At 40.0% G+C, this 144,179-nt stretch overlaps 2 protein-coding genes across 9 annotated transcripts; both read left to right on the top strand.

Moving 5' to 3' along the window:
* Window positions 1-32,511: 32,511 nt before the first annotated feature.
* Window positions 32,512-111,567, top strand: ATP13A3 (ATPase 13A3). 8 transcript variants are annotated; one of them, XM_067034249.1, is made up of 36 exons: window positions 32,512-32,607; window positions 33,376-33,419; window positions 39,888-39,994; window positions 49,014-49,068; window positions 54,842-54,940; window positions 55,382-55,555; window positions 56,425-56,607; window positions 56,918-56,988; window positions 58,693-58,773; window positions 59,930-59,999; window positions 61,977-62,111; window positions 62,590-62,662; window positions 65,007-65,138; window positions 66,410-66,589; window positions 66,735-66,892; window positions 67,610-67,798; window positions 69,388-69,449; window positions 72,958-73,108; window positions 75,702-75,818; window positions 76,429-76,446; window positions 76,585-76,738; window positions 76,835-76,955; window positions 80,740-80,864; window positions 82,551-82,726; window positions 83,236-83,358; window positions 83,437-83,516; window positions 84,270-84,312; window positions 84,401-84,510; window positions 84,820-84,916; window positions 85,822-85,894; window positions 87,535-87,712; window positions 88,378-88,574; window positions 93,915-94,003; window positions 99,415-99,495; window positions 101,318-101,407; window positions 108,116-111,567. In XM_067034249.1, the coding sequence occupies exons 5-36, from the start codon at window positions 54,890-54,892 to the stop codon at window positions 108,311-108,313; spliced, it is 3,780 nt and encodes a 1,259-aa protein (XP_066890350.1). In that variant the 5' UTR covers window positions 32,512-32,607; window positions 33,376-33,419; window positions 39,888-39,994; window positions 49,014-49,068; window positions 54,842-54,889; the 3' UTR covers window positions 108,314-111,567. The 8 variants fall into 8 exon arrangements, 6 of the variants coding, with proteins under 6 accessions (XP_066890350.1, XP_066890353.1, XP_058919826.1 ...); XM_067034252.1 differs by lacking the exon at window positions 39,888-39,994 and adding an exon at window positions 32,828-32,892; XM_067034251.1 differs by lacking the exon at window positions 32,512-32,607 and adding an exon at window positions 32,630-32,646.
* Window positions 111,568-116,733: 5,166 nt separating this feature from the next.
* GP5 (glycoprotein V platelet) lies at window positions 116,734-118,443 on the top strand. The gene has a single exon (XM_059063851.2). It carries the CDS (start codon window positions 116,734-116,736, stop codon window positions 118,441-118,443), a length of 1,710 nt encoding a protein of 569 aa, XP_058919834.1.
* The last annotated feature ends 25,736 nt before the right edge of the window (window positions 118,444-144,179 follow it).

Raw genomic sequence — 144,179 nt, 5'->3', positions numbered from 1 at the left:
AAAGAATGGTTCTGATGAACCTAGGGGCAGGACAGGAATAAAGATGCAGGTGTAGAGAATGGACTTGAGGACACAGGGAGTGGGAAGGGTAAGCTGGGATGAGGTGAGAGAGTAACATTGACATATATACACTACCAAATGTAAAATAGATAGCTAGTGGGAAGCAGCGACATAGCACAGGGAGATGGGCTCGGTGCTTTGTGACCACCTAGAGGGGTGGGATAGGTAGGTTGGGAGGGAGGCGCAAGAGGGAGGGGATATGGGGATACATGTATAGCTGATTCACTTTGTTATACAGAAGAAACTAACACAACATTGTAAAACATTTATACTCCAATAAAGATGTTTAAAAAAAAAGGAACAAAACCAAGACTCCACTGGCAAATGAACAGAAGCTGAATTTTAAAAAAGAAACATCCAGGGCTTCCCTGGTGGCGCAGTGGTTGAGAGTCCGCCTGCCGATGCAGGGGACATGGGTTCGTGCCCTGGTCCAGGAAGATACCACATGCCGCGGAGTGGCTGGGCCCGTGAGCCATGGCCACTGGGCCTGCGCGTCCAGAGCCTGTGCTCCGCAATGGGAGAGGCCATAACAGTGAGAGGACTGCATACCGCAAAAAAAAAAAAGAAAAAAAAGAAACATCCAGTTAGAAAACGGGCAAAAGACATGAGCAGACATCCTGAAGAGGATATACAAATGGTAAATAAGCACATGAAAAGAAGTTCACTATCTATGGCCATTTGGAAAATATAAATTAAAGCACATGAGTTATCACTACACACCTAGGAGAATGGCTAGAATAAAAAAATGGCAACACCTAATGATCGCTAGAGTGCAGAGAAACTGGATCACTTACAAACTGCTGGTGAGAATGTAAAGTGGAACAGCCACCGTGGAAACCAATTTGGCTGTTTCTTATAAAACTAAGCATGTAGCTACCATACAACTCAGTTATTACTCTCCTGGGCATTTATCCCAGAGAAAAGAAAACTCATGCTCCTGCTAAAAAACTGTACACAAATGTTCAAAGAAACTTTATTCAAAATAGCCAAAAATTAAGACAAAACAGATGTCTTTCCACCAGTGAATGGTTAAGCACACTGTGTACATCCACACCGTGGAACACTACTCAGCAATAAAAAGGAACAAACTATTGATATATTCAATGACTTAGATGAATCTCCAGGGAAGTATGTTACATGAAAAAGTCAATTCCCCCCAAATTACATATTGTATTATTTCATTATATTATATCCTTTAAATGGCAGAACTGTGGAAACAGAGAAGAGATTAGTGGCTGCCAGGGTCTGAGGAGGGGAAAAGAGAGGTGAATGGGGCTATGAGAGGGCAGCATAAGAGGCCCCTGTGATGATAGGACTGTTCTGTATCTTGACCATATCATTGTCAATACCCTGGTTGTGATATTGTATTATACTTTTATACAATGTTACCATTGGGGGAAATTGGATAGAAGGATCTCTGTGTTATTTCTAACAACTGCATGTCAGTCTACAATTATCTCAAAATGAAGAGTTTAATTAAATGAAACTGTACATGAATGTTTATAGTGTATTTATTCATAATCATCAAAAACTGGAAACAAACCAAATGTCCATCAATTGTTAAATAGTAAATAAATTGTGGTACAACCTTACAATGGAATACTAATCAGCATAAGAAAGAATGTACTATTGATAGGCAACAATATGAATGAATGTCAAAAGCATTATGCTAAGTGGAAGGAGCCAGACTTAGGAGTATATATTTTATGATTCCATTTATATGAAATCCTAGAAAAGTAAGAAACCATAATGATAAAAAGCAGATCAGTGGTTGCCAGGGCCCAGAGAGTGAAGATACAGAATGACTGCATATGGTTTCCAACTAACTTTTGGGGGTGATGGAAATGTTCTATCAATATAATGATTGCAGTAGTGGTTATATGACATTATATATTTGTTAAAAATCATCTAATTGTTCACTTAATATTGATGAATTTTATTGTATTTAAATTATACCTTCATAAAGCAGACCCCCAAAATGGGGCTAATACATTTAGATGAATTAAAAATTTTTTCACTTAACTGTGTATTATGGGCTCTAGCTTCAGGGCATATGGCCTTACCTTCTTTCCACAACAGTTGCATAGTATTCCAGTGTATGGAGTCCCATAATCCCAGAGTTAATTTAGTTAATTTAATTGTCCCCTTTTGATGAGCATTTGGGATGTTTCCAATATTTTACTTTACAAATAAAGTTATAATAGTCAACCTTATCATATATCTTTGCATACTTGAGTGTTTTTATTGAATGGATTCCTAAAAGTGATTTCTTGGTCAAAGGTTATATACAATTAAAAGTTTAGTAGTAAGTATCAAATTGCCCTACAAAATAGGGTGGTGTCAACTGCATTCTTGTCAGTGGTGAGTAAGAGTCCTGTGGTTGTTTCTAAGGGATTTTTTTTTAAACTCAGGCTTTCAGAGTTTATTTCATCTATTTATTTTCCATCTAAGGGATTCTTTTTAAGCTCATTTACTTGTTCCTTTTCCCAGAGCTCTTTTGTGCAGTTAATATTTTCCTTTTCACAGCTCCCATAGGATTTCTATAGCTCTGAGTTTTGACAGTTTATTTGTTTTTTGGGGGTATAAATTTATTTATTTATTTATCTTTGGCCACGTTGGTTCTTCGTTGCTGCGCACAAGCTTTCTCTAATTGCAGTGAGCAGCGGCTACTCTTCGTTGTGGTGTGCGGGCTCCTCATTGTGGTAGCTTCTCTGTGTTGTGGAGCATTGGCTCTAGGTGTGCAGGCTTCAGTAGTTGTGGCACGGGGGCTTAATAGTTGTGGCTCATAGGCTCTAGAGCGCAGGCTCAGTAGTTGTGGTGCACGGGCTTAGTTGTTCTGCAGCATGTGGGATCTTCCTGGCCCAGGGCTTGAACCTGTGCAGGTGATGATAATGGTAATAATAACAGCTAAAAATTATTGAGCCCTTACTATATACCAGGAAGTAATCTAAGAGCTATATATATATACTTACTTAATCCTCCCAACAATGCTCTGAGGTAGAAACTGTTTCTACTGTTCCCATTTTATAGACTCCTTTGCTGGGCATTGAATGATGAATAGGAGTTAACTAGGTGAAGAAAGGCTGTGGATTAAATGGAATCAGTCAGAATGAAAAGTGTGTATAAAGGTACCGGGGAAGAAAGAAAAGTCAATTCAGCAGTCCTGTGAGTAATTTTAGGTGGCTGGCACCCAAAGGGCACAGGAAAAGAAGAAGCTGGAGAGAGTTCATGAGAGGGTGCATGGAAATGTTTCTCATTTCCTCTTGCTAAACACACACACACACCCTACATTTGGCTGCCCCCACCTTATTAACCTATGGCTTCTAGTGGAGGCTGGGGGAAGACTTCTCACTAGCAAGTAATGCCTGGGGACTTCTCTGGTGGTCCAGTAGTTGAGAATCCGCCTTCCAATTCAGGGGATGCAGGTTCAATCCCTGGTCGGGAGGCAACTAAGCCCATGCACTGAAACTAGAGAGAAGCCTGTGTGCCATAGCAAAGAGCCTACACGCTGCAAAGAAAGATCCTGTGTGCCACAAGGAAAGACCCAACACAGCCAAAAATTAATTAATTAATTAATTTAAAAAGGAAGCAATACCTGGAATTAGACCCAAAGATTGAGTAAGAGTCAACCAAACAAAGAAGAGGAACTGAGTGTTCAGGCAGAGAATGTGACATGAGGTATCATGACTGGAGCACTTAAGAAACTGACTGGAACTGGAGATGGCTAGTTATGAAGTGTTAAGGGAGAAGAGCCATTAGCGAAGCCAAGGAGGATGGCAGAGGCCAACTCATGTAGAGGCTATAGGTTGCATTAAGGAGTTCAAAACTCATGGTGGCTCCAAAATCAATCAATGAAAAAGAAATGATCCAATATCTACTCTAGGCAGGCCCTGTCCTCAGGGCCAAGGGAGATGCAATGATGTGGACTGACTTTAAGAAGCTCATAGACTAGCTAATAAGGTAAGACATGAGCAAATATAAGGGAGCCAATCAAAGATAAAGGAGCCACATATAACAAGGAATAAATGTGAAATGTTGGGATTTATGGGAGGGAAAGACAATTGGCTGGGGAGCTGGGATAGTGAGGCATCAGGGGACAGAATGGAGTCTTAAAGGGTGGGTGCCATTTGGAAGGTGATAGGGAGTTAGCCTTCTGTATAGGACATTCCAAGAATAAACAAATGGAATATATCCTATATATATCATATATATATATATATATATATATATATATATATATATTTGAAAGAGACTGAGTAAGACTGCCGGGCCAAAGGGTGGGGGTGTGTGCAGGGAATATGAAAGAACCTTAGAAAAGGTGCATAAGATCAAATTAGGAATGGTCCTACATGCAAGGCTAAGGAATTTGAATTTAAATCTTCGTGGACAAAGAAGGGCCATTCTGTCTTTTTCAGTGTTGAGCAACTTGAATAAGGTGATCTTGTTTGATGAGTAACCTGGAACAACAAAGATAACCAAGTCAGGGAGACAACTTAGGAGGTTATCGCTTACGTCAAAGTTCTGTACAAGGTTGGCCAAAATAAAGAAGAAACGAGAAGCCAGAGGGAAGAATGTGGCTTGTTATTTATGCCTTTTTGCAGGAAAGTTGTTTTCTTCCTTACCATGACATACATTCTCTTTTCATGGTAATCTGCCTTCAGAACCTTGCAGATGGGTGTATTTAAAGTTCTAGAAGCCAAGTCAATGGCATAGTATGATGTCTTTTAAGAATATGTACTCAAGTTTCTTCATTGGCATCTGTCACTATGTTTCATGCTCACTCTCCTGTCTGCTGGGTCTCCTTTTTCAACAGGAGGTTCATTATTAAAGCATTCTTGATACAATAATAAAATACATTAAAATTATTTAAAAGGATGCTTCCTTCTCTTGGGGTGTTTTTACTCACAACACTTCTGTGGGTTTTCCCATGCCAACAACCGGTTCTCCAACTCTCCAGACACCAACTGGGTGTCCTACAATTCAATTCTATCCTGACACTAACTACCCTGAGTTAGCACTGACTCCACAGTTTTAAGGGTTCTGTCCCACAAGACTGTCCCACTTCAGATGCCAATTGAAACTATTGGGTCCCCCAGGTACCCACACTTTTGTCCAATTTGGCTGCAGAGTCAGAGTTCCCAAACTCCCCCACCAACTTCAGGTTCCATCATTTGCTAGAATGGCTCACAGAATTAAGGAAAACACTTTACTTTCTACCATTGGTTTATTATAGAGGATACAAATGAACAGCCAGATGAAGAGGTATATAGGGTGAGATCCAGAAGGATCCTGAGCACAGGAGCTTCTGTCCCTGTCGAGTGAAGTTGTGCCACCTTCCCAGAACAGAGCTGTGTTTGCCAACATGGAAGCTCTTCCAGCCCTAGGTTTTTATGGAAGTTTCACTACACAAGTGTGATTGAGTAAATCACTGTCCAGCAGTGATTAACTCAATCTTTAGCACGTCTCCCCTCCCCGGAGTTGGGAGTTCTGAAAATTCCAAACCTCAAATCCCGGGGTTGGTTCCCATTGCAACCAGCCCCCACGAAGTTACCTAGGGGCCCACCAGCTACCTCATTAGCATAAACTCAGGTAAAGTTGAAAGGGGCTTATTATGAATAACAAAAGATACTTCTATCACTCAAGAAATTTCAAGGGTTTTAGAAGCCCTTGTACCAAGGAACCAGAGATGAAGACCAAATATAAATGTATTCATTATATCATAATACCACACCTTCCTCTTATTTGCTGAACAGAAGTGAATACGGCCTGTGTCATCTTTTAAAAATAGAGAGTTTTCAGTGAACACTTAGCATTTTTCAGTATTTTGCTCTCCATTGTAAGGTCAGGGACCCATATGAAAACCCGCTTAAAAACCACAGAGCATCACCCCACCCAAAAACGCACTATGTACACACATGCACACATGTGTAAAATTTTGCCTGCAATCTGAGGGGTTCACTGACAGCTGAAACTTGTAGCCTCCAGGTTAAGAATCCCTGTCCCTCTGTGTCCAGGAGACAAGTGCTGTCAGAAGGCCACAGAGAACTGAGACAAAATTCTATTACCTCTACAGTATTAAGAAAAAGGGAGAGAAGGTATGGAATGCATTCCAATGAGGAATTTTATTGGATTCTTCAAAGGTTTAAATGGTAAGATTAATAATAACAACTAAAAAGCTTTGTATATATACACCATAAAATGCTATACCTGTATAAATTTAAGCGATTCAGTCTCCATTTGTGTATACAACATGGTAGAGAGCTTAAAGTGGAGGAGAAATGTCAGCCCTCCTCATTCCCCCCTCCACCCCCCATATAATTGGCCCTTGTTGGACTTGTTTTCAAAGCGGTAAGCAGTTTTCCAGGGCCCTGCAATGTGCCAGAGGCTATGCTCAGCACCTAGGAGGGAAAAGAAAGATTGTGAAGACTCTTGCCTTGTAAGGAAGTTTATAGCCCAGGGGGAAGAAATAGATGTATATTTTAAAAAACACACTAATAAAAGGAATCAATGATGTGTTAAAATAGACTTGTGGAAATGCTGTGGAGAAAGGAGGTGGTACTAATTTTGCCTGGAGGTGAATTTGAAAGCCCTGCAGAAAGGGAAGGATGTTCAGGTGAAGTTTTGTTTCATTTTTTTCCCTTTTAGCCCAGGAAGAGAGAATTCCAGGGTCCCTCTACCCTGGACTTATCACCTGGACTCTGTGTACCAGCTACTCCAAAAAGACAAATGGCCAAGTGCATTCACCCTGCTCTTCAGTAATGAATGAAGTAGCTAATGTGTGCCAGGAATGTTGCCTGGCATTCTCCAGCTGTTATCTCTAATTCTGATAACAACAAAATGGTGGTGAGTGTTAGCCCCGTTTTCCTGAGGAAACTGGGTTCTGAGCTAGGACATGTCATGGTCACACAGCTAGAAAGTGGCTGAGCCAGGACTGGAGCTGACTCTAACTTCAAAATCACTATCCTCCTTCTGTGCTACATGGTTGCTTTGGGCCTGTGTTTTAAGGCCTTGTGATGTTGTGGTGTACTCAAGCACACACATAGCAGACATTTGATACTTGTGTGGTGAATACATGGATAAATGAAGAAAAGAATGAAAGACTAAACTTCCCAGTAGAGGCAGCTCCTAGGAAGCCTGTTCCTGCATCCTGCAGAATGAATTTATCTTCCTTGCTATTGCCATATCATCAGTCAGACCCTGTTGTCCAGAGGACTCCCCTCAGCAGTGTGTGCTGACCTCTGCTGCAGGCACTGTCTGGGGAAGTATAAATTTGCCCAGCCAGAAGACATGCTTGTGCCTGAAAAGTCATGGCACCACTCTTATCCACTCTGCCAGATTTTGCCACCATCTGCCCTGGATTGTCACCACATGTGGAGAGAACTTGCTTTGCCTGCAAGGCTGAGAGTCCCATCTGCCTCACTGTTAACAAAATGAACTCGCATTTGCTGGTCTGATATGCAGCAAAGCCAGTCTCCTGACAGTATGTGGTGGTGAAGGAAAGTGCAGCTTTTATTGCAAGGCACCAAGCAAGGAGAATGGGCAGCTCATGCTCAAAAGACCCGAAATCCCCAATGGCTTTCAGAGAAGTGTCTTTAAAGGTAACCTTTAGGGGTGAGGGTCACAGGGTGTGTGATCAGCTCATGGACATTCTTCTGAATGGTCGGTGGTGAGGTAACAGGGTGGTATTTCGGGATCTTAATCATCAGCCTTCTGGTTCCAATCAGTCTGGGGTCTATATGCTTACAGTCAGCCTGTAGTCACCATCCTAGTGGTGGTGACCCCGGGGAGGGGGGGTGGTCTTAGTTTCTGCAGAACAATACAAAATTATGTATCAGATTGTAATCTGTATCCCTTCAGGAAGAGCTAGGAGTTTTGTGACTCTATCATTCTAATCATAAACTGCTTGAGTTTGTTCTTTGGAAACTTGGGGAAGGCCAAACAAGAAGTAGGGGACACGGAGGAGCTTTTATACCCCAGAAGTTCTCTTTTTCTTTAAGACTCCTCAATCCTGAGGGGGAACAGGGGCAGGACAAGATAGGGAATACAATTTTGGATAGAGAGGTTAATTATCAACTTAGCAGGGGAACTCCATTTTAGGGGGACTTGGTTTCATCACCACCCTGCTCCCCGTGGTCCCTGGGACTGACACGCAACAGCTGGGGAAACCAGAGCAGCTCTAAAATGGGAACCACCGTTCACCACTTTTGTAAAGATTACAGAGGCATAGTTGTCACTTGAAGCCCTTTAAAGTATACTGTCAAATACAATTATTGTTATTATTAGAGTTAGCACTTGACAAATGTTTAGCAAATGATTAGACAAATGATGATGTGAATAAAAGTATGATGGGAAAAAGTGTTCTAGGAATTCAGATTCCTGTAGGGTGAGGGGCCACTGAGGAAGGGAGACTGGAGGAAGGGAGGATTTGACTACTTTGGAATATGGAAATGACAGTGGCCATGGGGAAAATAACTAGAAGGGAAAAACTGCACCAGCATTCAGTTCAGCAACAAGCACTATTTATTTGCAGCAACATTTTGGTCGGAGGAGTCCTATAAGGAAGTTGTATGTAAAGGTAACTCAGCAGTAGCTAACACTGATCAAGAGTCAATGTGCTGGGCACTCAGCTAAGTGCTTCACATGGGTGACCTCCTTTAATCCTCACAACAGCCCAATGAGGTGGTTACTGTTATAATCATCCTCAACTAATAGATCAGGAAATTGAGGTGCAGAGAAGTTAATTAACTTACCTGAAGTCTAGTGAAAGCCAAACCATGCAGTGATTTGAAGGCCAAACTAGGACTTTGAACTCCCACAGTGGCAGAGGAGAGCTGCTGAAGCAGTAATATGGGTAGTAATATGGGTGCTTCAGGAAAAAGCAGTATGGTGCAATAGTTAGGAGTTGGGACTTTGGCACCAAACTACCTGTTTTTCTAAAATCCTAGTTCTGCCACTTGCTAGCTATGCCATCTTAGATGTATTATTTAACTGCTCTGTGCCTCAGTTTCCTCATCTATAAAATGGGGGTAATAAAAGCATCCTGCTTTTAGGGTCTTATGAGGAGTAAATGAGATAATAAATGTAGAGCATTTAGAAACAGTGATGACACATACATGTGCAACAACTGTTAGCTACTATCAATATGTTAGCTATTTGCTAGATGGACTGGAGAGAGGTCAGAGGCAGGGGGCCAGCAGGAGGCAAGGACTGAAGCAGCACTGCCTAGGGTAATGGCAACTGGAATAAAGAGTAAGATATTTTAAAGTCAGATTCAATAAGTTTCATCAACTGGCAATTTGGGATAAAGAAGAATAATTAATAATGATTCCTGGTGTCTTTAACTGGGAGAAAAAGGGTTTCTAATAGCAAGTGGAACACTAGGAGAGGAGGTAGTTCTTGGGAGCCAAGACCACACCTAGGGAAGGCATGGGTGGCATGTCAAGAGGACTCTGGGTTCTATCGCTAGCTCTGCCGCCAATTTGGCAAAAGCCTCCTTCCTCTTCTGTGTTTTCCCGTCAGCAAAATGAAGCTTTTACACTTGAGATCTCAAACTTCTCTCCCAACTCAGATATTTTCCTATTTCACCTGGGAGTGGCCTAAAGGGAGACTGATGCTGATGGCCTGGCTCAGGCTTTTTGAAGTTCAAGGGTAGGTGACAGAAGGAAGGCAATAACAGAAGAAGGAGACTCCCCTGCCATCTTCTCTTTTGCAAGTTGAATTATAATTGACATATAACACTATATTAGTTTCAGGTGTATGACATAATGATTTGATATTTCTATATATTACAAAATGATCACCACAATAAGTCTAGTTATCATCTGTCACCATACAAAGTTATAACAATATTATTGACTATATTCTCTATGCTGTACATTTCATCCCTGTGACTCACTTATTTTGTAACTGGAAGTTTGTCCCTCTTAATCCCCATCACTGATTTTACTTCTCCCCTCTGGCAACCACATTTTTGTTCTCTGTATCTATGAGTCTGCTTCTGTTTTGTTTTGTTTTTTTCATTTGTTTTGTTTTTCAAATTCCACATATAAGTGAAATCAAACAGTATTTGTCTTTCTCTGTTTAGTTACTTTACTGAGCATAATACCTCTACAGCCATCTATGTCATTGCAAATGGCAAGATTTCATTCTTTTTATAGATGAGTAATATTCCATATATATATATATCACCAGTTCTTTATCCATTCATCTATCAGTGGGCACTTAGGTTGCTTCCATATCTTGGCAATTGTAAATAAAGTTTCAGTGAATATAGGGTGCATATATCTTTTCAAATTAGTGTTTTTGGTTTCTTTGGAAAAATACCCAGAAGTGGAATTGTTGGATCATATGGTAGTTCTATTTCTAATTTTTTTGAAAAACCTTCAAACCATTTTCCATAGTGGCTGCATCAATTTACAATCTTACCAGTAGTGTATGAGGGTTCCCTTTTCTCTACATATTTGTTGTCTTTCTGATAATAGCTATCCATTCTGACAGGTGTGAGGTGGTGCCCCCTTAAATATTGCACCTCAGGTCCTGCAAAGGCCCCCTCTCTTGAGATCCCACGGATCTCTGGGACAGGCTCTCCAAAACAGACTGTCCCAGAGATCCCTGCACCTCTCAAGAGATTCTGGGGAGCAGTGTTGGAGAAAGTCAAGGTCAGTGTTTGATTTAGATGCACTGTCTTCCACTTGACTGGTTCCTGACTCCAGCTTTGTTTTTCTACCAGATTAGAGAAGAAAGGAGAGGCTGTTTTTAAAAGTTCACTGTCCTTAGCAGCGGCATCAGAAACACAGCGACAGTGAAACTGGAACCCTTGGTGGTGGCAGCAGCCCAGGAGAGCTTGTGTTTACCCAGATGGCACACCTGAAGGGGTGGAGCATCACCTGCCCAGGTGCACCTGGAACTGGCCCTAGGCTGGTGCGTGCAGCAGGCCTTCCATTCAGAAGGGCTGTGGGAGAATGGGCAGGCGCTTTTCTGAGAAGAGCTGCATTTTGAAATGGAGTTTCACATAAAGTGAAATAGAATGACAAAACCTAGGCTGAATAATGAACAAGATGAATGCATGCCAATCAACTTAGACAGAAAGAAACACCGGGAGAAAAATGCTTTTTTCAAATAAAGTACTACTTCCATAACATAGTGGCATAGTACTACACAGAGGAGGTGCCTTCTCCTTTTTTAAAGCCGGCAACTGTGCTTAGACCATTTTCCTCAGATTGGACAATATTTAGGAATTAAACTTAGGAATTAAAATTAATTCTTACATATAGTGATTGGGAGTCATTTAAAAAACCTTAATTGGCTCTCAGACTTAATGATTAGAGGGAACTTTGACATTAAGTAGGCTCTTTTCAGTTCACACAGAGTCATCGCTGTTACTCGTGTCAGCAAATATCTATTGGGCATTTTTGTATTAAATAAAATCCTACTTGGCAAAAGTATTTTAAACGCTTTAGAGCACTGTGCAAAAATGTTTGTGTGCTTGGCAGATTCATAGATTTCAAAAACCTTATGCCCCATGTTTTACAGATAGAGAAACTGAGGTCCTGGGAAGCAAAAAGTCTTACCGATGATCATTCCCTATTTTAAATATAGTGCCAGGCTGTGAGGATTTAAGGAGATGAGACATGCAAGTAATTGATAATCTAGCTCAAGAGAGATAGCACTAAGAAATGGAACCCATGGTGTTTAATTCCTTGTTTGTGCCCAATAGAATGCCCAATGCTTCTGAGGGTGAACTGGAGACCTAGGAGACTGCACCTTCCATGCAAGTTTGGAGAGATAATAGTGAAACCTAAAAGAGAAGAGGACACAGAAGTGACTAGAAGTATATCCATGACCCCCTGGAGAGATGGCAGGCTGCTGAAGACTGCTGGTGACTACCCTGAAACAAGTTCCTGATCTCTAGGGAGAGGCCTTGGGGGAGGCTCTTTTTTAAAGCAGCACCCACAGGAGACTTCAATTATTGGCTAAGTAGCAACAGAGAAACCATGGGGAAAGTAGGGCATGGTGTGGCGAGAACCCATCCTTTGGCTAAGTCATTCCACTGGAGTCAATCTCAGTGAAATAATCACTGTTAAATAGTCTCAGTGAAATATGAACAAAGCTTTATACACTCCAGAATTATTTATAATTGCCTCTGTTCTCCTTATTTCTCTCTCCACTCTGCACCAGTCATACTGAAATACTTGTAGTCCCTCTGAACATGCTGCATCTTTTTTCACATCTCTATTTTACATATATAAAATATTTCTATCTCCTTTCACTTTTTATTCTTTACCATCTTTCTAGAATGAGCTAAGTGTCACCTCCTTCCAGCATTTTCTTGTTGCTAAATTTTTGGGGCTAAATTGTTTCCCCTTAAAATTCCTGTGTTAAGGCCCTGACCCCACCCAAAGCCTCAGACTGTGACTGTGTTTGGAGATAGGGCCTTTAAAGAGCTGATTCAGTTAAAACGAGACCTTTAGGGTTTGATGACCCAATCTGACCGGTGTCTTTATAAGAAGAGGAAATTTGGACGTACAGACACCAGGGGTGCACACATACAGAGGAAAGTTCACATGAGGACACAGTGAGAAAGCCACCAAATGCAAGGCAAGGAGAGGCTACAGAAGGAACCAAACCTACTGACACCTTCATCTTGGAGTTTTAGCCTCCAGAACTGTGAGAAAATACATTTCTGTTGTTTAAGCCACCCAGTCTGTGGTACTTGTAGGGTCCTTTCCTCTTTGGGTTAATGGAACTCCTCGTGCCTCTTCTTGTCACCTTATTTTAATTGTATATGTCTGCTTCCCAGTCATTTTTCTACCACATTTTGAGTTCCTGGAAGTCTAGACTTACTCACTTTTATATCTTCAAACCAAGCCCAGTGCTTGACTCCTGAATGCCAAGGGTTCAATAAATGCAGAATGAATTAATTTCTGAACGAAAACAATATGCAATGTAAATGATGAACAATGAGGAACAGGATACGCAAATTATAGCATATTCATATGACTAAAACAATGCTTACAACCAATTTTTAATAATGTGTGAGAAATGCTTATGTTCTTATATTAAGTGACAAAAAGGTAGGATAACAGATTCTACCTTCAGGATGGGCACAGCTATATTAAAATGAATCAAAGGCAACTCAAAGGAATTATGCAAAATGTTCCTAGTGCCTCATCCGGGTAGTGGCGTTATGGATGTTTGCCTTAGTTCTTGCTTCCTATTTTGGAAATTTGTACCCTTGGTATTTCCTATTGAAAGTCAATCTGTACTTACCTCCTTTGTTGCATCTCTCCTTCTGTATTTCAATTTTCTGGTTTCTTATTCCACGGTTTTACTAGTCAAGACTATATACTCCTTGGAACCAGAGCAGTGTTTCTGTACTATGGTTTCTCTGGTGCTTGGCATATCGTATTAAACGCTAAACATTTAGTCATTCACTAAATAATTCTTCAATGAATGATGGCAATAAAAACCACAAAAATGAAAGTTTTTTTGTTTTGTTTTGTTAAGGAAACTCTCATTAAACCTCTTTTTCTTATGTCTGGCAATCTGGAAATATGTGAGCAGAGATGACAGTCTTCACTATGAATGGAGGCCAGTAATGATTTAAGTAACCTTGCATCAAAAAAAGGGATAGGGCTTCCCTGGTGGCGCAGTGGTTGAGAGTCCGCCTGCCGATGCAGGGGACACGGGTTCGCGCCCCGGTCCGGGAAGATCTCACTTGCCGCGGAGCAGCTGGGCCCGTGAGCCATGGCCGCTGAGTCTGCGCGTGCGGAGCCTGTACTCCGCAACGGGAGAGGCCACAACAGTGAGAGGCCCGCGTACCGCAAAAAAAAAAAAAAAAGAGGATAAAATGGGTCCACAGAGCAGAAAAGGGTTTTGTGATTTGGGAAAACTTTCTGAAAGGCCCAGGTGTGCGACATGCTGAGGGTGGAGAAAGAAAGCCTGACTATATTTTGTCATATTTCTTCAAAATCCCTAACCAGTCAGTCAATTTGTTCATCTAAAACTTGACATCATGGTAAGATAACACAGGAGTGTTTACATTGAAAAGTTACTAGCAAAACACATGGAGTGTCTAGTTGCCACAGCTAACACTTTTTGCTCGCTGAAGTTTAGCCTCAGTTTCTGGTGAAATTTGGTAATGAATATCCACATCCACACTTGTAGATGGGAGTGGACCTGTCTCATAAATACTAGGTCAAGGTTTCCTTCCGAAGCTTAAAAACAGCAGAGTGACTATTTGTGGCACTCACTGTAGAGCCCCACTGTGAGCTCAGCACTCTGGTTTCATCTTAGCTTCACTCACACACTCAAAACAGGATAAAACTCAGTGGGCCCGAAGCAAAGATGGGATCTTAGGAAAACACAGCTGCCAGTGTTAGCATGTGTGTAAATGTTTCTCTCTGTCATGCCCATGCTGCTTTCTTATTTGCTTGGCTCTGAAAGCTTAAGCTTTCAGGCTTTAAACTTAATCCCGTCAGACCTGAATCATGCTTCTTAATTATGCCTGTGATGTAGTAAATCAACACCCTATCAGGAAGTCATTCAAGCATTAAATATTTAGGAACTTATTACAAGAGAATTGCAACATGTAAACCCTCAGGCAGGAAAAGATGTTGCTAATCTGTTCCATGTATGGAGCAGTGCTAACTGACATTGTGCAAATCAGGACAGGGCTGCTGGTCATATGTCCATTCATATATTTCATCAAATCCCACCTTTCAAATAACAAAAACATCCAGTATAGCCTCACTCCTTCACCTTTCCTACTTATTTGCTTCTTTGTGGTTCCTTTTAAGCTGAAATTAAGTCCTAGTTGTGGCACATGGGCTTAGTTGCTGGGTGGCATGTGGGATCTTCCCCAGTCAGGGTTTGAACCGTGTCCCCTGCGTTGGCAGGCAGATTCTTAACCGCTGAGCCACCAGGGAAGCCCATGTTGGAAGATTTTTTTTTTTTTTTTTCCGGTACGTGGGCCTCTCACTGTTGTGGCCTCTCCCATTGTGGAGTACAGGCTCCGGACGCGCAGGTTCAGTGGCCATGGCTCACCGGCCCGGCCGCTCCGCAGCATGTGGGATCTTCCCGGACGGGGGCACAAACCTGTGTCCCCTGCATCAGCAGGCGGACTCTCAACCACTGTGCCACCAGGGAAGCCCTGGAAGACTTTTAATCACAGTTCTATTTCAGTGCTTGTGATTGGTCTGCTTATGTTTTCTACTTCTTCCTGGTTCAGTCTCAGAAGGTTGTGCTTTTCTAAGAATTTGTCCATTTCTTCCAGGTTGTCCGTTTTATTGGCATATAGTTTCTTGTAGTAATCTCTCATGATCCTTTGTATTTCTGCAGTGTCAGTTGTTTCTTCTCCTTTTTCATTTCTAATTCTGTTGATTTGAGTCTTCTCCCTTTTTCTCTTGATGAGTCTGGCTAAGGGTTTATCAATTTTGTTTATCTTCTCAAAGAACCAGCTTTTAGTTTTATTGATCTTTGCTACTGTTTTCTTTGTTTCTATTTCATTCATTTCTGCTTGATCTTTATGATTTCTTTCCTTCTACTGACTTTGGGTTTTCTTTGTTCTTCTTTCTCTAGTTGCTTCAGGTGTAGGGTAGGGTTAGATTGTTTATTTGAGATTTTTCTTGTTTCTTGAGGTGAGATTGAATTACTGTAAACTTCCCCTTAGAACTGCTTTTGCTGTGTCCCATAGGTTTTGGGTCATGTTTTCATTGTCATTTGTTTCTATGTATTTTTTTATTTCTTCTTTGATTTATTCAGTGAACTCTTGGTTATTGTTTAGCCTCCATGTATTTTTGTTTTTTACAGTTTTTTTTCCTGTAATTGATTTCCAATCTCATAGCACTGTGGTCAGAAAAGATGCTTGATATGATTTCAATTTTGTTAAATTTTCTGAGGCTTGATATGTGACCCATGATGTGATCTATCCTGGAGAATAGTCTGTGTGCACTTGAGAAGAAAGTGTATTCTGCCACTTTTGGGTGAAATGTTCTATAAATACCAATTAAATCTCTCTGGTCTATTGTGTCATTTAAAACTTGTGTTTCCTAATTTATTTTCTGTTTGGATGATCTGTCTGTCCATTGGTGTAAGTGGGGTGTTAAAGTCTCCTACTATTATTATGTTACTGTCGATTTCCCCTTTCATGGTTGTTAGCATTTGCCTTATGTATTGAGGTGCTCCTATGTTGGGTGCATAAACATTTATAATTGTTATATCTTCTTCTTGGATTGATCCCTTGATCATTATGTAGTGTCCTTCCTTAGCTCTTGTAACAGTCTTTATTGTAAAGTTTATTTTATCTGATATGAGTATTGCTACTCCAGCTTTCTTTTGATTTCCATTTGCATGGAATATCTTTTTCTACCTCCTCACTTTCCGTCTGTATGTGTCCCTAGTCTGAAGTGGGACCCATATATATGGGTCCTGTTTTTGTATCCATTCAGCCAGTCTGTGTCTTTTGGCTGGGGCATTTAACCTTGAATTTACATTCAAGGTTATTATCGATATGTATGTTCCTATTACCATTTTCTTAATTGTTCTGGGTTTGTTTTTGTGAGTCCTTTTCTTCTCTTGTGTTTCCCTCCTAGAGAAGTTTCTGTAGCATTTGTTGTAAAGCTGGTTTGGTGGTGCTGAATTCTGTTAGCTTTTGCTTGTCTGAAAAGCTTTTGATTTCTCTGTTGAATCTGAATGAGATCCTTGCTGAGTAGAGTAATCTTGGTTGTAGGTTTTTCTCTTTCATCACTTTAAGTATATCCTGCTACTCCCTTCTGGCCTGCAGAGTTTCTGCTGAAAAATCAGCTGATAACCTTATGGGAATTCCTTTGTATTTTATTTTTTGTTTTTCCCTTGCTGCTTTAAATATTTTTTCTTTGAATTTAATTTTTGTTAGTTTGATTAATATGTGTCTTGGTGTGTTTCTCCTAGGGTTTATCCTGTATGGGACTCTCTGTGCTTCCTGGACTTGATTGACTATTTCATTTCCCATGTTGGGGAAGTTTTCCACTATAATATCTTCAAATATTTTCTCAGTCCCTTTCTTTTTCTCTTCTCCTTCTGGGACCCCTATAATTCAAATATTGGTGCATTTAGTGCTGTCCCAGAGGTCTCTGAGATAGTCTTCAATTCTTTTCATTCTTTTTTCATTATTCTGCTCCTCAGCAGTTATTTCCACCATTTTGTCTTCCAGCTCACTTATTTGTCCTTCTATCTCAGTTATTCTGTTATTGATTCCTTCTAGTGTATTTTTCATTTCAGTTATTGTGTTGTTCACCTCTGTTTGTTCTTTAGTTCTTCTCGATCTTTGTTAAACATTTCTTGTATTTTCTCAATCCATGCCTCCATTCTATTTCCGAGATTCTGGGTCATCTTTATTATCATTACTCTGAATTCTTTTTCAGGTAGCTTGCCTATTCCCTCTTCATTTGTTTGGTCTTGTAGGGTTTTACTTTGCTCCTTCTTCTGTGACATATTTTTTTGCTGTCTCATTATTATTATTTATTTTTTGGTTAGTGGGATTGTGTTCCTGTCTTACTGGTTGTTTGGCCTGAGGCTTCCAATGATGGAGTTTGTAGGCAGTTTGCTTGGGGGTTCCTTCCGTCTCCTTGGGCATCAAGGGTCCCCACCAGCATCTGGCAGGTGCCCTAGTTGTGCGGAGACATGAAGGCCGCGTCTTTCCACACTGCCATCTTGACTCCGCCCTCTAAACTTTAAAAAATGTTAATATTTTACTATATTTATTTTATCTATCTATCTATATATTTATCTTTGTTGTTTTGTTGTTGTCAACCCATTTGAAAGTTGCAGACATCATGGCACTTTATCCTCAAAAATAATCTCCTATTATATCACATCTCAGAAAACTAAAACTGATGAAATCTAAATTCAAAATTCCCTTTTTTCTAAGAATCCTTTTACATACTACCAGGATTCCAATCAAGGTTCATACATTGCATTTGACTGTTATGATGTGCTGGTCTGTTTTATTCTAAAATAGTTTATCCATGGTTTTGTTTTCTGATTGTTTATTTTCAAGACATTGACATTTTGGAAGAGTTCAGACCAGTTGTCTTACAGAATGCTCCCCTTTTGGATTTGATTGATTGTTTCCTACTAGTGTCTAACTCATTCCTCTATCCCCTGCATTCCCTGTAAACTGGAAGTTAGATCTAATGGAAATTTGTGAGTTTTAATTAGATTAAAGTACAGTGTAATCTGGGAAGTGGTGATCCATTTTCTAGGTATTGACTGGATTAAACACCATTTGGGGGACTTCCCTCATAGTCCAGTGGTAAAGAGTCTGCCTTCCAATGAAGGGGATGTGGGTTCGGTCCCTGGTGGGAGAACTAAGAGCACACATGCTGCGGGTCAACTAAGCCCTCAAACCACAATTAAGACCCAATGCAGCCAAAAATAAATAAATATTAAACACCATTGTAAGTTGTTGGTACTTTAGAAGATCATCTTTAGCCTTATAGGACTCCATTCCTATCCTTTACAAACCTAGGAAGTGATGCATGGTTATATACGGACAGAGAGGGAGAGAGAGAGGAGGATTTCCCTGTCAGTAAGAGGAAGAGCACTGAATTTGGAGTTTAGCCCTGAAGTTGATCATATCCCTTTCTGTTTCCTCATCTAAAATTTAGAATAAGTTTCTTTTTAATGGATTGTTGGTTTCAAATGAAATATCAGAAAAGTCTCTTTTTGTGAAATAAGAAGATCTACGTGGAAGCAGCTCTGCTCCAGGGACTGACATCCAGTTCACAGACATCCTTGATTCATCTCAAGTAAGTGAGCAAAGTATGAATCAATCAATCTATCATCTATCTATTATCTATCTATCTATCTATCTATCTATCTATCTATCTATCTATCTATCTATCTCTATCATCATCTATCTACCTCCCTACCTACCCACCTATCCATCTAGAGTAATGAATTTTGGGTATTTCTCAAGAGTAACTAGAAAGTGTGGTGGGGGTCAGTTTTTTAATGATGATTTAAGACAGTGGTTCTTAATCAGGGGAAATTTTGCCCTCCAGGGGATATTTGGCAATGTCTGAATATACTTTTGGTTGTTTAACTGGGGAGCAGTTGCTGGTGTCTAGTGGGTGAAGACCAAGATGCTGCTAAATATCCTACAATGCACAGGACTGTCACCCTCATCCCCCAGCCAAAGAATTATCCTGCTCAAAATGTCAATAGTGCAAATATAGAGAAACGTTGATTTCATATAAGGCACAATTAAATATTGAACCTTAGTCCAAAATCCTAGACCAGTCCTTCAAATAAGTATTAGGAATTTGAAATTCCATGCCATAAAATAGCAAATTATGAATAGAAGAAGAAAAACAGAAAGAAAAAAATGGAGATGCATATATGTTAATCATTTCAGTTAACATAATTGCTACAGTTCAACTGAGCTTCCTCCAATACTAAAAAGAAATCACAATCAGTTGTATAATTTTGATTATTAAAAAGAGTAACTCCTAAAGGACATTGATTTTCCTAAAATAAATTATAAAATGTAATTTTCAAAAAGTGTTTTATAATACAGGGAGAAATGAGTGACCTGATGATGGGATGGGCAATATTCTCAGTATTCATGCAAAAAATGCAGAAGTAAGTTCCATATGGCTATTTATTATAGCGACTTAGATAAAAGCTATAGGGAAAATATTCAGATAAAATGCCTTTAGGGTGATTCTGTGAGGCACTGGATTAATATGATACCATTTGGAGCCTTCTGATGGTCTAATTTGATTAAAGAATTGAATTATGGTACCTGGAGGAATATAAGGTTTAAGTAAAGGCACAACTGAACCATGGCCTGGAGCCCTTATTATGTTTTTAAAAACATTTTGTAAATATACTATTTAAAAAATAACTTTATTGGGATATTATTCATGTACCATAAAAATCACCCTTTTAAAGCATAGAAGTCAGTGTCATGGCATTTTCACAGAGTTGTACAACCATCACTGCTGTCTAATTTCAGAATATTTTCATTACCGCAAAAGGAAACACTGTACTCATTAGCGGTTACTCCCTCTTCATCCCCCTGAACCTCCTTCCCCCAACCCTGGAAAACACTAGTCTACTTTCTGTCTCTGTGGATTTGCTTATTCTGGACATTTCATATAAATGGAATCATACAAGATGTGGCCTTTTGTGACTGCCTTCTTTTACTTAGCATAATGTTTTCAAGGTTCATCCATGTTGTCACATGTGTTGATATTTCATTCTTTGTATTGCCAATTAATATTCCATTATATGGATATACTTATTCACTTTTTGGTTATTATTAATAATGCTGCTATGAACTTTGGCATGAATGTTTTTTTATCCTGAAAAGATATTGAATTTTGTCAAATACATCTGCATCTATTGAGAAGATCATGTGGTTTTTGTTCTTTATTCTTTTAACACAGTGTATTGCATTTATTGATTTTCATATGTGAGATCAACCTTTACATTCCTGGGATAAATCCCACTTGGTTATGGTATAAAACACTTTTTACATGTTACTGGACTTGGTTTTCTAGTTTTTAAAGGATACTTGTGTCTATAGTTATAAGGGATATTGGTCTGTAGGTTTTTTTGCATTGTCTTTGTCTAGTTCTGATTATCAGGTTCATACTGAGGTTCAGGACTCATAGACTGAGTTGGGAAATATTCCCTCCTATTTTATTTTTTGGAAGAATTTGTGAAGAATTGGTACTCTTCTTTAAATGTTTGTAGAGTTCATCAGTGAAGTCATGTATCTGGTCCTAGGCTTTTCTTTGTGGGAATTTTTAAAAATTACTAACTCAATCTCTTTACTTGTTATAGGTCTATTTAGATTTCTATTTCTGCTTGAGTCCATTTTGATACTTTGCATCTTTCTGGAAATGTATCCATTTTGTCTAGGTATCTAATGTGTTGGCATACAATTATTCATAGTATTCCTTTATAAATCTTTTAATTTCTGTAATGTAGGTAATTGTGTCCTCTCTTTTATTCTTGATTTTGGTAATTTGAGTCTTCCCTCTTTCATTCTTGATTATCTGGATAAAGATTTGTCAATGTTGTCAAAATTTTCCAAGAATCAAGTTTTGGGATATCAGTTTTCCGTAATGCTTTCTTATTCTCTTTTCAATTTATTGTCACTCTAATCTTTATTATTTTCTCCTTGGTAAATATACTATTAAATGTTTGCATAATGTGTTATAAACTACATTCTCATTTTGCTGACCATCTTTGGGCTTTAGGTTTTCTCTTCCTCCCTTTTCCCCCATTATAAATGATATCTGAGTGACCATCTCTGTGTAAGCATTTTCTCTGTTTCAAATACTTATATACATTAATAGAGGAGAAATGGCTTTGGAGGGACACACTGGTCCTTTAATTTACCCAGCTATTTGACATTGAATAAGTTACTCACGTTTAGGTTTCTTTAGAGATTAACATCCCTTTAGGATGTTAAACCTTTCTTGGCACCTAGGTAATGTTATTAGGTTTCAATGATTGAGATATCTTGGGCAGAGGATGTGAACATTTCTTTAAAAACTTGATACATAAAGGAATACTTTTTTATTGTTCCTTCTTATATGAAATAAGAAAAGGAAATAAATATAGATACGGAAGGAGCCACTTCCGAAGTTCCAAGATAGGTACCTGAGGGATGTGATGGTCTTTTCTATGTGTCAACTTGGCTAGACCAGTTATTCAGTCAAACACTGATCTAGATGTTGCTATGAAGGTATTTTGTAGATATGATTAAAGTCCTTAATCAGTTGACTTTAAGTAAGGGAGATTATCCTAGACAATCAATTGGTTCAATCAGTTGACAGGTCTTAAGAGCAGGGCTGACTCTTTCCTGGAGAAGAAGAAATCCACCTGAGTGTTCCAACCGACCTTTCCTGATGGGCTGCCCTATGGATTTCAGCCTTGCCTAGTCAGCCTCCACAATCGTGTAGGCCAGTTCTTCGCACTAGACCTCTTAATAGATATCTCCTGCTGATCCTGCTTCTCTGATTGATCACTGACTCTTACAAGGAGGACCAAATTTAATGAAAAAAAGTTAAAAATTCTAAACCTCCTTATCCTACATTTATTAAGGCTGTAGGCTAATTTATTCAAAATTTATTGAGTACTTACTACCTAATGTTTATTGTTCTAGTTGCTGGGACTATAGGAATGAATAAAATAGAGAAAATTCCTGTCTTCATGGAGGTTACATAGCAACCATAACAATATTGACCACCTGCTACAGCATCCACATGTGGAGGATAAAAAGGTGAACTATACCTTCTCTCGGACCTTGTAATTAGTTGGTGAATATTTGAATTGGCATGAAGGAGGGTGGAACTGAGCATGAATTTTAATTGTAGGAACACATAATTTCTAATGAAGAGATAAAATCAGGTATTACAGAGGAGCTATGAGGTACCTCTTGAGGGATATTTGAGATCTTTAGGGTCCTGAGACTTCTTTAACAAATAAAATTATAGTTAAAAAATGAAACTAAGTTCATAAATGTATTTAGATGTACCCTAAAAAACTCACGTAAGCTTAAAAAAATTATAAAGGGAATTTTTAGTAAAGCCCCAAGAGGTTTCACTTTGGCTTTCTTTGTGAGCAATATGAACTATTTAATTATATTTAAAGAGTCCAGTGACAAAGAACAATGTGCAAATAGTGAGATGTTTCTGTTGTTCTCCACTTTAACACCTGGTTCTATTTCATTTTGTGCCTGCAGCTGTTGTGGAATTTGCAGAACCTTGAGCTGTTTGGACTCTGCTTTCTAGACTGGATTAGATTACAGGTAACCTCATGGTGGAGGTGTATTTTGGATCAACTTACTTTTTTTTTTTTTTTTTTTTGCGGTACGCGGGCCTCTCACTGCTGTGGCCTCTCCCATTGCGGAGCACAGGCTCCGGACGCGCAGGCTCAGTGGCCATGGCTCAGGGGCCCAGGCGCTCCGTGGCATGTGGGATCTTCCCGGACCGGGGTACGAACCCGTGTCCCCTGTATCGGCAGGCAGACTCTCAACCACAGCGCCACCAGGGAAGCCCTCAACTTACTTTTGAAATGTTTCTGAAAGAAATTTTTTGGTAATGGGACTTCCATACAGTAGCTCAATCAGTATTGCCTTAATTTGCCAATTTTGGTGAGGCATTTTTTCCTTTGACAAAAACAAAACAAGAAGAGCAAATGGGTTCTTTTTCTTTGTTACTATAAAGAAGCAATAGCCTTCAGCAATCAGACGATAACAAACAACTTTCTGGTGGTCTTGAGATATGGACCCATAGTTTATAGTGGGATGAACATCTGTCGACTTGAATGAGACAATCATACCCACCTACTGACCTGCAATCCTATCACCATTACCGAGCAATTCTTTTTTGTTGCCAGGAGCCTAAAGGAAACAATCACCTATAGCTGGGCTTGTTCCTTGTTTGCTCTAGAAGCCAGAACTGCCAGCACTGAAAATAGGTCACAAGTGACTAGCAGTCCCTGAGAGGCTCACAGCAAGTAGCTGCAAAGGTCAGGGGAGGTTTTTAACGATTATCTAAGAGGCCAGTGAATGACAGGCCTACAGGGGTTTCTCTGCTTGGCATCTGAAACAGCCATGTGGAGGAGCTGCCTGGGAGACAGAATAACAGGTGTGGAGATGTGAGCCTGGTGCCTGAGCCCAATAAAGGAGGTGCCTTTGCTCTGTTGTACAAAAAGCCTATGACTATATACAGTATAAGGAAATCATCTTTCAGGACTCAAAGGATGATCATGAAGGATTTACAGCATTAACTGCAGAAACTCAACACAATAGCCCCAAGTGGAGAGTCAAGGTTGCGATGAACAATCTCTGAATTAATTTCAACCCTGAGATGTTGGGATCCCATGACATCAGGTATATGTTTCTACTAATACTTGTTTTCATGGATCATTTGTTACTGAAGTTTATACCTTAATGTTGTTTCACTGAGAAAATTGTTATAGTACAAATGTCAGGGTACAGTTACAATCTTGACATTACTTTTCACTTGTCTTATTGGCCAAGAACACAATTTCAGAACCAGCTTGACCCTGGGAACTACTAGGCTCAATAATAACCATTGCCTCTCCCCGAATAAAGAGGCAGGATACCATAGAGCAGGGATCAGCCAACTTTTTCTGTAAAGGGCCAGATATTATAAATAGCTGGGGCTTTGTGAGTCATATGTCCTCTGTCACAACTACTCAACTCTGCTGTTGTAACACAAGAGCAGCCATAGACAATATGTAAATGAATGAGTATGGCTGTGTTCCAATAAAACTCTATTTTTAAAATCAGGCAGCTGGCTTTGACTTGGGGCCCTAAAGGGTAAAAGCATAGACTTTGGAGTCAGGTTCAAATCCTGGCACTATTACTTGCTAGCTGTGTGACCTTAAAGAACTTAATTAACCTCTCTGTCTTTGCTCTTTTCACATATCTAAATTGATAACAGTACTTACCCCACAGTGTTGTTATAAAGATTAAATAAGTAAACGTGTAAAGTACTTAAACAGTGCCTAGCAGATAGTAAGTGTTATATAAGTGTTTGTTAGATAATTAACCATACTGTGAAGTAGGTAATATTATTCCTATTAAACCTGAAATTTGAAGAAACAAATATGTTACTTCTAAGAAGGCTAAGACTGGAACCCAGTTTTCCCATCTCCAGTACAATTGTTCTTTTCTCATCAGAGGTGAAATCATTACCTCTAAACATAGAGAAATCCTGGGAACAGCCTAAGGGGGCAGGCCTTGCCCCTAAAACCATAATTTAAAGAGCTGCTTGTATTTCTCCTCTCCCTGTCCACACGAGGAGGCCCTATAAGCAGTAGTGTGCTGGAGCTGATTTGTGTTGGCTCATTAGAGCAGATTGCTAAATTTTCAGGAATTTTGTGAGCTGCAGAAACTGTTGGTAGCTTGAAAATGGCCGTGGTGGGAGTATTTACACCATGAAACTGGCAGGTGCTCCAAATCAGGGCTTTTTTCCTCTAGGAGGCCTGGGTCACTAGCACATGACTGGCTACATGCCAGCAGTGAGCACTCCTCCAAGCAGGGGTCCTATGATCTAAGCGAGTTGGTAAACAATATTCAGCCGCATGTGACCCACCATATCCTAGTGTACAATGGCCTGAGAAGAATGCGCATCCCTGACTTTCTGTCTCGTGGCAGAGACAGAAAAGATTACATGCTTTGCTTAGCAACAGAAACAAGTCAGTGGTGGCTCCTGGACTCTGATTTCTATACATCTGATTCACAGCTTTCTTCCTGTTCCTGTTCCAACACACTCGTGTGCACACACACACACACACACACACACACACACAGAGGCCTGTGTGGTTCAAGCTAAATAGGGACAAAACGACTTAGGAGGGGCTAAAGGAAAGAGAGAGCTTGTTAGGCAAACATCAAAAAGTACTTTTAATGGTCACTTTTTATAGGAAAGGCAGTGAGTGCTGTGGCATTTTTTTTTAGTCTTCTAAATTTTTTTTAACCTTTTTTTTTTCTGGCTGTGTTGGGTCTTGCTGTGCATGGGCTTTCCTCAAGTTGTGGTGAGCGGGGACTGCTCTTCATTGCTGTGTGCAGGTGTCTCATTGTGGTGGCTTCTCTTACTGTGGAGCACAGGCTCTAGGCGCGCAGGCTTCAGTAGTTGCAGTGCATGGGCTCGGTAGTTATGGTTTGCGGGCTCTAGAGCCCAGGCTCAGTAGCTCCACGGCATGTGGGATCTTCCCAGACCAGGGCTCGAACCTGTGTCCCCTGCATTGGCAGGCAGATTCTTAACTACTTTGCCACCAGGGAAGCTCTTTTTTTAGTCTTTTCTAAGGTGAAGTCTTCCTGAACACTGTCCTTTAACCTGTGGGAGCAGCGGAAGAAATACAAAAGCGGGCTAGAGTCAGTCAGAAGGACAGTAAGACAAATCACTTCCTCTTATGAAGTTGTGAACCTCATTTTTCTTCTCTATAAAATGGGAAGCTTAATCATGCCATTGTTAGTTTGACATGGTGGTTGTGAAAATCAATGACAGTTTGTTATTCATTTAGTCGACATACTTATTACTGAGTACCATCATTTGCCAGGTCCTCCACTAAGTGGTAAGGATCCAGAGATGGGTAAGTTGGGTCCCTGCTCATGAGAAAGTCAGAATCTGGGTATTTAAACAGAGTTTAAAATCCAAAGAGTTTGGATCCCAGAGGCTGGATCCTTGTGGCTTCATTTGGTCATACTGAGGAAGAGTTTGACCCTGGAGCCAAGTTGCCTGTGTTGAATCCTGGCTGTGTGTTGTTTATTAGCTCTGTGACTTTGAGCGAGTTATTTAGTATCTTTTCCTATTCTGTAAAAGGGAATTTTAAGCTCTCCTCAGTTTCATCTTTAAACATTGAGATGATAATAGTACCTACTTCCTGGATTATTCCAATGATTAAATGAGATAATACATGTAAAGCTTCCTCAGTTTAAAAAATACAGATAATAAAATCTATTAAAAAATACAGATAATACAGATTAAAATCTCTTTAAAAATACAGATAATAGTAACTACTGCTGCTTTTAGTATTGGCATTGTTGTAATGATCAAATAACACACAAAAGTACTTAGAACTGTAGAAACAAAAACACAAATACAACATAGAATAATGGAAGACACAGATGCTAAACAGGTACTTGTTCAAGGTTGCAAATGCAGTAAAAAGATGCACAGAATAGGGATGCTTAGCCTTAGAGTCAGAAAAGGCATTTAACAGAGATGATATTTGGGAATGTAAATTCATTCATTCATTCATTCATCTGACAACAAACATTTGATAGTCTACCATATGCCAGGCTTCATCTAGTGCTTGATATATAGTGATAAACCAAACCGATTCAGTCTTTGCCAGTAGCTGCACCAAAAGATGGCTTCTGGGGAGGGCAGGGGAAGTGCTTCCTGTGTCCCTTCCCCTTAATTCCAAAAATCCTTTCCCCATTTACAAACATGGACAACTGATCCTTTTTCATTCTTACATAAAGTGCCATGCAAGCATAGCCTCAAGACAAACCCTCATTTCTTCGTCCAAAAAGACTACCACTTTTAAGCCCCCTCTAGAAAAATTCTTGAGTTGTAATCAGTCCTCATCTTCACAGAATTGAAATCTGGTGGGAGAGACAGGTGTTAAATACGTACATAAACTCACAGGTAATTAAAATTGTGATAATGATTATAAAGCAAATAAATGGAGGTCATCAGAAAATAAAGGAAAGAATAAATAGCCAGGGAAGGCCTTTTTCAAGAACTGAGGTACACGTATTTAAGGCATGAGCTGAGTTAGCCAGGCAAGGAAACAAGGGAAAGAGAGAAAAAACAAAGGTTGTGCAAAGGCCCTGGGGCAGGAAAGAGTGTGGCATGTTTGAAGAACCGAAAGAAGGCTTACTGTGGTTGGAATGAGGTGAGATAGGGAAGGATCTAGAGTGGGAGGAAGGTGAGGGTTCAGGAATGTCAGTGAAAGGGGAGTGATGGGCAGGCCGTGTCTAACCCTGGACTTTGTAGGTCAAAGAAGTTCACATTTTATTCTCAGTAAAATGGGAAGCAATTGAAAACTTTTATCAGAAGCTATGCTCAGAGTCACACACAGTAATACACTCTGGCTACTGTGTAAGAATGGATTGGAGGGTGGTAAGTGTGAAAGTGGGGAAATCAGTTGGGGGCTAAGGTAGTAGTTCCAGGTGAGAGAGAAACTTGAGAGGTGGCTTGGATTATTCTAGTGGAAGTAGAGATGGAGAGAGGTGGAAGGGTTTGAAGTGGATTTGATATTGGAATGGAAAGAATGACACCCAGGTTTCTGGCTTGAGCAGCTGGGTGGGTGACAGTGTCTTTTGCTGACGAGAAAGTCTGAGAATGTAGCTGGTTTGGAGAAGAAGGGCAAGAGCTGAATTTTGGATAAGTGAATTTATGAGGTACCACTGAGACATCATGTGAAGATGATATGGACGTATGGCCCAGAGACTCTGAAGTGAGACCTGTGCTGCAGGAATATATATAAGGTTGTGAGTTTTTAATGTACATGCAGACAATAGCTACAGCCATGGTATTTGAGGTCATCAGGGGAGCGAATGTGGATCAGGGCTCTCATCCTTTTTTGAGGTTCCAGATGCCTTTGAAAAGCTGATAGATGCTATACTTCTTCCTTTAAAGTATTTTCATTCAAATTTAAGGAATTTATAGACCCCCTGAAGCCCATCCACAACTCCTGTAAGGTCCATAGATGACAAATGAAAAAAAAAAAAAAAAAGACCCAAGCAATAAGACTTGTATATACAGAAAAACAGGCCCTGGATTGAGCCCTGGGGAGCAGTACCATTTAGAGGTGAGACAGAGGAAGTATCCACAAGAGTCTGAGATGGCGTAGACAAAGAGAGAGGAGCAATTCCAAAACAGACTTATTGAAACTGAGAGAAAAGTCTTTCAAGAATGGGAGATAAGTGTTGCTGAGAGGCCTGAGAGATAAAGACTGAGAAGTGTCCACTGAGGTTGGCAACAGCAGTGACTTTTGGGAGGCCCAGGACTGTACTTATGAAGGGTTAGAGCTCTCGGAAGGAGGCATTGCCTGCTCCTCTGCAAAAACTGGAGTGAGGGAGAGATACTGGATGCAGAGGTGGGTTGATGTGCAGATTTGCAGGTGTTCCCTCTTGATGGCCTGTGTTTTTTTCAGTGAACTGGAAGGTAAGGTGACGGTGAGAGAGGAAGACAATTGAGAACAAGGGTGGAAAGTGAAGTTAGAGCTTACTAAGAGGACTGTTACCTATTTGGGGTTGTGATCAGGGGTTGGGTCTTAAAGAGTGAGTAGGATCAGAGGAGGGAAGGGCTGGGCTCAGTACGAACAGAAGTCTGGGCACAGAATCATCGTGGGCCAAGAGCCAGCCAGGCTTCCAGAATTTCTCAAGGCTTGCTCCACTCCCTTTCTCTTCATCCTGGGCTTTTCTTTTCCTGGCTTGTCTTTCCCCTCAGCCTATAAACATGCTCAAGCTTTACCCAGTGACTCAACAACTCCTCTCATCAGTGTCCAAATTCTTTTCTTTCCATACCCAAAACATCTGTAACAGGAAACTTTTTGAAATCTTCAATTGCTCTTGTTCTTCCTATAGTTTTCCCTTGCTTGGTTGTATGTTGCCTTCTTTTGGGGATGTTGGCTGCTTTTTGAAGTCTGGAGCTCTGCGCGGTCTTTTAAAAGCCTGAGTGCATTGATAAGTTCATGCTGGGTTCCTTGGAGATACAAGCAACAGCCAGAAGCCAGGGGAACCGCTGCAGGATTTTAGATAGGTATGCGTTTTAGACAGTTCACTCTGGAGGCTGCGTGGTGGATGAATTTGTCTGAAGGAGTCTGTTAGGAGGCTGCTGTAATAGTTCAGGCTGGAGAGGATGGCTGGAACTTTTGCCAGTGGGAATGGAGGTAGAGATTTGAGTGTTACTGAGGTGAAATAGAAATGACTGGATGATTGGATAACACAAGAGGCTGAATCTAGAATGACTCTCACTCATTCCCAACTTTCTAATTCTGATGGCTGTGGATGGTGGTGCCAACAGCTGAGGGAGGAGCTGCTATGAAGGCAGAGGATGAGTTCGGTTTTGGACAAGCTGAGTTCGGGGCGCCCCTGTGATATCTAGATAGAACTGCCTGGTAGGCAGTTGGATATTTGGGTCTAACTTTTGTGGAAGAGGTCTGGGCTGGTGATCACTGATTTGGTAATTGAAACTGTGAGGATGGAGGTGATTTCTTGAGTGGAATGAGACGAGCTGTAGGCTTGCAGTGGAGTCTCCCATATAAGGTGCAGGCTCACAATTGGTGGTAAAACAGGATAGAAGGGGCCAGGGCACAACTTTAAAAAACATGACATAGCCATAGTACATGACAAAAACTAGTGAGAACCAACTAGGTCCAAGATGGTGGAAGATTCGACTTCCAGTAGACCTTGAACCTCATTATATGCTCATTGTAATACATTAGCATGCTAACTGACACACCCACAGGCCCATGACAGTTTTGAGGCCAACCATAAAAGGTGAAAAAGTGGAGTTCCTGGAAATCCCCACCCCTTCCCCACAACAGTTGGAATAACCCTCCCACACATTCGCTTATGAAATTATCCATGCCATATTTCAAGGCCTCTTGCTTCTTGCCTTCCGAGATGGCCCACACTCTGTCTGTGGAGTGCGTTTCTCTCTAAATAAATCTGATTTTTACCTATCACATCGTCTCCGAATTCTTTCACAATGAAGAAAGAACCTTAAATTCACGGGCAACAGTGGCACTTAAGGCGCCACCCAAGGAGGCAGAGGCTTTATTTACCGAGATGTGAGAACTGGAAGAGTTCTCACATCTTCTGGAAACCAAGACAGTATTGAGATTCCAGAAGGTGGGAGTCATCTGAGCTGTCAAATGTAGCAGAGAGATTCAGAAAGATAAGGGTCTGCAGGATGCCTGCTAGATTGGGGAAAATGAAGGTCATGGGTTACTCTTGCCCTAACAGGGTGAGGAAGGGTGTTGGTGGGGTGGGGGGAGAAGAGGGGAAGCTTGAGTGCCTACTGCTGAGAAGTGAGGAAGTGGAGTTAGCAGGAGAGACCACCGTTTAAGAGGTATGCATGAGAGGAAGAGAAGCGCTTGGAAGCTAACTGGAGAGGGCCCTTGGAGAGGAGGGTGGGCACGATAGTTTTGTTTTTAGAACCTAAGCTTGTTTAAAGGGTGAGGGAAAACAGCAAGGAGCCAAGGAGCCCAGAGAGGTGAGGAAGGAGGCTTTAAGGGCTCCACGCCACCAAGACAGCTTCTTAGACTTTGCCTAACGCTTCCACGCTCCTTATCTCATTTAATCATTTGAGGGGGGAAACAAACGGTGAGACTGAGCTCAGGAATTGGGGAGAGAACTGTAGATCCATCTCGGTCCAGTGCACAGTCCATGCTACGTGGTACCAGGAAGTGCGTGGAAACCGTCCAGCGCCACACAACCTACAGGCCAGGAGCAGCGTGTTCCTGGCTCTCGGTGAGGTGACATCGGTGCCGCAGACTTGGGGATGTGTGCTGCCCCCAGATGAGGTGTCAATACGTGTCGCGGACCACGGGTGGCAGCCCCCTGTCCAGTGTTATCATGTACTATGAACCGGAGCATGAACGCTCCGTGCCCTCGGCAAAGTATGCCCAAGTGCGGTTCACCAGAGGTCGTTGAGTCTCCTTTCTTACGCTCCAGCACTTGGGAGTTCTGTTAGCGGTAAGGTGAATGACAGTAACAGTGATAGCCGGGCCTCAAGGGCGCGGGCAAGGAAGTCTCACGGCCGACAGATGGCGGGAGCCCGAGGAGGCAGGTGGCTGAGCGCGCTCCTCGCGCGAGTCACCGAAGGGACGTCGCGAAAAACAAACTCGCGATTTGTTCATCCGGCCGGGGCCCTTCTCCAAGATAAATCTTCTGCGGAGCGAAGTATTTAATTTGCATCCAGCGCTGTCGGAAGAAACTCCTTACCGCTGGAGGAGGTGTAGTGGGTGCGTGGGAGCTTTCTCTTGGGTACGTCTTCCAGTCCTCAGCCCAAGGCCGGGCGAGCCAAGCACGTTGTTAAATGATAATTTATAGTTTTTGGTTTGTTTTTGGAGGGGGGAGTCTGCTGTTAAAGAATGAAAGGTACCTGGATTGCGAGCCAGGATCTGACCTCCTCTCCATCATTCTAGTACAAGCTACCTCTGTGACCTTGACTCTGCGCAAGTTAAGCTAGGCCCTTCACTGCGACTCAGTTTCCCTGTTCATAAAATGGGGATTTGGACTATGATCTGGTCTGCACGGCCAGGATGGCAAATTCCACCTCCTCCCGCCAAAAAAATGCAGTCCTCCGTTAGGAACACGCCCTCTCCAACAGCCAGCTCCTCTGTAGTGCCCTCCCTCACTCTTTTTCTCCTCCTGCCTGGGGGGACGGAACCAAACGGGAGGAGGTGGGCGGGGGCTCCCCATCGCCCCGCCCACCCCCCCCTCCCGACTTCCCCTCTGCGCCCCTCCGACTTCAGCGCTGGATGAGGCAATCACGTGACCTCACATCCGGCTCGGGAATCCCGAGCTCGCCGCGCGCGCTCCCCCACAGCCCGCCGGCTCTCCCCGCAGCGTGATCCAGGCGCCACCGCGGAGGGGAGGGGGGGTTCGCTACGTCGTTGGCGGCGGGAGGCCGTTTCGGAGTGCAGAACGCCCCCCTCCCCTGCCTACCTCCCCCTGCTGCACGCCCTTGTTCTCCCCCTGCTCTGGCTACACGCCGCCGCCGCGGGCGCCGAGGAGGAGAGCGCGGACTCCGCTGCGCCCGGCTCGGCCCGGGCCCCGCCGCGGTGCCTCCCTCCCCTCACCCCGAGCCGCAGCGCGCGGCGGCGGCGGCGCCTCGAGCTCGAGCGACCCGCGGCCGCCAGCGCCGGCCGAGGGCGATGGGGCTGGGCTGAGGCGAGGCGGCGGCGGCGGCGACAGCGGTGGGCCCCGGCCCTGCGCGGCCCTTCGGCTGCTCCGGCCCGGAGGCCGCCGAGGAGACGGCGCGGCGTTGCCGGGTGAGTGGCCCTGGCTTCCCCGAGGCGTCGGAGGGCTGGGTGAGCAGGGCGTGGAACCGGTGGGAGGTTGGAGGAGGTGAATGGTATTGTCGGGGGTGGCGGGTACCAGGTGAACTCGTGGTCGGCCTCTTCGAGCCGGAATTGGGCATCACTTCTCGGGGAAGGTATGTGTGGGGTGGGGAAAGGAGCGTTAAGACTGCGGAATGTCTGTCTGGGACAGGTGAGGCGCGGAGGAGGGCACCACGTTGTGGGTGTGAAGGCCTGGTTGGGACACGCCGCTTGCGGGTAAGGCGAGTGTGTTGGGTTTGGGAGTGAGATGGTGGTCCAGCCCTTTCAGAAAGTCCGGGAGATGGTGAGGTCGAAGGTAGGGGTATTGACAGGGCGCTTGATGGGTTTGTGCGGGTGCTGACTGAGGAATCTTCATTTCGTCCTTAGCCACGGAGTAGTGGAGCTCCTGGCCAGTCACCGCATTAAGCTCATTGAGGCCCAGAGAGGAAAAGTGACTTATGACTTGCTTAAGGCCTCTCATTTTGACTCTAGAAAAACCCAGGGCCCTTTCTCAAGTACCTCCATGGTCGTTCTCTTTAGAGACTTCTCCCCACATCTTTCGCAAAGTTAGGTTCTGGTGGATATGTGACCTCTTTTTTTTTTTGCGGGGGGCGGGGGGAGGGGGAGCGGAGGGAATCTGGGGATTGACAGTAGTAATTCAGAGCTTCCCAGTTTGGAAAGCTTTTGTGAACAGGTGTTTATCATTTCCTCTTCCCACAGATCTGACAAAAACATCCTTGGATTTTGGTGTCTGGACATAGGAGGTATGAATCACTCATGATAATTAACTACTTTTTCATCAGTGTTTTAGAGCTATATTTAGTGGATACATTAGTGCAAAATGAATGGGTATGGAGTTGTAAACCTAGAAACAGAAACCTATGTTTCCTACAGGATTCCAAACGAAATGAGTAGAACGTTTATGTATGTAATGACTATTTTAGATCTATGAATCAGGAAGTTCGAATTTTTTTAAAATCTAAGAAATGCAGGGACGTTTAAGATTATTGCACGGCTTCCCTGGTGGCGCAGTGGTTGAGAGTCCGCCTGCCGATGCAGGGGACACGGGTTCGTGCCCCGGTCCGGGAAGATCGCACATGCTGCGGAGCGGCTGGGCCCGTGAGCCACGGCCGCTGAGCCTGCACTTCCGGAGCCTGTGCTCCACAACGGGAGAGGCCACAACAGTGAGAGGCCTGCGTACCGCAAAAAAAAACAGAAAAAAAACAAAGATTATTGCAAAATGAACACTTTTCTAAAGACTTTGTTGCTAAAGTGAAGGTGTTCTGATTTGATTGTCTTTTTTTTTTTTTTCTCCCCCCTCCCCCCCGATTGTCTTTTGAAGGGCGATTACTTAGTTAAAAATGCTCTACCTTTGCTTAGAATTCAGCCTTTTAGTACCAAGGCACATTTATTATAATTTTGTTTCACTGGAATATATGTGGTATTCTTTTCTTAGGAGGATTGTTGCTTTGCTGAATAGGCTACAGTTGCCAAAATAAATGTATGCGGGCATCTCATTCTGGTTTAGCGACCCTTTTAAAAGGCAAGTCAGTTCCTGGAAGTTGCTTGAAATAGTAAGCCTATTATTAATAATTGTTATGAAAGTTTACTTTTGCTGCTATCCTTGTTTTTGCATTATCCACCATTACAGCAGATGAGGGTGAGATGGCTAAGTGAGATTTTTGAACATTATTAGAACAGCAAAGCCTGTTTTTGGTCAGGAGGTTGGATAGGAAGTATGTTGACATTGGTTGGTTGCGTTACTTCCTAAGTAGTACAATTATAAAAAAATAAAAATATTAAGTAGCAATTTACTTTGAAAATAAAGTTGACAGGCTTCACTTTGATTCTGTGTTCAAATAATGTAGTAAGAGGGCAGAGTTCTTCGTCCAGGCTGACCGGGAAGCTTTATTTGGGGTAGCTTTGGTTGTTAAAGTTTTAATTTACAACTGATTTGAGATAAATAGGATAAATTCCTATATAGATAGGAAAATAGTTTCACAGTAGTTAAAACAAAACTCTATAACCTGAATGTCTGAACAGTATTTTCTGATGAGTTTTCTACTTGGTTCTGCTTATTAGTTATTAGAGCTAAAATCCTTCCGTTGGTTTAGTTAGCCCTAAATAGTTATTTCATTTAGGTAACATCAGTTTCCCATCTGTTATATTTCGAGTATGGATTCTTATGTGGATAATAATGTGTGTTTGCAGCTATAGAATATTGTAGTAGACGAAGCATGAACTTGGGAATCAGACCTGAGTTTGATCTGACTTTCTTAACTAGCTATTGACTTTGACCAGTGCTGATAGTTATTGAGTAAGCTTACTGTATACTATGCTTTGAATTAAACATGATGTGAATTGTCTCATTTAAACCCCATTTTACAGATGGGGAAACTGAGGTTCAGAGATGTTAAGTTGCTCAAAGTCACATGCAGCTAATCTGGTAAACCTAGAAATAGAAACCACTGTGTCACATACAGTAACATAGAGCTAGGAATCTGGTTGTGTTGCAAGTCCCTTATACTGTTGCTTAACTTCCCTGTTCTGCTTTTTCTTTCTTCTTTTTAACTAACAAAGGAGAATACTAGTACTTACATCAGAGAGTTTTGAGGATCAGCTGAGAGCATATGTAAAGAAAGGAGCACTCTTCCTGGCACGTAGTAAATATTCCTTTCCCCCTTCCATTCCATATACTGAATCAGGGCTGTGCTTGTTTTGCATGGTGGTTTTGTAACCACTGTGAATATGAGGTTTTAAATGTGAATATACTTTATTGCTAAAATGGATAGTAGTCCTAGGAAATGGGCAGTGATGAATGATAATGGGGCATGCTGTGGAGTTTTGTCTTTAGTTTTTGTATTTCTTCCCACTGGTCTAGGTGATGGTGGAAATAGGAACTTCATGCTTGTGAATGACAATGAGGTGGTGGTTGTAGTTTCTAAAATCTTAGAAGACGGAAGTAGAATTTCAAAATGATATTGATTACTTGGTTCATCTAAAGCTGGCTTTTGTTCCCTGGTATACTGGGTAACCTAAGCAGGGGACCTTGTGAACGAACCCTAAGTTGAATAGGAGTTAGTAGCTTATCACTAACTGAAGACAACATTCTTAAAACAACTCACAGTGGTATGCTAAAGGAAGATAATCTAGTGTCTGACATCTACCTGATACATAACCAGAAGGTTTGTTCCAGTGATGGAATGTGTTCTGAATGTGCTCTGTAGCTCATCTGGTTAAATCTGGATCTAAGAGTTAGCTGATGGGATTTAGTCTTTGGTTTTAGAACATAGTTTTTCTGTGTGAAATGAAGCCAACTGGCCTGTTGGAGAGAGTAAATCTGTAGTCATCAAAACCGTATTCTAATTAACCCACTTAACTAGTCCAGGTAACAAGCAAGAAGCAAGGAAATGATCATTTACAGTCTTACTTTAATGTTGTTGATCTTCATATTTTGAGAGTAGAGAAATGAGAGAGGATCAGGATTGGGCTACATATTTAGGTTAAAAAGTAAAAGGTTCTAGACTTATTTAATCTGGAGAAAAGTATGTATCAGTTACAAGGTGGAACGTCCTGAAGTTAATGGTAACTAGTAATTACAAAAATTGAGTTAAAAACATTTGTATTAGTAAGATTAAAAATAGAGGTAATGTGAAATGTTATGAATAAATGGTAACTGGAAAAAACGATCACTGTTATAATGGTGAGTTGAAAATGATTTTTCGGTCCTCAGTAAGAAGGGAGAAAAGTGGAATGAAGGAATGGGAGAGCTGTCCAGATAATCAATTATCTGAGACAGAGAAAAGTTGAGGATGAGGATTGCTGAAGTTTCCATAGACCACCTGTCCAGAGAGCTATCCCAGCACCAGACCTTGTAATATCTTCAACCCACAGGCTTGTATTGGGGCCTTTGCTAGGTCTAAGATGGTAAATTATTAACTCAAATAGCAAACTTTGAGACTGTCCAAATTAAAAAAGGACTTATGTACCTTATGTATGTGTCTCCCCAAGGGAAGGGTCCACATAGGTTTATGAAAATGGAGCTTCCCAGAGGCACGTATCTTTGAAGTTACAGGTGAAAATGCATCTTTTACCTTATCTATCACCAAAGGCCACTAATGCTACTATGAGCTGAGAAGGCAGGAAGAAAGTAGTACCCTGTGTTTGAAGTCTGTTTTTTTGTATGTAAGATGGGATGAATGAAGTGAGTTGTAATTAATCTCTTTTTTTTTGTAATTAATCTCTTAATCAAAATTTCTCTCTGTTGACTCTTTCACTTACTCACTGTGGATCTTGCTTTTAAATAACCCGTTGAGGGAATTCCCTGGAGGTACAGTGGTTAGGACTCTGAGCTTCCACTGCCCGGGGCCCGGGTTCGATCCCTGGTCAGGGAACTAAGATTCCCACAAGCAGCACAGCATGGCCAAAAAATATATATATATATCCAGTGACACTCAGATACTAGTTAGATTAGAAGCATAATTTCCAGGAAAAGTGAGTTAACTGTAAAGTAGAATTTCTTGATTACATGATGTGGAACACGCTGATATCTATATAATCTTTCTCAGAAATTATTAATAAAAGTTATTTATATCTGTTGTTGGGTGATGAGGTGAAAGACAGGTCTGCCTCAGTGATAGCAAGCTAGATTAATTGACTCCTATTTTTGTTGTTTATTTTTTTCACAAAGGAATTTATGAGTTGGACATTGAAATAAGGAGGTATGAGTTTGGAAAATAATGATGCTGAGTGGTTGTAGGTTATTTAGACTAGCCGCTTCTTTTTATAGAAAAGGAAACTGATGTCTGGAGAGGTAAGTGACAGCATGTTGGTAAAGAAGAAGCTTTCTATTAGTTGGGTGTTCTTTTCACCCTTGTCTTTAGTTTGTACTCTGTACTCTGTAGTAATGGCACATCTCAAAACCTGATGTATGTTTTGTGGGGTTTTTTGTTTTCTTATTGAGAACCAACTTTAAAGGATTGATTTTGATCACTTGACAGACTTCTATTACATTTTTAGTTTATTTTAAAATAAGTCATGGCACAGCTCCCATGTATGTGTCTAGCATGGCTTCTTTACAGCATCCCTATTGCTCTATTTTTCCTATTTGTAAAGTAGGATGAAAAATATGTTAGTAACTTACTTTGATATATAAAATACAAGTATTTTGGTTCCTAATTCTTTATGATCTAAACAGGTGAGTAAAATGAAATCTCCTTTTATGTAGGGGCTTTGGGCCTACATTCTCATTTAAGGTAAAAATCCTGTGTATTCAAAATTACCCATGAAAAAGTCATTTAGGAAGGCACCAGTTTGAAAACTGGTTAACTGACATACGGTTTTTCAATTCTCACAGCTAGTTTTTTCTTCATCTCTCAGTATAGGTTACTTTTTTCTGGAATCATGATTGGTTATGTGCTTTGGATTGACCAAGGAACACCAGACTTAGTCTCTGTTGCATGCTCACTCTGGGACAAGGATGTGAGGGCAAGCATCCTGCTGCCATTATTTAGAGTATTTTTCTCTCTTGTTTTTCCTTTTTCTTGCAGCACAGATAGTTGAATTGTAATTAAATCCATATGTGATGTGATTCCACAGTGTGAATAATGGAGAAAGAAATAAGGTGTTCAGGAAAATCTGCTATTTCCCTAGGGTTATACTGAGTGTTTTATACCACACAAAAAGCTAGCGTAATTAAAGGGCTAAGTAATAAAGTTGGGATTATTGGGGCACTGTTGGTACTTTTTATAATTCTAGGTGGATATTCAGCTACTATCAATGTTTTTTGTTTGTTTGTTTTTTTTTTTTTTTTTTTTTTTTTTTTTTGTTCTGGCTGTGTTGTGTCTTTGTTGCTGCTCGCCGGCTTTCTCTAGTTGCGGCGAGTGGGGGCTACTCTTCGTTGCGGTAAGTGGGCCTCTCACTGTTGTGGCCTCTCCTGTTGCGGAGCACAGGCTCCGGACGCGCAGGCTCAGCAGCCATGGCTCATGGGCCTAGCTGCTCCGCGGCATGTGGGATCTTCCCGGACCGGGGCACGAACCCGTATCCCCTGCATCGGCAGGCGGACTCTCAACCACTGCGCCACCAGGGAAGCCTGCATCTTTTCTTTAAAAAGAAGTCTTGAAATTTTGTTTTACTTCTCTGGCCTTTGGATTGATTAAATTTAGTCACTCGTTCTTTGTAGACCAAATATTTTTTCCTTATTGTTTTCCCAAGCACCTGAATGGAGTTCTTACTTACATGCTAATTATCATAATATAATTCAGTTTACTAAGTGAAATGTAAAGTACTGCAGGCTAGTAGCCTGCATAGCACTTAATTACTTGAAAGACTAGTCTAGCAAATTGTTAGTTAAAATAGATTTTTATTCCATGGGTCCTATATAAAAATATACTTTTTATAGTTATCACCACTGTCTTAGAGTTAGTTGGTGATGAATAATTTTGAGCTAATCTACAGTTGTTTTCTGTTCAGTTTTATGGTGAGAAGAGTAGAAAAGCTGATTAATTTTGTCAGGTTCAAAAGCATGTTAATGTGTGTTTTCCCAAAATCCTTTCTAATCTCTGGTGCAGCCCATACCTTTCCCCATGTTACTTTAAAGGTTGTGGCAATTACCAATTGTTGTAGTGCATAAGAGTTGTGAGGTTTTTTTTTTTTTTTTTTTTTTTTGTGGTATGCGGGCCTCTCACTGCTGTGGCCTCTCCCGTTGCGGAGCACAGGCTCCGGACGCGCAGGCCCAGCGGCCATGGCTCACGGGCTTAGTTGCTCCGCGGCATGTGGGATCTTCCCGGACCAGGGCACGAACCCGTGACCCCTGCATCGGCAGGCGGACTCTCAACCACTGCGCCACCAGGGAAGCCCGAGTTGTGAGTTTTATAGGCAGTAAGGAAGGAGGCTGGGTTAGGGCCTCTTAGTTGAGCCCTAAGATTGTGTTGGCACATCTAACTATTGGATACTTTTTTAGTTCCTGTCTGTGCCAAGCACAGGGCTAGATGCTGGGTATATGTTGATGAGTGAGTTCTGCCTTCTTTGAGGTAAACAGTCTAGCAAGGGAACACAGCACTGCTGCTTTGCACACCACTCCCATTGTATTCTTTGGGAATGTGGCCCCTTGGCATGTCCTTGGGTCTCTTTCAGTTCAGAAAAGTTCAGTATCTCCATCACGTACAAGTTAATCCATATCTTTATCAAACAAGGTCTTTCATCATAACTTGATTCTGTTCCATCTTTTTTAGCTCCATTTCCAGTCATTCCCCAGAGGCCATCCTGTGCTCCAGCTAGTTCAAGTAACTTGTATTCCTGACACTTTCTGGGATTTCTCACCTTAGCACTTCTGCATATGGTAATTCATCTACTTGGATTCCATCTCTCTCTTATTTCCCCTTTTTACTGCTTGTTTGCTTGATGAACTTCATACCCGTCAGGTCTTAGATCAAGGGAGAGTTCTTCTGAAGACTTTTCTGTCCCTTGCCTGCCTCTTCCTCCCTCTCCGTGCCTCTCCCTGCTCCCAGTGCTTGCACGGTACTTACTTTCCTGCAGTGTGCAACTGCTTTGATATGTTTGCTTACTTGTCTAGCCTAGGTTTGGCTTCTTGAGGTTAGAAATTTAATCTTTGTAATCTCCAACATTTAGCACGTACTTGGCACGTGTAGACAATGACATTCTAACAAATGATTTTTTATGAAATAGGAAGTAGTGATAAACCATACTGATTCTTTCTAGAATGCTAATTTAATATTTACAGATTTATTTTGAAATATTAAGGGTACTTGGGCAACATCTTGGTTTTCTCAATTTGCCTTTTCGTAAATCAAACAATGGTCTAGGATTGGATTTTAAGATATTACTTGGTTAGGATAGAGGCACTGTTTTAAGTTCATCGGTGACCATGTTGGTGAGACTTTCTGTCCATAATAATGAAAAATTGACCATCACTGGTCTTTAGAACAAATAAAACTTTTCAATCCAAAAAGAATGGGTGATCCGTAGGATTGCCATAGCACCAGCTCCATCTGTCTCTGCCACTAGTGCCCACTGCTGCTCCTGGGCAGCAGGGAGACTCAGTTAGGAGGACTCCCAGATTTTTATGGGCCAGCCTTTCTGAGTGGTAGAACTGTAATGCCCACTCCCTGTATCTCCTTCATGCTTAAAGAAAAAATATTTTGGGGACTTCTCTGGCTGTCCAGTGTTTAGGACTCCATGCTTCCACTGCAGGGGGGCACGGGTTCAACCCCTGGTCAGGGAACTAAGATCCTACATGCCTCATGGTGCAGCCCAAAATAAATAAATAAATAGTTGCCTAGAGATTCGTCCGAGATTTGCCAGCTTTGAGAAGCTGTAACCCATTTATGTATTAACTTCTGAACAGAATAACTCTTTTTTTTGGCGGTGTGCGCGGGCCTCTCACTGTTGTGGCCTCTTCTGTTGCGGAGCGCAGGCTCTGGACGTGCAGGCTCAGCGGCCATGGCTCACGGGCCCACCCACTCCACAGCATGTGGGATCCTCCTGGACCGGGGCACGAACCCGTGTCCCCTGCATCAGCAGGTGGACTCTCAACCACTGCGCCACCAGGGAAGCCCCAAGAATAACTCTTGATGAACTGGACGAGGAAGTAGTTGATACTGATGAGCATAGTCTTGTGGTGGCAGTTGTATAGGGTTAGGTGAGGTCACTAAGGACCTGGGGAGAGGGTATTGGGAGAGTCAGGAAAGGGAAAGGGTCATAGGGATGAGATGTGGGAGCAGGGCAAAAACAAAATTTACTTTGTTGTGAAATTTTGCCCTGAAAAAGGAAAGATTTTACCCCTTCCTCACATTCACCTCCTGTCTTGCCCTGTCTGATTCAGTCAGCTATGTTGCTGGATGCTGGCCTGCTTCCCAACTTTAAGTCTGTTTTTAGTCTGTAAGCCCAATATTGTGAGACAAGTGCTGACTGCTCTGACACGTGTAGAGGAGGGACAGAGGTGGGACAAGTCTGCTGCGGGGTGGAAGGGACAATCAAAGCTTAGTAGAGGAGATAATTGACCAGGGGCTGCAAGGAGCAGCATGAGCTCTTCAGCCAGCCTAAGTTAGGGAACGGCATTCTTAGCAGAAGGAACGATGTATATAAAAGAATGGAATCAGGAATCAGTAGGGCTCTTTGAGGAACTGCAAGTTGTATTCTGTACAGATGGGATGTAAGGTTTGTAGGAGGTGAATAATAACCATTGATGAATGGAAGGTGGTGTTGACAACTAGGCAGGGCCAGGTTCTGAAGGATTTTATGTGTCTCCCAATTAGTTGTGACTTTGTCCTTGGAGCCCAATTGGGTCTCTCTTTTGCCCCAGTTTCCCCTGGTAGGCAAACACATAATAGTATTGTGTGTTGTAAGACTTTCCAAAGTCTTGCTGGTAAGAGGGCTACTTAACTTTGTTTAATGTAGTACTTTTCTTCAATTTATATGAGCAGTCAATGCCTTTAAAATTTTTTTATTTTGGAGGGACTTGTACCAGTTGGGAAATGCTGCTGCAGACAATAGGAAGCTCTTGAAATTTTAAGCAGAGAGAAATGATCACATCAGGTTCGTATATTGATTAGAATGAGGGAGACTGGAGAGGGGATCAGGACCCAAGGTGAGGCATGCCAGTGCAGATAGGGTGGGGTGAGGTGGGTTTGAGAAAGGTAGGAATGATAAGACTTAGTGCCCAGATGGATGTAGAAGGTGTGGGATAGGAAGGAGTCTAGGATGACTTCCAATTTCCTGGCATGGCTTTTTAGGCAAGTCCTGTTCGTTAAAGGAGTAGAGGGAATTGGTAAGTGGCAGCAGCAGGTGGGAGAGCAGGTTTTTGGAAGAAAGTTGAAACAAGCCATTTGAATTTAGCTGTCTGCAAACATGGACCGCAGATGTTTGAATCCGTGGGTCTGGAGCTCCTGAGAGAGCAGTGCTGACAATACTGATTGGTGGTTGCCACTGTAGATGGGCCAGTGGTGCCACCCTTTGCCCATGATATTGTTACAGAGAGAGAAGCATGGAGTAATTAATAGTTAAGAAGTAGGCAGAGGAAGTAGAGGCTTGGGGAATATTAATAATTAAGAAGTGGACAGAGGAAGTAGAGGCTTGGTAACCTGGCTACCTGCCTCAACACCCAGGCTAGTGTAATATGAAGTAGAATTCAGCAGCATTGTGAGAGGTAAAAAGGTCATTTGCGGGCTGTCTTAGGAACCTACGCTGTTTTCTGTATGAAAGCATGTATTTCAAGTACATGCTGCTTTCAAATGCATTTTTGGAAAATGGATGGTGCTGTCTGCATTAATTTGTTGGTAAGGCTTTTCGGTATAAAGTCACCCCGTGCTTGACTTTCTAGGGAAAGTGAAAAATGCTAATCTTAGTTAAGTGAAGATTATTTGTTTTTGTTTTTAAAAGACAGTATTGATTGAAAACTGGTAAATAGATAATTTTTTGTAAACTAAAAATCCCTTTACAAATGTCAGTCACTATTATTACGGTTGACATAGTACCCAAATACATTGATTTTTTTTTTTTTAATCCTGAATAGTGGATTATAGAATGACCATAGGAAATGAGGAAGTTTAGATTTCTGTGATGGTTGTACCATGAGTAAGGCCATTATCCTCTTCAATAGCAATTTAAAGTTCTGTATTATTGAAATATTTGCTGAATGAGGATGTTAAGGCCTTTATACTTCCTTTCTCTGCAGAATCAGCATGAGTAGGTTTCAAATTGGGGAAAAAGGAGTAAAGTGGAGAAAAATTCACGTAATTGAAAAAAGCTGATCCAAGTGCCTATCAGTTGTAATTGGAAATTTGCAGGATTGTACTTTTTGTACCGAATGGTTTCCTGGTGATTTTGTGCTTCTTTGAGGTTGAGCCTTTATAATGTTTGGAAAAATGAAATGTGAACCATACTGTAGTATAGATCATGAGTAAAACTAATTTTGTTTTATTGTAAGCATAATACAATAATCCTGAAGCGACATATGCTGAGTTAGTGAAGAAAAATTATTTTGGAGTTTGTTGTTATAAGAAAAATGAACATATCTGTAGTCTATGTGCGACTCCTTAACATACTGAAGATTTAGAAGTATAATTCTCCGGAAGGTTCTTCTGTTCTTCCCTCTTTTTTTTTTTTCCCTTCTCTACTCTTCCCTATCCCCCCACCCCTTCTGATGATCCTAGTTCTTCCTTTCCACTCTGCTGCTCTATTTTGATACTTTTCTGTGCAAACGATTACTTTTTGTTTCAATATGCAACTACAGTGTAATCTTTTTGAATATTTTTAATAATCAATTTAAACTCAGCATTGTACTGCCAATAATGCACTTAACTGAAATGACAATGCCATAAACAGTTGACACCAACTTTGAATGTGTGCATGCATTGATCACTGTATCACCACGGTTACCTGTCAACTGCAGCAGTAAGGTTTCATCTATAAGTTACATCCCAATTTTAACTATGCTAAAATGTGGAAAATACGAGTCTTAGAATTAATGAATGTTTAGATTTCAAAGACCATCTTTTAAGTTGCTGATTGAAATGTCAAACAAGTTATTAGGGATTGGATTAATAGCATTACATTTTAGAAGAAATAGTCACTAATTTGCATTAAAATGGAAGAAACATTCATGTATATATTGCTTAACAAAAACCCTTACCTTACCTCTGAAAAGTGTAACTTTTTTTTATTTGAAGTATAGTTGATGTACAATATTATATGTTACAGATGTACAATATGGTGATTCAATATAGTGATTATACTTCATTTATAGTTATTATGAAATATTGGCTATATTCCCCATGTTATACAATATACCCTTGTAACTTACTTTATATGTAATAATTTGTACCTCTTAATCCCTTACCCCTAAAAGTGTAACTTTTAGTTTGGGGACTTAGGCACAAACAAACAATTTGGTTTATTTATACAGTTGTTATTAGAACTCTTTTTAAAATTAATTAATTAATTAGGCTGCGTTGGGTCTTAGTTGCGGCACGCGGGATCTTCGTTGCGGTGCGTGGGCTCCAGCGCACACAGGCTCAGTAGTTGTGGCACATGGACTCTCTAGTTGTGGCTTGTGGGCTTAGTTGCCCTGCGGCATGTGGGATCTTAGTTCCCCAACCAGGGTTGACCAGGGGTCGAACCCGTGTCCCCTGCATTGGAAGGTGGATTCTTAACCACTGGACCCTGTTATTAGAACTCTTGATTTATCAATTCCTATTGTATTAAATGCCCATGGCACACAATTTCTTTTGTGCGTGTTTTAAAATACTCTCATTTGTTTCAGCTAGGCTTGTTTGTTTGTAGGTACCCACTTTCACCCCTAAAGAAAAAAAAAAAAAGCACAAAACTTTTATAGTCTATTTCATAAGTCTAACAATGCAGAGAGGAATTTGAAGAAACTGTTAATGGTAACATACATGTATAGGTACATGTGACATGGATTTCTAATTGGGATTGTTGGATCAAAGTATGTAGGAGGTTTAAATTTTTGTATACTGTCAGTTGGTTTTCCAAAAAGCTAGTACAGATGCACTCTTAACAGCAGTGTATAAAGGTGCTCTTTGTGTGTGTGCCAATTTAATAGGCAAATAATGTTTTATCACATAATTTCATGCTTTACCTCATCTTGTTTTCTAATAGGATCCTGTGCTCTTTAATTGTTACTGTTTTCCCCCTCCCTGGTTCTACAGCATTGTAAGAGCCCTAAATTCTAGTTTCAGTCGATTGTGAATTTGGCAGTAATCTTTATAAAGGGAATAATATACCTGCCTTTCCCTCCCATTATCATATGTTTTATGTTTATTGCCATGTCTTATTTTTCCATTGAGACACATGAAATAGAAGTTCTATTATAGGCAACTCCTACTTTCTCTTATTAGTATTTCCATTGGTACTAAAAAAAAACTATATAAAATTTCTTACCTTTAATCATTCTTGATCAGTGATTGCCTTGCTAAGGCTTTTGAAAACTGTCAGCCTCTTTTCTTACCAATGTTGGAACGTCACCTAGTGGTGAAAGAGTGCAAGAGAAGGCTATATACACAGGCGATACTTGTGTAGCTCAGAAACTTTCATGGTTGGAATAAATCATGAGTTATTGTGTTGGCCAAAAAGTTCGTACGGGTTTTCTGTAAAATGCTACAGAAAACCCGAACAAACTTTTTGGCCAACCCAGTATTACAACCGTCTCATTTTAGTGGAGAAGTTGAAACCAAGATGGGTGAAGGAAGTTGCAAAATAGTTCATGTTGAATTAATTAACATTTAAGAACAAGTTGAAGCTGATTCTTGAGTTGTGTACTCTTTTCATTTGTTTTTGTTTTGTTTTTTTGTATTTTGGGATAAAGTTGTATATTTCCTACTGTTCCTAATATAGTAGTGAACATGTCATATATGCTCACTTAATGCTTATAGATGAATTAGTTTGATAAAATAACTTAGAATTTGCTGTTGCTTATGCTGTATCACTGGCTAGTACTTTTCCTCAGTGGAGCCAAAATATGGAGGAGACAGAAAAATAAAAATAGCTAACTGTAGCTTTCTTGAAATATGTTTGTTAAAGGAGCCTTCAAAATGGCTACTGTACCTTGTCTGGGGTAAAATAACAATAAGAGTGCATCCAGGCAAAGAGAGTGGAATGGTCTGATAGAGACCATCTGGAGGTTCCTACAAGTTCAGGCCCACAGTTGGCCATGTGTGGTAGAATTAGAATTCTGTACATATGCTCAGTCTTCTTTCTTTCCTTTCTTTCTTTAACTATTTAAAAATATTATTGCACATAGATGGTGAAAGCATTCAAAGAGCACAAAAGTCTCCCTCATTCCCATCCTGACACAGTTACCCCTGATAGTTACATCACCAATTTACAGATATTTTCATCCTTTGGTTGTCTTAGGGGTGGGTGCCAGTTTTCTTTTGAGGCCTTTTTGGTTCTGCCAGTTTTGAATATTCACTCTTTAGGACTGGTCTTATCACAGTGAGCCTTCCTACTGCTTTCAGTTGTCTGTTGTAGCATTTTTCATAATAGATGGTAAGATTTTGAAATCAATCTAGCAATTATAATGCTTTCATAACTCTCAGTCCTTGAGTATGGAGTTATAGAAAGTCACATACAGGAGGAAGGTTTAAGGGGAAGTATAAAAGTTTTAAGATCAAAGTAACTTGAATAAGTGAAAAGAAATCTCATTCATATTAAGTAGACAAACTTAATTAATTATGCAAACTTAATTATGCTGTATATAAATTATATTTTTACTCATTTCCTTTTTTTAAATAATGAGAATAAAGCATAGATACCATTTGTCAGTCCAAACGTACCTTCTTCCAGTTTTTACTGATTAAATACTATACAATTGACTGTAATACTAAAAGCCATTATTTTGTCTAATGATAGTCTTACCACATGGGGTTTCTCTGAATAAATGGGTTGATTTCTTTCTTTAAATAGTGTATATAACAAAAGTGATATAAATGTATGCACATATGTTATAGTACAGGTTAGGTTATGACTCTTAATGTTCTTGAATTGACCCTAAGACAGAAAATTGCATTATCTTTCCTAATTATAACTTATTTTGTTACAGCTATCACATTGTTTTATAACTTACCAAAAAAATAATTATACAAAGACTGCATTTTGCAAATGTAAATACAGTTTTAGTTTGGTGTATATTGGATACAATGGTCTTCCTTAAGCCTAAACACAGAAACAAAAGCATGTATTATAAGAGAAAGTTCAAGATGGGAAGTGATAAAATGGGTATTGAGTAGAGCTTTGTTAAGATTTAGCTGGTATCCTCGTAAAATTTCCATGTATTCATTAAATTATATTATGTCATTCTTATTGTTAGGAGCTGACTTGAAGTGTTAAGTTTTGCCCTCATAAAGTTGTCACAGTTTGGTTACTGTTGTTGGGAGATTGAGAGTTTGTCATTCTTTTTACACAAATATTTGTATAAATACTAAAATTAAGGTTGGACAGTGAGTAGAGTTAGGATTTTATATTAATAGGGCATATTTCAGTTGTAAAGGTAGAACTGCTTTTGAATTGCAGAAGGTCATCTTAATTGCTGTGGATGCTACAAATTTGACAGTGAAATAATATTGATTGAAATATTGATGAAATAATCCAGAATGCTGGCTTTGCTGTTTATACTTCAGAATCTTTAAAACACCCTTTGCTTTGTGGTTCTGAAAAGTGTGTTTATCAAATCTTTATTTAACATGTATAGGTATGTTTAATTCTCAGGAAAAAACCTAGAACTACAAAATAAAGTGGGGTGATTCATTTTGTTTTTCAACAATACAAGGGGGCCCAAAAGTTTTAGTGCAGTTTTAATTTTTAAAACTTAAGGAGTACATGTTCCAAACTTATAAAAAATATCATTTGAGAATGTTTAATACTTATTTAGTTTTGAAAATATTGAATAGTACATTTTTAATTTTATTTTTTTAACTTCAGTTTCCCTGAAGTTGGCAAATACCAACAGAAGTAAAAAATTAAATTAAAAATATTTATTCAGAATTTACTTTGCTTGAGGTTTTATTTGAGTGGCAGATCTTTCCCTAGTTCACCTCATAAAATTACCTACTTTGGAAATCTAAGCACATACATTGAGTATCCTCAAAGAAAACCCTCCACATATACTATAATATTATTACAGCTAATGCGAAACTCAGGTTTGAAGCAAAGATGTCTTAGGTGTGGGGATTTTATGCTTGTTAAGCCCAGCTCATCTTATTTTAGGAAATGAGATCTGACTCTTAACCCTAGATTTAAGACTGTACCTTAAATGGTTCTTAGTAATTACATAATGTGAAAAAATGAGTTAACTTTCACAAAAATTAGCATTAGATTTTGTGTGATTTATTCCTGATAGCTTCACTTTGTCCTGTGCTGCTGTTTTTACTCACACAAAAAAATCAGGTTCATTGTAAATGCAAGGAAGGGTTTGGTTAAGCACAATAGCCTATAAGCTGCTTGCTATTTAGATAACATCAAGGCTCAGTCATGCACCGTGGAATTGGGACTTCAGTATGCTAGCTAGATATGATTTATTCAAGTAATAGGAGCTCTGCAGTGGCAGTCAGATGGCAGAAGGTATATCTTCTGAAAACCCATTTAAAATTGGAGCATTAAAAAATCCTAAATTTTAATGTCTTAGTCATTTTGAAAACAGTTCGAAAAGAACCCAAACAAGTATGTGGCAGAAAATTGTCATTTGAATGGATTTTTATGCTTAGTTTCATTTTATTTTTGTTATTAAGAGCCAGCTTTTGAAAGCTCTGCTAATATCAACAGTTGGAAGGAATGATGATACAGTGCTATTGGTAAGAAAAATTTCTTTGTTTTTTATTATCTAGAAATTGACTTGATTAGAAAGCACATGCCCTCAAGCAAACCACCGGATACACTTCTGTAAGTTAAATGGATTTTAGAAGTTTGATATTAATGTTTTAAATATCGAATTGGGTAAATGGTAGAATAGTATTTAATATGTATTTTCATCTTGATAAGTAATATATTTTGAAATATGTTATATAGATTTTTATCTTCATGATGTCATAAAAATGTTAAGGGCTTTCTATATATGTACATGTTTTTAAAATTTATACATTTATGGTATGTATATGTTTTAACTGTAAACTGTTGCAGTTGTCTCACTGGGTTTTACTAAAAGTTTATGTGAAGAGTGAATTCTTAGTAATTTCCTATGAAGTATAATATGTTTATAGAGAATAATAATTGGTGACTTTTAGAGCAACTTTTAATTTGAATTACTTAAAGTATTTTTAATATTTCATCTTTGGTAAAATTTGGTAAGACTTAAGAACTTTGCTTTAAAAAGTAAGTTAAATTTCAGAGAAATAACACTTATAAAAAGAGTAATGAGATAAAACGGTCAAGAATTGTATTTAGAAAAGTATGAACATAGATTGTTGTAGGCAGTGCACCATGTGTAATGGCTCATTTAAAAATAATTTGAGTATTTTTTTTTGCTGTGTTCAGTTTTTACCTGTAGAAGATGAGATGAAAATATAGCTATCTTGGACTAATTTGAACTCTGTCAAGAGATATTGGGGAAAAGATTTTAAATAGTTATGAGCATATGGAATTAAGGAAAACATTGAATTTTAATGATAGTTCTTTTTCTAAAATTATATAAAAAGCATGCTTATTTATCTGCAAATATATTCTACATTGAAAACTTAGAATTTACAGAAGTAGGGAAGTACATCTATATTTCTAGGCAATGGATGAAAGACAAGAGTGAAGAAGAGTTAGATTCAAAACCCAGGGGTAAGAGTTTATGGATAATACCTGAACATAATAGGTTGAGTCAGTAGATTTGGGACTCAGAGTCTTAAAGATTCATATCCCTTGGTGCCAGGAATGACTATCTGAAATTTTTCTTTTATTTTCACTTCAGATGGGTGAATTTTTTTTTAAATTCAAGTATAGTTGATTTACAGTGTTGGGTTAATTTCTGCTGTATAACAAAGTGATTCAATTGTACATATATATATATATATATATATATATATACACATTCCTTTTCATATTTTTTCCATTTTGGTTTACCACAGGATATTGAATATAATTCCCTGTGCTATACAGTAGGACCTTGTTTATCCATTCTGTATATGATGGTTTGCATCTGCTAATCCCAAAATCCCAATCCATCCCTCCCGCACATCCCCTCCCCCTTGGCAACCACAAGTCCATTCACTAAGTCTCTGAATCTGTTTCATAGATAAGTTCATTTGTGCCATATTTTAGCAAATGGATGGCTTTTATTTATTTAAGAAAACTTTTCCATTATGGACAATTTATACATATTAAAGAGTAGAAAGATGAGTATAATGAACTCTCATGGACCATCACTCAGCTATTTTTTTCTTTTTTTAATTTTAATTTTTTTTCGTCACTCAGCTTTTTTTTTTTTTTTTTTTTTTTTTTTTTTTTTTTTTTTTTGTCACTCAGCTTTTAAGTCAGCTTTAGCAGTTATCAACTCACAGCCATTCCCTCACTGATAAAGATATTTTTTTTTAAGTTTTAAGATTTTTAATTGGGAAGTAAGTTCAAACCTGCAGAAAAGTTCGTTTGTTTGTGTAAAGTTGTTTGTTGGTTCCTTGATTATCCTTCTGATATCTGCATAATCTATAGCAGTGTCTCCTGTTCTATTCCTGATATTGATAATTTGTGCCCCCCCCTTTGAGTTTAACTAGAAATGGTCAATTTTATTAATGTCAAAGAACCAGATTTTGGTTTCATTGATTTTTTTTCCCATCATTTTTCTGTTTTTTAAAATTTCATTTATTTCTTCTCTGAATTTTAGTCTTTCCCTTAAGTGCCTACACTGGGTATAACTTGCTGTTCTTTTTCTACTTTCTTAAGAGCATTATAAGGTGTACTTTCATTTCTCCATGTTCTTTGTGCTGTTGCTGTGTATAGTTACCCACTTAGTTACCATTTCTGGTGCTCATCAATCCTTTGTGGAGATCCTTATTACCATTGGTTATCTTGTTTTCCCCCATCTGTGGAATTCCCTTAACAATTTTTTTTTTTTTTAAATAGTGTAGGTTCACTGCTGGTGAATTTTTCCCAGCTTTTGTATCTGAAAAAGACTTTTATTTCACCTTTGATTTAGGAAGATATTTTTGCTGGGTATAGAATTCTCAGAATAGTTTCTTTTTCTCAGTACTTCAGAGATGTTGCCCTGCTGTCTTTTCGCCTGCATTGTTTTTAGCAAGAAATTTAATGTCATTTTAATTTATTTTCCTTTGTATGTGACATGTCTTTTTTCTCTGGCTCCTTTCAAGATATATATATATGTATACACACACATATATATACATATACACACATATATGTATACATGTATATATATGTGTGTGTATATGTATATATATATATATATTAAAAACCCATTTTTCATCATGGGTTTTGATGATGGTATGCCTTGGTTTAATTTCTTATGTTCTTTGGTTAGTGTTAGTTGGACTTCTTGGATCCGTGGGTTTATAGTTTTTCATCTAATCTGAAAATTTTGGGGCCATTATAGAATTACATATTTTTTGTTCCTTCTGCCTTACATGTATATCAGGGTGCTTGAGATTGTCACACAGCTTACTGATGCTATTATGTTAGCTTTTTTTCCCCTCTGACAGTCTTTTTTCTCTCCATTTTTCATTTTGGATATTTCTATTACTATGTCTTCAAGTTCATTGATTTTTTTTGTGTGTGTAATATCAAATCTGCTGTTAATCCCATCTAGTGTGTTTTTCATGTCAGACATTGTACTTTTTATTTTATGTTCAATTTGGTTCTTTTTTATATTTTTCATGTCTCTGCTTCACATGATCAATCTTTCCTCTTGCTTTTTGAACATATGAACTATAGTTGCTTTTTGAACATATGAACTATAGTGGGGACAGTGTCAGGGCAGAGTTCCTTTGCAGTTATTTTAATGTCCTTGTCTACCAGTTCTATTATCTCTGTCAGTTCTAGGTCCTTTTCTGTCCATTGATTTTTCTCATTGTGGGTCATATTTTCTTGCTTCTTTGCAAGCCTGTTAAGTTTTAATTGGCTATCAGACATTGTAACTGGATATTTTGTATTCCTATAAATCTCCCTGGGCTGTGTTCTGTGAAGCAGTTAAGTTACTTGGAAACAATTTTATTCTTTCAAGTCTTAAAAGTTTTGTTACTCAGAGTTGCTTTTAGTTTCGGGTTAATTTGAACCCACTACTGAAGCAAAACCCTCTGAGTACTCCTCCTGATTTCATGCAGCTAATGAGGTTTTTCCCACTGATTGATGGGAACAGATACTCTTCCCAGCCCTGTGTGAGCCCTGATGCATTTTTCCCTTTAAACCTTTTGGGTGGATTTTCCCCTGATCTTAGTAGTTTCCTCACACACAAGTGCTGATCAGTATTCAGCTGAAGACTTTAGAAGGGACTGCTTTGCAGATTTTCAGTGTTCCTTCTCTGTACATATCTCTTCTCTGGTAATCTGCCCTGCAAACCCAGTCACTTTGGTGCTTCCCCAGACTCCCAGCTTCATCTCTTCAACTCAGGAAGATTGCTGGGCTCCCCCTGGGTTTCCTGTACTACATTTTTTTTTTTTTTTGCATCCTGTAAATTATTCAGTTTGTAAACTGGGACAGTTGTAGAGCTCACCCATTTTTGTATCAGTTTCTTTCATTGACATCCAGTTCCTTGAAGACTGTATAGTTTTATATATTTTATTCATTTTGTTGTTTTAGTTAGGAGGGCTAGTCTTGGTTGGAAGTAGAAGACTCTCTATTTAAGAATTTGAAGAGGTTCCTCCCCTCAAGAAACATATTTTAGGTGGTGATGGGAAATGGGGATCAGAATTATATGTTTTGGTTGTTAAAAATGATGGTAAATCCTGAGTGATGATCCTGAGACACAGTCCAGAATTTAAGGAAGAACCACGGATTAAAGGTTAAGAACCCCAGGCTGGATTCTTTAGTGGGGACAGTGTCAGGGCAGAGTTCCTTTGCCTTATTACCCTTTGAAGGTAGGCATGTGCACGTTTGAAACCTTGCAGGATTGGACTAAACCTTACAGGTTCAGGCAACAACAGCTGATCTTTTCTACAGGGAAAGAGGTTGGACTTGCTGATTCTCTTCAAAGTCTATAGCAGCAGGTGTATAGCCCTTGAGAATAACTGCTGCCTCAAGTTGTATTGGTTTGATGGAACAGTCTTACAATGGTGGGATGACTCTAGTACTATACTTTTCAGGGCTGTAACAGTACCCTAGACTGAGAAGAAATTGTTACTAAATTGCCTAAAAGGTTTTGTATGATAATGTGTCTTGTTTTCCTCTGAGAAACAAGATACCTCTGAGGCTTTTTTTCCAAGATGGCACTGAGTCCAATATATTGTCTGTGTGTGTTTGTTTGTTGTAATCAAACTCTTGCATTTTATTTCTGTGGAAAGCCCTGACTCTACCTAGCCCTAACACCATCTTCAGGGCTACCAGAAAGTAGAGAAACTTTGAGTGCCCATTCAGGAGGCATCAATATTTTTTATTGGTCATTTTGTTGATGACATAAATCAGGAGAGTTCAGTAGTCCTATGGGGGGGGGGATTAACTTGAAATACTGCAGTTGGTTTTACTTTGCTATTAATTCATATCATGTAAACATTACATGTGGCTATTGCTGTCTTAGCACGAATTCTTTATCAGGTCATTCATTCAGCAAGTATTTTTTGAGTGCCTACCATGTGTCAGGCTTGTGCTATACACCCTATAGATGAGTGGAGGTATGGAATCTGGAATGAGAGAGGTAATATTCCCACTGTGTTCTGCAGAGATCAGCCTAGTCTAAAGCAGTGGCTCTCAAACTCTTTGGGCTCAGGGCTCAGACCCTTCTACATTCTTGAAAACTATTGTGAACCCTAAGGAGCTTTTGTTTATGTGTGTTATACCTGTTATCGCCACATTAGTTTTTATAGATCTTTAAGAATATTAATTTAATAGAACAGTAATAGATACTACATGTTAAGTAACATATTTTCCAAAAATATATATATTTTCCAGAAGCAAAAAAAAAACAAAACCAAAACCGAGAAAACTGGCATTGTTTTACGTTTTGTAACTCTCTTTAATGTGTGGCTGAATGTCTAATATTTGAATTTAATCTGTTTTTTAATACAGGAAAAAAATTTTTGTCAGTGGGCTCAATGAATTATTTCCTACACAAGCATTATAGGTAGTCAGGAACAATAAGATTGCTCAGTGGACTTGGCATCAGAATGAGATAGTCATTTGAGTGGTCTCCAATAGAGGTACACCTGCCTTAGAGATTAACCCAGCAATTGCCATACATGTGATAGGTGCTCAGTATATGAGTCTGGGGAATGAAAAAGGAAGAGTCTGTAGTAATAGTTTCTCTCAGAATTTAAATGGCTTTGTAGCAAGGCTAGTGCTAGTATAAATTAATTAATGAAATATGCCAAGTTTTGTGATAGTAGTAAGCCAGGCAGTTTCAAGAACTGGCACACCATTGAAAATGTCATGAGAATCAGCACTTTAGTGACTACTTAAATATCGGTTAAATTTGTATGAAAACGAGAAATCTGGTAGTATGAAGTTACTATCAGATATAGTCTACCAAGATACAAGATAATGTTCTAATATTTGTTCCTCTTTCCCTCAGTTATCTTCAATTGTTCTGAAGCACAAGACCTTTCCAACCATTGTAGATATGGACAAAGAAGAAAGAAAGACTATCAACCAGGGTCAAGAAGATGAAATGGTAACCAGCTTTTATAATATACTTATAAAGTGTGAAGAAGTTATATTTCTAGGGAAGTAGAAAAGTATATTTAAAAAACCCTGCTAAACTAAAATACAATAAAACAACAGCTAAATCAGTGTGCTCTTGTCTTTCTGACTGTGTTTTTGAGTTGGGATTATGTGACACCTCTGGTTCCAGTATAGTTCCTGTTTCACTTGTGAACTATTAAAACTTAGAGGAAAGAGATATGTTTTTTCATTTGATAATTTAAGAAGTTACATTAGCTACTGCTTAAATATATCCCAAATGCAAAATTTCTGATTTTCCATTTATAAAAAATGTTTAAAGTCAGCTTAATAAAACTCAAGTCTGTTGGTGGTATGTGGGGGGAAAGATAGGGTTGTCACTTTGAAATTTACCTCTCATGTCACTTGATGTGTAATCACTATGTCCATACAGGAGATTTATGGCTATAATTTGTGTCGCTGGAAGCTTGCCATAGTTTCTCTCGGAGTGGTGTGTACTGGCGGCTTTCTTCTCCTGCTCCTCTATTGGATGCCCGAGTGGCGGGTAAAGGCAACCTGTATTAGAGCTGCAGTTAAAGACTGTGAAGTGGTGCTGCTGAGGACTACTGTAAGTCCACGTGTTTACTTGTAGCTGATTATTTGAGTAGTAAAATAATGTCTTTGTGTGTATTCAAAATAAAATACGAAGAGAGGGCTTCCCTGGTGGCGCAGTGGTTGAGAGTCCGCCTGCTGATGCAGGGGACACGGGTTCGTGCCCCAGTCTGGGAAGATCCCACATGCTGTGGAGCGGCTGGGCCCGTGAGCCATGGCCGCTGAGCCTGCGTGTCTGGAGCCTATGCTCCACAACGGGAGAGGCCACAACAGTGAGAGGCCCGCATACCACACACACACACAAAAAAAACGAAGAGAACATCACTGCTAGGATACAATGAGGAATACTAATCCTGGTACTTCTAAAGCATCTGTGTTTGAAGTGACTATTATCCCAGTGATTAGACTTTAAAGGAATCTTAAAAATGATCACATTTACCCTTTTTTATAGTTCTTGATGCACTGAGAGATTGGATCAGTGGTTGGTCTATCAAGGTCACTTGACAGGACTGTATCCCAGATCTCTTCTACTGTGCGATGCTGTTGCACCCTAGTATTTGTTTTAAAATCCTAGTTGGAAGCATTTTAGAAGAGGCTTTAGTATCTAGTCTCAGTATATAGTTGGATAAATTAAGAAATTATGATCTTTTATGAGATCCTCTCAGTGAAGTATGACATATAAAACGGTGAGCAGTTGAAAGCACTTCATGTTTGAATTTATGCATCTTAGTATTTCAAAATGGTTTAACATTTAGTGAGTAGAAAGTGAGACTTTCTCAATTAGAGATAAGTAAATAATATATCATGTAAAGAATGGAAACCAAATATATATGGTTATGTAATATGCATAATTGATTCTTTATCCTTATTCCTTTCTCTTCTAAGGATGAATTCAGAATGTGGTTTTGTGCAAAAATTCGCTTTCTTTCTCTGGAAACTCCCCCATTTTCAAGCCCCAAATCTATGGCTAATAAGGTTTCAAATGGCCATGCAGTTCACTTAACTGAAAATCTGGCTGAAGAGAATAGGCTTGAGATGAATAAATATTCACAGCCTCAATCACAACAGGTATTGTGATCTTAGTCTCAAAGTTCCTTTAAGAACCAGAATTGTTACATTTTATACTATTACAAATAGTCTGTAATTTTGTACTTGCAGTTTTTTCTGTTTGAGATAAAATTTTATGCATATAAAATGCCTATTTATCATTGTATATAACACAGTTTAGTTATTTACTAGAAGAAATAGATTACATGTTACATGTGATTGCTTTAATTTTAATAGTTGTTACACTATATGCTAAATTTGTGTTAGTAAACTTAATTGTTAATAAGTGATGATAATGCTTTTTGATGTAACCTTTATGTATGTTTTACAGATTCGTTATTTCACCCACCATAGTGTAAAATACTTCTGGAATGATACCCTTCACAATTTTGTTTTCTTAAAGTACGTACTTTTCTTTTGTTTGGATTATGAGTATCTTGATAATGTTTTAGCTAGAAAAGAATTCATTTTAGTGTTACATAAAATTGAAGAGATTTTTTGTTACATAACTTTCACTTGTTCATTAATAACTCTTTGGTGTTATTTGAATACTTAATAACCATTTTAGAATAAATCCTATCTGCAACTTGTACCTTGGCAAAATTTACATAAAAGTTAGAAGCAGTATGCTCCCCAAATCCAGTCTGAGTCCTTTTCTTTTTGAAGATTCATCTCAAAGTAAATTTTGAGTATACCTTTTAGTCTGTCAGTTCTTTTTCTTTTTGAGTGTTCACCTCAAAGTGAATTTCTAGTGTACCTTTTAGCCTGTCAGAATATCTGAATTATCACCTCTCAATTTCCTGACAGTTCCATCCACTTGTACTTGAGGGATGGAGTGATAGACAAACATAAATTTCACTTTAATATGTGGATAAAGATGGGACATCATCAAACAAGTTAAGCCTTGGGTAGAACAGATTGGAATAATCCTTTAAAATTTATTTTTTGTGGAGGCTTCAAATGATATAAGTACTAAATTAACTAGGATTCTATTTATTGCTATTAAAGTGATTATTATAAACACTCGTTAAGTATCGTTGCTTGAGAATGGCAAAGGAATTCTTAATATTAACAATAAAAAAGAATCACCTTGTGAACATTTAAAATGTTCATGCCTGGATTTTGTTCCTCAGACACCAAAGAATTGGTATATTCTCGAATGGAGCAGGGCAATTCCACATGCCTACTTCTGAAGACGATTCCTAGTTAAGAACCATTGCTTTCTTTATAGAACACTGCCTATAAACTGTCTTTTTTTTTTTTTAAATTTTGATTTGGAGCTGATCCCTGCTACCTTTGGAGAAGTAATCAACCTCAGTGGGAAAAAAGAGTCAAACATATTTGCTGTGTAGCCTTTGCCAACCATACCAACTTGTAGAATTTAAACTTATCCCAGTGATAGCAGCTGATCATGGAGCTTGGGTTTTCTATCCGAAAAAAGTAGAAAAGGATTGGAGTTAAATGCTGTGTTAGATTCTTTTTAGAGTTTTTCTGAATAGTATCTCAGTTAAAATAAGCATAATTAAGACATTTGTGGCAGAAAGTAGATAAGCTAGTTGAATCCCAGTTTTAATTGTTACAGATTTTAGACATTGCCTGTGACTCATACAGATTCAGCACTTCTCAGTATGTATTAGATGAGGGAAGGATTTAGATTGATGCTTTTGTAGAGAGAAAAATGAGTAGGACTTCTTAGAGTGAAACTTCAAAATTGAAGAGGGAAAACTAGATAAAAAGTAAAAACTTTTTCATCTTTAGTTTGGAATTCTTGAGTTAGTCATACTTTAATTTTATTAATTATTAGCTCTTACAACTTTGGCACAGAGTTAAAGGTAATATTGTTACATAAACTTGAGTATTGAGAGCCATCTTATTATGTGATACATTGGATAATTTAGAAGTTGCCACATTTGAGACTTAACCTTTCATTATTGTTTTATCTTAGGAATTGGAGATTTAAAAATTCTCATCCATATCTCAGTTTTTGTTAGGGGTTTCTATTTATAAGGAAGTCACACTTTAAAGCCAGGAATATAGAAAAATGAGGCATTGAGAAATTTGGATATTTTAAACTTTGTTTAAAGTAAAAACTTTGGATTTATTTAGGGGACTGGATGAAGGTGTTTCTTGTACGTCAATTTATGAAAAGCATAGTGCAGGACTGACAAAGGGGATGCATGCCTACAGGTAATTTTTATCCAACTAAAGTTAGATCTATTATCAAAATTCCTAAATAAAGTAGTATATATAGTCTGCCCTTTTACCATATAGTTGTAATATTAACAGGTATTTAAGTATTATAGTAGTTGACAACTTATTGATATTTTATTTGGGTAACATTGTCTCTCAGTTTAAGAATGGTAAAAATGTTGAAGCTGATTTTGAAGTGAATATCCCTGATAATATACTGTATTTCATCAGTTCTAAGGTGCACACTTCCCTGCATTTTAACATCTCTATAAGGAGGGTGTGTCATACAGTGGGTGGAGTGTCATCCTTTACTTGACAGCATTTTTATCTTTCTTGATAGTACATAAAACCATGGAATGTCTTACAATTCAAATCTTAGATTTACTGAAATGTTGGGAATTGTAAGCATGAGCTCAAATTTACCAGAATGAAAATTTGTAAATTGGGAGACATAATCCTTTTTATAGTGTTATTCTTTGCTAAAGTATAAAAGTATACCAGTGTATTATATATCGTAGAGATAAATGCCTTTTTCAAATTACATTAGAAATTTTCTTGTACTCCTATAGCATGTTCTTTCAGAGGATTGGAATATAAATTCATTCATTCAGGCTTCTACTTCATAAAAGGCAAGAATTAACGTATCATATAGGAAGTACTATTATAAGGAATTTAAGTGAAAGGTTTTAAGCAACTTAAGCATTAAAAAAAGCCAAATGTATAATGTTTTGAAATAAACATTTTTAGTACAGTATTCTTATTAGAAAAATAGAACAGGACCCCTCAAATTTACTTACGTAGTCCCTTGCAAAAATTAATTGCAATTCAAAATTGTTGAGATGTATTGTGCTCATGGATGGAAAAGAAAGTATGTTTCTGATATGGTTATTATAGACTAGTGGGAAAGGTACTTGTCACACAAAAAGATAAAGTGATAATAGTATAGTTATCCAGTATGGACTACATTGATTTAAATACTGTAGATAGAGAATTTAAATTGTAGAAGACAACTGTTTAGAAACATGAACGTTTAAGTTCTGGATTTAAGGAGCAGTCGGTGGTTTGAGCCTTATCTAATGCAATGCCTTCCCTAAATTGTACTATTATGATATAATATAATGTAATATTATTATTATGTATTTTCCTGTTATAGAAAATTGCTTTATGGAGTAAATGAAATTGCTGTGAAAGTGCCTTCAGTTTTTAAGCTTCTAGTTAAGGAGGTAAGACAATTGTACTTGTCTCAACATTTGTGATCAATAGGTTTGTCAATTGAAAAGAGCCAGGATTTAAGTAATAAGATATCCTTGGTTTTTTGTTTCCTAACTTCTCTTTGCTTATTTTTTTACTTGGAAGGGCAGAAAGATATTCCTATGATACATCAGTAATTTGGGAGCATGATTACTTTTTTATTTTGTCTAATTTTTTTCTTTTCTTGTCTGTAGATTTTTTTTTTTTTTAACTCTCAGGAAGTTGCACATCTAAACCTTGCCCTATTTTACAGATGAATACACCTGTCTTTTCTTTTTTCACGTGAATTTTTTTGGCTGTGCTGCTTGGCATGTGGGATCTTAGTTCCCTGACCAGGGATAGAACCCGTGCCCTCTGCAGTGGAAGCGTGAAGTCTTAACCACTGGATGACCAGGGAAGTCCCTCCTCCTAATTTTAAAAACAATTAATCATGTTTTCTTCATGTGGTACACTCTTAGGAACTAGGCATTGTGCCAGAAGTTTGGAATTAAAAACATGACATGATGAGTAACAATGAGGAGCTTGCACTTTAGCCCAGGAGGAGTACATGTCAGTAGTTACTGTGGTGACCCTGCAGTTGTAAGAGCCGTAGAAGTGGTGGGAATGAGGGATTGCAGGCATGTAAAGGAAGGAGTAAGTGGTTTTGCCGAGGAGAGTTAGGCTCTCCAGTCTTCTTTCTGGTTTTGGGCTAAAGTATAGAATTAGCTGTATTGGGTGAATACGTTTAGTAGAAGGTACAGATTGTTTTCCGTCTGTTCCTGAGAGTGGCCATAGAATGCTGCTTTAGAGCATAGCAAAGTGTAATGATTAGGAATTAGAAACACTGGTTTATAATGTGACTTCATCAGTAACGAGCTTTGGTCATTAGAAGACCTTTCTCCCTGCTGCTCCTTTATTGGTAAAATTGTAGGAAGTCCTTTAATTATCTCATTTAATTTTTTTTAAGGGAACTTTTATTTATTTATTTAATTTACTTATTTATGGCTGCTTTGGGTCTTCGTTGCTGCACGGGCTTTCTTTAGTTGCAGTGAGCGGGGGCTACTCTTCATTGCAGTATGTGGGTTTATCATTGCTATGGATTCTGTTGTTGCGGAGCACGGGCTCTAGGCACGTGGGCTTCAGTAGTTGTGGCTCATGGGCTCTAGAGCGCAGGCTGAGTAGTTGTGGCGCACGAGCTTAGTTGCTCCGTGGCATGTGGGATCTTCCCGGACCAGGGCTCGAACCCGTGTCCCCCTGCATTGGCAGGCGGATTCTTAGCCACTGGGCCACCAGGGAAGCCCATCTCATTTGATTTTGAAGTAAAATGGGACTATATATGTGAAAGTGCTTTAAAAAGTACAGAAGATTCCATTTTAAAACACTGGGAGGTTATTAATGAAATTGGTAAAATACTATAAAATTTGAGTAAACAAAGTCCATTGCCGGGACTCCTTATCTTTTTTTAAATTCAGGTTTTAATACTTAATTATTTCCTTAGAAAAAGCAAAACAGTGTAACTTATTTCATATTTGTCTTCTCTTTGGACTCCAGTGAACCTTTGACTTATAAGTAAATTAGTGCTTCGAGTTCATAATAAGAAACGTTTGTTCCAGTTGGTTAAAAGTTTTTGTATCCTTTAGCAGTACAGTAATTATTGAAAGTAAATGTATTTTATTGCTAAAGCAGAATGAAGAACAGCTAAATTCACACACCTTAGCTGTTTCTAGCTGAATCTGTATTTGGGTTTGGTATGAATCTAAATGGATGCAAATAAATTAAGCTTATTTAGTCAAACTCTAGTAGTTTGATGGTTAAAAAAACCCAGTAACATGTTGCCCTGCTCTTTGGGTAGTTACTTGTTACCCTAGGATACTACAGAGCTTATCCTGTAAGTATCTTGTTGGTTATTTCTTAAATCTGTATGGTTATAAATATCTCATTCAATTTGACTTAAAAATCTTGTTTTTTAGGTTCTCAACCCATTTTACATTTTCCAGCTGTTCAGTGTTATACTGTGGTGCACAGATGAATACTATTACTATGCTATAGCCATTGTGATTATGTCTGTAGTATCAATTATAAGCTCCCTATATGCCATTAGAAAGGTAAGTCCAATTTATTACGGGTTTCACAACTGTGTTTGTATTTTGTAATAACACGTAAGGTGTGTAGAATGTTACTTGGTGTAAAGTAAGTACTCCATACAGTTATTCTTTTAGTTATGTGAATATGTACTCCCTTTCCCTCTTTTTTGAGGTGGGGGAAGGCAGCTGCTTTTTAAGAGTCAAAGTATCGCTTGACTGCTTTGAGGCTGTAGGATATATAGTTGCTTATCTAAGACTAGAATACTGGAGGACTGATTCTGCTATTTTCAGGGCTGTCTCATTAAAGTGCTTCTTATTTTGTCTAATGTTTTGAGCTAAAATATTGAATGATCTTTGAATCTTTTGGTCTTGACCTTTTCAAAGGCAGAGTAATATGAATTTATTATTTTAGCCTACCTTATTTTATATTACCCTTGCTTTCTAATAGCTTGAAGAATTAATTTATATTAACGAGTTAAAATTTTTTTCCCTGATTCAGCAATATATTATATTGCATGACATGGTGGCAGCTCACAGTACTGTGAGAGTTTCAGTTTGCAGAGTAAATGAAGGTAAGTAAGTACTTCAGTTTACTCTTGGAAAAGTACATTTAAAAAGATTTCCACTAAGTACTAATGTGTGAAGCAAGCCCAATATATTATACATATACACTTATTTCCATAAGAAATAAAAATGTGTGTTTGGATTTGTACCCATGTTTCTGTATCAAATTCTTTCATTTATGTGAAATTGTATTTTTCTTTTTCTATAATGTGACAGATACTATACTAGGCTCTTGGGATACAGTGGATGGACATAGTCCTTGTCATCATTGAACTTCAGTCTAGTTGGAAAGACTGATGATAAACAGAAACAGTAAAGTGTGATAAATGCTGTGATAGGGAGAAGTCAGGGTTAGATATTAGAGCTCATTTACTGTAGTTGTCAGGGATGCCTTCTTTGAAAAAGTATTCTTAAGTGATTGAATTAGACAGATAAAAAGTAGGTGAGAAAGTGGTAAGGTGTGGGTGAGAGAAGGATAGAGGAGGGTTCTAAGTGCCCAGGGGCCTGGGTATTAGAGAGGGTTTGGTCATTGTAATAAGTGAAAGAAATTCACTGTGGCAGATGCAGCAACTAGATAGTGGACAGCCTTTTAAGGCTTGTTAAGGGATTTGGAGTCTCCCAAAAGGCAGTGGAAAGCCATTGAAGGGTTTTAAGTAGGAGAGTGATATGATCATATTTGCCTATTTGAAAAAATCTTTCTGGCTGCCATGTGCAAACTTATTTAGAGGGGATTAATGTTGAAGGCATGAAATGAATCAGGGTGAGGGTTGTGGAGATGGAGAGTGGTGAGATGGGTTTGAAAGATACTTAAATGTGGGCATTGAAGAAGATTTGATGATTCATTGGATGCAAGGTGATACAGTGGTGTCAGGCTGGGGGCATGGATGTTGGTGTCATTTAATTAAATAGGGAACACTGGAGGAGAAGCAGGATTGTAGGGAAGAATAATGTTTTGGACACGTTAGTTTGGTGAGATATTGAAGAGGTAAAGGAGATAAAGGGGAGGCAGCACAGCATCATGGGCCTTGGAGACAGTAGTAGCCGCTTTGATTGATCACGAAAACCAAATCAGTCTGCATTCTCTTGGCTCAGTATATTACATCCAGGTGTAAACCCAAGTTGGCCTGGCAGGTTGCTTTCTTCCTTGCTCTTCCTGGTCACTTGCTAGAGTACTAGCTGATAGTTTCTGCCTCTCCTAGCTGCAGTCTTAGATGTGTAGCTTATTGGTGCTCCTCCTCTTCCCACTCTGCCACTGCCGAAGATCCTGGGGATGCTAGGACGGATGCGCTGCTCAGCGTTTAGCTTCCTTATCCCCTTTGTATAGTCCAACAGGTCATTGATATTTAGTTTCTCAGTGCACCTAAGAGGGTTAGAATTTCAAGTGGCATTAAGGCATTGAGTCACGTTTTTAAAATAAGTGATCTTATTAAGAAATGAAAATTATTATACTTACTACATGCAAAATAGCATTAGAATTCTTTAAAAGTTGTTTCCTCATAGCTTAGTAAACTACTTCTACCTTTTTTTTAGAAAGGGAAGAGTATTTGTCCTGCAGGCTAACATCACAAACAGTAGTTTTCTCCTCACGCATCTTTGCTTAGAAACTAGTGTAAGTCTCTTCTAAGCATAGTTTAATAAAATCTAGGGGTAGGGGAAGAGAGAGAGAATGCCCAAATATAAGGCCACCTTTTACTTGGGAAGATCATTAAAGAAATGTTAAACTAACTTGAATATAATACATAAATTTCTAAGGAAATAATGAACTAGGTATGACAAAGTTTATTTTATAAATTGATTTAAAATAATATCTAAGATATTTGGGGACTATTTTAGGAATATTGAGAAAACAATAAGACATTATGGATTATAAATAGTAGCAACAAGAAAAAGAATGCTGTTAAAAAAGAAAGTGCTAAAATTTCAATGCTTTTATCTGTTTCCAAGGGATTACAGAAATCTGAGTTTATTTACCTGTTGCAGGGGGTCTCCTGTGCGGATTCATCATCTGTTTACTCATAGGGCTGATAGCTAAGATTGAGCATCCACTGTTGTAATGAGTGTTGAAGCCCACCCACCTATTAGCTTAGAGGTGACTTGGCATCAACTCTGTGCAGTTGGCGTCCTATCCAGGGACAAACTAGCTGACACATTGAGACACCATGCTTTGTTAGCTTAAGGAATAATAATCTTATTTGTCAAAACTCTTCATCTATTGGGATTTTTCTATTTAACTCCATTATATTTTTAATGTCTTATTGAGATCAGGTGACCTTTGGATAGATCTTTTGTTTGCTGTATTCTTATTCTAAGTTAAAGAATATCCTTTTCAGACTTTTCTTTCTTTAAATTCAGAAATCGAAGAGATCTTTTCTACAGATCTTGTGCCAGGAGATGTCATGGTCATTCCATTAAATGGGACAGTCATGCCTTGTGATGCAGTCCTTATTAATGGTACTTGTATTGTAAATGAAAGCATGTTAACAGGTAAACTAAATTAAATGAGTAAAACCCAGATGAGTTGTTTATAATGATATTAGGATTAAGTAGTTGTTGATTAAGCTATGTCACAATTAACTGTGCTGTTTGTATCCTTTACTCATGAATGTCATGAATATGATAGATATTTGTGAAAAGATTTTTTTTTTTATCTTGAGGGAACCAAATTCTGCATTATACTCAGCTGTGATACTAAAGCACAATGCTGTTGTTCACAATATCTCTTGTCCTGCTTCTGTCCATTCTTTTGACATGAAGAAATGCTTTATAGTAAGGGAAGAGGAAAGAAATCCTTTGCCCACAGCATATTTATTTCTCACTTTGATGTGCAGAAAGTGGGACTAGAAGAGTTGATATTTTTATTAAATTGGGCAGAAAGAGACTTTAAAATAACTTCCCTTTGGAAATTCACAATCTGGAGGTAGAGATTTATATCTTTATTTTTTTTAAATTTTATTTAATTTAAAAAAATTTTTTTCTTTGACCATTTCTTTTAACATCTTTATTGGAGTACAATTGCTTTACATTGTTGCATTAGTTGCTGCATAACAAAGTGAATTAGCTATGTGTATATATCTTTTTATCATGACTGTTTTTTAATTGTCATAGTCAACCTGGCAAGAAAGTGATTCCTATATAATACATTTTTGAACTGTTAAGAGTCTTAAAACACACTCATACACACAAATATTCGCACACACCTGTCGCCTTTGACATAAGAAGTGTGACTGCTACAGAGCACTACATTTTAATGTTAAAAGAATTTGGCTCTTTCTTGCTGTTAGAGAATTACCATACTCCTCTGCCTTGCTCGAATGCTTGTTCTCTTCTTACTCGTGCGTGTGTGTGTTGGGTGCGGGGAGTGGGGTGGGATTAGGAGTGGATCTTCACGTGTTGTGTGGGCTTTGGGGTTGCAGAGTGCTTCCCAGGTTAGTTCTCAGGGATACCAGAACAGGTCCTGAGGCGACGGTAGCAACCTCGTCTTCTTATTTGAAACTTGGCACAGTTATTTCCAGCTGATTACCTTTGAGTCACAGATCACTTTCAGGAATTATTGTGGAAGACAAAATTTGATATTTCTGGGTAAGGAAATTTATAGACCAAAAGCTAATTGCTTAAGCTATGTTATTCACATGTGAGAACTGTTAATAACTGTTGTCAACAGTATGATAACATTTAGGATATTTAACAACTCAAGATTTGTGTGTTTGATACTGATTTCTATGCTTTAACTTACGGATTTTTTTTTTTTTTTAAAGGAGAAAGTGTTCCAGTGACAAAGACTAATTTGCCAAATCCTTCAGTGGACATAAAAGGAATGGGAGATGAATTATATAGTCCAGAAACACATAGACGACACACTTTGTTTTGTGGGACAACTGTTATTCAAACTCGTTTCTACACTGGAGAACTTGTCAAAGCCATAGTAGTTAGAACAGGTAGAAAATATTTAATCTTGTCTTGCATGGTTTAGCATATTTGAAGCCTATTGAATGCATAAAAAGAGATTCTGTTTTGAGAGGTAATTCTCGTTTTCTTATAAAAATACTATATAATCATTTTCTTCTTTAATTTTTTTGAAAGGATTTAGTACTTCCAAAGGACAGCTTGTCCGCTCCATATTGTATCCCAAACCAACTGATTTTAAACTCTACAGAGATGCCTACTTATTTCTACTGTGTTTTGTGGCAGTGGCTGGCATTGGGTTTATCTACACTATTATCAATAGCATTTTAAATGAGGTATGTACATGGGACCCTTAATAGAGTTTGATTCTTAGTTTGATTCACATGTGGCTCTTGCAGATTTGAAATGTAGCTGGTGAGACTGAAAAATTAAATTTTTAATTTAATTTAACTTTTAAAAAAAGCCATATGAGACTTGTAGCTGTTATGTTAGAAGGTACAGATCTAGAATATCACCATCAAAGCAGAAAGTTTTGATCAGCTCTGGTTTAGATGATCTTTTATTTGCTCTCTAGTTACTTTAAAAAAGGGAGGAGGGATCCCATACTCACCAAAAGCTCTATTTTTTCTTTTTTTAACCTCTGGTATATACAGCATTAAAATTATTTATCATTACTGAATTGAAGGTATTTCTAAAGGACCTTGTCAAATTTCTTTTTTCTATCCCCTATAGAGACTAACATAGTATTAAGAGTCAATGTCTGATAATATTTGTTGACTTTGAAGTATGTAGTGTATGAAGTATATGGGGCATTAAAGTAAGAATTAGCTTTAAAAATAGCTCTCATTCCAGAGTCCACTGACAATTCATTGAGCTTTCCATTTTGCAGAATCTCTAAAGGGAAAAAAATTAGAGTTAATACATGAATATACATACACACTTATATATAAGATTAAAAATGGTTTATAGCCTTTTCACTAAAGAAATACCCCCATTGGGTTAATAAATATTTAATACTGGGGGTCTGACATTTATTTTTATGTTAACTGTAGGTAGAAGTTGGGGATATAATTATCAAGTCTCTTGATATCATTACAATTACTGTGCCACCTGCACTTCCTGCCGCAATGACTGCTGGCATTGTGTATGCTCAAAGAAGACTGAAAAAAGTGGGTATTTTCTGTATCAGTCCCCAAAGGATAAACATCTGTGGACAACTGAATCTTGTTTGCTTTGACAAGGTTGGTTCAATGTCATAACCATTGTCAGAGGTCACTTTGTAGCTTTGTAAGTCTAAAGCATTTAGATTAATGGTTTCTGTATTCTTTATCAACTAATTTGCACACGTTTTAAAAGAAATGTTCTTCTCATTTTTCTCTTTTAACTTATTCGGCACATGCATCATTTTTGTATTATTTCTTCTCATTATTTTTTCAATTTTTAATACTTTGGATATTGCTTATTTGCCCAAATCTGCAATTGACTGACCATTCAATTATGCCTTATAGTAGTAGTAGTAAAATTTATCCACGCTTTCATCTTTTTAACAGAATAGGCTCTATACAGATATAGTTACTGGAATGTTATTGCTGTAAAGTATATACATTTAGTGTTTGCTCTATGATTTCATTGAATATGTTAACAAAATTATGAAAGACACTGATTATATGATTTTATGTGAAAATGACAAATTTTGTACCTGTGTGAAATATACCTTGCCTCTTACAAAGCGTTCTTCTTTCCTTACCTGAAATTAGTTTTCCTAAAAGTTTAGAGAATTAAACCTTGGTCAGAAAACTTTCCATCTGTCTCTTCTGGGTAACTAACATGATTAGAATTTGATTTTTGTGCATCTTCATTATTAAAGAAAAAAATATGAGATGTATTTTATTAAGAGAAAAAGTTGTATCCCATGACTGTGTTTTATATGAATCTGTTCAGAAAATTTAACGTAAAATTTTGCTTAATCTTTTTTGGAAATGTTTTTAAAATGTTTAAGCAGACACAAAAGTGGAGAAAAAGATGCAAGTATAATAAACCCTCATTTGCCCATTATCCAACTTAAACAGTTACCAACATTTTGTCAGTCTTATTTCACTGTCCCCTTTGAAGGTGGCAGCATCAGACATTATGTTATTTCATCCATGTACTTCAGTATATAGCTCTAGAAGATAATGTTTTAACAGAACTTACCACAGTACCATTATCACTGCTTACTACTACACTTAACAAAATTAACAGTTCCTTAGTATTACCTAATATCCAATTCATATTCAGGTTTCCCTGCCTTTCTCAAAAATATCTCAAATTTTTACAATTTGTGTTTTCAGTCAGAATCCAATTAAGGATTGCATTGGTTATAATTAATCTGTGACCGTTGCTTTTCTTGCCTCTCTTTCCCAGTTGTCTTATTAAGGACACCAGGTTATTTATATCCTGAATTTGGCTGATTGCACCTCTTGATGTCATTTAACTTGTTCCTCTTCCCTTTTTTGGCTCCCTATGCCCTAATCTCCCCCTCTTGTGTTGGCATCCTTTATTGATTGATAGGTTGATTGGTGCATTGTTCCACCATTTAATACTATAAGCACATAAGTATACAATTCTACACATATCTCCCCCTACCCCATCCCACCCACAAAGAGGGACCATACCATAGGGAGTGTTCTGCACACTTCTCCTCACTTTTTGTCCTGCAAGTTACTCTATTAGTATACACACAGAGATCTTACTTATCCCCCTCCCCCTCTTACAGCTGTATTGCAATCCATTATATAGATACAGCATAGCTTTTCATGATTTTGTAAATGTGTGCTTTTTTTTTTTTAAGACTGGAACTCTTACTGAAGATGGTTTAGATCTTTGGGGGATTCAACGAGTGGAAAATACACGGTAATTATTAGCTTGACTTGGTCATTTAGTTAATTTTAATAAATATTTTAATATATGAAACATTCAAGCATACAGAAAGTAATATTATAACTATGTACCCACCACTAAGATTGTACAGTTGACATTTTGCCATATTTGCTTCAGATCTCCTAAAAGATTTAAAACATTACAGATATTGCTAAAGTCTTAACCTATCCCTTTTGCTATCCCTACCACCATTTTGAAGTTGTGTTGTTATCTTTGCATGTTTTTATATTTTTATTTCATATATATCTACCCATAAACAAGATCTGTCTATAAATAAATATACACAACTATTATGTACTGTATGTGTTTTGCTGCTTTTTTGCCTTTTAACATTGTTTTCAAGATTCATCCATGTTGATATGTATAGATCCAATTTATTAATCTTAACTGTTGTTTAGTATGCCGTTATGTGATTAAACCATAATATTTGTTCTTCAGCTAAGGGACAGTTTCATTTTTTCTCCCTTTTTCCTTCCACTTTCACAAACAGTGTCACAATTAAAATTCTTAGGCACACAACTTCTGTGAGCATGTGGTTGAGTTTCAGTAAACCAGCTTCTTAAAAGTTTCATTGCTGGGTCATACCGCACATTCATGGCCACAGCTCTAGTAGGTACCGTCTACTTGCTCTCTAAGTGATGGTGCTCACCTACACTCTCTCCCTCCGTGGGTAAGAGACCTTGGTGCTCCATATCCTTGCCAAACTTGCCATTTTCAGAGTTCTAATTTTCCCGAATGGACAGATACGAAATGGTATTTCATTGTGGCTTTGTTCAGAGTTTCTTTGTTTGGAGTTTGAGTGTATTTTCACATTTTTGGAAGGAGGATCATTTAGCATTCTCTGTATTGTCAGTTTATATCCTAATTTTTTAAATGGCATTGTTTGTCTTTATCTTATTCACTTGGTAAAAGTCCTTTGTATTTTCTGGGTGTTCATCTTTTTCAGTACTATACATTAAAAATATTTCACCAGTCTCTGTTTCACCTTTTTACTTTGTTTTTGCTGTCTTTGATGCTTAAAAGTTTTACTACTATAGTTGTGTTTATGCCACTTTTTATTTTTTCTCTCAAAAGTCTGTGGGATTTTGGTTTATACAGTCTGAGAGACTGTTGTTTAGTTCATGTCATGTCAGAGCTGTCACATCTTCTTGGTAAATAGCGTGTCACATTGTGACCTTACTTATCCCTAACGATGCATCTTGCCTTAAATTCTGTTTCATCTAATATTTGTATAGTTATACACCAGCTTGTTCTTGCCTGATGTTTGCCTCATATATCTTCTTTTCTATCTCTTTACTTTGCAATCTTTACGTTCACATTTATTGCCATCATGTTCACATTTATTGTGATTTCAGATATATTTGAAATGATTTCTACCATCCCTCCCCCCAATTCCCAAACACATTTTCTCATATTTCTCTCATTTTCTCAGAATTTATACATCCTAATCTTTTACTACTTGTCCTTAAGTTATTAATATTCATATTTAGAGTCTAAAGTCCATGGATGTCTTTATTAGTTTCTAAACCCCCCAAAACCCATGCACTGTACACTACTTTTACTTTCACCTCCCTTTTTATATGTATTTGTTGCATAACATTTTATGATTATGATTTTGGTTTTATACAGTCTACATGCTAGGATTTACCTATGTTTACGGATATCTTTGCTAACCATTGCTTCTTGTATCCCATTCCTCTGGATTAAATTGCCATCTTCTGTAACTACATTCCTTAGTAGTTCTTTGTTCCATTCTCTCTCTTGAATGATGGTGTAACTATAGATTCCTAGTTTGACAGCTGTGTTCCCTAAGCACCTTGGAGGTGTTATTCCATTTCTCCTAACTTCTTTTGTTATTGCTATTGAGAAGTCTTAGTCTTCTTTAGTAATTTTTTTTCTACTTTGTTTAAAAAAATACTTCTTTATGCTTGATTTCTGCAATTTTACCATGGTCTTTTTCTTTGTGCGGTACTCAGTTTGCTTCTTGATTCCAAAGATTCATGCTTTTCCTAAATTCTGGGAAATTTGCAGCCTCTTTCTGTTCCATTATGGCTTTTCCCCCATTCTTTGTTTTCTCTCCATCTGGGAATCCTAACCATAACCCTGGACAAGAAATTTCATTTGGTTCTTTCCAAATCTGCCTCTCCCCTTTTCCCCGCCATGGTGTCTTGCTCTTTTTCTAAGTCTGTAATTTTAAAATGCCTTCTTTGCATTCTTTCAGATTGCCATTCTATTATCTCAAGTTTATGGGATTCTAATTCTGTCTTTGTTTTTTCTGTTGAGTCGTGAGAATTGTTTCCTGGTTCATTTTTAAATTATGGACTCATCCTTAGCGGGATTTTTCTGTGAGTCTCCTTTGTGGCTGCTGTGTTGTGGGAGCTCCTCTCTGGAGAGTTTAGACTTTGGCCAAAAGTAGTGTCAGTGGTTCCAGACAAGCTGTAACGTTACTTTCATAACTTGTGGATTTCTAGGCCAGGCAGTAACATATATTCAAGCCCAAATGCCATCCTGAGTAGCGTAATGGTTTAGAGTTTAGGTACTGACACCAGACCTCTTGTGTTTGAATCCTTGCTTTGCCACTTATATGCTGTGACTTGCCAAGTCACGTAACCACTCTGCTTCGGTTTCCTCATCTATAAAATGGGGATAATAAAACACCTTCCTGTGGTATAAGGATGAGAGGAGTCAAATAAATTTAAAGTTCTCAGAACAGTGCTTAATGCATAGTAAATATGTTATATAGATATTAACTATTTTCTTGAACTTTGGGTGGGGGAAAAGAGGTAAGCTTATTCTTAGTTATGCCTTTGTGGGTAAATTTTTTCTAGTATACTCTTTTTCCAAGGGTGTAGTTCTTCAAGAGCACTGGATATCTTAGGTGAGAGGGATTGTCTCAGTTCCAACTCCCCACTTTGTATGTGGCCACAACTTTGTCTCCTGTTCCCCGTGTGGTTATTAAAACCCAAGGCCTTAAGGGTACTGAGATGGCTCTCCTCCCTCTTCCTTCTCCCCCAGACAGTCACAGCATCTGTTTAAGGTCACACCCCTCTGGTTTTCCTTTCCCTGTTTCTGGCACTTGAAATTTTCCTTTTCTTTCTTATGAGCCCAGTTTTGCATTTGAAAGGTAATGCATTACACATTCATTTTGTTTTTACAAGAGAGTTTTTATGTGTTCTAATTTGCCATGTGTCCATAGGCAGGAGTTTTAATTATTGTTTAGTATGTAGTATTTTCTACACTGTTAATGTCTGGTCTAGTTATTCAGAATCTAAGGTAATACTGTATTTTAGTCATGTATAATAATTTTCATGGAAGAAAATGTTTTTGAATGTCAAAATCTATAGTGAAAATTAATACATGCATAAATAAATGCAAACATTTTATTTCTACTTTTTAAAATAATAAAACTTGAAAAGCCCTGTTAGACTATTGTCTTCAGTCTTGGGATTTATGAATCTAATTCAGTGCATTTTCCATATAGTTTTCTTTTGCCAGAAGAAAAGGTTTGCAATGAGATGTTGGTAAAGTCTCAGTTTGTTGCTTGTATGGCTACTTGTCATTCACTTACAAAAATTGAAGGAGTGCTTTCTGGCGATCCACTTGATTTGAAGATGTTTGAAGCCATCGGATGGGTAAGTTCAGTGTTTTAAAGTACAATTAATTAACTTTAGGAAAATAGTAAAAATTAACTTGCAGAAGAATTGTTTCTTCACGTTGTTTTGACAATGGTCTATCTTGTACCATAAAATGAACTATGTAATTTCTTTTTTTAATTATTATTATTTTAAAATTTTATTTATTTTGGCTGCATTGGGTCTTCGTTGCTGCACGCGGGCTTTCTCCAGTTGTGGGGAGCGGGGGCCACTCTTCATTGTGGTGCGCAGGCTTCTCATTGTGGCGGCTTCTCTTGTTGCAGAGCACAGGGTCCAGGCATGTGGGCTTCAGTAGTTGTGGCTAGCGGGCTTCAGAGCGCAGGCTTAGTAGTTGTGGCTCACGGGCTTAGTTGCTCCGTGGCATGTGGGATCTTCCCGGACCAGGGATAGAACCCGGGTCCCCTGCATTGGCAGGCAGATTCCCATCCACTGCGCCACCAGGGAAGCCCTGTAATTTCTAAAGATACATCACTGGAGAGATATTTATAATTGTCTAAAAAGTCTGTTTTAGTTAAATTGACTCATTCAAATGACCTTTAATAGAGGATGACCTGCTCAGGGCCCTGCTTCATGTTTACAAGAGAAAGCAGGTATCAGTATCTTGAGGCAGTAGGTCTAAATCAGTAAGATCTCAGTGACACAGTTCGTTGGCCATAGGGCAGAAGTATAGAGTGGGCATGTGTCTTCAGTGTTCATTTGTCCCCATCATGTACTACTTCCTGTGTCCTTACTCTCACATGTGCACACACACACTCGCGCAGAGGTTTCTGTCTGTTCACTTCTTTCTGTTTGTTTTATCCTTGATTATTTTAATTTCTGAGTGCTCGCTTGTGTCCTCTGGTTTGTTTTCTCTGTTCTTCTTTTATAGATGTAATAATAGTTTGTTTTTAAAGTTCCTTTCTTGCTTCTGAATTTTTAATTTTCTCTGGGTCAGGTTTTCTTCCCCCGCTTCCTATATTAATCTTCCCCTTTATGCTTTTAGAAAAAATTGACGTGTCATTGACATCTCCTTCATGCTTTTGGTTTTCCTTATGCATCTTAATGGTACTTTTATATTTAAGAATGAAGGTCTGATTTGATAGTTCTGGGTAGCTGCAACAAGGTTTTCATCCTTGTTCATATGTATGTTGGTCTGTTTGCCTGAGAAGTGTCTTCCCTGAATGGGAAGGCTGACTGGGGGAGCCTGTTGTGTACTGAGGGTGGGGCCCCTTCAGCAGGCATTCTTCAGTTTCAGGGGCGCAGAAGTAGTCTTTAGATTGCTTTCCCCACCCACTCCCCCAGTGCTTGCACTCGCAGTACTCTGGAATGCTGCCCGTCATATCAGCAGCCCTTCCTCCTCTCAGGTAGGTAGTTCATATCTGTAGAGCATGACTCCTGGGTTTTTTGGGAGGGTTTTTTCTTTCTTTTTGCTTTGCTCAGCTATTCTGGCTGATAAGAAATGTTCCCACCTCTCCTTTATGTCCTCTTGTGTTTATTCTGGGCTACTATTTCCTTCATTGCTATATCCATCAATATGTTTCAGTTCTCCTTGCTTTGCTTTCTGTTTACTTTTACAGGTTTATTTCTTTTTTTGTGTTTTGTTAGTATTTTGAAAGGGAGGGAGATGAATGAAGAAGTACTCTGCCATTTTCTGAAAGCCCATGATAAATACTCATTGAATTTAATTCCTTAAAGGAGACCCACTTCATTTATAAGGAGTAAAACAAAGTACAGCTGATTCATCTCTGATATACTCTAAAGCTGTTCTCCAACTGAATAGATTTTCAGTAGATTTTTTGTTCTGTATGTGAATCTTTTAAAAAGTGGGCTAAATAAGTAAGTTTGTATAATAGCATGCTTTTTTGACTCTGAGATGCTTTGATGCTTGATCTTACATAACTGGGCACTAGATTAATACCATGTAAGATGCACCCCAATTTCAGAGGTGTTAAAATGTTTCTTAAGAACTGTGTAAAATTGGCTAATTGGACACAGCTCTCTTCCCCTTCATTTTCCCATTGATGATTCCTTCACTTATAGAGCCAAATTAGTTTATTGTTTGTCATGTGTGTGTATTTAATACAAGTTTTTGATTGAATTTTTCACCAGAAATATTTTAAAATTAAATTTCAAGGAGTTAGGATAGTAGTACTTTAATTAGACATATTCAAGCTGGAAAACTAAATTCACATCTTTGTTCTTCAGAGTGCTCTTGACCCAGTGGTTCTGCTAACCGTATCTGAGCTCCACATGTTTTTGAATCCTCTTCTGTTAGCAGAAAGGAATCCCTGGATGATAGACTGACAGTTTTTGGAACTGCAAGGACCTTCTGTATCTTGCAGAAATAGTCTTTAAACCCAACTGGTTGTAGTAGCAAAATTAGAGAAGTTTTTCTCTATTTCTTTACTAACCTCTGCCTCCCCTCTCCCATGGGTTGCTAGGACTTTAACTAACTAGCTTTGTTTATATTTTGTTTAACTTTTTTTCTTTTTTAACTTAACTGAAGATAGCCGTAATGTTTCATTTTAAAATGGAACCAGTGAATTGAATTTATGAATTTCATGAATCAATGCTTTGAATATTTTGCTTTCAGATTCTGGAAGAAGCAACTGAAGAGGAAACAGCACTTCATAATCGAATTATGCCCACTGTGGTTCGTCCTCCAAAACAGCTGCTTCCTGAATCTACACCTGCAGGAAACCAAGAAATGGTACAGAATTGTTTTAAGCTAGATAATACTGTTGGTGCTCACATTTTGTCCTCATTTTAAAATATTGCTGGAAGATGAAGTCACATGTCCTTGTTCTAACTCTAATAGAGATATGAATATGTTTACTGCATTTATCAGAAACTACACCTGGTGTGTTGCAGGCCTTCTGTGTAAAACATTGAGATTCAATTCTCAGTACTATTACTTTTTTTCCTATTCACTGAGTGGCTTAGTGCCTTGTGATTTAGATGCATGGTGGTTAAGACTTTTAAATTGCATCTGTATTCCTGGGACTTAATACAAAGAATATGTGAAAGGCTTCAATTTTAGGTTAATTTTTAAATATGTTCCTATTAGTTTATGTTAGAACTTAATATTTTAATATTTCTAGGATAGCAGAATGTTTTAAAATACTCAAGAATATACTTTTTTAAGAAATGGGAGGTGGTAAAGAAGCAATCTTAAAACCTTACTTTGAAATATTCAGAATTCCTTACTGTTTTCCAAATAATGTTTTGTGGATGTGCAGTTAAAATTTTTTTAGCTTGAGTGTGTTAATGGAGTTAATTTATACTATTACTTTATTCTATTTGTCTTGTTTTATTTTTAGGAGCTGTTTGAACTTCCAGTAAGTGAAGAATGTTTACTTGTTACCTAAGTATACCTTTAAAAAAATTTTTTTTTAATTGAGGTATAGTAGATATACTTGTATATCTGTTTTAATTCTTAAAAAATAATAAATTGTGCATCTTTTGAAATTACATAGGCTATTTATGAGATAGGAATTGTTCGCCAGTTCCCATTTTCTTCTGATTTGCAACGTATGAGTGTGGTTGCGAGGGTGCTAGGGGACAGGAAGATGGACGCCTACGTGAAAGGGGCACCGGAGGTCATTGCTGGTCTTTGTAAACCTGAAACAGGTAAGGAAGCAGCTAGGCTTTGAGTGAGATTCTGGTATTTGTGTAAGCTTGTAGTCACAATTCTAATAATGACCTTTATTTTCTCCTTCTTAAAAGTTCCTGTTGATTTTGAAAAAGTTTTAGAAAATTATACCAAACAGGGCTTCCGTGTGATTGCCCTTGCACACAGAAAATTGGAATCAAAACTGACGTGGCATAAAGTGCAGAATATTAGCAGGTAAGGTTGATGAATGGTTTTTCTACAGTTTTTCCAATAAGGCATCATTTATGTTTATAAACGTCTTGTACAGTAATTTATATTGAATTACTATTTATTTATGGAATATTTATTGGATATATGCAAATATGTAACAGTTCAATGTTTGTTTTAGGCAGTTGAGATAAAAGTACAACTCTCTGGAGCTACTTTTATTTTATTTTATTATTATTTTTTTAAAGCTACCTTACCAGGCTTCCCTGGTGGTGCAGTGGTTGAGAGTCCGCCTGCTGATGCAGGGGACGCGGGTTTGTGCCCTGGTCCGGGAGGATCCCACATGCCGTGGAGCGGCTGGGCCCGTGAGCCGTGGCCACTGAGCCTGTGCTCTGCAGCGGGAGAGGCCACAACAGTGAGAGGCCTGCGTACTGCAAAGAAGAAAAAAAAAAAGCTACCTTACCTTTAAAATTTATTTATTTATTTTTTGGTTGTGTTGGGTCTTCATTGCTGTGCGCGGGCTTTCTTCTCTAGTTGTGGCGGACGGGGGCTACTCTTCGTTGTGGTGTGCAGGCTTCTCTTGTTGGGGAGCACAGGCTCTAGGCACACGGGCTCAGTAGTGGTGGCTTGCGGGCTCTAGAGCGCAGGCTCAGTAGTTCTGCGAACAGGGTTTGTTACTCCGCGGCACGTGGGATCTTCCCAAACCAGAATTCGAACCCGTGTCCCCTGCATTGGCAGGTGGGTTCTTAACCACTGCACTACCAGGGAAGTCCCTCTGGAACTACTTTTAGTTTACTTGTTAGATATTTATTGAGTGCCTGCTATGTGTCAGGCATGTTTTAGGAACATAATTATGTTTTTGGTAAACATAATTCTACAGAAGTTTATTTTCCCCAGTGATCTACAGTTATTCCTTGGTATTTGTAGGGGATTGGCTCCAGGACCTGCCTCACAGATTCAACTGTGGATCTTGTAGTACTGTAGTATTTATTGAAAAAAATCTGTGTGTAAGTGGACCCACACAGTTCAAACTTGTGTTGTTTAAGGGTCACCTGTACTTGCCTTTGCCCGGTAGCTGAAACCAAGTATCATGAGTCACAATAACCACACATCCCCACCCTCACCCTCAAAGGTCAGATGGCCATTACCAGCGTCAACGTTTACTTCCAGTTATAGCTATGGGTTTCACGTTCAAGGATTGTCACTTTTATTGTAACTGATACAGACTGACCTTTTGAAGATAACACTTTTGTTTAGGAATATTTCATGGGGTACCTAGCATTTTGTAAGCAGAAAGAAGTACTTATTGGCTATCCTGCTAATTCTGCCTATCAAATAGACTTTTCTTCTCACATCCCTGCCCCGCTGCCATTGTCTCTAATTCAGGAACTCAGCTCTTTAGTCCAGTCTTTCCTATATCTGATCTGTATACCACACTATGTCTACAGAGAGCTCTTTAACATTCAAATCTAATACTAGTCTTCTACCTGGAATTCTTATAAATAGCTCCCCATCGTCTACTGGCGGAGTTCACAAGCAAGAATATGAATTAGGAAATAAACAACAGAATACATACTTAGTTAAAAAAAAAAAGCAAATGATTCAAACAAATAATTATCAGAAAAAGACATGCAAATGGCCACTGAACACCTGAAAGTGATAAGACACTTCAATTCTTGGGGAACTACAGAAGTAAACCACAGCAGGACATGACTTCTTTCTTAAGGTTTACAGAATTGAAAAGATTGATAATATCAAGTGTTACATAAGGCTTGAGAAAATTTTAACAACATACTGCTACTGTACTATTGTAAATTTGTAAAGAACATGCATAGTACCTATCAAAATCTCAACTTGCTTATACAATTTAACCCAGCAAGTGCAGTTCGAGGAATCCAACCTAAAGAAATATTTCTATGTGAGCATAAGGTTCAAATTTAAATAGTATAAATAACATGATATGATAGTGGTTAAATCCTGAAGTATTAATACTTCTGTTAATTATTCTAAGCACATAATGTGAAAAGGGTAGGACAGTGTTTATAGTACAATCCTGTTTTTCTGGATGAGAACTAAAGGAGTGGAGTGGATAGCCAAATAATAACTAAAAGGAAAAACAACTTTAGGAATTCTACCTATTGAAACAGAATACTGGGGGAATTTGGTCTAAGCAGGGACGTTTAAAAAAAAAAAAAGACAGCAGCAACCAAATGATCTGATGCATATGTGTGATTGGGAGCCACACATGTAAAATATTATATACCCTAATTCCTAGGAAGGGAACATTAAGGTTGTCTTTCTTTACGGCTTTGCCTTTTACCACCTGTCCTCCCCCACCTTAAAGACTGAGAACTGAGTTGCCTATGGTTCTTGAGCCTGTCTTTTAGGCATCCTTCTGTGTCCTGGACAGGCTGTTCCGTCTGCGCAGAATACCCTACCCTCCCTATCAACCCTTCTCTCTCTTTACTCCCCTTCCTCATCTTTCAACCAAGATCTCTGTTTCCATCCTACCTGTAGGAACAGGTTTTGGCATTTCTCTTACAGCTTGAACCTGTATATCTTGAATTGAATATTGTACTATTCATTAACTAGATGGCAAGATTTCCATGACCTGTGTCATTGCTAGGAGAGTTAGGAAACCAGCTGCAGCCAGAAACTAGAACCTAACAGGAAAATGGTTACAGAGCTTTGACCCAGTAGTTTCACATTGGTACAGCTTTGTGCTTTGAAATGCATTTTCAGGTTTCAAGGCTTATTTCTCCTGTTACCACCAGCAGTATAATTCATATTGTTTTCTAACTATTCTTTAATATCTTTACCACCCATTGTATAATTACATAATTTCAAAGATGTTTAGATTTTGTCGCTATTTACTTAAACACCCTTATTTTGAATTTTGTGTAGAAAAAACACTTGGTTATTGCAAGTCTGACATTTTGGTCCCTATCTTCAAACCCCATTTTCACCATTGAAAAGAATATATCTGTGATATAATTTTGATAGCTTTAGATTTTTTAAGAATGCAGCTGTCACTGAACAGACTTCATCTCCATTGTAGTGATGAAGCACATATTATTTTTGCATGATCCCTTTGCTTGCATGTCTGTTTCCCCACAAAAGGGTCTTGAGAGTAGAGATCGTGCCTTTTCATCTTTGACCTCCCAGTGACGAGTGTACTACTTGGTGCACAGTAGATAATCAACTATTTGAAGAAATAGCATCTTGGTAACTATTGAATATTAATATTCTAAAAGACCCATCTGGATCCTGAATAGATCTCATTGTTGGACTGCTAATAGTTTTTGTATCACGCTTCCAGCATCAAGAATTTGATCAAGAGTTTTATAAAATTCCTCAAAGACTTAATAATGAATCCAGTATAACTATTGAATGTGCCTGTGTACAGTTTTTCCTTTTCTCTTAACATTTAAATTAGAGTATGTTCGATGGGGAATGGTAAAAAATAGATATGTTTTATGGTCATTCATTTTGTAGGTAGGATACGAGATGAATATTCCTTAGTACTAGAAGTATTTAGTGTCTTAGACAAAGATATACATTTCCTAAGGATCTTTATATACCCATGTTTCAAGGGTAAAATTTAATTTCAAAATGTATTTCTTGGGAATTGTTATTTCAGATTTAAGTTCATTGAGATTGAACTCATAAACTTATACATTTATGGTTTATTCAGCATATAAAATGTTTTAATTTATAATTTATGGCTATTTTAAATTGCCTTATCAACATAAAATGAACAAATACCTGTTCTCTTGACTAAATCATTATATTAAAATTTCTTTTTCTGCAGAGATGCCATTGAGAACAACATGGATTTTATGGGATTAATTATAATGCAGAACAAATTAAAGCGAGAAACCCCTGCAGTACTTGAAGATTTGCATAAAGCCAACATTCGCACTGTCATGGTCACAGGTTAGACTTTATAAAAGGACACACAAAAAATCGAGTGTGACTCTTAGAATTCAGGTTATCTAATATTGAGGAATGATCAGTTACTTATAAAAGCATACTTATTACTGTTGATATATAGCTCCATCTAATACCACACTATTATCGTATAACTCAGGTAATTAAATTTATTATATAGTTGCTCCATCTTACATTGCCCTATTTCAGCTCTGAATACTTTTCCAAGATAGGGGACAACTTTACAATACACTTTAGAGGTCTAGCAAATCTGTTTATAATAAGTATAATACAGTAGTGAAAGGCACACTGTAAATACTTAACTGTGCTCTTTTTTGTTATCTCTCTTTAATCATATGTTTCTTATAGCAGTTGTTTTACTCTGCCTTGTGGTAGTTATTTGTAGATTTGTTTTCTCTATTAGAATATAAGATTCTTGAGGGTTAATATGATTTACTTATTTTGAGATTGTCTATAATTTTTAGAACTGTGCCACATATGTGGAAAATGATTAATAGATATTTGTTATAATTATATTTTTATATATAAGATAGTACATTTATCATTGTTTGTGTGTAACAGTGAAAAGAGCCATTTTTTGGTTTCTTTCTTGACTGCTACATCTAAATGAGTCTTCTGGTGTTTACCATACTGTTATGATCAACAGTTTATCATACTGTGGATAATATTAGATAATTCCTTTCTTAGTTGTATGAAATTGTGGCAGCTCTTAAAGTGTTCTTTTCTTAGCAAATAATCAGATTTAAGATATTCACTTTATGGCATTTACGTGTTCAGTAAGACATATGGAAAAGGCTTGTGTACATTTTTATGTTTTAGACTCTGAGATCCATCTAATACCATACTTATTACCAGATAGCTCAAGTAACCAAATTTATTAGCATCCCAGCAGTTCTTGGTTCTCATGATCCTGCTTCAGAGCACTTTGTCTGTATCACTGGCCCTTGTTTTCCTGCCATGACAGAATATGGCGTTGTGTCCCAAGAGGATCTGTCAGGTCATAGGAAGACACGCTTGGAAGTAGTGTGTGGGAATTGAAGGAAGAGACAATAGTCCCCTTCTGTTCTGGTAGCAGTGGGCTCCCCAGACCTTTGCCTGCTTCTCCTGTACATCTGCATTTTCCTCTCTTGATCTTGTCTTTACAGTGTCTTTAGTTCTTTCCTTTCATGACTGAGAAGTTGTCTGTGTTGCTTCTCTTCATATCTTGTAAAGATTGTATTCTTGTTACTTTGCTTATCTTTTTGTTTTGTGTAATCTTGCTTTTGTAACTTACTTTTTTTCTGTGATGCTACTCTCATATTCTTGTACAGATTACCAGTCACTCCCAGGTTATTTCAACAGTATTTATTGAGCATTGTGCCAGGCGTTGAATGGGTACCACTAGTCCATGACTCAAAAAGATTGAGACTGTATTTGTCTTTAAAAATTGTGGGTGAGAATGTTCTGAATATTTAGTATCTATGTGCTTTTGAATTATTTGAGGTTTCTTTTGATATATATATATATCCTGATTTTATTATTTTTAAACTCCAAGAGTAAGGACCATACATTAACGTCATTTTGCCCAGCCCAGTAATGGGGACTATAGTAGATTCTCAGTAAGCACTTGTTGTTTAATGCATTCATGTTTCTGTTGTAATGTTAATGTATTTTCAACATTTTGAAAATTAGGTGACAACATGTTGACTGCTGTCTCTGTGGCCAGAGACTGTGGAATGATACTACCTCAGGATAAAGTTATTATTGCTGAAGCATTACCTCCAAAGGATGGGAAAGTTGCCAAGATAAATTGGCATTATGCAGACACCCTAACACAGCGTAGTGATTCGTCAGCAATTGACTCGGAGGTAATGTCAAGTAGAATTTTCTTTTACAAAACTTGCTTGTTTTAATTTGTTCTGAAAAATGTGCATTAAAAACACAACAAAAACAGAAGCTTGAGCCATCTCCTCAGAGACTCTGATTCATTAGGACTGGGGCAGATGCAGGTCTCTCAGTGTTTAAATTTTGATATTTAGCCAAAGTTGAGAAGCACAGTTTTAAAGTATAAGAATCCCAAATATTTATCCTATTTTAAAAGTAGTGGTAAATGATGCAAGTGATCCATAATATTTAGCTCATGGATCATTTCAAACCGAAGCTGATATTTAGCCTTCCTTAAGTTTTATTTTTTAAATAAACAATATAGACAGATTACCTTAAAACTGAATTTTCTTTTACTTTCAATAAATGTTAAACATTCAGTTGTCTTGTGTAAAACATCAAATGAAAGAATTTAGTTTTGGATCAGATATATTTAAAATAGGATTGTGTTACTTGGTTTGGCTCAATATTGTTCTGAATGTCTTATACACAGGCTATTCCAACTAAATTGGTCCATGATAACTTAGAGGATCTTCAGGTGACTCATTATCACTTTGCAATGAATGGAAAATCATTTTCGGTGATACTGGAACATTTTCAAGACCTTGTTCCTAAGGTTAGTGATTTGGGTTTTGTATGTGTTAATATGAATACACGGTGAACAGTATTTTAAAGAAATTAATATTTTTTCCAGTTGATGCTACGTGGCACTGTGTTTGCTCGTATGGCACCCGATCAGAAGACACAGTTAGTAGAAGCATTGCAAAATGTAGAGTAAGTATTGGTGGATTTTGTTTTGGTTTTGGTTTTTTGGGGGGCCCTGCTGTGAGGCATGTGGGATCTTAGTTCCCTGACCAGGGATCGAACCCGTGCCCCCTGCAGTGGAAGCACAGTGTTCTAACCACTGGATCGCCAGGGAATTCCCTGTCTTTGTTTTTTAATTTTTTATGAATTGTAGTTTTGTTTTCAAAACCAGAAAAGTAACTAATATTTCATGTATATAAACTTGTCATCTGTAAGATAGGTAAGTGCCTCCTTAAAAGAGGCTCATCTGCTTATTTATTTAGGTAAAGTACAGTATCCACCATTCCTTTTCTAGGTGATATCCACGAGGTAGAGTTCATTCACTCTTGAATGATAGAAGTGATGTTACACTTCTAGTAACTAATTATGTTTCAAGTTTTTAAGGGAGAAATCTTTACTGATAGCCTTAAAAGTAAGTGTACTAAAGACTAGGCAGGCCCAATCTGCTCTATAGATTAGGAAACTGAGATGCCAAAATGATAAACTGATGGTTGCCCATCTTGTGACAGTACTGGAGCAGTGACCCAGGTCATTTGACTTGCAGGCTGGTGCTGTTCGCAAAGCAGCATGCCTGTGGTCATTGTAATGAAAAGATTCATTAGTCCCACTGGGGGAATCTGGGTCTGTCAGCTCTTCAAAATACTGTGCTGGAGGAAATCTTAAGTTAAAAGTTGTATGTTTTTAGAAATTAATCAAAATCTTAACATAATTTTTGTTTCTTAGTTACTTTGTTGGGATGTGCGGTGATGGTGCAAATGATTGTGGTGTAAGTATAGATTCTGTGATTTGTAGTTCTTTCTGTGGCCTAAATCACATGCACAAAACACAAGTAATTTTATTCTTCAAACCATTAGGCTCTGAAGAGGGCACATGGAGGCATTTCCTTATCAGAGCTCGAGGCTTCGGTGGCATCTCCCTTTACCTCCAAAACTCCTAGTATTTCCTGTGTGCCAAACCTTATCAGGTAGTATACATTGAAAAACTTCCCATTATCTTTTTGTAGCTTGCTCTAAGAATATAGAAAAAAAAAAAGTCATAGAAAGTAATTTGAATTTGTTTTAATGGTATGTTAGTGTATTTGATCTGTAACTCTTTAGCAACAGATTGATTGCTACTCCTCATTTCTTCCAGTTCTGCTTTGGCTAAGTTCTTTTGGTAGAAAAGTGCTTTGTTGTAATGGTTGAATGTTGATGTTCATCTGTCAAGATATAATTGTGGTTTGGAGGAGGCATTTAGAATACTTCTGTTCACATGCCAACATTTGTTTTCACAGGGAAGGCCGTGCTGCTTTAATGACTTCCTTCTGTGTGTTTAAATTTATGGCTTTGTACAGCATTATACAGTACTTTAGTGTTACTCTACTGTATTCTGTGAGTACTGACATTGCTAACAGAGATGGTATTTAGTGTTAAGACATTTAAATTGAGATATTGAGCATACATGTTTCAGTTGAATGTATCTATTAATTGTGGAACTTAAATAACTAGCATCTGTAAATGTTCCTTTAGTTTACTATATTTCGAGTAGCAAATTGAAAATCTCATTAATCTGGAATAGCATTTTCCTTAAGGCCAAAAACTGTGGATTCAGCCTTGTGAATGAAAGATGATTGTATTCTTTTTTTGCCTTTAGTGCAGATTGGACATCTTTTTAAGAACTCTTTAAAATGTCAAGTTGTGACATACTTTAGAATTGCAGTTAACTTTGCTATACATTTATAAGGAAAGGCCAGATGAGAAAAGATGTTTCAGCTGTAGTTTTAGGACTTTTAGGGCTTGTATAAACAAGTGATATCCCTAGGTACTCCATAGATTTTGTAGTTGAAGTGATCTCGCTTTAGATTTTTCTCTAAATGAACATTGGTGAGATCCCAAGCAGTCTTTGTGAAACTATCCCCTTTTACCATTTGTGGAAAGTATCAGGAGGGGTGGTGTTAGATATTAAGGAAGCTTCAGGATACTAATTTTCAAGAATGTTCAAATTTTGTGAGTAGAAGTTTGTGTTTTCTTTTTGCCAAAAAACTTTTATTATTGAATGAATTTTTTGGAGCTACTTTTTATACTAATAAATTAAATTGAATTTTGCAAATATGTTATATTTCACTAATTTAAAGGCAAATCTGTTCAATTTTTAAGCATGTCCAAGTGTCATTTTGAAGTTGTCATTTAAAACCAGGGAGGAAAAATCTAATAAAACTAGGGGGAAATGGTATAAAAGTGGTGCTATAAAAATAGTTCCTGAACACTAACTATTTTTTAAAAAATCCCTTCTCTAGATCTTAAGTAACCTAGGAGACTTCCAGTTTCTCTTCATTGATCTGGCAATCATTTTGGTAGTGGTATTTACAAGTGAGTATTTTGCTTTGTTATTATTTTTAAAGCATATGAAATTCTGATGTGGCTTATTAAACTTTGGTAAATTTACATGAACAGTTGTAACACAGTGCATATCTCTCCATTTTCCCTGTAAGTATGTTCTTTTATTAGTGGTTGTTTATATTTTGCCCCATTTGTTCTATTCTTTCTCCATTTTTTTCTGAAATATTTGAGAATATGTTTATGTTATCATGACCCTTTGCCTCTGAATGTTTTAGTATATATTGCCCTAAACAAAGTCATTTTCTTATACAGCTAAACACAGTTACAATGATCAAGAAATTTAACACTGATAACAATTTTACCTAATCCATACCCATATTCAGGTTTTGTTATGTGTTCCAATAAGGTCCCTTATACCTATTTCCCCCCCTCTAGTCCCCTAGCCTAGGATCTAGTCTAGGCTCATAAATTTCATTTAGTTATCATATCTCTTTTGTCATCTTTAATCCAGAATAGTATGTCAGCCTTTTGGGAGTGGCTTCTTGACATTGACATTTATGAAAGAAGATAATCCAGTTATCTGAGTTTGTCTGATGTATTCTCATTAGATTCAGGCTATGCATTCTTGGCAGGAATGCCAAAGAAGTGATGCTGTGTCCTGAGTACATCATATAAGGAGACAAGATGTTGATTTATTTCAGTATTGGTGATGTTAACATCAAAATAAATAATGGTAATGAGATATGATCTATTTAATCAAATGAAAATTCATAAGTCCATACTGGAAATAAATAAGTGATTGGGAGAGAAGGGAAAGCTCTTCCTTACAGTAAAATGCTAACTAATAATACAGAAGGAATGATTGGCTTATACTATGGAAAGACCCTTGTCTTACTGACATCTTAGGCCGGCTACGTCTTCTCTGTGGGGGACTATTGTGTGTGTCATAGGATGCTTACCAGTATCTCTGGCCTCTACCCACTGGATGCCAGTAACACTCCCCCATTTGTGACACCCAGAAATACCTCCAGACATTGCCAGATGTTCTCTGGGGGCCAAAATCACTTTGGTTGAGAACCACTGAGTTTGACAGTCTTTAGTGGATGCTACAACTATTGAATGAAAGTTGATAAGGAACAGGATTTTTACACAGTCTTAGTATCTTTATACAAATTACTTATTAATTACAAAGAGAAAAATAGAAACGCTACAGTGGAGAAACTTGGTGGACCACCTTAATAAGTGATCAGAGCCCTTTTTTTAATGTTACTGTTATGTTTATGTGGCTTCAAACCTTTGTTAATATCGTCTTAAGAGGAGGAAATATGTATTATTTTAACTGTAGCTTTGCAATTAAAGATTCAGAAATAAACATACAAGGGTGGTGGTGATATATGCTAATATTTACTATTCTTTTTACTTGTACTAGTGTTTCCTTTGAATTTCAATAGACCAATGTAAAAAGTACTCCTGAGCCATTTTTGAAAAAGCTTAAATTGTTTACTTTTACAGATTATTTAGATATGTATAGCATCTGGCTTGTTTTTTGGACATTTTTCATGCTAAATATTTGTTAGAGAAAAACAGGTTTTTTTTTTCCTAAATGTTCCTAAATGAATCTGACAGATGAATTTAGATATAAACCTTTCCTCTCTTTCTTCTCAATGTAGTGAGTTTAAATCCTGCCTGGAAGGAACTTGTGGCACAAAGACCACCTTCAGGTCTTATATCTGGGGCCCTTCTCTTCTCCGTCTTGTCTCAGATTATCATCTGCATTGGATTTCAATCTTTGGGGTTTTTTTGGGTCAAGCAGCAGACGTGGTATAAGGAATCGCATCCACATTCAGAGTAAGTTGGTCAATCCATTAAAAAGTATGTGTAAAATGTATGTAATATATATGCATGCAAAAATAAGTTTAAAATTTATGTAAAAATTGCATGCAGTTTGACTAAGCACTTAAATAATTTGGCCTGTATTTGACTTTATCTGTAGAAAGGTGGTCAGGCCAGGTCCTAACCTAATAATCACTACCAAGATGGGGACATTGGACCAGTTTCTTAATTTGCTGCTGAGCCTTGCTTTCCTTATCTGTAAAATAAGAAAGTTGAAATTAATCACTAAGGTCTCTTCTAAACCCAGAATGTTTGTGTTCCTAACTTCTCTATCCCCAGTTTGGGAAATGACATTTAAAACCTAAAAAAATTTAAGTAAAGGTATTAAGTGGGTCTTTTATTTGTTTATGGGCAGAGTGTTTTCCAGTTCACAAATTATGATAACATTATTTTAATTAATTACACATAGGTAAACACAAGGTCTGTTTACCTTTACTATGCTACTATTACTCCCCAAATTTAAAGAATGGGGAAAGGATTAAGTAAGAGAGGCTTATTAATTAATGATGTTTCTTACTTTCTTGTAATTTTTTAATTGGAATGTGACTAGAAAGAAAAACTGGTTTCCTTTGGGAAACATATTGTGTTTACTAATATAAAATCTTTTGTGTGTGTTTTAGTACACAGGAAACTTTTAATACAACAGGAAGCCTATATGGGAATTCTTCACATTTGTACAATGAAACCAATCCTGATAGACATAATATAGAAAATTATGAAAATACCACAGTGTTTTTTATCTCCAGTTTTCAGTACCTCATAGTGGCAATTGCCTTTTCAAAAGGAAAACCCTTCAGGCAACCTTGCTACAAGAATTGTAAGTTTGGCATTTATTGTGATTCCCATCCTGCTTCCCTTCTTTAAAAGAAATGCAAGCGTACAGTTAAACTGTCCTTTCAAAGTAAAATACATCTTCACAAATAGAATGAACCTAGTGATTTAGATGTTTACTGTCTTGTTTTATTCTCATGGTAGCTGCCACCCTAAGTTTAAAATTAAAGCCAGTAGTTCTAAACATTCCTGGTTTTCACATCCTATTACTTCTGGCTCCAACTTTTATTTTTACAGCCCATTGCAAGGAGAGTTAGAATTAGAAGCAGGAACAGAGGTTCCTCAGTTGGAACAGTGGGTATTATACTTTCCTTCTGGGTGGTCTGCATAACACCAGCTGTCTTTTCTCATTTTTGATACTGTTCCAGCCAGTATTCACCTGGAGATTCTTCATTTCTGTCACCTTTGCATCCACCACAGAAGGGGCCAGTAGAATGGAGGCTTGTGCCTATGTAAGCTTGTCTGCCTGTGGCAATAGGAGATAGCATTTTGATTGATCACAATTAGAGTTTTTGGGGAAAAAAATTATTCACTATATGTAAATTGCTGGTTTTAAAAATTTGAGACTGTACTAATTAATATATGGAATAACTTAAATTTTTTTTTCACATAAAACTATAGACTTCTGCAGTATCTTGGGATGAGTAGTAGTTATTCTTTTGCTATAAAGAAATGCCAGTGTTCTAGTTGGCAGAATGTCAGGCCACAGGTTTTGGTGTGATACAGGGGTGATAACTACTCACATCTCTATCTCATGTTAGAGTTAACAAAGCATATTCACATATGTTTTCTTATTTAGTCTTTACTTCTACCCTCTGGTTTGTAGGGGAGGTTTTATTACTTTATATTTTAGACAGGTAAGACTGTTTAAAAATATAAGTGCTGATAATAATTGAAATCTGTTTTTTCTTTTTTTTTTTAAAAGAACTGATATTTCTTATCTAATAAATGGAGGCTGTATTACTGAGAGTCATATTAAAACCATGGGGGACAAAAAGCCTTGCATAGAAGGTTTATCACTGTACTTTTAAGAGGACTTCATTACTTAAGTTACCTTATTATAAGGTGAACTTAAAACATGTATATCAACCTTAATTATTATTTTTAATTCAATATTTTTAAATTTTAAGGAAATATTGAGCATGCCCAGGGGTAGCTAAAACATCTATCAAAGAACAAAACTTTCTTTACATGAAGAAAACTGGCGTTCAGACTGGTTGATAATAAGTAAGACAAGCTGCACCAGGAAAGTTAATTTAGAGGTCTAAGTAAATCCACCCTATCCATACTTCTCCAATTAAGAAAAAGAAAGAGAGAGACTATTAGCTGCCTATTTTTTAAACACATCTTTTATATTATTTTGGAAAACTTCCAAAAAATTAAAGGCTCAAATATTTTGATTTCCTATTTAATTTCAAATTGATTTAAATAAACTCAATTGTTGATGGACTGTTTTTTTTAAACATGTTAAAAATTATATTTTAGTAGAAATATAGCCACAAAACCTTTGTCCTTACTATAAGCAGCTTGTGCATGTCTGTCAGTGCATACAGAAGTGCATGCTGTCATTAAAACATGCCTCCTGGAAAATACAATAGGAACAGGAAAGTCAACATATACATACTTTGCTGATTTTCACATCCTGTCTGTCTGTCTGTCTTTCTGTCATTGAAGTCCCCTGATCTTGGAATGTAGTAAAGAAGGGAAAGTAGAGAAGAAAGTAAGAAGTGACAGAAATAAAGTATTACTGTATAAAGTGATATACAATGTAAAGTATAAATATAGATGGAAAAGAGTGGGGAAAAGGTTAAGGCTTTCTTAGACCTGACATTAATTAGCCTTTCCTTTTGTCCTGCACAATAGACAGTTAACAAGTCTTCACTGGGACCTGCTAGTTGCTCTTCAATATCTAAACAGTGTAATGTATTCAGTCTATCTTGAGGTGATTATTTTTAAGAATTAACCTTAATCTTAGGTATTTAAGGCATTATAGAGTTTTTTGCTGTCTTCTAGTGGTTCAGTTTGAATCTGAGTAAAACCGTATTTCAGCCTGTGGTTACCCATTTTTAACTTTAGCTTAGCCCAGTTATATTTTTTTGTTTTGACTATGCTATCATTTTAGGGGCCATGATCATATGGACTTAGTTCTAACACTCTCTCTTAACTAGATGTGATTTCTTGAGATCTGGCTTCAATTTTTGCTACAGTTTTTTTTACTTGATCCCTATAATTTACTGCTTGTGAAATACAGGTTCTTTCTCAGTTTATGAAGGCATTATTACTGACATGCCAGTATCCTTCTTGTTAAGGCCTATGTATCTTTTGCCTGTTCATCTGCCATGCCTGAATTGGTTGGAGCAGATACCTAGAGGCCCTGCAGAATAAGGTGGCCTTTGAAAGACAAGTAACTGAGTAAGGAAGGAGGGAATAGGAGTATGAAAGACTTGAAATCTGTGTTATAGATCAGGCAGTCCCGGTTAGTGTTTTTGAGGAAGGAACAAGAGAGGTATATATCAGAGCCATGGACAAGTATTGCGGATTTATTTACTTTATGTAGGTTTTTATTTTTGAATCACTTAACTAAGGGGAATATGAAGGAAATCCTTTATGGTGCCTTATTTTGATGCCATATTCCATCAAAAGGAACTGGTATCATTAGAAGAACAATTCTGTGATGCCATAGCTGGGATGTATGTAATAATAACTTAAATCTACTGTTTCCTCCAGGATCCTCACCATATCCCCATTTTATAGTTAAAATAATTTGACTCTGAATGACTCGTTGATGTTCACATAGCTTTGTGGCAGCATCTGAAATAGAAGCTAATTCTTTAACTTGTGGAACATTCTCCCTCAGCCACCAGTCAGCACCAACACAGAGTTTGTTTTGATAGCTGTCTTCTGGTGAAGAGCATTCCTTGCACTTCAGTATGATCACTAAGGAATCACTGACCATGCCAGGAGAATCTCGGAGTTGAGAGCACATTCTACTAGAAACTCTTACCTCTCCAAAATGAATCCCTGACTTTTCCATTCTTGGTTGAAATCCTTATTGATTTTTTTCATTTTGGTAGTTACCTAAATCTGCCAGCCATCTACCTCCCCTGTCAGATTCCTTTGAATAGTGCCTCTTTTTCTCCCCTGGCTAAACAAAGGAAAGATTCAATTATTTATTTTTTCCTTCAAATGGAAATCTTGGCAGATTTTTACAGGTGTGATCAAAGGGGGTGGTTATAGGAGAAGGACAGATGAAGAGTTGAGAAACACTGTTGAGGTAGATGTAAGAAGTTTCTGAGCTTGAGTAAAAAAAAAATTTCTTTTTCTGGTAACATGTCAGGACTAGATTGCAAGTCTGGTTTTGCTTATCGTTATAAAAATGCAATAGGATTTGAAAAACATTCAATATGGGCTATTACTTTATTGAAACAAAACCTTTTCTTCTTCTTCTTCTTTTTTTTTTTGTGGTATGTGGGCCTCTCACTGTTGTGGCCTCTCCTGTTGCGGAGCACAGGCTCCGGACGCGCAGGCCCAGCGGCTATGGCTCACGAGTCCAGCCGCTCCGCGGCATGTGGAATCCTCCCAGACCAGGGCACGAACCTGTGTCCCCTGCATCGGCAGGCGGACTCCCAACCACTGCGCCACCAGGGAAGCCCCAAAACCTTTTCTGTCTCTCTGTCTCTCTTGGGATTTATATTCTGACTTTTTTGTGGGGGGTTCTTTTTCTGATTTAATCTTTTTGTGTGTGTGTGTTCATGTACTTCCAACTAGCACTTTCCAAACACTTTAACTGACTATATAGATATTTGAATGGCTATATAACATGTATTACTTTCATTGCTGCATTTATTGAATAGAATGTTGTATCCCCTGTTTGAAATTTTTTTTTTTTTGGTGAAATTTTAATTTTAATTTTAATTTTTTGGCCGCCCCGTGCAGCATGCGGGATCTTAGTTCCCTGACCAGGGATCAAACCCATGCCCCCTGCAGTGGAAGTGCAGTCTTAACCACTGGACCACCAGGGAAGTCCCATCCTGTTTGCAATTTAGTAGAATGTTGGAAAAGATAAAAATCTAGAAAAAAATTCCTTTTTTATCTAAGTGGGTTCCAAATTTTTCACCCTGTTGGTCAGTGGCTCATAGTAAAAGAGTTTACCCACTTTTGGCATGAATGTTAGTATAACTTTCAGTCTAAGCTTCTAGAACAATAAATACATATATAAAACAATAAACATATATATATGTAAAACACAGTATTGTTTCTATAGAATAATAACTGTTGGCTTATAGTTTTCAACTGACGGATTAACAAATTCCAAATTTACAAATGACTCCCTCATTTAAAAATATTGAGACCCCTTCCTTCATTTACTGTCTATAAATAGTATATTAAACTTCTTTACTCAATCTGAAGGCTTCATGATAAAGTTTTGGTTATATGTGGTCATAGTAAAGTTTGAGTTTTGAAGCCGACCACAAATAGGAACTTAGAAATAAATATCCAGACCAAAGAAAAAAGTGGGGAAAAGTTGGGGTCTGTCAATATAATTGAGACTATTTCTGAGCCCCCTCCACCCCCAAGGCTTGTTACATAAGGGTGTGCTTGTATATGTGCATGTGAATGCCTGTATGTACACAGTTAACAAAATGGTCGTGAGCAGGGAGTTTTATTTTTGAGTTAGGAAAGTGATACAAAGTGCTGATGGATGGAATTTACCATCCCTACCTACCACAGCAAGCCACAGGGTTAGCCCACATTTAAAGTAGCAGATCAACTCAGTTTCTGGGTTTTAGCTAGCGTTTTCTGTGGAAATATTTTCATGAAGGAAATTAATGAAAAAGTGGGATTCACTTAACAGAAATATACTTAACATTAAACTTAGAGTGCCTCTGTTTAGGACTATAACATAACTAATACTGAGAATAAATGTTACCAGCATTTTTACAATCCATTGTCTTTGCATGTATGTTTTAAATGATAATCTAATTTTGCTGTATGTAGTCTAGTCTCCTGTTTGTGAATTATAGATAGGCTTGGTTGCCTTATAAAGTAGCTATCTATCTGTGAGATACACAAATAAATATCCATAAAGGTCTGTCTCTTATTTTTTATAAATGCTGATTATTTTCACATTACATAAATAAATCCTTTGGGCCTGCATGATGTATCATACTCTAAGAAATATCATAGAGCACACATTTTATATACTTCATCAACCTGAATAGAAGTATTCAAAACCAAATTTAAGATCGACAGTATACCAGTTGTTATTATATGCCTTTTTATTTAAAGGAACTCCCTAATTTAATTGTTTTACTTTCTGTTTCAGATTTTTTTGTTGTGTCTCTGATTATTTTGTATGTTTTCATATTATTCATCATGTTGCATCCAGTTGCCTCTATTGACCAGATTCTTCAGGTAAGGCTTAAGCACATCAATTATTACTGATTGTCTGAGGAGTAATAGGATCTGGGATAGCAGTGGTAAATAAGACAGTAGTGGAAAATGACACATTAGTATCACATAGCCAAATGAGACTTCGGGATGATGGCTAGGGCTTAAGATCTATCCCCCTCCTCTGCTCTTATGTTACTGGGAAAAGAAACTAAACTGTCTTTGTTTCTTTTTTCCAGGATGTCTTTCCTAATTTTCAAAGATCCAGTTATATTAACCCAAAGGGAGCATAATTAAAACAGCAGCCTTTATTTACTCTACCTGATATTTTTCTTTCCTGTTTCTTCAGTCTTTACTTCCAGTTCCATTTCCCTTTGTCCACAAACAAATAAATGTCCCTTGGTCAATGCCTTGGAATCAAGAACATTGATTCCTTTTTTTTTTTTTTTTGTGCTAGGCGGGCCTCTCACTGTTGTGGCCTCTCCTGTTGGCGGAGCACAGGCTCCGGACGCTCAGGCCCAGCGGCCATGGCTCACGGGCCCAGCCGCTCCGCAGCATGTGGGATCTTCCCAGACCGGGGCACAAACCCATGCCCGTGTCCGCTGCATCGGCAGGCGGATTCTCAACCACTGCGCCACCAGGGAAGCCCTGATTCCATTATTTGACCCGTCCCTTACCAACCTACTTCTTGAGTAGTCTGCATGTGCTTCTTCATCACGTGCTGTCCATTGAGTTCTTTATTTTCGTTCTCATTAAAAACTTTATGAAAGATGAAATACTTATTTTATACAAACGAATATGCATACATGTTTAAGTTGTTAATCATAATAGCAATAAAATAATACCTATGAGTCCAATATGTAATCTAAAAAAAAAAGGTAGCATTACCAACACCAGTAAGGCTCTATTGTGCACCTTTCTCCAAACACCCAGAGGGAACCACTACCTCATTGTCTTACTTTTCACTATACCATATATGTATGAAGTCTTAAAAGATAGTTTTGCTTATTTTTGAACTTTATGAAAATGGTATCTGGTAATTGCTGTTTTACTGTGACTTGCTTTTTCCCAAAAGCCTTACTATGATGCTGCATGCATTTTATTTTCATTCTACATAGTATTCTGTTATAGGAATATACCTTAATTCACTTCTCAGTTCTCCACTGGTAAATAACTGGATTGTTTATAGACTTTTCCTGAATTAATGGTCCTGAGGTAAACATTCTATACACGTCTCTTAGTGTAAGGGAGTAACATCAAAGAGTTCATCCCAAGTACAAGCAGCAAGGGGGTGGTGGTACAATGCTGTTGAGAATTTAAAACCAGCAGTAAAGCCCACTAAACGTCCATCTGCTAGAAATATCACCTTGTCATGGGAATTCTAAACAATGTCAGTGGTAAAATACTCCTTCCATTACCACCTGCCCTACCTTGGCATATCACTAGGGCAGACGGTCTTCTGGTGTGTTCTAATATAAGTTTGAGCATGTCCTCTTTAGCTTTCTGAGGTTTCAGTTGTTTTCCAAAGTGATTATACCAATTTATACTTCCATCAGTGTGTGAGATCTTTTGTTCCACATCTTTGCCAATGTTTGTCTAGTGGGTGTAAAGTGTGATATGACTTTGTAAGTAATTTTGATATATGGTTGGATAGGACCCCTATCCCCACCTCACATTGTTCATCATGATCTTTTGGGCTGTTCCTGAGCTTTTCCTCTTCTGTATACATTTTAAGTTTATACCAGGATAAACCCTCTTGGAATTTTTATTAGAATTACACTGGGTTTATCAAAAAATTGAGGGGGAGAATATCTCTATTTTTTCAGAATATCTTTCTCCCTAAAGGTTTTTATACAAGTTTTTGTTAGATTTATTCATGTAGTATTATGGGTTTTGTTCCTCTGATAAGTATCTGTTTAAAATTGCATTTTATAGTCCTTTTATGCTGGTAGAAACAGTGCAGTTATTTTGGATATTCATCTAGTATCCATCAGCCTTGTCAAAGTTTTTTCTTAAAATTTTTAGATTCTCTAGGATTTTGTTTTAGACAGTTATCTATAAATAGTGACTTTTTTTGTTTCTGACATTTCAGTCCTTATGCCTTCTATGTGTTTTTCATGTCTGTTAACTACACGAATGTTGGTGTGATAGAGATGTACTTGTCCTGTTCCTGACTCTACAGGGAGTGTTCCTAGTATTTCACCACTGGATATATTGTGGGCTGTAGGTTTCTGGTATATACTCTTTATTGGGTTGAGGAAGCTTATTTCTATGGTGTTGTTAACATAAATAGATGTTTAATTTTATCTGATGCTTTTTCTACAGCTATTGAAATGATCACATAGTGTTTCTTCCAGGAGAATGTGGTGAATTACAGTTGACTGATATTCAAATGTTGAACCAACACCACATTCCTAGAATAAATCCAACTTGGTCATGATGCATTCTTTTTTATATCTGCTGGATTTGGTTGACTATGATTTTGTTTAGGATTTTTGCTTGTGGTTGCATGAGTGAGATCAAACTTAGTTTAATTTTCTTGATGTTATTGACAGGTTGGGGTATCAAGCTTATAAGCACTTCATGGATGAGCATTCCATTTCATGGACTTTTCCATATTTTAACTAATCCCTTTTATGGATATTTAGGTTGTTTCCACTGTTTTGCTATTATAAACAATGCTGTATTTGCAGATTCTTGCACATTTCATTAAGAAGGACAAATGCATATTTTGAGGTTAATGTCACAAGTAGAATTGCTTGGCCAAAGGGTATCTAGAATTTGAATTTTTATAAATACTGTGTTATTGAACTTTGAAAAGGTTGACTGTTTATAGTCTTACCAACAGTGTATGAGCATCTCTTTCCCCACACTCTTCATGCAGGGATTTAGATAAGCACTTTAGGCAAAAGAAGAAAATAAAACACATTTATATAATATTTCTGTCTCACCACATGCCTTCTGCTTCACAAGTTATTTTTTGAAAGAATGCTACATGCAACTCACCTCTCACACACTCGTCCACTAATCTAATCTGGCTACTACCCCTGCCAGTCTACTGAAACTGCCCTTGCCAAGGCAATTAACAACCTTGTTAAGTCCAGTGGATTTGTGCCCCTGATGTGTGTGTTTTTTTATCCCCGCTCAGTCTTTTTTTTTTTTTTTTTTTTTTTTTTGTGGTTCGCGGGCCTCTCACTGTTGTGGCCTCTCCCGTTGCGGAGCACAGGCTCCGGACGCACAGGCTCAGGGGCCATGGCTCATGGGCCCAGCCGCTCCGCGGCATGTGGGATCTTCTCGGACCGGGGCACGAACCCGTGTCCCCTGCATCGGCAGGCGGATTCTCAACCACTGCGCCACCAGGGAAGCCCTCCCCGCTCAGTCTTACTTGTCTCCTCAGCAGTATTTGACAAGTTAGCCATGCCATCATTCTGAGACATTCTCCCTGGAATTTTATGATGCTTTGCTTTCTTCTTTTCCTACTTCTTCTGTGACTCCTCATTCTCCATTGTGGTTCCAAACCCTGTGCCTGTGTCTTAAATATTAGTGTTCCACACATTTGTGTTCTTATCCCTTGTCTTACTCTGTCCATTCAGGCGACCTCATCCTTAATTGTGGCTTCCCCTGTAGTTGTCATCTATGTGTTGAAAACTCCTAACTTTATACCCTTAGCCTAGTCTCACAACTGAGCTTTAACCTGAATATCCACTAACGTACTGAACATTATATGCGTGGTTCACCCATCAGTTCTCTCATTCAACATTTAAAAAACTAAGCTCATCATGTTCTCCCTCAACCCTGCTTCGACTCTGTTTCTTGTTACTACCATTTATCCAAGGCAGAAGTGTGTGTGTATACTTGTCTTTTCCTTCTCTTTTCATAGCCAGTCTGGTCCTAGATTTTCTCAGGTTTCTTACTCTGTATCCCTGTCTCTCTCTTTACTCCAATCCCATCTGCCACCTAAAAGGAAACTTGTTTCCTACTCAAAACACTTCTGAACCCAGATGTGTGGGGTTGTTTCACACCAACCAGTTCTCTGTACACCAACTGGGTGTCTTACAGTTCAGTTTTAACACTACCTGGAGCGAGCACAGACCCTACGAGTTAAGGGCTTGGTCCCACAAGACTGCCCCCACTCCAGGCACCAGATGCAAGTTGCACATTGTCACCTGTACTTCTTCTGACCAACCAACTATAAGTCAGGGTTCCCACAACCGTCTTCTCAGCTTTGGTAATTTGCTGTAACAGCTCACAGAGCTCAGTGAAACACTTACATCTATTGGTTTATTATAAAGAATATAATAAAGGTACAGGATACAGCCAGATGACGAGGTACATAAGCCAAGGTCTGGAAGGGTCCCAAGCGCAGGAGCTTCTGTCATATGCCATTGGGATGCTTCACCCTCCCAGCACATGGATGTGTTCACCAACCCAGAGGCTCTCCAAACTCTGTAGTTTAGGGATTTTTTTTAAAATGGAGGTTTCATCATATAGGCATGATCAATTATTAACTTGATCTTTAGCCTCTCCCCTCTCCCTGGTCTTTCTGGTGACCAGCCCACATCCTGAAGCCCATCAAGAGTAGCCTTATTAGAATGAAAACATTCCTGATACCCAGGAAATTCCAGGGGATTTAGAAGCTCTGTTTAAGATATTCCTATCTCTCCCACCACTCAGGAAATTGAGTTTAAAGAGCCCTGTGTCAGGAACCAGGGACAGAGACCAGATATATTTATTTCTCATTATGTCTGCCACCGCTCTAGTTCAGGCTACCATCGGCTCTTGCCTGGATCAGTATAGCAGTCTCCACCCCTCAAATCCTTGCTGAGCCATAAGTGTCTTTCTAAACCATGTTATATCATGCCACTCCTCAGCACTTGACACAGGTACTAGTGTGTACCTAGGTACTCAGTAAATATTTGCTGACTAAAGAGATGAATGCATGGATGAGACTTTTTTTCCTTCTTTTTTTTTTTTAGGCCTTAGAAATTAATCACAGGTTTTAAGGTGAAAACTTCCTTCTTAAATTGATCTGCACAGTTCTTTTTATGAATTTGTCTTTAAACAGTGTAGAGTTTTGAGTAATACTCATTATTAGATCAGTATTATCTATTTCATTGTTTAAAGATAGGACTTTATTTTTAAAATAGAGACTTGTTAGAAATTCATGATCTAGTAGAGCACGGGCTTTTGAGTTTGAATAGGATTTGTCTCTAAGTTCAACCACTTTAATGTATCTTTTAAACCTTGAGTTACTTCACTTTGCGTTTTATCATCTGAAGCGGGTACAGTATCTACCTTGTGGCATTGTTGAGGATCGAGTAGATAGTGTATGTGAAAGTGTTTGGTATATAATAGGAATTAAATAAATTTGGAAATTACGATATAATGCTATAATATCAACTACATACTATATTAACATAATTTTTGTCTTACAGATAGTGTGTGTACCATATCAGTGGCGTGTAACTATGCTCATCATTGTTCTTGTCAATGCCTTTGTTTCAATCGTGGTAGAGGTAAGCACTTTACACAATTAAGTGGCTGCCTTGCTGCTTTGCAATTCTTGGTGATTTAATGGTAATGGGGGAAATGGATAGGTAACATTATGAAAGCCCACAAAGATTTTCAGTTTCATTGCAGTTAAATTCATTTAGCCTTCTCTTCTCAACTTTTCCATGAGCTAATAATAGTCACATTAAGAGATAGGACGGAATTCCCTGATGGTCCAGTGGTTAGGACTCCGTGCCTTCACTTCCGAGGGCGTGGGTTTGATCCCTGGTTGGGGAACTAAGATCCCGCGTGCTATGCGACATGGCCAAAAAAAAGAGAGAGAGAGAGAGAGATGATTTAGCTGCTGTCATAGATGGGAGAAAATAAGCAGTTATAAATCAAAAATTAGTGACTGAGAGAAAGGAGAGAAGATTGGTGCTCAGGTGGCCCATAAACTGGTAAACCAGTGACCGTGAAATCAGAGCACCACCCAAGTCTTGTGATGTACAGTAAAATCTCCCATTTAAGGGAGGAAAGGGAGGGGGCTCTCTCCATGAAGTATAGTAAATATTAATAATTAGAGAGTTTATTGAAATTGTAAAATAGTGACCATGATGAACTTACCCAGTCTCAGCATTGATTGCTGGAACTTCTTCCTTGGTATTTACTTCTAAGTTTTCCTTAGAGGGAAGAGGTCTTAAGTACTCTTTGATCCATTTTTTTTTTTTTTTTTTTTTTTTTTTTTTGCGGTATGCGGGCCTCTCACTGTTGTGGCCTCTCCCGTTGCGGAGCACAGGCTCAGCGGCCATGGCTCACGGGCTTAGTTGCTCCGCGGCATGTGGGATCTTCCCGGACCAGGGCACGAACCCGTGTCTCCTGCATCGGCAGGCGGATTCTCAACCACTGCGCCACCAGGGAAGCCCTCTCTTTGATCCATTTTATACTGTATAGTTATTCTCCTACTAGGATTCCTTTAGGTCAGCTTCTCTAAAAGGAGACAGTACGTTCTCACTTGCTGCTTACTAATAAAATTTGGTCTGTTCTCAGAGCTACTATTATTCACTCTTACAGTAGCAGTAAGGAAATACAGTTGTGATTTTTAAGTTAACGGTTTCATAGAGTAGGCTTTTGAATTAAAATTAGGTAATTTGTGGGAAACATGTATACTTTAGAGATAATGGCTGTAGACTTGGAAATTATGTTTAATTTGATATTTTTCTAAAAGATGACTTGGTATTTAAATTGGGGCCATAGTGGACAGCATGGTTATTATGGTAATGATCTTTTGAGGTTGCCCATTTTAATATATTTTTGCTGTTTTATGGACAGTAGAAAGCCATGTCCAAGATACTGTACTTTAAAAACTTTCCTTCTTCTATAGTTAAGTTCATCTTTTCACTTAAATGTTATTTAAAATCTTTTTATAAAACAATTTCTAGGGAATCTTTTCTTAATCTCCCTTAATTAATTCTTGCTTACTATCAAAAGAATTATTTTTCATCATATGCATATAGATATAGTTGTATATAGATATAAATAACTCAATTCACTGTTAAGAAAAATACTTCAGATTATAAGCATGATTTTAATATGGGAAAGACCTGAGGATTCATATAAAAGCCATACTTTGTAGAAAATTTATCAAGAATTTTATGATGATTTATATTTGTTGCAAAAGTCCTGTTGTTATTCTTTATGCTTTTGCAATGTAAACTGAAACTGTCTATATGAAAACCAAATCATGCTTTTCACTAATGTCTCAGCATTGTGTGAGCCTTTTTAAATGTATGCATTAACAAAGAATGACATCGTCATTTTTAATTCTTAACTCGCTGGACTATCTCTCAGAACTTCTTCCTTGACATGGTCCTTTGGAAAGTTGTGTTCAATCGAGACAAACAAGGAGAATATCGCTTCACCACCACACAGCCACCACAGGTTGGAAATCAGCCCTTACTCTCAATTCTTCACATTAGTTGTGTACTCTGCACTGTGTAGGGTGGTATTCTGTTGTGTGTTGCTCAACCTTTTCCTCTATGCCTGGCATTTCATTTTTTTGTAAAGAGTCCTAGAAGATTCATGGCAAACATTTGATAGTCTTTTTAGGACTTCAGAAATTTCATAAGTCTTTTTTCCATTCCAATCCTTATCTTCTTTGTGTGTGAAGGTCTTGTTCTCAGTGGTAAATTTTTCCATTTCTATCTGGCTTAAATTTTATGTTTCCGGTTTTTATGAGTCCCATTAGAGGCTAAATGAGATTCATGTAAATAAAGTTATGGAATGGGAATTGTTTCTTCATGGATCAGAGTCCAAGGGTCAAAATTCTGAGGAATTATTTCTGATTTCTTGTCAGTTACTGAGCCTTAATTTTGGGTGGCTTTTTGGTTTTCCCCAGCATATGTCTCTCATCATTTAGAAACATTTTCAGAGAGATAGTGTGCATTTTTATACAAACCATGGTTTAAGGACTTTTGACTTTCTTTGTGGTGAAAAGAAAAGAGAAGCAGATGAATAAAACCAATTTTTTGGTGTTAGGATGTTGAAATTCTTGATAGAAAATATAGGTTAGTCTTGTTTTTTAAACCAGTACCATTGAATCACAGCTCTGAGCAGCCTTTTGAGTATAGAGAACTTGACAGCATAAAGTTTCACTCCCTCACTATTGTGCCCATGCTGTTTGTAGGTGGGCGATATGCTTTATACACATGAGTTCTAAACCTTTCACTCATCCCAAGCCAGAAAGAAGCTTTCCAAATTCAAGAGGATTCCCTGGCGTGGGTCACTCACTTATTTTTAGCCTTGTTTTACCTGAGTAGCTATGTCCTGAGCTTTGCTTTGGTAATTCATCAGGCTTGATGCCTGGTGTAGTAGTATCACAGGATCACTTTATAAGTAGTTCTGTAGAGCACCATTTCCTTTTCTAATGCTTGATGATGAGTAAGGATAATTTTGTAATAATGTGATAAGTCTGGAATCTGCTTTAGCTTCTTTTTCTCAAAGCAGTGTAAGGCACAGTTGTCCCTAGTAAGTATGACCAGAGCTGTATTAGAGAGAGGCTCAACTCCCTGAGCTACAATCTCCTCCGTGTCTTGGTTACCTGACTACATTGCTTCGAAGGGTTAACTTTGGGTCCTATCATCAGTCCTCATATAAAATATTTGTACTGGCAAGGCCTTGGCCAAGGAAAACATTTCCATTGAGTTTTTAGCTTTTCCAACGAGATCTCCGACTATTGATCTAAACAGGAAATGCAGGTTCTGAAGAGGAGCTGTACCCTAAGTCGAAAGTGGGTATCATAAAGCTCCTTTAAAACATTTGAATTGGAAAGCCTTCCTCACTTTTCAACCAGAATTGAATGGCAGAAAATTCTATCATTTGCTACATCTTTTTTCTAAAAATGTGTAAATAAGTATGTGTCCTCATTATTTTTAAGAGTTTGTGCCTCTCTTGTGAAGTTGTACCTCTGAAGTGTTCTGGGGAGAGAGTGGTCTGAGCAGGGAGGCTCCCGCCGGCCCCATGTGTTTACCAGTTCTGAGCACCACTGAGTAGATAAGAAGTTTGGCCTTCAGTTTCTAGGGTCATGATTTAGGAAAGCATTTTTTAAATCATTGGCTTTAGAAAAGAGAGTTCTTATAACCTCTTAGCACAGAATGCTGTGCTTTCATCTTCCAACACTTCCATTTGTAGTTTGCTCTCACTGTTCACATATTTGTGACCCTTGGAGAGCCCATCAGTTAGTCAGATTACTGTAAGGCTGTAGTTCTCAGTTAGGGGTAATCCCCCCATCCTCCTGGGGACACGTGGCAGTATCTGGAGACATTTTTGTTTGTCACAATTGGCGGGGGTGGGGTGGGGGTGAGGTTGCTGCTAGCATGTGGTGGGTGGAGCCTGAAGATGCTGCTGAGTAAACATCCTACAGCAGCACCCAAGACAAAGACTGTCTGGGCCAACATGTCAGCAGTGCTGAGGCTGAAAAACCCTGCCATAAGGTGAAAAAGCAAATAAAGATGAGAGTGACCTGCTACACCTAGGAGCCCATTCTGTGCTCTTTCCTACCAAGAGTCCCTTGAGGTCTTCTAAGATCACAGCTCTCAACCTTCTCTGTTAATGTCGGGGGAAGAACAGCCATGTTTCTTCATTCCTTCCTTACCATATAAACCCAGAGACCATTGAGTAAGGTTTGAAGTTCCACAGCTAAAGACCCTGGACTAGGCTCCAAGTCTTAATGCAGTTGAGTTGTGAAGTTGAGAACCTCACCTAGAAATCTCTAGTAACCATGTCCAAAATATCTGGTGATCTGCAAGGCAGCTATGTAACACCTCCAGAATCCTTCCAATCTTAAGGTGTTTCTAACTTTGTTTTATACATAAAGAAACAGCGTTCAGTCAACTTGCCATGGTTATGCAGCTTATGAGTGGCAGAGCTGGGAGTTGAAGCCAAGGTTTCTGATTTCAAGAGGAGTGTTTTTTCCACTGTGCCACACTGTATCACATTATGAGGCCACAGAGATGCAAACTAATATAACAATCAAGTGACAAAATGGAGACAAAGAACAGCTACTGTTTTCAAAACCTACTTTTTATGGTAGACACTGTGAGGCATTATGTATAAATTCTCTCTAGTTGTTACAACCACCGAAGAGGTTAGGGTAGAGAGACTAAAGATATCCCTGTCTTCACAGATGAGGAAACAGTGTTAGAACTGGAATTCAGGTTCAGTTTTACCTGGGCCCAGGACCATAATATTCCTATAACAGAAAGCCTCCATCTGTTCTTTAAAAATGAAATAAACCTTTAGGTGTCATTTTATTTAATAGTAGACATTTTAGATATTATGTTTATTTGGCCCACTGAACATACATACAGCTAACCTAATTTAGATATAGAAAGAAAGATTTTTATATAACAGTCATTTATTTCCCACAGTGGTTCTTTTTTTTTATTAATGCGCAGTGGCCTCAGTAAATGTCCATTAAATCAAATTGAAAACAGGTTAAATAAGCCATTTGTAAATAATCAAAGTTAAAACTTTTATGTAACTAAGTATTTTTTTTTCTGTAGTGATCTTTAGCAGCCCCAGATGTTAATACTTATTCTCTGACCAAAAAAAAAAAGAAAAAAAAAGATTCTTGAGATGCAGTGATTTTCAAGTAAGGGTATTCATCACAAATGCCTTGAGCTCCACCTTTGATCTACTGAATGAGAAGTCTTCAGTGGAGGGGCCCATCACCTGTGTTTTTCTGTACAGCTTTACCCATGTTTGAGATCTGTGCTTCATATTCTCTTTCAAAGAAGCGTTTGTGCCTACCCTGTGTCTGGTAAACTGAGGCTGCTTAGTGGTAGATGTGGAACTGGAGTCATACCGTCATGTATTTTGATATTGCCTGAGAATGTGTCCTGATTATGTTTCCCTTTTGGGGGATAAATCCAGATGTTAGCTGTAGTTAGCTGTAGATGTTAGCTGTAGTCTTTATGCCACTTAGGATATTATTCGAGTTTATTTAGATAGAATGCTCATTCTGATTGTCTTTGTCTTATATTCAGGATTGGTATGGAAGAAGACTTTTATGAAAACCACAGTACCATTACAGTATTTTCCCAATAAGCATGGCTTTATATCTTACATACTGCCTATGAAAACATTTCCTAAAAGACACTGCTAGGAGTTAGCTGGCATTGGGGTTCTGGAATGAACAGCTTGGACTGGTCTAAGAAGCAGGAGAATTTTAGCTGTAGATCTTTTTGAAAGTTCTTTTGTGTTTTTTTCTGCTGGGCTGTGGTAGCCACTTTGCCTTCTCTGAGGGATACACTTGGTTATTTAACCACTCCTTTCAGGAGCAAATCACAAGATCCAGTTGCTGGGGCTCCTGTGTTCTGCTTCAGAGACTTACCCTAGATGTTTGGCGAGGCCTTGGTGCTCATTCTAAGCCCCGTGATGCTTCAGCTCTTCCTTCTCCTTGTGCAGTGCTTGCCTTTGTCCTGTTGCCACTGTCTTTTCTCTCTTGATTTAGTTCTATTCTAGCATGCCTGTAGCACCGTTTATTTTCTCTACCAGTGAACTATATTGTTTGAGGATGTCTGTGGTATGCTTGTGTTTGTAAATTAACAAGGCTATGCTTGCTTATAGTGTATTTTTGATATATGCTGTTTGGGGGAGGTGAGGGTACAAGAACAAAATATGAGTCTAATTATATAGTGGAGGGGGGGAATCCCTAGTGTTCCTTGTGGCTGAATTTATTTTTTAAATTATAACAAGTGTACGTTGCTTTTAATAGGGACATGAGGACTTTTTTTAAAAAAGCATGCACATTAATGTGAAAAGAATACTATTCAATTGTGATTCTGTTTGCAGTGGATTTCATTTTAATTTTATTTCTTGCCTCATTTTCCACAGGTGGGGAAATGATGGATTTTATTATTTTGTGTGTGTATGTGTGTCGTACATTTGAATATACTTGGCTGTGACTTTTCCTTAACTCAGCCTGTTTTGCATTGCTTTCAGCCCAGCTGGCTCATCTGGACAGACAAGGCCTATATGTTTCTGCTTTTTTTTTTTTAAAGTCAGCATTCACCATTCGCCCTTTTCTGTGATCCTTTAACAGTGCTACTTGCTGTAAAATGAAAAGTGACAGCTTTCACATTGATTTAGGAACAATGAATTTTTTTTCCCTTGCAATTAGACGGAAGAATTTAAACACCTCAGGGGGAAAGATAGGTCCAAGTAGTGAACTGTCGCCTCAGATTAAATATTAAGGTTTGTCATGTATACGCCTGTACCGGAAAGGAATTATTTGTTATTTGGATCACCTGAAGAGTCCTATAGCTAACCTCTTCTATATTCTAATGCTAAATGTTTTCTTGTGGACTTCCTTTGAGGTGATGGTAATAACTCTCTTTTTAGCTATGACAATAAAGAGGCTACTAGATGAATAATCCTCAAATCTGTATCCCCACTAACCCACCCCACCCCTAATTTAATATAGCTTACTTGTGACAAACCACAGTTTTTGCCTTTAAATTCTTGGTAATGGTGCAGCTTACACTGTTTTGTCAACATAGTAAACTAGAAGGCCTTTAAAAGCACGTAGTTACTGTGTATCATGCTCTCTGCCGTATGCTCACTCCCAGTTTTGAAGAAGGAGAGAGTAGTAGGTTCCTGGTGGTTGTCTCAGTATGATGAGACCTACCGAGTCAAAGTATGAAGTTTTAAAGAGTTTTCATTTTAAAGTATTTTTGCTATTCTCCATTGGCCAATTTAGAAACCTGTGTTTCAGGATCTGTGTTATAGCAAATTTGCCTTTCTTGATCATGAAGATATTTTGAGAGTTAACATTAGAATGCTTCAGGAATTTTGTGAGATTACATCTGACCCTTGAATAATGCCAGGGTTAGGGTTGCTGACCCTCCCTACAGCCAAGTATCTGCTGATTTATATAATTTATAGGCCTTCTGTATACAGGGTTCCTCCATATCTGCAAATTCAACCAATTGTGGATCATGTCGTACTGTAGTATTTGCTAAAAAAATCCACATGTAAGTGAACCTGTACAGTTCAAACCTGGTGTTGCGCAAGGGTCATCTTTACTTCAGTTGAGCTTAGGCCTGGTAGTAGCCTAGGTTATATGTTGATAGCAAAACAAAACAACCTGGGATTTAAATTTTGCTTTGTAGAAGAAACAGCCAAAATAGTTAAGAATTGACTGTTCTTCAGAGGTGAATATAACTACAGGTCTCAGTATAGTCATTTAGTTTTATTTCATTTATTTCCGGTTCCAATTAAGACAAATTCTGAGGGCCTGTATTGAATTTACATTTTTGTACAATAACCAGAGACTCTGCTTTCTTGTTCTTCAAGAACTGTTTATCTAAGATGACATCCAGTAAAAACATTGGGATTGATCTGAAGGAATTCTGTGACAGCAGAGCTTTTTATAACGAAATAATACTAAGAATTAGTAACTTGCTTTATAGTTTTCTATGTACCTCTTTCCAGTTGTGGAGCATCAAGGGGAAACCATCATTATAAAATAAAATTGTTTTTTATGTTAATGAGAATGTGGTTTTAAAAGAAGTGATTGACATTAAACGTGATCTAAGTTCTGATTTTGACCTAACAATATTTACATAATGCTTTGAAAGGTGATATTAACAGTAGCAGTGGTATCTTTACACTGTTTTCTTTCAAAAATGATCAGGTGGTTAACTTGCTAGAAGCAGTAGTACCAAAACATAGTTTAGGATAGGATGAGGGTTTTCATATTAAATATTAAAAATATTTTCTCTGAATAGTTTGAAGTTATTCTTAATACATCAGATGTTTTATGTTATGGAATCACAGACTCCAGATATACAAGTTATTTTAAAATGTATCTGCATACAGGAGGAAGTAGGAACATAGAACTAAATAAAATGAAGTATAAATTACACGGCTACTTTAGAAATATAATCTTAAAAAAATAATGTTCCTAAATAATGGAAAGCTGACTTTTTTTAAGTGTGGATTTTTTTTTCTTTCCTTCATGTATTTCTTGTGCTCAGAAGTCATTTCCTCTTATTTTTCTGTGCTGATGAACTCTGCTTTAACAAACTTGTTAAAAACAACAGCTCTTAATCTACTGGGTGTTCCTCTTTTTCCTTATTTTCTTAGGAGTCAGTGGATTGGTGGGGAGAATGCTGCTTGTCCTGGGCCCTGAACTGTAGGAAGAAGATGCCAAAGGCCAAGTACATGTATCTGGCCCAGGAGCTCTTGGTTGACCCGGAATGGCCACCAAAACCTCAAACAACAACAGAAGCGAAAGCTTTAGTAAAGGAGAATGGATCATGTCAGATCATCACCATAACATAGCAGTGAATCGGTCTCAGTGGTATTCTAGTAGCAGTACTGAGGAGAATGTAAATGTAGGACTTAATCTGATCCTGTGCGTCAGAATGGCACCCTTTCAATTTATGTCCCTTCCAATATAGTAACTGATTTAAGGGGTTTTTTTAAACAAACAAAAAGAGATTGGCCTGTCAGTTAAATTAATAATCAATCTTCAAAGTCCTATAGCTTCTTCATTCAGTAACTCTAAATATTACATATATTTCCAGAACTTGCTTGATTGTTATCCTCAGTGATACTTTTTATAGGGTACAGAAGAAAGTTGGTATCTGGAAGGTGTTTAGATATTAGCTTCTAAGACTTTAGTTTATGCCTTTAAATTTATTTTCACAGCCCCCTTATTAGAAAAAGTCATCATTTATATACAGGCCGTAAATTTGTGGTTGATAAATAAAATGGGTGTTAATTAGCCTCCAATGAAAATAGGTACAAAGCCTGTTTTTATTTGATTTCAATATTTCTCCCAAAGAAACCTTAGTATACATAACACCAGTTCCCTTTAATAGCCTAGAGTTAGGAGTGAGTTTTATGGTGTTGCAACTCAGGTAATTTCCATTTATGGTTTTATATTTTCTGTACAAACTGCCTGGGTTTTATTTTTTCTAATCAGCAAGGTGCTTCACTGCCTTCTTGAGATGTCCCTCAAAGCTATTAAATGGATCTTGTGCTATGTCTGGTGTCAGTAGTATAATTTGCTTTAGTTAAATGTTGTTGAAGCCTTTTCAGTAGGAAAAAAGCTGATTTCTTCTGGCAGTAGATGTAGATCTACCCCTCTAATATCTCTTCATACCAGTTTTTTTCCTCTCAGGCTTTATATTATTTTAAATGTCTTTTTATTTTCTTCTACGTCTTTAATTACCTAAAGACATAGGATAATAGTTTTTTGAGTTAGAATTTTACCTCCTAAAATTTTAAAGGTTTGATTTATGTCTCTCCTGTCAATAATGAGGCTTAAAAAAATGAGTGGTTTTGAATGACTACTATTTTTTCAAAACAGTGTGAACCTGGCGAGTTTGTTTTATGCCGTTAGGTGGCGCCAGAGGTCAGAGTTTACCTATTTTGGATTGGGTGTTTCTGAATGAGCATATTTGGTTGTGGAAATTTCTGGGAGAAAAAAAAAATGAAATAAAGTTAAAAAGAAAAGTCATTCATTGAGCCAAAAGAAATGTGGAAGATATTTTTCACCTTTCTGTTTTGCTTGGTTAATGTTTAAATTCTAAACAAAATTATGGTAATTTAAAAATGCCTTTATAGGTAAGATCCAGCAGTTTGGCAAAGCCCAGAGTTCTAATAAACAAGAAAACTGATACTGCTGTAAAGTGGACACTAAACTACTAATATTGTGTGATCTTATCTTGTGCTCTTCCTTGACCGGTAGCATGCTTGTGCTTTCTACTTCTAGCTGATATTATTTTCCTGATACATATTTACCAATTTGATCAAATGTTACCCAGAACCATAAAACCAAATGGTTCTCATTTTTTATGCTGCAGAGACCTGATGATTTTTGGTTAACTGTTGAAAAATGTATGTTACACTCAGGATCACTGTTAACTGCTGTGACCACTGATGATTCTTACAAAAATATAATCAAAGTTTTCCATTAAAAAAGTATGATACTATATTAATACACATTAGATGATAAGAACAACTGTTCCATGAATGATTCTATGAAGCTATGCATCTTAGACCTCTTGAGCTGTGAATTAGCACTGTTTTTTTATAGTTACTTACTCTCTATCATTTTATAATTTCCACATTCAGTTCACTTCCAATACATACGAGTGATAGTCTTCAGTGATCTCCCACAATTGTAAATTTTATTCTTTGATTTAAATACTGAAGCATATAATTAAAGTAATTGCTAAGTAGCAGCTTAAAAATCCAACTATCAGATTGTATTTAACATCTTTAAGAGCATGATCATAAAGAGCTATATTTTTGACAACCTCCCCCCTTTTTTAACATTCAGATTTTATAAGGGTTTTATATCACATCTGTCCATATTGTTTTCAAAGGAATGAGGTTTTTAGGTAGGTGGACAAAGCATTTGTAGAAGGTTAGATTTGAACATAGACAAGGTGGGTTGTTCAGGATGTAATGGATGGCTTCCAGAATGTGATTTGAAGAATGCCTGTGAGTCCAGGTGTGGGTCCTACTTAGTGCCATAGATAGATGAGTCCTCTCTCTGTAGGTCACCATTACATAGTAATTTTGATTCTGAATTTCACATTAAATTATTTGAGTGTATACAGATCTAAATTTTAAAATCTGTACATATATTATTTTGACATATTAAGATGAATAAATATTGCTGATTTAAATTTTATTTATGCACATACCTAAAGGACAGAAATGTCCAGAAAGTAATTGTTAAATGATATGTAACTTTTTAACTTTTTAAATAAATAACAAGATTTTTAATGTGTGTCTCCCTCAGGGTTGTTTAAAGTTTTTTTTCCTCCCTCAAATATAAATAGTGGTAACTATATGTTTTGTATCTTCTAGCACCAACTGCTGTAAAGCAATGCTGCAAATAATGCTTGAATAAAAGTGGCTAAGCCAACAACAAAATAAAAACTTTTTATATTAGTTTTATAATCCCTATATTCAAAAGCTTTCCAAATTGTACTTGCATTGAAATAAAACTGTTGCAGTTTTTACTATTTATTTTGTTTCCCATGTGTATGAAACTACTGCACAGTTTCAAAGGCATGGAAAATTATATCAGTGTTTATGTACTCTGTTCCCCAAACGGCTATGGATCCAATGTCCAGAGAACAGCAAAATTCCAGCTTTAGAAAACATTCTAAGATTTCATGCATGCAGTTTTGACATATCCGAAAATAGGCTTTTTGTATATTTATGGTGGGAGGTGGTTGGGAACTTTTAACAAAATGTTAATTTTTGTACAGTCTGTAGGCATTTACACATATTTTTAATGTATTAAGATTTGGTAATTATGTGCACATTAAATTAATAAAATTCCTGTTATGATTTATGAATTCCCTAAGACTTTGGATTTTTTTAAGTAACTTTATATCAGAAATGATACTGCATCTTTATATTTTTTAAATTGTATTGCTGCTCAAGAATGGTACCCTGATGTCAAAAAGGCATACATTCAGAATTGTACATTCAGCACTGTAAATAACCTTATGAAAAATTTTTGATTGAAGCTGTTCAAAATAAAGATTTGAATGATATATATAACATTTTTTTTCTGTGTCTTTATATACGTTTGTTTGCTCTTTAGTTGCATGAATACTGCCCTCTCTGGATTTATTTTCCTGCTTAATACTTCCCCCATTTCTCTCTCTTATTTTTTTAACTTTGAAGTTTTCAAGAAAATAATGCAGCTTTCCACACACTACATCATGTCTGTGACCGGCCAATGGAAGCCCATCAGTCACAGTGTAGAGCCAAATGTTAAGTATCAGGAAGTCTGAGGTCAAATGGTGAAATAGAAGACTAGGGACTTAGAATTTATTAATAGTTGGGAAGATCAGACAGAAAGCTAATCCCCTGTAAGCCATGATAAGTTTGAGGGGAAGCAGCATCCATGGATGCAAAAAGAGTGCTCCATGGAGCAGGAGACCTTGGAGCTAACTACTGGCCATAGGAATCCCAGAGAGGGCAGGATGTGCTGGGCCTTGTGCTTGGGTAGGAGGGTTTTCCTTGTATCACAGGTTCTCCAGGAGCCATGTGTCCTGTGCTGTGGGCCATGTGGATGGTTGGCTGGTGTGAGACCTAGTTTGAGCCCAAGTTCCTTCCATTCTCTGCGGGTTGTGTAGCAAAGGATCGTGTCCCTTGCACCACAGCCTGCAGGTGGCAGTACAGTTCTGCATGTCTGTCCTTTTCCCCCTCCATCACTGCCAGTTGCTTTACTCTGGGTATATACTGCAGGGAAGGACAGAGTGTTCTAGGAGTTTGAATGAGATTGTCCCTGTACCAAGTTGGGGTTGTGGTTACTCCACAAGTACAGGGTGATCGCTGCTGTGCCCTGGCCTTGGAGTCTCTCCCACGGAGGAAGAAAAGCATATCTCATTTGGTAGATACCTGGTTTTGAATGGCCAAACCCTGTAAGCCAGGGTTCTGTGACTTTGATACAGAAGCTGCCACTTAGGACAGCAGATTCCTGACTTGTTTCATGGATCCAAAATCCAAAGGACTTGAAACACTGGTGCCGTCATCACTTCAGTGCTCAAAGTATTTCTCAGTACCTCATCAATTTGCTCATTGGATCAACTGTGTTCCTCCACTGTCTGCAACCTCTGTGCCCATTGTCCCCTTCTTGGCCCATCATAATGTCCTCTCTTCAAAGTAAAACTTGGAGGTAATTCTCACTGGAGATCTTCCTGGGGAAATAGGCTAAAGAAGCTTCACCCGAATCTGACTCGAAGTCGTACTCTGATTATCCCACGGTACCTCTTCCGAGGCCTCTGTCATGCTGGCTCCTGGCATTTGATGGGCAAGAGGCCTTTCACTTGGTCTGCCTGTGTGACTGACTCACACTGGTCACCAGGGGAGCTGTTCCAGGCTCTGGAGCTGCTTCCCTTGATTTGAGTGGAAAGACCGTTCAGTGGCTTTCCCTGTGTTTTAGGACTGCATGCTTAGAAAATAATTTCAGTCCCTTCAGTATTTAATGGGCTTTGACTGCATTTGGCTACACTAAAGGCTATATAGATTTCAGTTCCTTTTCTTTAACACCTGACAATGTCGATTTGGGGGACTTTTTTCCCAACGAGGATAAAATAATTTAAGAACCACTTCTGCTGTACCACTGCACTCAAAGATTCCAGAGGTTAATGTTTATTCTTTTGCAATTCAAGCATTGACTTTTCCCAGTATTTAAAAATACCTATATTCCTACCTTTTTTCTTAAATAATGCCATTTTCCCTTCCAAATCACTTTATATTTGCATTTAAAAATTTTTAATAGTGACATTAAGCACATTTGATAAAATTTCAAAGCTCACAGAAAGGTATATAAGGAAGTCACCTTTTTTCCTGGTTTCTCCACCAAAGGGGGAATACTAAAGTTTCTTGGGTGTATTGTTCTAGAAAAAATATATATGCTCATATATGTTTTTTAAAATCCTACACACATAGAACCCTGTTATATGCTATGCTGCCCTTGTTTTATGTCATTCAGTGTATTTTAGAAGGTTATGTCAGGGACTTCCCTGGTGGCACAGTGGTTAAGAATCTGCCTGCCAATACAGGGGACCCGGGTTCAAGCCCGGGTCCAGGAAGATCCCACATGCCGCGGAGCTACTGAGCCTGCGCTCTAGATCCCACAAGCCACAACTACTGAGCCCGTATGCCACAACTACTGAAACCTGAGTGCCTAGAACCCGTGCTCCACAAGAGAAGCCACCGCAATGAGAAGCCCGCGCACGGCAACAGAGTAGCCCCCGCTCGCCGCAACTAAAGCCTGCACGCACCAACAAAGACCCAACGCAGCCAAAAATAAATTAATTTTAATAAAAGAAAGTTATGTCAGTACTTGCAGTTCAAATCCATTCTTTTCAAAGTCTGCAAGGCATCCTATTGCATGGACATACTATAATTTAAACGACTAGTTCCCTATTGATGGTCATTTAGATTTTCTTTTTGTTTTTTCCTGTTAAAATCCTCCAAATAAGTTTTTGTGTACATATCTTAATGATCATTTCCATAGGATATATTTTTAGCAGTGGAACTGCTGGACAAAGAATATGTATGTTTAAAATTTGGTTGATACTACTAAATTTTCCTCCCCAAAGTTTGCTACCATTTATATTCCCACCAATGTAGTATGAGAATATCTACTTCTTCACACTTCATAAAACACTGGATATTTTCAGGCTTTATATTTCAGTGTGGTGTTGGTATACGGATTATCAAATAGCCCAGAAACAGACCCGCACAACATTCATCAGATGTTGATTTATGACAGTGCTGACATCGTAGCTCTGAGGGAAGAAGGGATATACATATGTAGGACAGCTGGTTATCCTAATGGAAAAAAATAAAATTGTACTTACATCATACACAAAAATCAATTCTAGACGGATTAAAGACCTAAATACGAAGGACAAAATTCTAAAATGTAATAATAAGGTGTTATATGAGAATATTTTTTTGGCTTGAGAGGAGAGGAGGAATTATTTTAATAGACATAAAAAACATCTTAAAGATTAATAACTCTGCTTATATTAAGACTTCTGTCCATCAAAAACCAGAAAGCAGGTGAAAAGGCAAAGTACAAACTAGATGAAAATATCTGTAACACCTACAACTGACAAAGGATTAGTATCCAGAATACATAAATAATGCCTACAATTCAGTTTTTTAAAGACACAATCATACATACTTTGCATATAGAAAAATGGTCAAAAGAACCCAAATTTCTCAGAAGATGAGGCACAACTGGCCCTTAAAAATATGAAAACATGCTCAAGTTCATAATTCAATAGGGAAATGAAAATTAAAACCATACCGAGACAATTATTTCATACAAATGGCAAAAATTAAATTTAAAAAATCAATTCCAAGGCATGGGTGGAGATGTACAGGAACTGTCATACACAGTAGGTGACAGCATATATTGGCACAAATACTTTGCAAAGCAGTTTGACATCCCTATGTTCAATTGAACATGTGGACACCCTTCCTTCAACCCAGCAAGGCCATTATGGAACATATTTGAGAATGTTTTTAGCTTTACTACTCCTAAAACGAAAAAAAAAGAAAAAAAATGAGTGGAGCACTTGAGAATGTCCTTAGCCTTATTCCTAAAAGGGGGAGAGGGGAACTGGAGAGAAATGGCAGAAAAAGGAACACCCAAAGAAAGTGTAGCCCAACCAGGGGTGTGGTTGCTGCAGTGGCCCAGCTGTGTCACTACTGGACACACATCACAGAGTCATATTGTGCCTCTGGGGAGAAACTGCTATCCCTCCTGCTCTTATCATTCAGCTTTGGCCATAGGACTTGGGTGATATATGGTCTCTTTTTCAAAGTTTGAAGATATTTTTCATTAAAAACCAGAATATGCCCTCTGAGATAAGGTCCTTTCCATGACTTTTATTCTGGGAAAGCCTTTATCCTCAGGATGCAAGGATACTTCCCTCTTCCTTTGGAAAGTGCCAGATCACATGCAAAGCTCTAAGCCTTTCAGTTGCTTTGGGGTGCAGCACCATTTCAGGTAAGGCCAAATATTTTAAAAATTAGTATGGGCGGGCTTCCCTGGTGGTGCAGTGGTTGAGAGTCTGCCTGCCGATGCAGGGGACAGGGGTTTGTGCCTCGGTCCAGGAGGACCCCATGTGCCTCGGAGCGGCTGGGCCCGTGAGCCATGGCCGCTGAGCCTGCGCGTCCGGAGCCTGTGCTCCGCAACGGGAGAGGCCACAACAGTGAGAGGCCCGTGTACCGCAAAAAAAAAAAATTAGTATGGGCAACTGGAGGGCTCGGTTAGTCTGTACGAATAAGAAATAAAATTTAGTACAAGAAGCAATTCGTTTAAAATTACATGTAGGAAACATTGTTTTGGCAGATTAGTATTACTGTATTTCACAGATAATTCAGTGCCATGAGTACTAATTTTTATTTAAGCATCTTAAAAGTGATAGCTCCTTATTTATGGCTCAATCAGAAATAACTACTCTCAAATTCTAGCTCTGTGACCCTGGTTAAGTTACTTAACCTTTCTGTGCCTTAGTTGCATCATCCTTTAATTGGGGATAATATTAGTACCTAACTCATAGGGTTATTGTAAGGATTAGGTGAATTAATTTAAATAAAGTGCTGAGAACAGTGCGTGGCATAAAGTGATAGGTACTATTACCTACTTTTCTCAGTGTGGTTCACTATTATGGGGTGGTCCTGTTTTAGAGTAAGTTGGCACTGAAGATACAGCATGATTGTGATAAAAGGAATCAGGTGTTGGTTGCTGCTGTTTTAACAGACTTTGCTGTTCCCTTCAGGGTTGTAGGTCATAGCCACCCCAGGCTAAGTCATGAAGTCAGGAGCAGGGTTATGTTCACAATGCACACTGCTCTGTGATGTCTGTGAGCTTGACTGTGAGAAAGATTATTTTAATTAGTTCTCTCTATGTAAAGATTTAAAGGTATTGACTTTTCCTTAGCTTGAAAATGCTTTCATTTCAACGATTTGAACTAAGTAGAAAATCAGTAAAACGAACGAGGCCTCGTAGTGTAGAATGAACGTCTTTTCACCACCCAGGAAAATCAGCACTCCTAAGAGGGAGACTTAACTCTTAACTGGGTAACATTCAAAATCAGTGATAATCCTGGCGAAGGGATCATGCAGGGTTACAAGATTGAAATTCGAGCGTTTGCCCTTTGTGTGTTGCCCACAGATCTGCCGCGGTCGCCTTTCCAGACATGCTGAGGAGCGCTCTGCTGTGCGCCGCGCTCGGGCTCCTGCGCGCCCAGCCCTTCCCCTGCCCACCCACCTGCAGGTGCATTTTCCGAGACGCCGCGCAGTGCTCGCAGGGCAGCGTGGCGCGCATCGCGGCGCTCGGCTTGCCCACCAACCTCACGCACATCCTGCTCTTCCAAATGGGCCGCGGCGTCTTGCAGAACAGCAGCTTCAGTGGCATGACCGTCCTGCAGCGCCTAATGCTGTCCGACAGCCAAGTTTCGGCCATTGCTCCCGGCACCTTCAACGACCTGATAAAACTTAAAACCCTGAGGTTATCGCACAACAAGATCACTCATCTTCCAGGCGCGCTATTGGATAAGCTGGTGCTCTTGGAACAGTTGTTTCTGGACGGCAATGAACTAAAGAGCCTTGACCAAAACATGTTTCAGAAACTGGTTAACCTGCAGGAGCTCTTTTTGAACCAAAACCAACTCGCTTTCCTTCCTGCTAGTCTCTTCACAAACCTGGGGAACCTGAAATTGCTGGATTTATCGGGAAATAATTTGACCCACCTGCCCGAGGGATTGTTTGGGGTCCAGGTTAAGCTTGAGAAGCTTCTGCTCCACTCGAACCAGCTCGTGTCTCTGGATTCGGGGCTGTTGGATAGCCTGCGCGCCCTGATGGAGCTGCAGCTCGACAGAAATCACATCCGTTACGTCGCACCCGGCGCCTTCGACCGTCTGCGAAGCCTGAACTCTTTGACTCTTTCCAGAAACCGCCTCGAGTTTCTGCCTCCTGCCCTCTTTCTTCATTCGCACAATTTGACCTTCCTGACCCTGTTCGAGAACCCGCTGGAGGAACTCCCCGAGGTGCTCTTCGGGGTGATGGGCGGCCTACGGGAGCTGTGGCTGAACGCCACCCAGCTGCGCACCCTGCCTGCCGCCGCCTTCCGCAACCTGAGCGGCCTGCGGGTCCTGGGTGTGACGCTGAGCCCGCGGCTGAGCGCGCTCCCGGAGGACGCCTTTCGGGGCCTCGGCGAGCTGCGGGTGCTCGCCCTGCGCTCCACCAGCCTGGCTTCCCTCCCCGCCGGCTTGCTCCGCGGCCTCGGCGGGCTGCGCCACGTGTCGCTGAGCCGCAACCAGCTGCGGAGCCTGCCCCGCGAGCTCTTCCGCAACCTCAGCAGCCTGGAGGAGGTCCAGCTTGACCACAACCAGCTGGAGACACTGCCCAGCGACGTATTTGAGGCTCTGCCCCGGCTGGCGAAGGTCCTGCTGGGGCACAATCCCTGGCGCTGCGACTGTGGCCTGGGGCCGTTCTTGGCGTGGCTGCGGCGGCACGCGGGCCTCGTGGGTCGAGCCGAGCCCCCGCTGTGTCACGGCCCCGGGCCGCACGCCGGCCTGCCGCTCTGGGCCCTGCCCCCCGGCAACCCCGGCTGCCCGCGTCCAAGAAGCCCGCCTTCCCGCCGCCTCGCCCTCGGCTCTTCCGAAGGCCCCCGGCAGCCCGCCCTGCCCGCCGCCCCTGCCCGCGCTTCCTTGGGACCCAAGCGCTCCGAGTCCTGGGCGTGGGCCCGGACGGTGGCCGAGAGCAAAAGTCAGGACCAGAGCCTGTTCTGGGGTCTGTATTTTCTGCTTTTAGCTGCTCAGGCCATAATTACGGGGATCATAGTGTTTGCGATGATTCGACTCGGCAGGCTCTTTCGGAAATTAATCAGAGACAGAGCTCTGGTTTGAGGCAATGGTAAAACCTTGCAATTAATTGAAACGTGACCAGGGTATTGTCAGACGTGGCTCTGGGGAGAGTCCAGACGGGCTGCCGCTGTCTTCCTCTCCCTGCTTCCTCTTCCTCTTCTCCCATCTCCCTCCCTCCCTCCCTCTCTCCCTCCCTCCCTCTCTCCCTCCCTCACTTCCTCCCTCCCTCTCTCTTCCCCTTTCTATCTCACCTCCCATTCCCGCCCCCGCCCCGTACCATTTACAGTCGGAAACTGTGGCTGCCTGCTGTGCCTCTGTCTCCTCCTCCATCGTGTGCACCAGGGGACGCGGGCTGTGAAGGCCCCTCCCAGCGCCCGCCTTGCCGGCTGGAGGGAGGGTTCTCTCCACTGTTTTCGGAGGAAAGGTGCAAAGGAGGCAGCCAGCTTCAGTCCAGGGCCCACCTCCCGCACCTGGCAGGTGTCTGGTAAATGTTTGTGAAATGAATGAATAACATGAATACAGGGGAATCCAGTGATAATGGCTGTTCCTGGCGGAGAAGATGGAGTGCTCGCTTTATCTACTTTTATTTGAAAAGCAGAATTCTTCCAGTTCTTGGACTTCCCTGGTGGCGCGGTGGTTAAGAATCCGCCGGCCAATGCAGGGGACACGGGTTCAAGCCCTGGTCTGGGAAGATCCCATATGCCGCGGAGCAGCTAAGCCCGAGCGCACAACTACTGAGCCTGTGCTCTAGAGCCCATGAACCACAACTACTGAGCCCGCGCGCCTAGAGCCTGTGCTCCACAGCAAGAGAAGCCACCGCAATGAGAAGCTCGCGCACGGCAAGGACGGGTAGCCCCCGCTCGCCACAGCTAGAGAAAACCCGCACGCAGCAACGAAGACAAAACACAGCCAAAAATAAATAAATAAATTTATTTTTTAAAAAACTTTTCAAAAAAAAAGAATTTTACCAGTTCTTTTTCTGTCCTGTTTCTTCTCACTTTATGTATGTCTGACCTGTGTGGGGTTTTGGGGAGAGCGCTGAACTCCATCCACACAAAAGCATATTTTCAGAGCAGGTCCGCTGTGTGATAGGCTGAGAGAGAGAAAACCCAGCCTTCCCTCCGGGAGCTCGGTGCCCAGCGCAGAGCCCTTACAGCAGGGTCCGGGCTGAGCGCCGAGGAGCGGGATAGGAGCGGGCACGAGAGCAGGTGCGACGGGGGTTAGGGGAGGAGCGGGGGCGTTCGGGGGGGTCTAAGTGTGGGGCTGGGAGCGCCCACTGTCCACGGATGCGTGCCCGTGAAGCGCTGCTCTGCTTGCTCACGGGGCTTGTGAGTTGCTACTTGCTTCCTACAGGTTGAAGACTGTCATTTTGACACTGGGTTGGTTTTCATTTCCTGAAACTAAACGCTACCTCATTTCACAAACATTTACGGAGCACCTGACAGTGACAGGTGTTCATGAATGTAATGATAAGCTTGGGTTCTAGTTTATTATGCTCGGATCACGTTCTCATTCATTCCAATTGAAGGCAGTAAAACTCTTGTTGCTTTCATTGGGTGTCTGCTTGTGAGAAGCAGTGGTTACAAACATGGGCTGGAGAGTCGGAAGGGTTCAGATCCCAGCTCCACCTACTAACTCCATAGGACTGTGGGCAAGTCACCTGAATTCTCGAAGCCTTGGTTTCCTCATCCCTGGAAAGGTATAAATAGTACGTGCCTCTTAGAGTTGTTGTGAGAACTAAAGGCAATAAAGCATCTGATGACAGCCCAGTGCCCTGCATACAGTAAATGCTCAATAAATGGTAGCTCTTATTATTAAAGGGCAAGCAATTATTACTGCTGTCATCATTTCAAAAGAAGAGCTTTGAGCTGTTTTTTGGTTTTTTTTTTCTCTGTGTATACAAAGGTGAGAGCAAATATCCTCAAACTGGAGATAACATTCAAGTTAGTCTTCACCTGTGGGTGGTCTCAGCCCTGTGTGGTCAGGCTCTGTGCTCAGGGTCCAGAGAAATAAGTCCTCCAACAACCACTGGATTTGGAGCAGAAAGACCTGGGTTGCTGGCACTGTAGGTGCATTTCTCTTTCAAGGCCAAGTTCACATGTCTCCTCCTGGTGAAGTCTTCCCTGACTGTCCTAGCAGATTAAAGTGTTCCCTTCTGTGTGCCCTCCTCTCAGGCTATCTGGCACTAGGCACCCTCCCACTCCAACTGGTTCTGGTCACCCTTCACTGTAGGGGGTGCGTGTGTGTTTATGTGCCTCCTTGGCTTATTTATTTACATTTCTACAAATTTTGAAACTACCTACAGCATAAAACTCATACTCTGCGTATAATATTCTTCAACTGTTTTTTTCTGGGCTAACACATTTTTGAGATTTATCCACATGAAGCATTTGTCTCTAGTTCATTCATTTTGGTAGCTACATAATATTCTATTGAATGAATATACCACAATTTATCTGTTCTCTTGTTGATGGACATTTACTCCCAGTGTTTTTTCTTTTCTTTTTATGGCCCATTACTCTACATCCTTACCACCTCTTGATAATGTCAGAATTTTTAATTTTTGTCAATCTGATAGGTAGGAAATGGTATTTCATTGTTGTTTTATCTTATATTTCCCTGATAACTAGTGAAGTTGAACTTATTTTCAAATGTCTATTGAACATTCAGATTTCTTCTTAGAATTATCTGTGCATATCTGTCAACCAATTTATAATGGGGCATTTTGTTTTTTGGGTATTGATTTCTAGGAACTCTTTACATATCTGGACACTAATCTTCTGTAAATTATATGCTTTGCAGGTATCTTTTTTCTGTTTTGTTTTTTTTTTTTTTTTGCAGTACGCGGGCCTCTCACTGCTGTGGCCTCTCCTGTTGCGGAGCACAGGCTCCAAGATGCTCAGGCTCAGCGGCCATGGCTCACGGGCCCAGCCGCTCCGCGGCATGTGGGATCTTCCCGGACCGGGGCACGAACCTGCGTCCCCTGCATTGGCAGGCAGACTCTCAACCACTGCACCACCAGGGAAGCCTTTTTTTCTGTTCTTATTTCACTTTATTCATACTGTCTTTTGTGGAGCAGAAGCTTTAATTTTAATTTAGTCAAGTTTAGCAATAAAACTTTATAGTTTGGGCTTTTGTAAAAAAAACCTTGTCTTAAGAAAATCTTCCTGGGGCTTCCCTGGTGGCTTCATGACTTCTTAGGTCAGATACTTAGCCCATTAATTTTCACTCTTTCTTCTTTTTCCGGGTGTAAATTTCCCTTAAGGACTGTGTTGAGGTTGATGACTTATGATCTCTTACTGTAATTAACACTTTGGTGGTTGTTGAAAATGAATAAAAAGGAGTTGATGTTATTGTTTCTTTGGAAATATTGTTTACTATAGTGTCAAGTAGTACATTGTAACTACATTTCCTTTCTAGCACTTCCTTCATCTTTCTAGAATTTGTGGAAACCACTCTGGACGTCTACCCAGCTGCCTCTGGCAACTCCTCTCCATGGCTTTCATTGGTTGCATCCACTATCTCCTAAATTCCATATCTTTCTCTTTCTAGTGTGCTCTCCCATCTTATAACTTCCTAGGAGAAGGGATACAGAGGGTATACTTTTTTCTGAGTCCTTACCTGAAAATTTCTTTATTCTCCCCTCATATCTGGTTGCTAGTTTAGCTGGAATAGAATTCTAAATTCAAATTGTCTTTTGCACCAAGATTACTGGTAAGAATTCATTGTCATTATTTACAGCTGACTCATTTTTTTCTTTTTGGGAGCCTTTAAGATCTTCTCTATGGGGCTTCCCTGGTGGCGCAGTGGTTGAGAATCCACCTGCGGATGCAGGGGACACGGGTTCGTGCCCTGGTCTGGGAGGATTCCACATGCTGCGGAGCGGCTGGGCCCATGAGCCATGGCCGCTGAGCCTGCGCGTCCAGAGCCTGTACTCCGCAAAGGGAGGGGCCACAGCAGTGAGAGACCTGCGCACCACCAAAAAAAAAAAAAAAAAAAAGATCTTCTCTGTCTTTTGTGTTGTGCTGTCAATATCATATGCTATGTATTCCTCTTTATTTCATTCACATGGCTGGAAACATCCAGGGTCCTCTGGAGACTTGTATCCTTACATTTTGTGAAATTATCATACACTACTTCCTTGATAATTTTTTGCCTCTCTTTCTTTTTTTTTTTTTTTTTGCGGTATGCGGGCCTCTCACTGTTGTGGCCTCTCCCGTTGCGGAGCACAGGCTCCAGACACGCAGGCCTAGCGGCCATGGCTCACGGGCTTAGTTGCTCCGCGGCATGTGGGATCTTCCCGGACCAGGGCACGAACCCGTGTCTCCTGCATCGGCAGGCGGATTCTCAACCACTGCGCCACCAGGGAAGCCCTTTGCCTCTCTTTTAATCCTTTATTTATTTATTTATGTATTTTTATCTTCTCTTGTGTCTTGTCTTTGAAATCTCTCTCTTCTACTTTCTGGAGACTTTTCAACTCTGTCTGCCAACACTTTAATTAAAATTTTAATTTCTGCAGTTGTATTTTTAATTTCTGTGGTGCCTGTTCTTTAATTGTTCCTCTTTATAGATTCTTACTCTTGTTTAATGGATGCAGTCTCTTTTAGATTTCTCTTAGGATGCTAGGGTTTAAAATTTTGTAGTTTTTAAAGTTACCTTTTCCTTTCTGAGCTATATCTATTTTCTCTGGGATTTGTTGTTGATTGTTGTTTGCTTCCCTTAAATCCATGTTGTTGGCTCATATTTTAAAAGGGAGGCAATAAAAGTCACCATCAGAGAGCTCTGTACACATGGCAAGTTTCATGTTTGGGTTCTGGGGTCGCAGGCTGAGTATTACACTGGAAACCTCTACAAGCCAGAATGCTCGTGGAGGGTTGTTTTCTCTAGAATATTGTAATTTTTTAAAATGTTTGTTTTCCTAGGTGTGGGAGCAAAGGCAAATGTTCCATACAGTAGCTTTCAAATAACGCCCTGGTTTTTACTCCCCATCTTACACACACCTGTCCTGCATTGTACCTGGTGTGATCAATTTTCAAACCCCTCTGGGGCTCTGTTAAAAAAATGAGATCTCTCTGCTCAGCTACCTTCAACTGTTCTGTTCCATAAATGTGTTGAAATCTCTAGTCCATAGATAATCCTCTTCAATTCCCTGTGATGTAGTGGGTTTATCATTTCAATTCCTTTGTTACCATCTAAGTGGGGTCCTTGGAGGGAGAGGAGATAATTGGGGACAAGCAATTTGCATGTTTAATTGCAAGTCTTTCCATTTGTTCCCCAAGTTTCCAGTCTCTCTGCCCCCACCCCACCCCAGCATGTTGTAATTGGCTTCTCTTTCTGGAACAACTGCAGGTTGTGCTCTGAATCTCTGCTGACATGGGGACTGACCAAGTTTGTTTTGGGAGAAGTCACTCTGGGCTTCCCAGCTTTTAAAAATCATCATTACGACCAGGGCGTGCCGAAGGCAGGGAGATTCCAGGACTCACTGCACAGTAGCTGTGCCCACCCTCATTAGGCATCTGGAATGTTACAAGATGATTTCATCGCATCATGAAGAGACAAGCATTAATTGAATTCAGTGGCTGGATCCAGGGTACCAGGGAGCCTGAGATGCCCAGGGGGGAAAACAATGAACAGCTTCTTCCTAGTGACACTCTTCCTCCATTCCCTTCCACCTCTCTGTTGATGCTTCCAGGTGCTTCCTGGCTTTTATTACCCCAACACAGATATTGATATTTTCAAGTCCACTGCTTGGGATGGTTCTGTGTTCCAGCTGCTGCCGCATTCAACCAAGCTTTATTAAATATATAATACATGCCTGGTGCCATGAAATCAATTTTCCTAACCTTTACAACTGCCCTGGGAGGTAGGTATTATTATCCCATTTTATCAATGAGAAAACTGAGGTCCAGAGTGGAGCAGTAATGTACCTAAGGTTATGACCGGCAGAACTGTCTGTGAGCTCAAGCCAGAGCTGTCTCCTGGCTTCTGGCCTAGACTGTTCCAAGCCCCCTCCCCCACTGCTTCTCCTGGTGTGGACGGGTCACCTGCTCAACGCGGGACCTACTGATCGGGGGAGGTGATCACCAGGAGGACACTCATTCATGGTTGTAGACATCCTGACCTCAGCATTCTAGTCCCTTAAGCCTATTAGGGGCTCCCGAGAGCTGAGAGTTATTTGTAGGGGCTTTGGTTGCTAAGAAGGAGAAAAGAAGAGAGAATAAAGAGAGAGAAAGAGGGAAGAAAAAAGGCTTGGAGAGAGGTAGTTGAGAGGGGAAGGGAACGAGAGGAAGGAGGTAGAAATCCAAGTGCAGGTCATTCTGACAGTGGCTGCAAGCATGGCCCTGACCCAGCAGGAGCTGTCCAGAGCCCACGGGAGGCACCGTTGTGTGGTGGGAAAGACAGAGCGTTGGTCTCAGATATGGGTCTGAGCAGTGCCACTGACTGAGTTTCCGCATCCTCCTGGGGTGATATAGGAGTCAAATGGATGTAAAAGTGCACTGTAAGCTGGAGCTCTGTCCAGAAGGGTGCCCTGTTTTTGGCACACCGTGGGGGCAGGGTGGTTCTCGATCTACCACCTCCGCATCCCAGAGCCAAACCCAGAACAGTCGCACTTGGCACGAAGAAGACCCACAAATGCAAAACATCAACAGAAGATGCAAAGAGATAAAGGGATGCAGGATGTGTCTTCTGCACAAGCCTTTCCCATGGTCCTGTCCTCCCTCCACAGGACCCGTAGCCCACAGTTCCCACGCTCTCCCCTTAACCGCCGCAGCAGGAGCTGCCAGATTGAGGCCCACCAGAACCCCAGCTTGACAGAAGGCAGAGAGTTGGGCCTCTTCCCTGGCTCCAATCCCCTAGCAATTCATGTCCACAGTGACATCCAAAGAGAAACAGAAAATGTCGCTATTTCTGAGGTTTTGCCCCCTTCAAGCTCAAGGTCAAAGTCAGCCTCAGTTTAAACTCTTTTCAGTTGATTTGTAGGACAGGAGTAGAGGAGATGGTATCAGTGAAACTCTGCAGCCCACCCAGCTTTGGGAATACTATCATTCTAATAAGGTATTGGCCCGGCGACCTGCCCAGGAGCCTTTAGGTGGAATACAGTCTATCTGAAGATGAACCTCAGAGAACCTTCTGGCTGCATCAGACCCCTGTGTGCCAGGACCCCCCCCCCCCCCCACTGCCCAGCACCCTTTCTGGTTCAATTAAAGTAATGCCTGGGCACTGTAAGATCTGTTAACATTTCCAGTGATGTTGAAAACATCAGGATTCTCTGTTCAGATCTGTCAATAGGAAGAAACAAACTGCCTTGACAGGTAATGTATCACACCACCCTAGAGGCAATCAGGCTCTTTCTGGAAAAGAAAATAAAGAAAAGCAATCTAAAAAAAGTTGGGGAAGGGCACAAAAACTAGCCAGGTTATCCTGTCCCCATGCCTTGTGCAAGCACATTCTTGTAAATCTCTTCTCCCTTTTATGCCAGGGTGCTCCTGCAAAACTACAAAGCCTTAAAGGATCCATTCCCACAGGCGGAGTTAGTTGTTCTCTGTGGAACATAATGGCCAAAATAGTAACCACCAAAGATGTCCATGTTTTAGTCCCCTATGAATGTGTGAATAGGTTACCTTCCACGGCAAAAGGGACTTTGCAGAAGTGATTAGGTTTAGGACCTTGAGATGGGAAGATTATCCAGATGAGCCCAATGTAATCACAAGGGTTCTTATAAGTGAAAGGAGGCAGGAGGCTGGAGAGAGATTTGAAGATGTGACAATGATGCTATTGGCTTTGAAGATGGAGAAAGGGGGCTATGAGCCAAGGAATGCAGGCAGCCTTTAGAAGCTGGAAAAGGCAAGGAAGTGGATCCTCTCGTAGTTCCTCCTGAAGGAACCCAGCCCTGCTGACACATTGATTTTAGTCCAGTGAGACCCACTTTGAGTTGGTGGTCATTTGGTGTAAGAGCAACAGGAAACTAACTTTTCCCACTTCCATGTCTCAATTACAGCATCTAGCACATTTTACTATAATTCTACGTGCATGGATCTGCTTAGCTGGGCTCCTTGGGGACAAAGCTTTATATTAAGTAGCCTCTCTGTCATGGATCTAGTAGGTGCGCAGAGTTATTTCTCCTGAATGAATATGTCATATCTACGCTGGCCCACAGAATCAGACCTGACAGAGGTCAGCTGCGACCCATGCTGTGCTGCTAAGGGAGTTCACCTTTGACCCCACTGCCTTCAGAGAGTTAAATGTTCTTCCTTTTTAAGGTTTTGGAAAGTCAGGATTTGCCACACATTTAATTATGAGCACAGGTTCCCATAACTGTTCTCTCAGCAAGTGTGGCCTTCGTGTGTGCGTCTCTGAAGCTTGGAACAGAGGGTCTAAACCCGAGGTAACAGGAAGGAGAAAAGGCATGTGGATTAGGTCTCTAGGAGGGTGGTTTGAGATGTTGGCCTTCACCTTGAATGTTATGTTCAATCCTGGGGAGCCAGGATTATTAATTAACCTAGTAGAGAGAGTGTAGAAGAAAATGACTAGGATGAAGGGTGGGAGGGGGAGCTGATGAAGGGCTGGAACCCAGTCACAGGGAAACTGGTTGAGAGAGCAGGACTGTTCAGCCTGAAAAGGAGAGGATTTGGGGGGCTGATCACTGTGTTTAGCCAGTTCAAGGGTTGGTATGGGGAAGAGGAAGGGATTTGTTCCATGGGGTCTCAAGAGACAGAACGAGGACCACTTGGCAGGAAACACAGGGTGGGTGGTGGAGGAGACGCTTGGTCCCAGGGTTGGCGTGGCCATCACGTGGGACCATGAGCTGTCTCTGTGAGCTGCTCGAGCTGTGGCCGCGCAGCCCCGAGATGGAAGGAATTCCAGTGTTTGGTGGAGACAGATGTGAGGCTGCTACATGCCCTTTAAGGTCCCTTCTCCCTCACACGGCCTGTGATTACTCGACCCTGCCCTGGGTTGAACTGGGTGGATACGGGTGTACCCTGCTGCCCAGATTCTGGCCGCTGGAGACACTGGCCGTGGCCTTGTTGAGCTGATCTGAACAGAGAGGAAGAGCAATTTGCAGGCTCTGTGTCAGCATGGGTCCTTAATGCCCTGGGGTCAATCCACATCCTCAAACATAAAACCAGCCGTCCCAACAGCAGGCTTTTTGCAGTTTGCTCTTTCCGGGGAGGAGGCCTCTCACTGGCCAGCAGGGCCTCCCAGGGGTTTATATTCCCAGATTGCTTTGGAAAAGCTCAATCCTAGGTTCCCACACAGTCTTTAGAGGGCTGGTCCCAGGCCAAAGTGTGTGTCTGCTTTTCTCCCCTCTTCCTGTGCCTCTTCTTCTAGATTCCCAGACCCCCGCCTAGGGATCAGATCCTCACTTTGCCACTGACTAGCTATGTGACTGTAAATGAGTTCTTTTCCCTCCTTGGGCTGTAGTGTCTGCATCTGTAAAATGGGGATCTGGACCAGGAGGTCACTCCCACTCTGATGCTACAGAAACCCAGAGTCTAGGACCTGAAAAAAGTCACTTCTCGGGCTTCTCTGGTGGCGCAGTGGTTGAGAATCTGCCTGCTAATGAAGGGGACACGGGTTCGAGCCCCGGTCCGGGAAGATCCCACATGCCGCGGAGCAACTAGGCCCGTGAGCCACAACTACTGAGCCTGCACGTCTGGAGCCTGTGCTCCGCAACAAGAGAGGCCGTGATAGTGAGAGGCCCACGCATCGCGATGAAGAGTGACCCCCGCTAGCCGCAACTGGAGAAAGCCCTCGCACAGAAACGAAGACCCAACACAGCAAAAAAAAAAAAAAAAAAAAAAAGTCACTTCTCTTCCTTGTCCATTTACCTCTGTCATTTCAAAGATACATCCCTGTCCCGTCGTCCCCCGCCCACCCCAGGCTGCCCTTGAATGAGTGACCCTGCTCCTCTCCCTCCTAACACTTAAGCAGCTACAGAAGGGGCCTCTTCCTAGACAAGTGGAGAATCAGTGTAAGCGCCTGGCCGGGTGTCCCTGCGCCCCCGTTTGTCCCTACTGCATGCACCACACTTTGTAGAAACTCATTTTGGCTGGTTGTGCTCATGTCTCCTGGTTGGAGGGCACCCTGGCGAGGTCCCCTCTGAGCCCCAGGTTCAGTCCGTGCTGTGGTGGAGTCCAAGGCTCCCCGCTAACTAGGAACACAGCCCACGTGTTCTGCAGCAGCTACCTGCTGCCCAGTCCCTGCCCACAAAGAGAAAGCTCAGCCTCTGGCCCCAAGCCTGGAATCTCCCTCATCCTAGTGCAATAGCCAGATGTCCCCTGGGTTATCGTGGCCCTGCTCTTAGCCCCACAGCCGACGGCTGGGAATAGACTTTCTTGGAACAATCATGGTGAGATATGGGTGAGGAAGTGCTCTGTGATCTGAAGAGCTCCATGTGAGGAACGACTACATCTGGGAGGTCCGCTGGGCACCCATGGGACAGTGAGGCAGGGCCTCCCCAGGACTTGGGTTCTCCCTGGTAGCATCTGGGGAAGCGTGTTAGGTCAGCAGATGCTACTGTGGCTTAGACGTGTTGAGTCCGGTGCTTCCTGGAAAAAGAGTGCAACCCTGAGCAAGAGCAAGACAGAGAGAGAGAGACAGAGACAGAGACAGAGAGAGTGAGAGTACGCGTGGACCCCCTCTTGGCTGTGCCCCTCACTGCATGGCCCTCGGCAAGTTCTCCTCTGTAAAATCACTTCCTTCAACTGTAAAGCGAGAAGCTTGCTTTCCAGGCCAGACACCCACACGCCCCTATCGGTGAGGCTCTGTGAACTCAAGCCTCTTCTCCGCCTCCTTGGGACTCCTGGACCACACCAGCTCCTGAGTTGTCACCAAGGCTGAGGCAGTAGGGAGACCAGAGCGGTCTGGGTAGCTCCATGGTTGCAAGAGGGAGCCAGTGGGGCCACGGAGATCCCTGCTTGGGCTGCATCCTCCGCAGGCCTCCCTCACCGAGGGAGAAGTGAGGCTGATTCCCAGGGGCCCGCCCTCATGTGGGACGGTACAGCTTCCCGGGCCTCTCACTGTTGTGGTCTCTCCCGTTGCGGAGCACAGGGTCCGGACGCGCAGGCTCAGCGGCCATGGCTCACGGGCCCAGCTGCTCCGCGGCATGTGGGATCCTCCCGGCCCGGGGCACGAACCCGTGTCCCCTGCATCGGCAGGCGGACTCTCAACCACTGCGCCACCAGGGAAGCCCTAAAGACTCTCCTTTTTAAAAATGCTTGATTTTATAAGAAGTCAACTCGAAGATGGGCAGGTCTGGATTTTCTGGAGGGAAGCCCTGCACTTCAGCGCTTGGCGGAGAGAGCAAGGTCAGCCTTACCGCCACTTGATATTGTTTCGAAGCTCAGGTGAGAGGAGCAATATTTAGGGCAAATTGCTGGAAACAGAAGACACGGGAAGTGGCTCATACACTCCCCCAGGTACCCTAAAAGATGTCTCTCAGACCGGCCAGAGGTGTAGAGTGCTGTAAGTGTATTTTTAAAATTCCCATCCATAAATCCATACAGAAAAGTACATAAATCGCCTGTATGCTGCTGGATGAATGATCACAAAATGAATTTTGAAGTATTCACTTTTAGTCGCATTCCTGAATACCTTTGAGTCCTTCACTTTCGTTTTCCTCCTTCTTTCCTTCTTGCTTATTTTTTTTTAATTAAAAATATATTTTTCTTTTTGGCTGCCCTGAGTGCCATGTGGGAATCTTAGCTCCCTGACCAGGGATTGAACCCATGCCTCCTGCAGTGGAAATGCAGAGTCCTAACCACTGGACCACCAGGGAAGTCCCCCTTCTTGCTTTTAACTTAGGTTATTTTGTTACATTTTATCTGAGCTACCTCAAATCCTTTCTGGAACGAGGAGGGATGAGAGCAAATACACAGAAAGATGAATGGGTTGATGGATGAAAACACAGTTCTCTGAGATGACTGGGAAGCTGACCCACCCAGAGTCACCAGCCCTGAGGGCCATGATTCCATCCTAGACATGAGGAAATGCCTCCCAGCAGGGATGGGGTGGTGATCTTAGCAGGGGAGAGCCCGGGGTCATCATCCTTGTTCTGCCCTGATGCCACCTCCTTGTCACTTGTCACCTGGGTCTCCATCCATCCTGTTAACCACTTCCTGCCTTCCTTCCAGGTTCCCAGTTGTAATAAGCACTATCACTGCATTCCTGTCTTCAAAATCCTCTGCTGTCAGTAGCAAAGCTTAGTCATTTCCCTTAATTTGCCAACAGGGAAATGGCCGATGCCAGAGAAGACAGCTTGTCATTCCAAGGACTCAGGTGACGGCTCTGACAGTGGAACCCAGGCACCACGGTCCTTTAGCCTTGTTTTCCCCTCAGAGCAATAACCAACAGCTTCATTTATGAGGAACAGCAGCTCTTTCAGCTGTCTCATTTCTTATGCAAAGGCTGACCAGAAGGCAGTCTTCAGGAATAATATGTTGCTCCTCTGAAGAACAGAAACTAATAGTCAAAGATGTGGTGTAACGCAGAGAATGCTGGATTCTAATCCCAACCTTTGACTGAGACTTCTCTAGAATTCAGTTTCCTTTTCTAGAAGAGCACAGATTTAAACTAGATGAAGTCTAGGCTCCTTTCCAGGCCCCGCCCTCCTCCAACCCTTCCCCCAAAGCACATGGTTTGGGTGGGTAGTGGTGAGAGAATCCTGACCTCTTTTAGGTGCCAAAAATGGTTCTGGATAATAACACATGTGTAAGCAACTGTTTGAACAAAAGAAGAAATCCCAATTCCTTCTGATACCGATTTTATTTAGAAAACTTTGCTAATCATTTCTTTTTTGGACAAGTCTTTAAAAAAGGGAATAGGGGCCAAAGGCCTGAGATGAACCTTGCTATGAGAATGTCTCACTTTCTGAACTGCAGATGCTGCAACCTTTCAAGGTACTGGATTGAATAAATGGCCTAAAAGCACAGGTTGGAGTTTTTCAAAGCAAATGAGGGGGCAGAATTACAGAGGCCTCAGGCCAGGCAAGCAGTCTGAAGGGGCTCCAACCCGAAATGCTCTTTTCAGGTCTTATAATGGAACTGAGTCGCTGAAGTCTCCAAGTGCAACAAAACCTCTGAAGGAGTTGGTCACAACTTATCCAGACCCAGCCCAGCCGACTCACATCCGGCAAGAGCCGCTGCCCCCCAGCCCAGCCTGGGGAGGAGCCTGGGTCACTGTATGCACCTGTGCGGTGAGAGAACGCCAGAAAAACATTTACCATTTATATGTAATAAATGATAATAATAACAATAATAATAAATAAAGCTGGAAGCTGTCGGGTCTGGGCACTGATGTGTGCGGTGGGCAGTGCAGAGTCAAGAGGGTCTGAAATTAGTCAAGGCGAATGCAAACATAAACTGTGAACAAAATTTGTCCGCCTCCCTTCATCACTTCCCTCCTCCCTCCCTCCTGCCTTTCTTCTCCTTTATCAGATGAGACTGGGTGAAAAGTTACAATTTTTTTCATAGAATAACAGACTGTCATAAATAGTTAGCTCGTGTAATGTCCCCACTTTGTGGATGGGAAAACTGATACCCAGGAGGGGAAGTGACTTGTTAAGGTCCATGTTCTGGGCTCCTAGCTGTCATCCATGCCTTTGTTGAAGCTGTTTGTCTAGCTAACTGCGTTTTCTTGCTCCTTTTGGGGTTGTATACTGAGAGGAATTTGTAGAGAGTGTGCTCAGCAAGGCGAGTTTCTCAGAGTGGGGAGCAGGGGAAGAATGAGGCTCCTTGGATTGAGCCCAGGTGCCCCTGTGTTTTTGTGCAAACTTCAGTCATCTAGGGCATTCAAAACAGACTTGTTGGGCTTCCCTGGTGGCGCAGTGGTTGAGAGTCCGCCTGCCGATGCAGGGGATGCGGGTTCGTGCCCCGGTCCGGGAAGATACCACATGCCGCAGAGCGGCTGGGCCCGTGAGCCATGGCCGCTGATCCTGCGCGTCCGGAGCCTGTGCTCCGCAATGGGAGAGGCCACAGCAGTGAGAGGCCCGTGTACCGCAAAAAAAAAAAAAAAAAAAAAAAGACTTGTTCATTCATGTAATAATTAAAGAAAACACAGCAGCTCTTACAGCGCTCATCTCTGACCTTTAATTAGGTGTGGTGACGGGCTGGAAGCTGCTCTAGCTGTGAGGACCACGAAGTTGCTAGTTTAATCAGTTCAAAGGCTGCTCTGTTTTATTGTGGCATAACATTTGGAAGTCTCATATTAAAATGTACAATTAAATGTAACTCGAATAAATTGCTTTAGGTCAAAGAGAACTTTTCCCTTCTTCCTGTGACCAGCCCTGTCCCCTTCCCACCCCCATCTGTTAACTGTCTATTTTCAAACTCCCTGAATCCCTCTGAGGTAACTAGATGATTGGGCTCTTTGAAAAACAGTGTTTAAAAAGACATTTGGCAAGCTTACCGGAGTCAGTCTGTAGATTCAGAGACAGCTACTGGTTAGGCTCAAACTGTCCTACCTGCGTGACTTGAGGCTGCTGGGACAAGAAAGCAGACTCTGAGGCCTCTTGGTCTACATGGGCTGGTCTCTTGATAAAGTAAATGAAACCATAACAACCACTACCCTTCCTGGTTTGCAGTCAGCTATGGAAAAAAGTCCAAAAAAGTCTCTCAGCCTGGCATACAAGGGCTTCACAATCCAGTTACCTATAAAAGCTCACACCCTCAAACAAGTACCCTTTTTTTTGCCTTTGGGCCTTTGCTCACCCCATAGGACTTGTCTGGAATGTCCACCCACCCCCTTCAAACCCTTTCAAAATCCCATTCATCCTCGAAAGCCCTGCATCCACCCTCCCATGCCTTCTTTGATCTATCTCGGCTGGAGAACGTTCCCCTCCTCTGTCCCTTCTGGACAAAATGCTTGCGTGAGGTCAGGACCTGTTTTTATTTTTATTATTATTTTTTTAAATTTTATTATTATTTTTTGTGTGTGGTACATGGGTCTCTCACTGTTGTGGCCTCTCCAGTTGCGGACCACAGGCTCCGGACACGCAGGCTCAGTGGCCATGGCTCACGGGCCCAGCCGCTCCGCGGCACGTGGGATCTTCCCGAACCGGGAAACGAACCCGCGTCCCCTGCATCGGTAGGCGGATTCTCAACCACTGCGCCACCAGGGAAGCCCAAGGACCTGTTTTTAGTTTGGGATGCTTTATGTTGGTTGTTTATGTGTCTCAGGCCCCTGAGACTGAGCTCTGAGGATGGGGGCTGAAGGTCATTCCAGTTGGCCTCTGCAGATAGTTTGTCCCTAGCAGAGCACCTACATGGAGCCCAGCTGATGGCCACAAAGGTTTGCTGGGACATTTGTTCATCTGGACTGTGAGCCTAGCCCATCCCTATGATCCTACCTGCATGACTCACTTAGGAAAACAGCATTTCACTTGGGGGCTGGTCCTGGGAAGTGGAGGTCCCTCCTGAGAAACACTGAGCCCTCGCTCACAGGGGTTGGCATGGAGGATGGGGTCTTTAAAATATGAGGAATTTCAGGAATGTTTTCTTCATTATAAAAATAGTCAAATCAATTTCAGAAAATGTGGAAAAAATATAAAAGACAAAATTATAGGGGAGGGAAAGATGGTTCTTATTCCTGTCGCCCAGAGGCAGGCCAGTCTTCCTCCAAGGCTCAGACATGTCTGCTGGGCTAGGGGAGTTGAGTTCAGGCCAGAGCAGAGGGGTGGGTTCTGTGACCCGTCCACGTCTGGGTGAACCAGGAACCAGCTCACTTAGACTGGGTTTCTGTGTTCTTTATTTTGAATAATGTTTTCAGAAAGGTCTAATTTTTAATTTCAAGAAAAAACATTTCACCAGTTAAATAATCATCTTCAACTCTGTCTAGCATACCATTTTTAAGGGTACAGTTCAGTGGCATTAAGCATATTCATATGTAACCATCATCACCATCCATCTCTAGAATTTTTTAATTGTCCCAAACTGAAACTCTGTACCCATCAAGCGTTAGCTCCCCATTTCTCCCTCCCTCAGCCCCTGACAGCCACCATTCTACTTTCTGTCTCTGTGAATATGAATACTTCAGGCACTTCATATAAGTTGTATCATACAGTATTTGTCCTTTTGGACACTTAGGTTGCTTTTCCCTTTTGGCTATTATGAATAGTGCTGCTATTAACATGGGTGTACACTTATCTATCTATATCTACCTATTTATCTGTCTATATGTACATATACATACATATACCTGGAAGTGACATTGTTGGGTCATTTGGTAATGCTATGTTAAATTTTTTTAATTTTTATTTTATATTGGAGTATAGTTGATTTACAATGTTGTGTTAGTTTCAGGTATACAGCAAAATGACTCAGTTATACATAGACATATATCTATTCTTTTTCAGATTCTTTTCCCATATAGGTTATTACAGAGCATTGAATAGAGTTCCCTGGCTATGTTTAATTTTTGAGGAACCAGCATACTGTTCTCCCTAACAGTTGTACCATTTTACATTCTCACCAGCAACACACCAGTGTTCCAATTTCTCCACATCCTCTTCAACATTTACTAGGTTCTATTTTGGGCATAGAAGCCATTCTAAATGGGTGTGAAGTAATATCTCATTATGGTTTTGGTTTGCAATTCTCTGATGACTAGTGATGTTGAGCATCTATTCATGTGCTTATTGGCCATTTGTATATCTTCCTGGAGAAATGTATACTCAAGTCCTTTGCCTGTGTTTCAATTGGGTTGTTTGTTTGAAGATTGCTTTTTCACATGTGAAATCCTCTCTGCTCCCAGGCTTGACAACCTCTGACCAAACAGCCTCCTTGGGGCGCTCATGACCCAAAACACATCACCATCATCATCAGGAACAGAATTCCAGGATGAAAAACCATCTCATGACACCTGCCTTTGGAGAAACACCATTAATAACCTGGTATAGGTGGAGATGAGTCTGGGAGCTGTCACTGGGGATTTTAAGAAGGTGACTTTCAGAACCCTCCTGCACTGTTGGTGGGAACGTAAATTGGTGCAGCCACTATGGAGAACAGTATGGAGGTTCCTTAAAAAAATAAAAATAGGGCTTCCCTGGTGGCGCAGTGGTTGAAAATCCGCCTGCCGATGCAGGGGACACGGGTTCGTGCCCCGGTCCGGGAAGATCGCACGTGCCGCCGAGCGGCTGGGCCCGTGAGCCATGGCCCCTGAGACTGTGCGTCCGGAGCCTGTGCTCCGCAATGGGAGAGGCCACAACAGTGAGAGGCCCGCATAATGCAAAAAAATAAATAAATAAATAAAAAATAAAAAATAAAAATAAAAATAGAACTACCATATGACCCAGCAATCCCACGGGCATATATCCAGACAAAACTCTAATTTGAAAAGATACATACACCCCTATGTTCATAGCAGCACTATTTACAATAGCTAAGACATAGGAGCAACCTAAATGTCCATTAACAGAGGAATGGATAAAGAAGATGTGGTGTTTATATATGCAATGGAATATTACTCAGCCATAAAAAAGAATGAAATAATGCCATTTGCAGCAACATGGATGGACCTAGAGATCATCATACTAAGTGAAGTAAGTCAGACAAAGACAAATATCATATGATATCATTTATATGTGGAATCTTAAAAAAATGATACAAATGAGCTTATTTGTACAGAATAAGCTCAGACAGAAACAGACTCACAGAAACAAACTCACAGACATAAACAAAGTTACAGTTACCAAAGGGGAAAGAGTGGGGAGGGATAAGTTAGGAGTTTGGGATTCACAGATACACACTACTATATATAAAATAGATAAACAGTAAGGACCTACTGTACAGCACAGGGAACTATATTCAATATCTTGTAAAAAACTATGATGGAAAAGAAAAAAGGTGACTTTCTGCTTGTTTGTTCCATTAATATTATTCTGCATATTTTAAGTGTTTCATTCTTCCCTCATGAGGCTGGTGTGCAATACTTTACATGGCCCAAATCGTGCCACTTTGGGATAAGTAGGAAGATTAGAAAGTCATTTTTTCAAAGACAGCCCTTTTCCTGAGAAGTAAAAAGCAGCCATCCTATAAGAAGAGGAGGGTGGGGAAGAGAGAAGGGCCCGCCCACCTACTGAGCATCTACTGTGGTCAGAACTGAGCTGGGCCCTTCACACATGATTTTCCTTCTCATCCTTTCATCAGTCATGTCAGGCAGGTTGTTACTGAGTTCACACACAGGGACAGGGAGGCTTGGAGAGGTGACGAACTCACCAAGGACCCAGCCAGAGACAGGTGAAGGTGGCAAGCGCCCCAGAAGCCTAAGTCCTTTCTGTGACAGCAGGCACTTCTGCTCCTGGGGCTGGGACCACACCTGAATTTGGTGTCAAGAACCTGTTTCAAGAAAATATCATTCTCTCTATCTCTCCACAATTCCTCCCTCTCTGCTGGACATTTCCACTCAACCTCTGACATGTTGAATCTTGTCACCCCAAAAGTCCGGTGTCCCCTCCAGGATGAGCCTTCTCTCCCATCCCTCGCTCCGGGGACCCTGCCTCCTCCGCCTGCTCATTCTACTGCCCCCACAGCACCGCCACGCCCACGGGCTCCCGCACCACCGCCACGCCCACGGGCTCCCCACCACCGCCACGCCCACGGGCTCCCCACCGCCGCCAAGCCCACGGGCTCCCCCACCACCGCCACGCCCACGGGCTCCCCACCACCGCCACGCCCACGTGCTCCTCCGTCAGCCGCCACATTGTCGTAAACTCTGCCCCACCCCTCAAGCGCTGCATCATACTGCTCCTTCCACCTCCCTCACTGCTTTTTTTGGTCCCTGCGGTCAGTCGGCTACTCTGCCTTGGTCTGCCTCAGTAATATTGGGAAGCCCCAGGCTGCCTTTCTGAACCCTGTTCTTAACTCACTCTGCACCCAGACCCCTTGAGAATCTGACGGAAGTCATGAGATTTTTTTTTTTTTTTCTCTAGAAAATCGCCCATGCACAGCACATGCACTGACATGCTATCTCACGGAGTCGCCCGCTGCCTCTCGCTCTCATCCTTTAGGTGTAGAGCCTGCTTTAATCAGTGAGGTTCTTGGACTCCAGATCAACACCATTTCTGGGCAACGTCCTCATCTATGGCTCCTTAGACCTCCATCAGCATCCGGACCCCTTCCTGAGCTCAGACCCTGATTTCAGACTCCACTGGACAGTCTACATTGTGGTCCCATGGGGCTCAAATGCAGCCTGTCCAGGTGAGTCTGCCACGTTGCTCCCAACACCCTCCCCTGTGTCTTCTCCCCCTCTTAATGGTACGCACCATGCTGAAAACCTGCTTGCTTTCCTTCGTGAGTTTTTTCTCTTTCATCACCTGTGGCATGGACTGCTAAGAGCCCCCCAGTGACTGTGCACAGCTACTTTCATAGTTATAAGTGTTTTACTTTTGTACATGGTGTTCAGCTCAAGACTACATTTCCCTTGCAGGAAGGGGCAGCCATACGACTAAGTTCTGACCGATAGAAAGTGAACAGAAGTGATATGATAGCTCCTAGGTCATGCCTTGAAAAAGAAGGACTGAGCCCTTCCTCCTTTCCTTTGGCTGGAATATGAATGTGAAGGCAGGAGATGGAACAGCCATTTCAGCCATGAGATGGCAACTATGGATTGAGATGGCAGAGCAATTAGATAGATGGGATCTCAGTCCCTGATATACCACCCTCCCAGCTCTAGATGGAAAATAACCCTTCATCTTATTTAGGCTCTTGCTTTTGGGGGCTCACTTTGTTGTGACCTAACCCATATAGTGACAGCCCCATTGTGTTACCCCACTTACAAATGTCATCAATCCATCACCATGTTTTACCAGTTTTACTCCTTACATAACTTTTGATTCAGTCTCCTCTTTCAGTCCTCACTGTCTGGTCTTAGCTCAGGCTTTCATCATCTCCCATCTGAGCTATTGCTACACTTTTTTAAATAGGTCTCCGTACCCACAGCCCCTCCTCCCAAGCAATCCATCTTCCGTACTGCTGCCAGAACCATCCATTCTCTACACCAGTGTTTCTCAACCTCAGCGCTCTTGACATCTCAGCCCAGATTACTCTTTGTTGTGGAGGGCTGTCCTGGGCACTGGAAGCTATGTAGCAACATCTCTGGCCTGTACTCACTTAACACTACTTGCATTCTCTAAGTTGTGACAACCAAAAATGTCTTCAGTCATTACCAAATGTCCCCTGAGAGGGTGGCAAAATCACCATTGGTTGAAAACCACTGCCCTACACCAACCTGACCACTTCTCTCCTTGGCTGAACCCTTCCATGGCCCTCCATTGCCTATAGAATGAGTCCAGTTGGTGGGACCGTTCATACAGTACATCCTGCATTCCCCCTGGATGGTGTTCCTGCAGAGCCCTCACCCACACCCTGCCCTCTGGTTATCTGGAACTCTTTGACACATGCTTGATGTGCCATGGTGCCTTGGTGCCTTTTAGCTTTTGCAAATGCTATTTGTTCTTCCCAGTGTGCCCAAATGGCTGCTCATCCTACCAGGCTTAGACCAAGGGTCACCTCCTTGGGGAAGCCTTCCTCCCATGGCTCAGGCAGGCTGGGCAGCTCCGTTGTGTGGCCCCATTTCATACATGCCTTACACTTGAATATGACTGTTCACATGTTTGAGTCCCCTTCAAGTTCACTTCTGTATACAGGTCCTTGGCTGGGCCTGACCTTTAATGAGCGCTTGGTTTGCTGAGCTGGGGCTCCAAGCTGAGCAACCAGGATGCTGGAGGGAAGAAACTATATGATGTGTCCAAAGGTGCAGGAGAGGAAGGGTCTTGGAATGAGGTGAGCCTGTTCACGGATCCCAAATGTCTGAGGGGCTGGCCTATGGGCGAGGGCAGGGATGATGGGGCCTGAAGTGGGGAACAGAACCATCTGTAGAGGGTCCAGGGAGCCAGGATTCAATGTAATAAAAAGAAACATTTAAAAAAATAGAATTTTGTTTTTTGTCTTAAAATAGCTATCCTAATGATCAATTAGATGAAATTCAGGAATGTATGTTTATTTATTTATTTATTTTAAAAGTTTTTAAACTGAAGTATAGTTGGATTTACAATATTGTGTAACTTTCAGGTGTACAGCACAGTGATTCAGTTATATATATATTCTTTTTCAGATTCTTTTCCCTTACAGGTTATTACAAAATATTGAGAATAGTTCACTGTGCTGTACAGTAGGTCCTTGTTGGTGATCTATTTTATACATAGTAGTGTGTATATGTTTATCCCAGCCTCTTAATTTATTCCTCCCCCAACCCCCCTTTCCCCTTTGGTAACCATAAGTTTGTTTTCTGTGTTTGTGAGTCTTTCTGTTTTGGAAATAAGTTCATTTAAGTCTTTTTTTTTAAAATGAAACATAAAGCAACAGATAGTTCTAAAAAATCCTCATTCATCACTACTCCCTACCCCCACTACTGGAGCAGTTTTTTTGTGTATCCTTCTAGATCTTTTTCTGTGCATTCATATAATAGATATAGACAAAGATATACTTGTGTGTACATGTAAACACCACACACACACACACATGCACAGATGTACAGGTGTTTGAAATTTTCTCTCACCTGCACTCTTCTCTCTTGTTCCTCCTTATCTGTGTTGGGAAAGGATTTTTATAAAATGGAGTAAATGGACAGAGACTTAGGTGGCGGCCACATCCCAGTCCTGTTATGAGAGGCTGTCTACATGAGCCCAAGGGATGCCTGTTTGTCTTTGAGATTCACTGCTCTGAGGAACAACCTAAAATTCCTCCTTCAGAGAACAGCTGGGGCTATGAGAATGAGCTGGGAACCACAGCCATGCATCTGGAGCTCAGAAGAGTGGCCTTCTCTGCCTCCAAGACAGCTGGGCCACTGTGAGGGGAGCAGCAGGTGAGGGCAGAACAGGGCCACCTGGGGAAGGTGAGAAGTTGGGGGACAGGCAGAGACAAGAGCCCTTGGTGCCCATCTCAGGCTGACTCCATGGGCACTGAAAGCACCATGCGTTGGGAAAAATGAAGTTTTGTACCCTCTGGCATTTTGTGTGGTCGTGAGCAACAAATAGAAAGAGTGCTTTCCTAAAACCAGTAAGTGCAATCGTATTATATATATTAGCCTGCTTAAAACATCATATACATTTTTCTTTCTCAGCAAATAGAGATGAACTTCCTCTTTTAAATTAGCTACTTGGCATGGGTTTTCATGATGCAGGGAATCATTGTCTTATGGACGGACATCTGCATTGTTTACGAAGATCTGTTATTGCCAACAATGCTTGAACATATAGCTTCGTGCCCACATGATCCTGTCAGTGAATGTGGCACTGACGCTGGTTTACATGTTTTGAATTTTGATGTCTGCTGCTCCACCAATTTATATTCCCATTAACAGTGCGTGAGACCACCAGCATCCTTGCCAAGCCTGGGTGTCTCCATCTTTTTTATTCTGCCAATCTACCAGAGAACCTCATTGTGCAGTACTGACAGCCCCATCCTGGAAGTAGACCAAGTGGGTCATAACTTCACCTCTTGAGGGTGAGGTGGAGGGGCTTCCTCCCCAGTGGGGAGGCTGGATGGTATGATTTGCAGTTCCCTGGATTCTGTGCTTATTCACCAAACTAGAGAACATGCGTGGGTGGGAGTGCTGAGTTCTCTGAACCCCGAGGCAACCTGGTCCCTCTGGTACTCCCAGAGGGGCTGGAAAGCGAACCCTGAGGTTTACAGGACCTGCGGGTAGTGAATCAGCCTTTTACTTTCACCAATAATAGATTTCATTTCTGGGAACTGAGTGGGGTCATTTTGCTTTCTCTGTAGCAGAGAGTATGCTTCTCCGTGAAAGAGAGGGGCTCAGTGAGCAGAAGCTCTGAGGTCCTATAGCTGGATCCCGACAGACACTCTTATTTTTTAATTTTTTTAATTGAAGTATAGTTGATTTACAATATTGTGTTACTTTCAATTGTATATAGCAAAGTGATTCGGTTATACACATATGTATGTATATATCTATATTCTCTTTTTTTCAACTCTTTTCCATTATCGGTTAGTACAAGATAGTGAATTTAGTTCCCTGTGCTATACAATAAATCTTTACACTCTTAATCTGGGGAATGGACCTTCCTGCACAGCCTGGTTACTGTATTGAAACATGTGTCTTTTCATGAGGACCAAAGAAAATGATTGAAGTGCTTTGAAAACTGCAAGCACCCAAGTGTCCTCCATGAAACCTGGAAACCCTGTGGTACTGCACCTCCTGCAGCGTGGCTCTGACTGTGCCTCTCTCCTCCTCCACAACCTTTGGTGGCTCCCTACTGCCTGCAGAGAGACATCCCACTCCTCAGTGAGGCATCCCAGCCCTCCCAGCTGGGTCTGTCACACACCCTGGGCTCTAGCCACACACGGAGTTTGGTTGTGAGCTCTCTCGCCTTCTTGCTGTGACTTCATGATTTTCCTTAACTGCCCCCTCATTTCCAGATCCTGTTCATATTTTTTTTTAATTTAAAAAACTTCTTTCTTTATTTTGGCTGTGCCATGCGGCTTGCAGGATCTTAGTTCCCCAACCAGGGATTGAACCTGGGCCATGGCAGTGCAAGTGCCCAGTCCTAACCACTGGGCCGCCAGGGAACTCCCCCTGCTCATCTTTTCAAGCCACCTTTTACATGAAACTCAAGCCCTATCCCTTCAAATGCACCCACAGTTATCAACCTTACCCCAAGGAAGCTTCTGTCAGTGACTTCACTCCCCTCGTCCCCGCCTAATCCTCCTTCTCCACCAATCCCAACACAACCGCACTTCTATCTACAGTATTATGTGTGTCCGAGCACACGATGTGGTGGAAATAGCATACAATCCACAGGTTAGGATTTGAATCCTAGTTCTGCCACTTAGTGTGTGATCTTGGGGAAATTAGTTAACTGCCCAGGGCCTCAGTTTTTCTATCTGTAAAGTGGGGGCAATTACTCCCACTCACAGGATTATTTGGTAATCAGTGGTTCTCAGTTGTGTGTGTGTGTGTGTGTGCACATGCGTGCGCGTGTGTTGACTCCCCAGGGCACATTTGGCCCTGTGTAGAGACATTTTTGGTTGTCACAACTTGGGAGGGATGCTACTGGCATCTAGTGGGTAGAAGCCAGGGATGCTCTAAGTATCCTATGATATATAGGACAGGTCCCTATGACAAAGAATCCTCTGGCCCCAAATGTCAGTAGTGGTGAGACTGAGAAAGCAGGTGTAGATGAGGTAAAGTAATAAGGTGCTGTGGGCTTTCTGGCCCACAGTAGGTGCTTCATGAACAGCCTTTCTTTCTTCCTGCCCGCTGAGTATCAGCTCTTTATGGGCAGGAAACGTATCTGATTCATCCCTGTGTTGTCTGGAGCTCCCAGCATAAGGCCTAGCACAGGGCGGCTGAATGTCAGGATTGGGAAGGAAGGAAAGAAGGTAAAGAGGGAATATTCTTATTCTTGCAGGTTCTATGGAAAGGCAGTTGAAGACCCGAATGTGGGGATATGGAGGCTCCAGGGGAGTAAGAGGGAGGGAGTTTTCCACGTGGACCATTATTTGGAAGGAAGGCTGGTGGCTGAAGAGATGGGCTGGGTGCTGTGTGGAGACCCCCTCCAAGTACCCTGCCCATTTTGGGCCAGCATCACTTAATGGACAGGGCACTTTTTGTTTCTGCCTCTGAATCATGGGGCCACGGTGAGGAGGAATGTGGCATGATGCAGGCTGAAGGGCTTACCATGGCAAGCTCCCCAAATGACTATTTCAGTAATAACACTACGCACTTTTATGTTTTCCTTTCATCACAGCTCTCAAAGCACAGTGCAAACATTAATTAAGGCTTTCAGCATGCCATGAGGTACTGTGTGTAAATATTACTCTCCCCACTTGGCTGAGAGGGTAAACTGAGCCAGGGGAGGGCAGGTGGCTTAATCCAGTGTGGCTCATACCTTGTTGAGGCTCCACCTCGGAGAAGTGGGGGTTTAACAGCCTCCCTGCCCCTCCAACTATGATTTCTTTCTCTCCTTCCCAGGCCCTCTTGGTGATACCATGAGTAGAAATGGTTTCTTATTTCCCACTGGGGCAGCAGGACGACAGCTCCAGTGCAGAGGTGCAGGGCATAGGAAACCCCTCATTCTGATATATCCCTTCACTGCCATGTGTCACCAATTCTGGGAGCGGGCAGTGAGGGCACAGAGGATGACGTCAGAAGGCAATCGAAGCATTGTTTTTACGGACTTCCCTGGCAGTCCAGTGGTTAAGACTCCAGGCTTCCTCTGGAGGGGTCACAGGTTCGATCCCTGGTGGTGGAACTAAGATCCCACATGCCCCGTGGCACGGCAAAAAAATTTTAAAAAGAAAGAAAAGAAACATTGTTTTTAGGAGGGACACTGGGGGCAACTTTATCTTTCCTCGGAATTTTTCCAAAACCTTAACAACAGGTGAATCGGGTTAAGCAAATAAGTTTCCTTGTATTGTTCCTGCAAATGTTCTGTAAATTTGAAATTACTTCCGAATAGAAAGTTTAAAACGAAAAGAACTTATGTCTTTTCTAGAACCGCAGCGGCCAATGCAGCAGAGAGAGTCCAGAAGAAACACTGGAGGAAAAGAGACAAGAGGAAAATGTGTTCTTAAAGAAGAAAAAAAAATCCCCAAAATTGGCAGAAGGAAACCCCTTGCGCTGAACGCACAGGCTTGCCTCCTTGGGTGACGCCGCACCTCTGTCCTCGCACGTCGGGGCGCTGCAGTGGCGCGCGTGCGCCTCCCCGCCACCGCGCCGACACTGCCCCTGGCGGTGACTCACGCCGGGCATCCTTTAAA

The sequence above is a fragment of the Kogia breviceps genome, chromosome 5 (assembly GCF_026419965.1).
Source record: "Kogia breviceps isolate mKogBre1 chromosome 5, mKogBre1 haplotype 1, whole genome shotgun sequence".
NCBI lineage: Eukaryota > Metazoa > Chordata > Mammalia > Artiodactyla > Physeteridae > Kogia > Kogia breviceps.
Note: the sequence above shows the minus strand (reverse complement) of the source record. Positions and strands in the feature narration are given on the sequence as shown.

Excerpts from the sequence above, each read along its gene's own strand:
- ATP13A3 (XM_059063843.2), top strand. The coding sequence starts at position 54,890 with ATGGACAAAGAAGAAAGAAAGACTATCAACCAGGGTCAAGAAGATGAA. Across the intron at positions 67,799-69,387 it reads ATCTTGTTTGCTTTGACAAG|ACTGGAACTCTTACTGAAGA; the intron begins GTTGGTTCAATG and ends TTTTTTTTTAAG. Across the intron at positions 76,956-80,739 it reads AAAGTGCAGAATATTAGCAG|AGATGCCATTGAGAACAACA; the intron begins GTAAGGTTGATG and ends CTTTTTCTGCAG.
- GP5 (XM_059063851.2), top strand. The coding sequence starts at position 116,734 with ATGCTGAGGAGCGCTCTGCTGTGCGCCGCGCTCGGGCTCCTGCGCGCC.